The 144179-nt window shown below is 44.5% G+C and overlaps 2 protein-coding genes across 6 annotated transcripts in view; one reads left to right on the forward strand and one right to left on the reverse strand.

Annotated features, from left to right (window-relative positions):
• Window positions 1–8828: 8828 nt before the first annotated feature.
• Window positions 8829–83309, reverse strand: AIFM3 (AIF family member 3). Of its 3 annotated transcripts, XM_075568716.1 has the most exons (21): window positions 82980–83308; window positions 63499–63591; window positions 62481–62711; window positions 59785–59998; window positions 50411–50520; window positions 48623–48732; window positions 47940–47984; window positions 46120–46216; window positions 45259–45371; window positions 36066–36152; window positions 34572–34663; window positions 32639–32769; window positions 30532–30647; window positions 26671–26742; window positions 26056–26119; window positions 24648–24724; window positions 21159–21276; window positions 17394–17492; window positions 16172–16247; window positions 15661–15765; window positions 8830–10131 (listed from the first exon to the last, which is right to left on the reverse strand). In XM_075568716.1, the coding sequence occupies exons 3-21, from the start codon at window positions 62509–62511 to the stop codon at window positions 10092–10094; spliced, it is 1797 nt and encodes a 598-aa protein (XP_075424831.1). In that variant the 5' UTR covers window positions 62512–62711; window positions 63499–63591; window positions 82980–83308; the 3' UTR covers window positions 8830–10091. The 3 variants fall into 3 exon arrangements, with proteins under 3 accessions (XP_075424832.1, XP_075424831.1, XP_075424830.1); XM_075568715.1 differs by lacking the exon at window positions 63499–63591; XM_075568717.1 differs by lacking the exons at window positions 59785–59998; window positions 62481–62711; window positions 63499–63591 and having other exon boundaries at window positions 8829–10131; window positions 82980–83309.
• Window positions 83310–122575: 39266 nt separating this feature from the next.
• LZTR1 (leucine zipper like post translational regulator 1) overlaps window positions 122576–144179 on the forward strand; it is a 57970-nt gene continuing 36366 nt past the window's right edge. For 2 of the 3 annotated variants that reach the window (XM_075568718.1, XM_075568719.1), the window contains exons 1-10: window positions 122576–123039; window positions 124081–124143; window positions 130235–130291; window positions 131182–131261; window positions 132474–132582; window positions 135369–135452; window positions 136575–136632; window positions 138193–138332; window positions 138988–139189; window positions 139875–139985. In XM_075568718.1, coding sequence (XP_075424833.1) covers window positions 122891–123039; window positions 124081–124143; window positions 130235–130291; window positions 131182–131261; window positions 132474–132582; window positions 135369–135452; window positions 136575–136632; window positions 138193–138332; window positions 138988–139189; window positions 139875–139985 — 1053 coding nt within the window. In that variant the 5' untranslated portion in view covers window positions 122576–122890. The remainder of the gene's footprint in view (window positions 123040–124080; window positions 124144–130234; window positions 130292–131181; window positions 131262–132473; window positions 132583–135368; window positions 135453–136574; window positions 136633–138192; window positions 138333–138987; window positions 139190–139874; window positions 139986–144179) is intronic. The other variant, XM_075568720.1, reaches the window with a different exon arrangement.

Consider the following 144179-nt stretch of genomic DNA (forward strand, 5'->3'; position numbering starts at 1 on the left):
GTGTGTCCTTTGGCCCGTCACTCCGCCTCAGGCCAATGAGAGGTGCGGGGGCGGGCAGGCCAAGGGACCAATGAGATTGCCGCTAGGGACGCAGACATACAGTGAACTCAGAAATATATAGTAGATATATATATATATATATATATATATATATTTACCTTTTCTATATTCTGTGCAATAGATTACACTATAATGGCTAGTATTTGGATAGTATGATACTAACTTTCACAGCATGCTAGTGTAGTTCAGGGGTGCGCAAACTGGGGGTCGCAAGGTTTTTCTGGGGGGCACGGGCGGTTGCAGAGGCCCCGCGCTCTTCCCCAAGGCATTAAAATTAAAGGCCGGGGATCGCGTGAGGCCTCTGCAACATCAATTTACCGCGATTCAGACGGTGTCTGGCGCATCTCCATGGCAATGCAGCGTAAAATGATGCCGCGGGGTCATGCGGTGTGATGTCACAAGTGTTGCCACAGCAACGCGGCGTCATTTGACTCCGCACTTAGCAAAGGGGGGTCGTGAGCACTGGGCGGCAAGGCAGGGGGTCGCAGGAGCAAAGGTTTTCGCACCCCTGGTGTAGTTCCCACTCACGGGTTACATTTTCAATGCGACTTGGTAGTCACTAACTGTTGGGTACGCTAATTGGGCGTCAGTTAGGCACGTGGATCTCACCTGGGATACGTGTGAACGTACGCTGTGTATATAAGTGGTACGGCTTGTTAACATTTTTATCTTGACAAAGGTTTGAGTTGTAGATCGAAATGTCAAACAACCAACAGTAAATGTCGGCTTATTTTTTTGCAAGACCTCTGGAGTGCCGGTACTTTCTTTTTGGAAAATCCTTTATTACATACATATTTCACTTTCAAAGATGAAAGTTACCCTATGAAGAGGGATATCCACACGTGTATTCTAATTATACCAATTGCAACGGTAAAGGTGGCATTCTGTTGGGTATTATAGAAAGAAAGTTATAAGGGTATTTTTATACTCAGGCATTTTTAATTCACAAAAACTATTTTCTCTCCCCACACCTTAAAAATGTAATTAGAGATTGATGTGTGTGTTTGGTGGGGGGGGGGGGGGTGTAAATATACGCCCAGAAGATGGGCTTATTCTGTTTCAATGCAGGGGTCTATGGGATAAAAACTATGCATTTGGGATATGAATTTAGAATTCAACAGAGGGAGTGTTTTATGCAAACAAGACACGTGAATTCTCGTATTTACAGGTCAAGACCCTTTGAGAAGCCTAATATGTGGTAATGTGTTAGGAATGGAGTGAAGGAGAATCCGGCGCTACTGTGAGCGGCAAAAATCCAGGCAACTTCCGGTGTGTAAGAGAACTGGCTTTATTTCATGACACACACATAGAAAACCCAAGCTACACCTACGCCTCCCCCTTAACGCGTTTCACGCTATAGAACAGCGCTTCGACAGCCCTACAACAGCTCCCCACTCCAAGACAAAGCGCTTTTCCATAGCGTGAAACGCGTTGAGGGGGAAGCTGAGGTGTAGCTTGGGTTTTCTCTGCGTGTGTCATGAAATAAAGTCAGTTCTCTTACACACCGGAAGTTGCTTGGATTTTTGCCGCTCGCAGTAGCGCCGGATTCTCCTTCACTCCAGTCTACATTCACATCACGGACGCACGCAGGAGAAGCGGAGGACAGAAGAGAGCAGGACCCAGATCTGAAAGCACATAGAGGTAAGGGATTTCCCTCCTAAGCCCGATTCCGTTTAGTGGTCTGCATTTGCCCTTCACACTCCGCTCTCAATTGGGTCACATTTGATACATATGGGTACTTAGACTGTATACCTGAGCGCAGGACAGTTCTTCTGTTCCAATGTGTTAGGAATGTCTGGTTGTTTTATCCCATTATTTTTATGAAACTGCATATTATGTTGGATGTTTCTTGTAATATTATTTTTTTCTGTAACTAAGCACTGTTTTGTATAGTAAATCTAAAATGTATTAAGTACTGTTTTGTGCTCTAATTGAAATTTGATAAGCCGCAGCAGAAAAAACGAGGCACTAACCCTGGAACTTGAAAAAAGACAGAGTGCATATGCCTTAAAAATAAAAAATGCAATGGTCATAGAAACAAGGCGAGGTGTCGCCCCACCAACGCGTTTCGTGGAAAAAGCACTTTCTCATGGTATACATACCACTGTGTAGAGAGTGATCTGACTATGTGAAGCTGTTAGTTTTTCATTAAATAAGCCGTTTTTTCAAAGAGCCGCGTTTGGCTACTACTTTCCTGCAGTGCACCTCTTCTGTTCTTTTGGATTTCTTTCGGATTCTATTCAGCTGGCAGCACGCTTACTCAACAGGATCTGGGACATCTTGACTCGGCGGGGGATTTCACTCAGTGACATGCACGGTAGTCCCAGCGTGACAGCAGGTACTCTGTGGGGGGAGTGTGGCTGGGGGTTGTGTCAGGAGTTTGCCGGGTTGTTCTCAGGCAGGACGGTCGGCGATTCTCCTCTGCACCCAATCATCACCCCTCCCCCTAACCTGCTTAATAGTCTGCTTCTGCTTGAGGGATTAAGTCTAAGGACGTGCCCTACCTGTGTGCTTTATTGTGGTCTAAGACCTGAGTATTAAGGATTGGAATATTCTTTGCATACCAGCTCTTGAGCACTGGTTGTGTGTTTGTTATCCTACGCTCTCCTGTTATTGGTGTAAAGGAATAAAGTATGCACTGGTTGTGACGATGGAGAGGATTTGGCCCGGGATTAAAGGGGTTACACCCCAATGGGCCACCCTCTAACCTCACCAGGGAGACAAGGGGTTAACTGGGCTGAGGCCCAGATGTGTGATTTAACCCTTGGTAAATGTATTTTCCCCTGTTCCTCTGTTCCATTGTAATGTCTGGTTTAATCAGTGTCTGCATCACACACACACTAGAATCCATCCGGGAGCACAAGGGTTAATAGTCCTTTAATGATTATAGCTCTTTGTGTAATTTCACCGCCTTTTCAGGCACCATTTTGCAGGTCCCCATTGGCCGCCATTAGGGCTCAATGCATTCTAATGGAGAATCTTGTTGTTTTAGTCCTGTTTCCTGTAAAGACCAGCAGGTGGCGTCCGAGAGGGAGAGCGGCGGTTTCCCATTGAAAGTCAATGGGCCCATTGACTTCAATGGAGATTCCTCGAGGTAATTTTCGAAGAACAAGTTGGCTGCCGTCCAGACCGCAAACCGCAAAGCGGATACAATGTCCTTTAAAAGAGTTAAAAATCACTTGAGTCAAGTTCAAAGTTAATTGGCGTGGGAATAAACAGTTCTAGGGCCCCTAGGAATAAAATTCTTTCTGTCCCTAGTTCCTAGACCTCCTCCCACTCGACCACAACCGGGTCCCCGTATCCTGGACCCCCGATAAGGGTCGAACCGAGAAGAGCGGGTCGCGCCATAGGCTTCAATGGCGGCGGCTGAAACAGCTCCGAAAAATGACTAAGTGTGAAATGCTGTAATTTAGGAATCCATATCTCCGGTTCCGGAGGGACCAGAGGATCAAGGTTTGGGGTATCTGTAGTCACTGCTCCGGCATCACTGCCGAACCATCCTTGACCCTCTTGGACCAACCCGACGGAGTATGGACCCCCTTGAAAGTTCGGGACTTTTACCATTGATTCTAATGGGGGAAAAGCCGCATGGTGAAAAAATGACTGTGTAAAATGTTGAAATGTGTAAGTCCATATCTCCGGTTCTGGAATGCCCAGAGGGATGGGATTTGGGTGACATGTAGCCAAGGTTCCGGCTTTAATGCATGCCCATTTCCAGCCCCCTCAGACCAACCAGACGGAGTATGGACGAATGTAAAGATTTGTGGATTTTCTCATAGACTTCAATGGCGGCGGTTCCCCATTGAAAGTCTATGGCAGGAAACCCCATTGACTACAACGGCGGAGTTGCTCCATTGAAACCCATGGCGGCGGAGCCTGTTGTTTTCAATGGGGATTTAGTGAAAAGCTGAGATTTCTTTTTTAGCGGAGATTTTTGTATTAAAGTGAAAAATGATTTAATGTGCATTTGTGTATCTCTGGTTCCGAAGGTTGTAGCAAGTCACCTTTTGGACCATATGGTGTCCCAGTTCTGGCAATGAGAACTGGGAAGTTTGGACCTGCTAGACCCAACGGAACCGGATATTTTAATACGTTTATGTTTTATGTTTGATACTGTGTCCCATGGTAGGGACAAAGACTTAGGGGAAATTCCTTTGTCCACCAAGATAGCAGATGGCCCCAAGAGGCGCCCTAATGTCTAGAATTTGAGTGCTGTTCAAAGGGTCTTGTCACCCTCCCTGTTTACCTAAGGGCGGAGGAAGCTCAAACCAGAGCAGTCTTTAAGTGTCCCACTTCACACCTTTCAACAAAGGTTTTCCTGCCAGAACTCCAAATGGATAGACTGGCTGGCATTCCTGATGCAAATGTGGGGCGTCAGAAATGAGACCCCAGAGCTCCACTGCGCATGTCCCAACAAGCAGGGGGGCATGAATTAAAATGTGTTCCCAGGCTAGTGAGTGGCTGGAGGTAATTGAAAACCAATCACCTGTACTTAAGGTTAAGGATAGGGCCACAAAAGGTATATAATCTGTGGTCAAGCCCTTATCCATTGTTGTTCATGTTCTTCAAGTTCTTCAAGTGTTCAGTCTGTTCTATACCATCTTGATTGCTGAGAGAAACGCTATGCACTGTCTTCCTGCCAGAGGTCTTTTCATGTCTTTGGGGTCTTGATGACTATGAAGAGTGCTATATGAACTGCCAGTCCAGATGTGACTGCTTCATCATTTCCATTTTAAGTAAGTGTCTATATTTTGCCTGTTATTTGTACATTATTGTGTGTTCACCTTTATCAAGGAATAAATTATATTTTATCATATCTAAGTCTCGTCCCAGTTCAGACCCAGTGATAAATATATATCAACTGTTATATATATTTATGTGTGACTATACAGCCTGCCATAATCTCACCGTGACACTGGTGCTCTTGGAGATTCTATGTCTGTACCAGAAAGGTAATGTTTGGCTTACTTTTCAAACAAGGTAGTGTATTATTGTGTACCTTGTATTGTGTACTGTGCTTTAAAAAAAACAAGTCTCCTTTACAGAAACTTTTCCGTGTCAGACTCACGTTCGTTCCCAGGGGATGTACGGTCTTACCCCGCTGCCAGGGTTACCCTTGGGAAAAAGACAACCATTGAAGTGGGCATTCCAGGAAGGCTCCCGTATCCCATGCCAATAGGCCGAGACTCATCCCATTTTGCTGCACTCATGGAAAGGCAAAGGAGGCTTGTGACATATTTTCCTTCCCATCTCAGTTCCATCCACAACAAATTAGGCCCCAAAACAGGAAAACAAATAACTGGGCCAAGCAACTAGCCTGCTGTACAGAGAGGGCTATCAGTCCCTGGCACACTGCTCTACACCTAGGACGTAGCCACTACGACGGTGCCTATGCACTAATGTCTCCCTTTTAAAGAGGATTGTGGCTGGACTGTGTTGTAAATACCTTGATTATTATTTTCTGGAGAAAAAGAAACATTGCCTTATTATTCTGCAAGAGTTTGCATATTCCGTCTCTCCTTCACAGCTTAAGCTGCGGCCATAGTAGGGGCGACGTAGCTCGCGACGAAACCAAAAGACAAAGTCAATGTGCACGGCCATAGTGCGTGCGTGCTCGTGAGAGACGGCGCCGCAGAAGCCACGAGACAAATACATTTGTTTTTATGGTGCGACGGCCGCGTCAGTTGCGCGGTTCAGCCAATGAGGGCGAACCACTTGCGTTACGTCACGCCCTCACCACCCCCCCCCCCTTCGCGCAAACCTGCGGGACACGGATCTCAAGTACAGGCGCGTGACATTACGCGCTCGGTCGCACTTACTATGGACCTGGCCATACACCACAGACGTTTTGTATGTATAAAGCTTCACAACTGGCCCTATTGATGTTAATAGAATATCAAAACAGTTATGCAGCAATGCGTTCAGGTTTTATTTTACATTGTATACTGATATCGTGCTATTCGCCCCATGAAGAGCAATGACCAGTGATTATATGGGAGCAACATGTGTAGATGACCGTAATTTTATAACAGTTTATTTTCTCCTTTTTTTGTGTGTCAAATAACCTTAATAAATACGTTTCTTACATGTGACACAAACTGACAGAATAGTAAAATGGGCCGGATTTAATTTTTCCCACTAAATAGTAGTTTGAGGCCAAACATAACTTCAGACAATACTGAATCTGGCCCTGAGTAAACTTAAGTAACCGGACACTGATCAAAAGTGAGATTTGAAACTCATGCTACAATGTATATTGGGGTCTAAACTTCTTTGTTCCCAGTACATCCCATGGCACAGCGGGGTAATACACTGCGGATACCATAGAATTTCCTGAACACCATATTTTACTTTTTTAATCAAAAATGGCCCATTACATACAGTCTAATTGACATGATATTGAACGTTGTTGATTCTGAACTAACTATTGTAAAGAAATAATAATAACAAATATAGGCTAAAGCAGTCAAATTCCGGGCATTATTGAAATTCCTGCCCTCTGATTGGTTAAAATTCCGGGCATTATCCAATCAGTAATGGCCGGAAATTTAGCTGCTTGCAAAGTGTTGATTTCAATGTGATTATTTTCAGCCAATCAGCTTTCAGAAGAGCTGAGACAGGGCAGAGGATTGGTCTACAAGTAGGAACAGCTCTGAGACAGGGCAGGGGATTGGTTAAAAAGTATCAGCCATGGGTTGACTCCTCCCCCTTGCTCCGTGAACTGAGCAGCTTCAGTTGAAATGGTGGGGGAGAGAGAGTCTGCAAAGCGAGTGTCTGTCTGCAGTTTGTTTCTGGCTGTAGTTTATCTCTGTGTGTGTGTCAGCAGCAGCAGCAGCAGCAGCAGGTGCAGGTGTGTGTGTGTGTGTGCTGTTGTGTTGTATTTGTGTGTAGCAGCAGTTTGTGTGTAGAGGTTCTGTGTTGTGTGTAGAGGATCTGTGTTGTGTGTAGATGTGCTGTGCTGTGAGTGTAGATGTGCTGTGTTGTGTGTGCAGAGCTCCAGTGTGTGTGTGTGTGTGTGTGTGTGAGGAGGTGCTGTGTTGTGTGTGTGTGTGTAGCAGCAGTTTGTGTGTGTAGATCTGCTGTGTTGTGTGGTTGTGTGTGTGACATACTGGACACCTAACAAGCTCCTATTGAACCCCCAAAATGACCACAACATATATATAAGCATATGAGTGTCACAGAGGAGTGCTACTGAGCATGGCAATATATATTTTTAAAACCAGAGACAGAACATAAAACACAGACAAAGCTCAGTTTTTAGCACATCCAGTGAGACTCATACACGGTACAGTGCCTAAATATATATGTATAAATATCTAATAAGTAAAATGGTCTTTTAGTTTGACATTTTTGGCCAAAATATTTTGCCATGCTCAGTAGCACTCCTCTGTGACACTCATATGCTTATATATATGTTGTGGTCATTTTGGGGGTTCAATAGGAGCTTGTTAGGTGTCCAGTATGTTTTACAATTCTTGTCCAGCTAGTCATGGCTGATTGGAGGGTGGCAACCTCCTTCCTAATTTAAGCTCACCCCCTCCCACATTTAAATGGTTATGGGCTCACTCCATAGCATCTTCCACTCAGGGGAACTTGCCTGCTTGCAGTTTGGCTGTGACATCTCTAATACAGAGTGCTTTTCCTGGTAATGTACAGGTTAATAAAAGCTTCAGTCAGACTCAGAACTTTGCAACTAATATTGACAGATTTACTATAAATCATTCTTCCTGTTATTACACAGGTTATTAAGAATTTATATTAGCGTTAGGGACCCCTGATATGTGGTCTGCCTTGGCGTTGGCTCAGGGGCTTACAACAATTTTGGCCAAAAATGTCAAACTAAAAGACCATTTTACTTATTAGATATTTATACATATATATTTAGGCACTGTACCGTGTATGAGTCTCACTGGATGTGCTAAAAACTGAGCTTTGTCTGTGTTTTATGTTCTGTCTCTGGTTTTAAAAATGTGTGTGTGTGTGTACAGAGGGGGCGGAAGTGTGTGGATATAGATATCTGCAGTGTAAGGCTAAGGCCCCGGTCTCTCCGCTGTAACGCGCGCCCGTGATATTGGCGGCGCGTTCAGCCGATTCCTCGGTCTGCAGCTCACTGCAGGCAGAGAGATCCGGGGGGGGGGGGGTGTGGGGGCGTGGCGGGGGAGTGACGGCCATGACGTCACCCGGCAGGTTCGCCCTCATTGGCTGAACCGCCGGGGGCGTGCCTAATCGCTCGACACGAGTCCTGCTCTCAATTCTATTGAGAGCAGGAGCAGCTCTCGCCCGAGCGCTGCGGCCCCCCCTCGCAGCGGGCCCGGCTCCATTGAGGGGAGGGCTCTCGTCCGTGCAGCGTCTGCCACAGCGGATGCTGTAGCAGGCAGCGGGGGCAAGGCCTAAGAGTATATAGAGGTGGATTCATGTATTTACCATTTTATTTTAATAAAAAAATCTATATAACTATACAAAAGTGTCTATTCTGAAAAAAGTCTACATTTAGCCTATAACAGTAATAATCCCCTCAGAACAGGGCATTACTGGCGAATAATGCCCTGGCTGGGTTAAAGTCCCTTGGCTTCGCCTCGGGCCTTCAACGCTTCCAGCCAGGGCATTATTGGCCAGTAATGCCCTGTTCTTCGGGGATTATTACTTAAATACTAATCAGTGTTTAACATGGAAGAGGAGCTAATGAAATGAGTTTATTCCACAAATTGTGAGCTCCTTAAATACCTTTGGGGTGTGTTTTTGGGATTATCCATAGCAAACACACCTAATTCATATTATTGAAAGCAAACATTGCAGCAATACTGAAGGTTTTGGCTCAAATTATTTATTCAAGTGTGTCTCTATTTTTCAAGAGTGGATATATAATGTCTGCGACGCAATCAATTAAAATGTGATTAGGAGCAACATTATTCAGCCATGACCATTACACACTATGGTTCCTTGCCTCTTTGTTAGACTAGGACAACCTTGGGATGCAGAAATAAAGTGGTTTATCATTATTTTCACATTTATCAGTCCATTAGATGCAGAAAAAGATATAAGGAGTTAATGTAATGAAGTATAAAAAGTATTAGACTTAAAAAACCCTACAAACTTGGGACTCAAAAAGTTGCAAAAATCGGTGTGAAATTCCAACTGTCCAAGAAAATTCTTCCCGCAATTTGCTTTCATCGCTAAACAAAGTGCACCAGGAGGATATAATATTAACTTTTCAATTCTTCATAGAGCAGTGTTTTTCAGCCGGGATTCCTAGGAACCCTTGGGTTCCCCAGGCATCTCTAAAGGGTTCCCTGTAATTTTCAAATCGTACCAAATACAGAAGAATTTACAATGCATCTGATGTCAGACGCGCTGTTTGAGAGGGTTGGGGTTCCTTACAATGCATCTGATGTCAGACGCGCTGTTAGAGAGGGTTGGGGTTCCTTACAGTGCATCTGATGTCAGACGCGCTGTTAGAGAGGGTTGGGGTTCCTTACAATGCATCTGATGTCAGGCACGCTATTAGAGAGGGTTGGGGTTCCTTACAATGCATCTGATGTCAGGCACGCTATTAGAGAGGGTTAGGGTTCCTTACAATGCATCTGATCTCAGACGCGCTATTAGAGAGGGTTGGGGTTCCTTACAATGCATCTGATGTCAGACGTGCTATTAGAGAGGGTTGGGGTTCCTTACAATGCATCTGATCTCAGACACGCTGTTAGAGAGGGTTTGGGGTTCCTCAGAATTTCACACACGGTTCCTTAACCAAAAAAAGGTTGGAAACCACTGTCACAGAGTCATAGATTCTTGATGGCTTCCTCCTTTGCTTGATACCGGTTATGCAATAATTAGAATTAGAAATTGACGTTGAGTCACCATCTTTAGAGGTTTAAAAGAAGAATGTATAAGCCAGGCAGACACGAATTTCTCAGCACAAAATGCTTCAGCAGGTTTCATTTCTCTCATACGTTTTGAAAGGATGCATCGGCTATTCAGCACATGTTATATTCTTCATATAGCTTCTATTATTCCATTCTGGGGAGTTTCAGATGCTACGATCCTTTTCCAGTTAGCCAACATATGTCTCCAGTTCTAAAAGAAAGAGAAATATAAAAACACACAGAGGTTTTGCAATGAGATTAATTTCTGCAATATTTATGGTATCATTATAAGTGAAAAACATCACCCGGAACCAATAATCCCACATACCAAAAAAGTGCAAATACATTATAGTAAACAGAAAGCTACATGAACATATACTGTATGACCAGGAATGAATATGATGACAACCATGTGGGTTATATTTCCAATGTGGACATTTTGACCTTGAACGAGTCCTTGAGGTCTTTATCGATGAGTCACATTTACCTGCTTATATTAGCACAGGCTTTGGTGGTTGTTTATAGAGAGTAAACGAAGGAAACATGGCTTAATGCACATAAAGTAAAGAGATACTGTATCAATTGTATGCAACCTTTTTTGGCTCTTTTTACATAATTTTAAGTGGCAATAAAAAGTGTCAATCAAATGTATATATTGTATCATATGTATCCGACTGGAAATGTAAAAAACAACCCTAGATTTAATGCACATTTAGCGCACAGAACACAGTAAATTACATGACACAACAAGACTTTTAGAATTTTTTGGGAGGGTACGTTAAATTGTGTACAATGGTATAGGATAGGAAATACTTTAACATTCATTGGATGCCATCGCGGGCTCATTTATTTTGTATTAACTTTACCCTTGCACTTTGGTGTTATGGCGTCTTTAAAAGCCCTACACCAGGGGTGTCAAACATAAGGCCCATGGGCCGCATCCCGCCCGGCGAAAGCTGTAGTCCGGCCCGCATGGGGGGTGCATCTTCTCTGGGAAATGAGTGAGAGCCGGTGTAGGGGGGACGGGCCTCAACTGCAGCAGGAACTATCGCGAGGCTTGCCTGGCCAATAGTAGTGCCCGACTCGCCTTCACGCGGGATCCTGCTGCTGTGATCATGTCTCCTTCTCACGCGCCCTGCCTCCTCTGGATCAGTGTGATAATCTCTGGGGCACGTGGTCTGCTGGTGAGGTGAGCATGTGGGAGAGTGAGTGGTGGAAGAGTGCGAGGGGGGAGGAGTTGGTTAAAAGGGGTGTAAGAGGGGGGGGGGAAAGTGAGGTGGGGAGAGTGCGAGAGTGAAGGGGAACATGTGGGGGAGAAGCTGCAGAGGAGGGGAGCATGTGGGGGAGAAGCTGGACAGGAGGGGAGCATGTGGGGGAGAAGCTGGAGAGGAGGGGAGAAGCTGGAGAGGAGGGGAGCATGTGGGGGAGAAGCTGGAGAGGAGGGGAGCATGTGGGGGAGAAGCTGGGGAGCATGTGGAGAGGAGTGGAACATGTGGGGGAGAAGCTGGGGAGCATGTGGGAAGAAGCTGGAGAGGAGGGGAGCATGTGGGGGAGAAGCTGGAGAGGAGGGGAGCATGTGGGAAGAAGCTGGAGAGGAGGGGAGCATGTGGGGAAGGAGCTGGAGAGGAGGGGAGCATGTGGGGGAGAAGCTAGAAAGGAGGGGAGCATGTGGGGAAGAGGGGAGCATGTGGGGGAGAAGGTGGGGAAGAAGGGAGCTCGTGGGGGATAGGCTGAAGAGAAGGGGGGCTTGTGGGGGAGAAGCTGGAGAGGAGGGGAGCATGTGGGGAAGAAGCTGGAGAGGAGGGGAGCATGTGGGGGAGAAGCTGGAGAGGAGGGGAGCATGTGGGGAAGAAGCTGGAGAGGAGGGGAGCATGTGGGGGAGAAGCTGGAGAGGAGGGGAGTATGTGGGGGAGAAGCTGGAGAGGAGGAGGGCCTGAATGTACAATGATCTCTGATCAGGCCGGTCATATGAAGTGAGTTTGACACCCCCCGCCCCCTACACTGTATCTATGGAAGAAGTATGAAGACCCTTAAAAAATATACATTTTTATGCATTTAAGAAGATGGAGAAATTTTGATTTTTATGTAACAAGTAATTGCCCTCTAAATACAACACAGCACCCAATTGCATTGCTCAAGAGTGGTCATCATGTTCTAGTACGGAAGGATATCTCAGTTTACAGATCTATTATTCCAAATGGCCGATTCTTATCATCATTACAGTACAATATTCATACCGAACCAACACTAACACCACCCTAACTCCTGTTACTAGTTTTAAATACCTGGGCATATGGCTTGACTCCCACTTAACATTCGGGATGCACATTGATACCCTGACAACCAAGACCTATGCCAAACTAGGGGTACTTTACAGGAACAAATCCTCCCTAAGTCTCCTGGTCAGAAAACGTATCGCACAGCAGATGCTAATGCCAATTATTGACTATGGAGACATAGTATATGGCTCGGCAACTCAATCCCACCTTAGCAAACTTGACACCCTCTACAATTCAATTTGTCGTTTCGTTCTCCAATGCAACTATAACACACATCACTGCGAAATGCTCAAAGAACTAGATTGGTCATCACTCGAGTCTAGGCGCAAAGTTCACCTTTCCTGTCTTGCCTTCAAATACTTTCTGGGCAAGCTACCCACCTATCTGAACAAGCTCATCACCCCTACCACCTGCAGCACCTATCACCTGAGATCAGACTCCAAAAGACTGTTCATGGTCCTAAGGCTCAACAAAGTATCCGGCCGCTCCTCCTTCTCTTACCGTGCACCCCAAAACTGGAACAACCTACCGGAGACTCTAACATCCACCACCAGTTTAAGTTCTTTGAAAACTAAGGCTGTCTCACATTTTAATCTGGTCTGTAACTGTTACATAAGACTATAATATACATCTTCTCTAACTGTGCATGCAATGTATTGTATATAATGTATACCCTGTTCATTTATGTAACTGTGGGCCTCATGCAGAGAGCAGCGCAAAAAGGAATCTCGCCATTTGCCGGCGAAAATGGAGCTTTAAACCGCCGGAAAAGGCAAGTTTAAAAAAAAGCGCCATTTTTTTTTTTTTTGCTTGAAATTCGCCGCGCGGCTGGAGAGTTTCTAATCTCTCCAGTTTTTTTTCCTGCCGTATGCAGAGAGCAGCGAACGCCATCTAGTGGCTGTTCGCGCCAAAAAAATGGCGCGATTTTCAACATTTTTCCTCTCCACCAAGTAGCTGGCGCTCCGCGGCCGGTGGAGGGGAAAAAAAAAAAACGCGATTTTTTCCCCACTAGTTTCAACAGCGCTCATAGCGCTCATAGCGCTGGTTGAAACTCTCCATATGCAGAAAGGCTTGTAAATGCAGTTTTCTGCCCTTTCTGCATATGGAGAAAAAAACTCTCCAAAAAAGCTACAATTTTTCCCCCTCTCCAATTCTAAATAGCGCTGCTCTCTGCATGAGGCCCTGTATTTGTAACCATGTATTATTTGTCATATTAACTATGCCCAGGACATACTTGAAAACGAGAGGTAACTCTCAATGTATTACTTCCTGGTAAAACATTTTTATAAATAAATAATAATAAAAAATATATATATACAGGCATACCCCGGTTTAAGGACACTCACTTTAAGTACACTCGCGAGTAAGTACATATCGCTCAATAGGAAAATGGCAGCTCACGCATGCGCCTGTCATCATGTCCTGAACAGCAATACCGGCTCCCTACCTATACCGAAGCTGTGCGCAAGCGGGGAGACTATAGAGCCTGTTACACATGCGTTATTTACATCAGTTATGCACGTATATGACGATTGCCGTACAGTTCATGCATCGATAAGTAGGGAAAAGGTAGTGCTTCACTTTAAGTACATTTTCGCTTTACAAACATGCTCCGGTCCCATTGCGTACGTTAATGCGGGGTATGCCTGTATATATATGGGTGTTTTGTGCCTGCTTTACTAATACAATTCTTTTTGCTAATAAGTGTGCTGTCTCTTCCTTGCTGTGCCTACTTTGGATTCCCTGGATTCTCTGGTCTGCCTGGTAAGGAGCCTTTGATTATATATATATATATATATATATATATATATATATATATATATATATATATATATATCATTCATCCTTTCATTTATTCACTAATAGGGGCGGGTTGGAGGGCAGTAAAATTAGATCACAAGCCTGCTCTGTGATTCTGATAGGTACCTGTTAAAATACTGAAATAATTGCTCCCTGTGCAGGGGAAAGGGGTGAGATGAACCCAGTGACAGTACAGGAAAAAGAACACAGCGCACATCAAGTTACAACCACAAAGACACTAAATACAAACATACTTGCCATGACGGATAAACATCCTTTATTGGTTGGAAGCATTAAAAAAAAAAAATAAGAGTTTAGTTTATTATAATGTTTTATATTGTGCGATGCTCATGTTTTATAGATGTAGGAGGTCTCGTTTGTAGTAGTGATTCATTACTGTGTCAGGAAAGATTCCCACTTCTCAATCCTGATGCACTTATTCAGCTACTGCAGTATTATTGCTGGTATAGCAGCCTGGACACTCAAACACACACACACACACACACACACACACACACACACACACACACACACACACACACACACACACACACACACACACACACACACACACACACACACATGCACACACCTTGTATATACGCACAGTTTCCTCCCTCGATCTTATTTGTGACCTTAAATATACTTTCCATTTTTAACAGCTTGTCTTAACTAAGATGTTTTCCCTAACTGTATATTGTCACCTATGGTCAAATATGTAAGGTCACACTCAAAGATCAGTTATTTCTACATGATTACATTATTAAGTAGGAACACACACCATTCCTAGTGAGAAATACAACATATTAATATGCAGGAAATGTACTACACTTCAAATTGACCGTAACTATACCTGGGCACAAAAATACATTGGTGCCTGTTACTGTACTAAACCCTTCCACCTCTTATCCTGTCTCATTTATTTTATACTTACTCGTGTAGTTCCATTCTCTTCCATACTTTATAGGACAGAAGTTTAAAACTGTTCCCATTTAGTTGTAAGCTTTTACAGTTTAAATAAGAAATTATTATGAGGCAGATTTACTAAATGAAATCTCTCTCTCTCCTCTCTCTCTCCTCTCTCTCTCCTCTCTCATTTCTCTCTCATTTCTCGTATAATTTGCAGTCTCCGGTTATGCGATTTTTAATTCTTGAAGCAATTTCATAAACAAAACCTAATGAAGCAATGTAGCGGTGTTTTCCATTTCCCCCTGTGGCCGACTCCAGTCCTCAAGGGCCACCAACAGGTCAGGTTTCCAGGATATCCCTGCTTCAGCACAGGTGGCTCAATCAGTGACTCAGTTAGATTGACTGCACCGCCCGTGCTGATGCAGGGATATCCTGAAAACCTGACCTGTTGGTGGCCCTTGAGCACTGAAGTTGGCCACCCCTGCGTTAAGGTATCACCCAACACACATCATCGGCCCCATTAAGAATTGGAGAGACCCTTTCTGTAAAGGTGGATTATGTCGGAGCTTCATTGGCCGGCAATAACTTGGAGGCAGCGCATCAGCTTAACCTGCAAGTGACCATACTGGGCACATGGAAGATTGCTATTTTGCGCCTTGTAACATTTAGCGCACCCTACCATAATGTGTGCGCAGTCTTAGCACTGTTTAGTCAAACTGTGCCTAGCTGTCTGTTTACAAACTGCTACTTACTCAACATCCCGTTTCCGGATAGTTTTTCCCGATGACATCACTTCTGCCACTTTGGAAACGATGGGGTCATAGTTCATACTGGCCACGGCAATGACGTCATCGTGCCTAGAATACAAACGTACACGTCGGTCCCTGGTTCTTTAATACGTGTATTTTAACAGCAGGACTTAAATGAGTGAGTCAGAGAACAAGAGAAAATCAGAGTTCATTCCTTCCTGATCACTCATTTGTCACATAGAGCAGTAACCATCATTCTTTTATTAGGACTGAATATTTTAGTGGAGTGTATTTCTTGCGAAGCGTATTGAATTTATAATTTATTAATATTTTCAATGGCTCAATATCAGAATGTTATGTAATTATGGCTAATAAGATGATTTAGGAACATATTTTGAGCATTATGAGGAAATGTAGAATATTTTAATAATGATAATAAAAATAATATTTAATTTTGTATTATTTCCATCTGTTCCTCCTTGACATTGAGCTCTTTTTTTTATTGGCTGCTTACCTGGTATAAAATGCCACAAACTTTAATTCCTCAATATCACCTTGAATGACGACATCATCAAAGCCTTCGCCGTTCCCTAATATAAAGAAAAACGAATGGTAGCAGTGAAAGTGTAGCGGGCTATATAGTCACATTGCTGAAAATAGAAAATTGTTACTTTTATTTACCCTCATTTTCTTTTCCTGGAGCGTCCATCCATGGCAGTGCTCACCAACCCCCTCCCAAATGTATTATACCGAGGATTATAGTAATGTCTCCGGTTTATATATTCCAGCTTCTGTGTTGAGACTACCTGGGGGAGAAAGGACGGGCCATGCATGGTCCTCCCACAGCTAGAGATTTCTGTATGTCAGCTGGAGGGTGGCACTTAACCCATTGGTGAGCACTGCTATGGTGACAACCAGGGAAATATGGCCATTTGTGTTGTGTGTAAATGTGTCAGGATACAGTACAGTTGTACTCTGTTTGTGCTGCTTATTCTTTGTAACACTTAGGAAGCAATTACATGACACATTATAATGTGTGCATGTATGCTGTGTGTGTATGTGTGTGGCACATATATGGTAATGGTGCATGTATGGTTTGTGTGTATAGTGCATGTATGGTTTGCTTTTGTGTGTGCATGGTGCATATAATTTGTGTGTATATTGTGCATGTATGGTTTGTGTGTCTGTATAATGCATGTATATTGTGCATGTATGGTTTGTGTGTCTGTATGGTGCATGTATATTGCGCATGTATGGTTTGTATGTATACTGTACGTATACAGTATATGGTGCATACAGTACATGACTTACAGTATGTTTATGTGTGTTGTATGCATGGTTTGTGTGTGTGTAGGGTGCATGTACTGTTTGTGTGCATATGCTGTGTTGCTCTGGTGCGTATGTATGTGGTGTACATGCATGTGTGTATGGTACATTTTTCGGTGTCTGCCAGTGTGCAGAATCAACATTCCATGAGCAACACAGCGTGTAACTACCTTGCTTTTTAGTTTGACATCTTCATAAGATAAGCCAATAAAGTCACTGGGGAGATACAAATTTACTGCGGTTGCACTGAAAATAAACAATACATTTTACAGCACACGTATGGCTACTGACCAGTTGTGGCGGTGTGTATTGAATAAACAGGTCATTTGGGAAAGCAGTGAATTGTAACACCTTACAGATCCAAAGATGTTAGCAGATGTGTGCATTTCAGTTCAGTCTCATTTGGTTACCTGCATATCGTATGCTTTTTCCAAACATTGCTGTCCATAGATAGGGTACTGTATTAATTTCAGTGCCTGGTGCCAGCATGTTCAAGGCGGCTATGCGGCCTGCAGGAGAGCAAGGAAAGCGTGAGAAACAAAAATGAAATAAAGTAATGCAGTGGTCAAAATGCCTTTAATAGTGTCAAGGCTTGTGCAGTGTGTACTTATACAAAAAGGAAGGTAAGAAAGTGTTGTACTTTAGGTTTGCAAATAAAAACAGACGGTTGTTCTCTGTACACCCCAGTTTTATAATGCTTTGATTACTTAACCATATGCAACATTTTGTGTTGGAATTGAAAACTGTTAAATGATGTTACAGTTAATAGGGTCATTGGGATGGGAAAGGTACAATTATCATTTGAATGGGACCGGGGTTTTAAGGGTGCAGTCTCCCATAAAAGACCAATACAACTTATTTTTGTAAAGAATGTAACAATGTCTAAGGTCTAATTGGCTTCCATACACAAATGTAAGCGTGCTAATAGCGAAGCTTAGATTCAGCTGCTTTATTTTACTGAAAATAAAATACAAATGGAACTTTTTTTAAAGGCCCCTGAATGTGGGTGTGTTTATAAATCATGTTTACTTAACCCTTAATCCACCCTGTCCTTATCAGATAGCCAATCAAGATACGGGGAGGGGAGAGACGGGGGGGGGGGCTCTACTTGTGCAAACTCTTGTTGAACACACAAAGACATCAGAGAAAAAAACAGCCAGAGGAAACCAAACCTCTTCCAAGTCTCAGCACACAGGCTTTACGTTGGTGAAAAAGGAATTAAACACCCGGGGATTTGGGTTCACCTCGGATCGGGCGGGTCATTCAGTTCGTGGACTTCCGTGAATCAGTTTAAAAAATGGCGATTCGTCTTTCGGGTTTTTTTTAAAAAATCTTTGACAACCCAATCCGTGGATTTCCGCAATCCGGTGCAGGATTTTAAGAATCCGATCTGCGGATCCTCCGACGCATTGTGGAATCCACTGATTGGATTCTTAAAAATTTGTGCGGATTGAATCGAATGGCGGTTTTTGGATTAATCCGCATGGATTGAAACTGGAACAATCCTTCGATGGATTTTACAGAGAGGAATGGATTTTGAAATGGACAGCTCGGGAAATTCCGGGGAATGGATTTTGAAATGGAAAGCTCGGGAAATTCCGGGGAACGGATTTTGAATGGAAAGCTCGGGAAATTCCGGGGAACGGATTTTGAAATGGAAAGCTCAGGAAATTCCGGGGAACGGATTTTGAAATGGAAAGCTCGGGAAATTCCGGGGAACGGATTTTGAAATGGAAAGCTCGGGAAATTCCGGGGGAACGGATTTTGAAATGGAAAGCTCGGGAAATTCCGGGGGAACGGATTTTGAAATGGAAAGCTCGGGAAATTCCGGGGGAACGGATTTTGAAATGGAAAGCTCGGGAAATTCCGGGGGAACGGATTTTGAATGGAAAGCTCGGGAAATTCTGGGGAACGGATTTTGAATGGAAAGCTCGGGAAATTCCGGGGAACGGATTTTTGACTGTTTCGCTCATCTCTAGATATAACTTTAACATGACACTGCCACCAGTATACTTTGGTTCTAGCAGGGATTACCCTTCCATAGGCTGCATCTTCATTCTTCCCATTCCCTGTGACAAAGCACTATTGAACTTTGAAATATATTCATACGACTTGTACTTAACCTCTACGCCCTTTTCTTATCTTGATTCACATATCTGGTCTCCCCTATAAAGATAACGGCTCTATAAATGGAGTGGCATAGCAGGGCCATTCCTTCTCCTTGGACTGACAGGCCCAGAGTGACACAAGATAATTTACATTGTTACAACGGTTACAGACTTCCAGCTAAAGTAAATTAATAGCAGTGAGATGTTTAATATGTTTATATTAAAGCTGTAGTGCCTCCCCAATATCACCTATTTTGAAATATAGCTCCCTTTTAAAGATTACCAATCTTATTTAGTTTTGTTTTTCCTATCTAATGATGATTTTGTTTTATTTTAAAAAGGCCTAAAACCTACAGTAAAGTGTCAACATGGCAACTCCTGCTGTTTATTCTTACTTTCTCCACTCCACCCGGGAGAAGAGAGGTGTTTTCCCATTCAAACTACTAAGGATCTCATCAGAAACATACGTTGTATCTTAATCTTCTCAGATAAGATTCTTTAAGGCCTTCTTATATCACCAATGGACCTGCACAAGGCAGCAGCTCTGAGAGCATCCCTTGTGCACAGGACCAACAGAGTTTTCACTCCCATGCTACTTGGAGTCAGCCTTTCCAGCTAGAAATGTTCACTGTCCTGGTCAGCCAGAGTGGGACTCCAACCCCAAACCCAGCTGCACCTCACGTAACCTAAGGTACGCTTTCTTCTTACCACGCCATGGACCTGCACCAAGCAGCTGCCACAGGGTGTTTGGCTAATGTTTGCTGCAATCCACCCCGTTAGACTGTAAACTACAACCCATGCTGAGCAACCTACCCCAATATTTCTTATGTCACCTACCCCGCACCTTCTTTGTTTATTTTTTTAAATTGGAAGCTCTCTGGGCAGAGACATCTTTCTAACTGACTCGTATAGTTTCAATTTAACTTATACTGTATACCCTATCTATGTTTTGTTATCTGTCCTCCCTCCCATATTGCACTATGCAAAGAAATATGTTGACGCCTTACAAATAACAGATAATAAGAAGAAAGTCACAAGGCGAGAGAGGCTTACTGGCCATATTCACTTAGGTTTTGGGCGTTTCAGTTATTTTTAGGAATAACACAGTTAAAAATAAATCAGTGAGAAGGGAAAAAAATAGAGAGGAGAAAACAGACATCTATCCTACTGCGCAGTGTTGTGAAGACATTTAATAATCATAACAAGGACGTTTCCTCTTTAAATAGTTGCGGCCATGGGTGGATTCCCCTATCGGCGATTGGGGTTACCCGATGAGCTGGTGGGTCGATGCGGTGGCCGGTGCTGCGCCTCCCCAGTGGCAGTGGCCAGCAGCTCCCCAGCTCTCCGACCACCTGCAATACTTTCCCTCCTGTTGGCGCCGAGACCCAACGTCCGTCCGACGGGAGGAGGGAGCTGCAGTGTCCCCGGACTGGCACAGCACCGCTGCTCACCCCAAGTTTAGAGTGTGTGTGTTGGAGTGAGAGAGGGAGGCGGGGGTCTCACCCGCTCTGGAGCGGCCCTCCTCCTGCCTGCGTCACATCGTCATGGCGACCCGACGTCAAATGATGCTGCGACGCTACATGGCGACGCATTGCCATGACGATGCAACGCCCCATGAAGCCGCGACACTGCAGGAGGAGGGCTGCTCTAAAAGGTCTCGCCCGGGGGTGGCAGGTAAGTATAATCCATCTCTGGTTACTGCCTTTTAAAAAATAGTTAAACAAGGACAATTTAAATCATTTTCACCAATGTTAAAGTGTTCTTTTGTTTTCTCTTACAACCTGAACTCATTGCAATGTAGGGGTTATTATCCATCGTGTTCGCTGCACCCCAAAGATAAGATACCATATTTATACATATCCCATTGCCTGTAAAAAGACCAATTAGGGAAGGAGCCTGAACAAAGAGGAGATACGGGACGTTTTACACCCAACCCTGACCATCAGGTTAGACGTTCACAAAATAATGTCAGGATAAACGTCGGATAAAGTTTTCCAACTCAGTACAAAAAAAAAAAAGGAAGAAAACAAAATGGAGACTATCCTGATATGTATTAGTTAGCATTACCTTGCATGTGCGCCATCTGCCAGTGAGGCACGTTCACCTTCTTGTTATTCCTAAAGGTCAACGGGAACGTTACAACGTCTCCTGCAGCAAACAAGCCCGGGATATTCGTTTGCATCATCTAAATGGAAGAACGCATTGTGGTCATAGATCCCCAGTAACCAACCTGTAAGCAGCAATACAGGTTTAATTTATTGTGTTTTTTGTATTTATTTTTTTATTACAGGAGTGAAGCAGGGGGTCTTCGGAGCTGAACTGGGTTAATTTCTGCTCCGGGGACCCTCTGCTTCCAGATATACAGTACTTACTTCCGTAGCTGTGCCAGTATTTATGCAGGTAGGGAACTGTGTGCCTAACATAATGGCGGCTTTAAAATGTCCCACGTCACGCGGGCTAACAGGAAGCGATTATGCCATCCGGTGAGGCTTCCTATTGGCTCCACAGAGATACCGCCCGCACCGCTACGGGGGTAAGTATCTCTGGACACAGGGGGTCCCCGGAGCTGAAATTAACACCGTTCAGCTCCGGAGACCCCCTGCTTCAATCCTGTAGTAATAACAATGTAAATTGATCCTGTGTTGCAGCTTTAAGTGGATCAGAAACAGAGCATGTTAAATGGGCTATAAGGTGCCATTCGGCCTAGCACTAAATATTGGCATATACTGTAGGATAGAATCTTAACTGTATTAACATAAAATATACTGGCTATGAAATTGTGGAAACAAAAACAGTGAAATTCTTCATTATTACCCAATGGTTATTTTTCAGTATTATGGGCACCATTTATCAACGGCCAAGGAATAAAAGAAGGACAAACCTAATTCAATTTGCACTCTTTGGGGGTCACTCATTAAAACAGCAGTCCAAGCTGCCATTTTTATTTCCCCCCTTTTATATGTGCATCAATACAATCCACACAATGATAAGTAATTATCTAAGTTGTCGATCGATCTGTTTGATCTGTTCTCCTGTGATCGTTGGCGTAGACTCGGCTCCGGGATCACTAAATGGCTGTCAGTGCAGCAGAAGAGGACCAAAGATGCAAAGTTCTGTGGGGAAGATCATTTTTACCAGGCAGTCACTACATATAATTGGAGCACTGCTTGAGAGGGGGGTGAGGACTCAAAAATGGCTATTCCATAGCCTGTTTCAGAAGGGGATGTGACTTTGTAAAAGGTTGCTATAGAAACAAAACATGCTTGTTACATTATAGTACATTAAACGTGTAATTCAGAGATTAAGAAAAATGCTCCAAGTGTTTTCTCATAGTAGAGAACTAATTTAGTTTTAAGAAAACACATGTAGGATATTGCATGGTCTGCAGCTTTAAAGTACATCAGTGCCAATTGTCACTCTCACATTGTAATGCATAACCACCTTTGTGTGAGAATCACTTTACACGGACTGTATGTAGCTTGACTGAAGAATAAGGCTGCGGTCCCAGTCATAACTGTAACATGCGCGCCCGGCTGGGGAGGGGGGGGGGGGCGGCGCGTGCACAGCGCTAACCGCGATCTGACAGGGAGAGAGGGAGCTTGCGACGGGAGGGGGTGTGGTTGGGGATTTGCGGGGGCGTGGCCATCACGTCATGCGTCAGGTTCGCCCTCATTGGGTGAACCGCCGGTGGGGGCGTGGCCACGCCTCCGTCGCAAGGTTTAAACTCAATTTCATTGAGTTTAAAAAATCCTGCAGCACGGCGCGGCTGCACCTTCAGCGTGAAGGTGTGTACTGGGCCCTTCCCCATTGAGGGGCGGTGCTTACACGCACAGCGCACGCCGCACAGCGCGCTGTGGCAGTGACTGGGACCGCAGCCTAACGCATACATTTAACCCAGGGGTGGCAATTTCCAGTCCTCCAGTCCTCAAGAGCTACCAACAGGTCAGGTTTTCAGGATATCCCTGCTTCAGCACAGGTGGCTCAGTGAAAGACTGCACCACCTGTGCTGAAGCAGGGATATCCTGAAAACCTGACCTGTTGGTAGCTTTTGAGGACTGGAGTTGGCTACCCCTGAATGTTAAGCAAGTATCCTGATGTCATTATGTATCTCCATAGGCAATGTACGTTTATTATATCAATAATTTTCATTATAAGCTGGACTCCCCACAGCTAATGGTCAGGGGACCGTCACCTTCACTGGTGATGGAGCGTACGAAGCCGCTGCTCACTTTACCATGACCATAGATCTTGCCAAACTAACCTTATTTGTTTCTTTGAGGAGGTAAGTAGGAATTTAGACCAGGGTAATGCAGTTGATGTGGTCTACTTAGATTTTGCAAAGGCTTTTGATACGGTTTCACACAAGAGGTTGGTGTACAAAATAAAGCAAATTGGACTCAGTAATAATATATGCACCAGAATTGAAAACTGGTTAAAGGACAGACAACAGAGGGTTGTCATAAATGGAACTTTTTCAGGTTGGGCTAAAGTCGTGAGTGGAGTACCTCAGGGATCGGTACAGGGACCCCTGCTTTTTAACTTGTTTATTAATGACCTTGAGGTTGGGATCGAGAGCAAAGTCTCCATCTTTGCTGATGATACTAAATTGTGTAAGGTAATAGAATCAGAGCAGGATGTAATTTCTCTTCAGAAGGACTTGGAGAGACTGGAAACGTGGGCAGGTAAATGGCAAATGAGGTTTAATACAGATAAATGTAAGGTTATGCATTTGGGATGGAAGAATAAAAAGGCGACTTACAAATTAAATGGAGATATATTGGGGGAATCCTTTATGGAGAAGGATTTAGGAGTGCTTGTAGACAGCAGGCTTAGCAATAGTGCCCAATGTCATGCAGTAGCTGCAAAGGCAAACAAGATCTTATCTTGCATCAAACGGGCAATGGATGGAAGGGAAGTAAACATAATTATGCCCCTTTACAAAGCATTAGTAAGACCACACCTTGAATATGCAGTACAATTTTGGGCACCAATCCTAAGAAAAGACATTATGGAACTAGAGAGAGTGCAGAGAAGAGCCACCAAATTAATAAAGGGGATGGACATTCTAACTTATGAGGAGAGGATAGCTAAATTAGATTTATTTACATTAGAAAAGAGGCATCTAAGAGGGGATATGATAACTATATACAAATATATTCAGGGACAATACAAGGAGCTTTCAAAAGAACTATTCATCCCACGGGCAGTACAAAGGACTTGGGGCCATCCCTTAAGGTTGGAGGAAAGGAAATTTCACCAGCAACAAAGGAAATGGTTCTTTACAGTAAGGGCAGTTAAAATGTGGAATTCATTACCCATGGAGACTGTGATGGCAGATACAATAGATTTGTTAAAAAAAAGGTTGGACATCTTTTTAGATGGGAAAGGTATACAGGGATATACCAAATAAGTATACATGGGAAGGATGTTGATCCAGGGATTAATCCGATTGCCAATTCTTGGAGTCAGGAAGAAATTAATTTTTCCCCTATGTAACTAAGTAACTATGTAATTATGTAACTATGACAGTGCTGCAGTGTGAGAAGCCAATGTTACCTTGTTAACGGGAATGTAACCTCTGGAATCTATTGTGATGCCGCTCTGTTTTAGAAACCCAGTGGTAGGACTTGCACCTAAAAAGAAGATACATTCTTATCTCATGCTTGGGTCAGTGATTGAAAGCGGTGATTCCATGCAGTTGGCGTATTACATGCTGAGTGTACAGCCTCGCACAGGGAGTCCTGCCAGGTTCAGAAGTATGTTTGAAGCCTTAATCCTGGTTAGGATCAGAATGAACTCATTAAAACGATAAGGTAAATGTACTAAGGGCTGTACCTCCTAAGCAGTGCTACTCGCTAAAACACCTCCTCGCACATCTTTAGATAAGGCCAATTGCAGCCTATTTAAGTGAATACGCTGCACCGTGGCATGTAATCTTATTTCCGCGGCACGATAAATCATTAAAGCAAGTGAGCAGGTTTCAGGAAAAATAGAGCACTGCTTACACCGGTATTTGCCAAGGAATAAATTGCAAGAGAGTGTGTACCCATAAAAATGGAAATTACTTCTCCCCCAAACTCTTCCAACAAGTAGTCCCCCAAAAAGCTGCTGATGCACAACACGAGGAAGTCAAAACCAAAGCCGTGGGCCTTGCTGCCAGAGAAGCCAGTAACGCAATGCGGAGCGATGCTTCGCCGGCCCCTCGGGCAGTAAAGGTGATAATACGGCGCATGCTCAAGCGGCTTTCCTTAACATCAGGTTCATGGCAAACACTGATTTGCAGCCTTAGGCCTCGGCCATGTTACTTGCTTGCTGGCGGAAGCGCGCTGAGGCGCGCTCCCGCTCAGCACTGAGCCCCTACAGCCGCAATTAGAGCGGCTTTAGTAGGGGCTCACCTGCGCTTACGCGCGCTTGCGGAAGCGCAGGTCTTGGGGGAATTTAAAATTCCCCCGCTTGCCGGCGAGACAGGCCGGTCACGTGAGCGGTTCGCCCAATGAGGGCGAACCAGCTCCGTGACGTCACTGGCCCGCCCCCGGCCAGTGACGCGACCGCCCCCGGACCGCCCCCTGACGGCTGCTGAGAGCGCTTGCGGTAAGCAACCGCAAGGCCAGGGAAAGCACCCGCTTTCCCTGCGCCTCAGCGCGCCTCAGCACGCCAGCAGGGACCGTGGACTCGGCCTTACTTTGTGCAGCAGGGGGTGGCCAACGCCAATCCTCATGGCCACCAACAGGTTTTAAGGATATCCATGCTTCAGCACAGGTGGTGTAGTTGTTGATGGAGTCACCTGTGCTGAAGCAGGGATATCCTTAAAACCTCACCTGCTGGTGGCCCTTGAGGATGGGGGTTGGCCGCCCCTGCTGTACATCACCCTCATGAAACCATTTGTCTGCCAACCCTTTATACAGTAACAATTGCTGTCATATTATTTTCCATGGGGGTATCCCCCAGTGTCTCTTTGCCTTACCTATGCCAATGATACACACATCAGCCCGGAGAACCTTTCCACTTTTCAGCACCACTTCTTTGAGCTTCATAGGGATATAAAAGGGCAGACTGTGAGCAATTAAAGAACAGGGACAAAGGGGCTTCCATTGATGCACTCTCAGTAAAAATGCAAGCATATAATAAACCAGATAGCATATTGACACACACAATATTAACCATAATGGACCCTTTCCCCTGCCTTTAATTTTTGTGTGTGCATGTTTTCCAGAAGTGTGGATCACTTATAATGTGTAGGGTGAGTAAGGGGCATATGTTGCTATAAATTACCTTCCAGTGCCAGACAAGACCTTACAGCCCAATTCTCTTCAATGGCTCATAAAGTTTTACATTTACGAAGCAGTTTTCTGCCATAAAACACCTTCTGGTGCTGGAAGAGACATTAACTTGACTTCCAGCTCCTGCAGGCGTATTATACCATAAGACTCCTTCATAAACATGGCCCAAAGGTGTGTTCTGGCACTGGATAGTGTTTTATTGTTATAGCACCACTTGGCAAATATGGGCCGTAGTCTAAAGTGTTGCCAAATGCAGCCCTGTAGAATGCTGCATTATATTGCTCAGAAATGTACCATACCTTTCCTTCCTCTTCTCTGAGCTCGGAAACTTCGGTCTGCATATAGAACTTCACCTTGTTGTTTTCAAACATCTGAAAATAAAAGGAACATACAGTATACAGTACAGTACGCCATTGTTGCAGACAATGCCATTATCCCCTATTTATTCTAACAATGAACCTCCTGCAATTTTCACTTGGTAACATAGGCTGTGAAAAGACATTTCCATCGAAAAGACATGTCCGTCGAAAAGACATGTCCATGCAGTTTAATCTTTCTGCTAATATCCAACTGGGTGAGATATTGATACTATATTTATAATAGTATAGATCTGCAGGGAAGCCTATAGAAAACCCCAATGCAACATTTGTCCATAACTGATGCAGTTTCCCGAGGGTTTAAATTATTTTTTGGGGGCGGAAGACTGAAAATTTAATTCACAGATTTTCTGAATGTAAATATCCTAAAAGAATCCCGTTAAGTAGGCGATAGCGAAGGTTATTAGTAAGAATGAAATAACAAAAAAATGTTTAAACAAAAATAATCTTTTATTTCTGCTGTCGCTAAGGTGATTAATAATTGTGTTTCTTTAATAATGATATTTGATTCCAAATTGTGTAAATTTACCCCCAGACCATCTAGGTTTGGTTAACAATTGCTGTTTGGGAGATATTTTAACTTCGAGTGAACATACTATATGTAGTATCCTACAATACAACGACGTACCTTTTTCTGTATATGTTGTAACATTGAATGATGACTATGGATATATTATGTAGAATTGTAGTTATTACTGTCATTTCCAGTTAATGATGGAATTGTTCCACTAGGGGTTAATTTATGAAGTTTTGGCATTTTTCTTCCCCTGTAGTTGGCGATAGCTGCGGCAAGTGGTTTTTCTGTTAGTATCAATAATTAGTGATATTATATCATTATTAGGGACCTGGTTTAGTGAGAGAGATACAATGGGTTCACCAAAGATGAGCGTTGCTGAGGTGTTACCCTGTGCTTTAGTCAGAAAAGGCAGGTGGCCGGCAAACTTATTATACCGCGGGTCACCAGGACCAGAAGAAGCCTGGAGACTGGAGGCTTTATGTAATATTCCCTCTGTGTCTTCAGGGAATAAAACGAAGCACCTAGTCATGGGGCGGCCAACTCCAGTCCACAAGGGCCACCAACAGGCCAGCTATTAGGAATATCCCTGCTTCAGCACAGGTAGTGCAGTCATTTTGACTGAGCCAATGATTGAAACACCTGTGCTGAAGCAGGTATATCCTTAAAACCTGACCTGTTGGTGGCCCTTGACGACTCGAGTTTGCCACTCCTGACCTAGTCCAAACTCCACTGTAAACCAAAAAAAAGGTTGTAGGTCCCATAGAACAGGGCCTACTAAGACTCCAAAATGGGGCACACAGGCATGAGTACAAAAGTAAAAACTTTATTAAACAAACAGCCGAAGGAAGACAAACAGACTATAATAAAACACTAAAAACATAGTGAACCGTCTCCGAATGCTATAACGATAACAAGATGCATGGATAGCAAGTGAGTAATAGTAATAGTAGAGACTCCTATATATGATACATGTAACATGCGTCAAGAGAAAAATAACTCTATAAGGAGTCCTAATATACTTAAAACCGCCAGCAATGTAGACCAACCTCACAATACAAATAATGCGTGGAGAATGGACAATTGATAATATGTACTTAACCCGAATAGGAAAGTGTATCCATAAAGCTTGCTAGTATGGCATCATCCCTGTATAAACAAGTATATAAATATACAAAGATGCAAAAGCAATGGTGGCAGCAACAGAGAATCAAGGCTGCCCCAGTAAAGCCGAGAGGATAAGGATCACAAATCTCTCAGTGGAATAAACATGCAAGAGTGTGTGTAGTATGTATGCGGATATAGATATGCTATAGCTGGAGGTGTAGTAAAAAAAAAAAGCAGTGCAATAAAGCACTCAAAGCAGGATATATGTGACCCCTTAAGGCCACCATACACAGTGACATCCGCTGCAGCATGTCAGGGAAACAAGTGAGCAACTGTGTGGTCCCGCATGGGAGATAATACCGTGTAAACTAATATCAATATCACCCCTCTAAACCAGCAAACACAGCGGTGCAAGCCGAGCCCAGGCCGGAGAGGGGAAGTAGCAGCTGCAGTCCTGCAGAGTCCCAAAGAGTTGCCCTGAGTAGTAATAGCAGCGGTACTGACTCCAGATAGCACAACACACAGTGTCCCGTAACAAAGGCAATAATGCTGATACTTGCTGCCACACACTGCTGTCGCACTGCTACTGGTCACAATGTCGAGGTCTGGAGATGGAAGTAGCGTGGGAGACAGAGAGCGGACACCCAACGCGGCGTTTCGCCAGGAACGGCTTCGTCAGGGGCGTGTCTAATGGTCCCCAGTCAGCTGATTTAAATAGGGTGGACAGATGACATCACTAACATCAAGAGGCGTGTATCCCAGCATAGTAATAAAAGGCATAAAGGAATACAGAATGCCCAGTTGAAGAACTGAAGGAGCGGCTCAGTGAGTAAAGACACTGACTGTCAGCAATGATACTGAGTTTGAAACAGGAGAACCTGGTCCTTTGCCTTTATCTCCCTGTGCCTCAGGCAGCATAGATTGTAAGCTCATTTGGGCTGGGACTGTGCTTGTGAAAATTCTATGTACAAATTCTGCGTACTGCGCGCTACACTGGGGATAACCTTTATCAGGGGTGGAGTGAAATCCTGCCCAAACCCAAGTACATTAAATAGTCACTCTCAATAAGCGATCAACTTGACAGATGTAGCAGCCCAATAGTTAAAAAAAGAGATTTAGCTAATAAAAAATAACCAGTTACGTTCAGCATGTAACCCATCGGGACCAATAGCTTTCCAAAAAATGTTTTTAGCCGTTTTCAGCCATAAGAGATCGTTCCGGCACTGAGAGTCATTGTACAGCCCGTTCACTTGAATGGGCCATAAAATCTTCCAGCGCCAGATGGTGTTTTATGGCAGGAGATATATAGACCTACATGTACTGCTCACCTGTAACTACATGTACTGTGTATCTTACTCCATTATGCTTACATGGAGTATAATGATTGGGATTTAATACATTTTCCTGACTACAATACTGGGGCAAATAGCAGCACTAGGCGAGGGAGACCATGCTCACCATGTAGTACAAAGATGGTGCAATTTTTGATATATAGGACTCACCTTTGTGACCGGGAATTGCACCAGATTGGAACCAAATACACATTATTACATGATCCATAGACGTATGATAAAAAAAATATTCTACCTCATTCATTTATGATTTTCTATTTGATATTTTTATATCCAGATATTAAAAAAAGTTTTGCTGGATAAAAAAAAAAAGTGCAAAAACCCTCCACCGTACAGTGTAGAGCAAATAAAAATCCCACTTGTGGTGCATTTGCATAGCCCAAACAGGTCTGCAACCCTGCCCTTCCCCATTATCAAACATACAATGCTGGTATTTTTATTTGCTACATTTTATATCGAATTATTAGATGATATTAGATCATTTTAATATATAATTATTGGGTGCTATTGTTCTCACTAATTTCACCGGGATGACATTTTGATAAATAGCTTATATAACAAACTTAAAAAGTTAGGAAATATCTTACAATAATATTATTGTGTATTTAGATCAAATTTGATACATGTACCCAATGTTTACGTCTGTGTTTGTAAAACTTATTCCCATTACGCCTCCGATTATTTAGTCGTGTATCACTGCTGGGAAACGCTATGTGCGCGGGCGGTGCTATACAAATAAAGATATACATAAATACATCCATAAAATAACAAGATCTTTCCCCTCAAATAGAAACTCATCTGGTAGGTTACCTTCAATATCGCATGTCCAACCTTTTCCCCAAGGAACTTCTTAAAGGGAATATCCTCCAGTTCGACCACAGAGACAGAGTGGGCCTTTTCACAGAGGTAGGCTGCTACTTCCATACCTGATGAACGATAGGGCAACTTTTTGTAGTTGTGAAACTTGGATGGATTAACACATACTGCACTATGGACCAGATTTACACACCTGTGCGGATCCTTGGTATACCTGTGATATCTTCTAGTGAATAAGGCTTAATACCATTGAATCAATGGGCTGTAAGGGGTCTTTCAGCCCTGGAAGGGTTCTCATTGCAGAAGACTGCTTAGTAATGAAGGATGTCCCTGTAAACCCACCGACTTCACTAAGGCAGTCCCCAAATATTTACAACTTCCACACAAAGGCACATCCCTATTACCTAAGATAAACGTTATCTCTTCCACTGTGGTGGAACGGTAAAAGCCTCTTAATAAAAAAAAAACATGATGAAATAACCTTATCAAACTCATAGTGCTGGAGAGAAGGCAATATATACCCATGTTCACTAAATGGTTCTAACCCTTATTCACTGGAATATACCATAGGTCAGGGATCCCACAACTCCAGTCCTCAAGGACCCCTAACAGTGCAGGTTTTACGGATACCCCTGCTAGAGCACAGGTGGTTCAGTCTAAATGATTGGGCCATCTGTGCTCTAGCAGGGATATCCTTAAATCCTGCACTGTTAGCGGTCCCTGAGGACTGGAGTTGGGGATCCCTGCCATAGGTATACCAAGGCTAAGTACTGATATCTTCTGTCACAAGTCTGCTTAGTAAATATGGACCTTACTCTTTTAGTCAAAATATGTAACTAAAGACCCTTCTTTTCATATAAGGAACAGGGTTAACATTGTATTGCAGGGCTTTATGCAGCCTGTATAATGCAATACAGAGGTAAATAATAGTTAATTATATTTGAATTGAAAGCTTTCATGCAGCATTAAATGAAAGAAACACGAGTATCTAGAGGTACTGATATTCTTTTACTGTTGCTTCTGCGTATGGGGTAATGTGCTTCCCCGGAGCGCTGTGTACGGGTGAGTTTGCCAAACTGTGCATTCTCCAATGGGAAACTTAGCTTCCAGATGGAAGTATTATAAAGATGAAACTGCAGTGCGATTCATTGCTAATCATCTCGACATTTGCTTCATCTAGAACTAGAGATGCGCAAACCTGTTCCAGTTCACGCTGCAAAAGCTACTGAATTTAAAAAAAAATCTATATGGTACAGAAACAGAATTCCAGGGCATATAATGCCAAATCTGCCCATGTTCATATTTGCTGTAAAACCTTAGACCAGGGATGGCCAACTCCAGTCTTCAATGGCCATCCAACAGGTCAGGTTTTAAGGATATCCCTGCTTCAGCACACATGGCTCAATCAGTCGCTCAGTCGTTGACTGAGCCACCTGTGCTGAATCAGGCATATCACTTATACCTGGCCTGTTGGTGGCCCTTGAGGCCTGGAGTTGCCCCGCGCTCTTCCCCAAGGCATTTAAATTAAATGCCGGCGGAGGGTGTGGCCTCTGTAACTTCTCTTACCTGCTCTTCGGCAACGTGTTGCCATGACAACGCAGCGTCAAATGGCAACGACGTCACATGACGTTGTTATGTCATATGACGGCATCAAAGCCAGAGAGCAGATAAGGAGGGGAGGGGGGTGCGCGAGCAGGGGGGGGGGGAGCAGACACGGGCGCACCCCTGCCTTAGACAATAAACCTTGGCTACTCAATTATTTTTATGAGTACTCTATGGGCAAAACTCACAAATATTGATCAGTATTGACCAAGTTTTTTTCTACCTGAAACACGCCTTAGTGTTAATGAAGGTAACCCCCCCCCCTCTCCCCCGTGCAAAGGATAGGTGTGTGTTGTTCCAGAAGAAGCAGATGAAATCATACATTTCATTAGACATTCATTTCAGCCTACTAGTTCATACTGACCAGCAGCCTCATACTGCACCTTCAGTGTCGGCAGTAGCATTACACCGTATACTGTATTTACTGTCAGTAAAGAGATGGCAGAACTAAACGTGTACAGATGTCACAGAAGATGTTGATAGAGAAGGGACACTTTACCCAAGAAGGATGCTCCCACAATCACTGCATTCCTGCTACTTGCCAACTTCACCACCCTATTGGCATCTTCGGGTGTTCGGATGGTGAAGACATTCTCCACTTCTTTCCCCTTGCAGGTGAGGGTTTTCGGGCTGCAGAGAATAAAACGTGTTAGTGCCTTCATCACTGATATTTAATAGGGTCGGCAGAGTAGAGGATTTGAAGAGTCAGAATATCTAATAAAGACAGGAACCCCCCCCAAAAAAGTGCATCTATTGTACATGCCTCATATATGTTCCCCAAAAGTTTCTGCGCGGCCTAAATTGGTGTAAAGCTCTCTGGTTAATGATGACCTGTATTAATTGTAACGAGTGTGCTAAGCATGCAATTTACATTGAACAGGACGACACAGAATTGCTCCAGTGTTGCCCAATTTTTGCCTTGGCACATAGGCCCTTGTGTAAAACGGGTCCACTTCTAGTTTAAAAAAACGGCACCAGATTAATCACAGAAAATAACTCCCATGTAAAATAGTAGGATTTGCTTTATTGCTATAGTATATTGTGTGTTACAATGTACTGCATGCACAAGAAGAGCAGTGACACATAGGGAGAAACGCATTAAAGTGCCATAAATGAGATAGCATGTCCCATTTCTGCGTCTGCAACACAAGGGATTCACCTGTCAACGTCTTCCCACACTAAATGTGAAGCCACTAGCGACCAGATTTTAAAGGTGCTGTCTCTCCAAAACCACATATAGGGGTACAGCACCTCCAAATAATACCTTCCACAAAGGACACAGTCATAAACAGTAGCTGGGCATGGTCCGAGATGATAAATACTCTCAACGTTACTCCCTACTAGTAGCATACAAAGTACAGTCATTCAAAATGATTATTGCCAAGCACAGCGCTCACATGGTGAAGATGCAGGTTAATCCAAATCAAGGTAGAAATCCCATCATCGCAAAGACAGTCAAAATCCAATATTCAAACAGATCACTTAACACAGGGGTGGGCAAGCTGTGGGTGCTGCACCCCCTCTGCCTGCTCTCCCCCAGTGCTCGCGCCCTCCCCACTTACCTTTGTGCCAACGTCAAATGACGCCGCGGGGTCATGTCGCAGCGCCCGAAGCGTGTAAGCGAGTTACAGAGGCCTCGCGCAGTCCCCAGACATTTCATTTAAATGCCTTGGGGGAAGAGCCTCGGCCTCTGTAACCGCCGCGCCACTCGCCCCCCCCCAAAATAATCTCACGCTCCCCAGTTTGCACACCCCGGACTTAAGATCTAAGGGGCTTGATAATAATCTATTGGGAATCAACATTCTGCATCCCTCCAATATTAGTATGGAATGATGTAACTGTATAAGGGGGTGAACAAAATGATTTGTCACTTATTATTGTAGCACAAGGGCCACTTCACTAAAGTGCTTCAGCAGCTGTTTAAATCCCCCACTGACATTCTTCCAGACTAAAAAAACATCTCATGCGGGATCTGATGTACTACTTATGTAGCTATTAGCATGGTTATATTTGTGTAAGGAAACCAATAATACTGTTAAATTAATTGAAAAAATGTGGTTTTCTGGCTGGCTACGCGGGATTACAACTGTGCATACTCTTGGTTGTGTTGGTGTGCGCCCCTAGAGCTGTTGTTACAAGATACAAAATGCATCAGCCGCGGTCCAAATATACCTTGGCTCAGGGGTGGGCAACTCTAGTCCGAAAAGGGCCACCAACAGGTCAGGTTTTAGGATCTCCCCGCTCCAGCGCAGTCAAGGACTGAGCCACTGATTGGACCACCTGTGCTGAAGCAGGGATATCCTGAAAACCTGACCTGTTGGTGGCCCTTGAGGACAGGTGTTGCCCACCCCTGCCTTAGCGACACAGCCCTTCCCCTATTATGACTGAATAAACCTATCTGCCATCTCCCGTCAGTGTTTATTTTAACTCACGTGCTACCGGTGGCTATCAGCAGTTTGTTGTACTCCATTCTGAATCCGTCTTTGAAAACCACACTCTTGCTCTTCACGTCCACATTGATGACCTGAAATCATTTCTGCAGAATGTGAATTTAAAGATGCAATCACTTAAAAAAAAACAAAAAAACCCGCTTTCAGATAAACCCAGGAGATGCACCCGTAATCACTTAGAAATGGGCAAATGTGCCAAACGGGACACAAATATATTACATACTATGAGCATAAAGCAGCCACATTATAAAAAAAACCCCGACAAAATAGGATAGATTATGAATATTCTATAGGAGACCTCATGGCACATTATTCAAGTGAATGAGCTGGAAGGTGTCTTCAAACTTCAGAAGGAATATATATATATATTGTGACAGAAACCAGGGGATGGTAATAAATTTCATATATAGGGCTCCCAGGATACTGACCAGTTTCTATCCTGTTTGGCTGGGAGTACAGCCTTATAATACATGCACTCCATCCCACAGTTTGGCAAGCGCTGGAACTGAGGGATGAGAGATCCAGACCAGAGTTTGTCTGCTGCCTGATTTCTGTCACCTGTCATGCTAATTAGAAATCAGGTATGTAAGACTGATTTCCTGTTTGCTCTTCCCTCTCCCCCAAGAGCCTGGAGGCTGGAAGGCTGCTGAAGTACAGAGGGGAAGAAGCCTCTTCCCCAAACAGGTTCAATCATTCTGTTCATTTATCTAAGACTGCAAAGATACTTATTTTGTTGGTGGAAGTGGACAAGCCACTTCCAACCCTGAGTCAGGGAATATCTAAGTTTAAGTTATCGCTCAGATGAGCAGCTTTTTGTTTGGCTTTGTTTATACTGTTTGCACTGTGGCAGTCTCAGTGCCTGGGACTAAATAAACCAGGCATAGCCTGTTTAAAGGAACAGTACGTGACGTCTCATCATTTAACCTACCCTAAAAGACCGTGTTCTAACAGTCCCGGACAGACGGCGGAGCCCCGGAGTAAGCCGTTTGTCACATATATACACGCGCGCACACACACACACATTATTTGGGTTATGGTGGGTGAAAAGATGACTAAAAACCCTCCACCATATAGCATATAAAAATATTAATATCAACAGGTCAGGTTTTCAGGATATCCCTGCTTCTGCACAGATGGTGCAGTCATAATAACTGAGCCACTGATTGAGCCCCCTGTGCTGAAGCAGGGATATCCTGAAAACCTGACCTGTTTGTGGCCCTTGAGTACTGGAGTTGCCCGTCCCTGCACTAAAGCCTCATTAACACTTTAGCGGGAGCTCATAATAATAATAATAATAATTATAATAATAATTATAATAATTATTTAAAAAAAATATATATAAAAATATGAAAATTATATAAAAATAATACAATAAAAAATAAAAAAATAACTGCACCTTTAAAGTAAACCCTTCCCCGTCTTCAAGTGCCACAATGTAACACACTGATGGGTTTTAACCCATGTTGAATTCCTTACCTGTGTTTCTGTCAGTACTTCAATGTCATATGTGTGGAAGAATTCCTTGGATCGGAGGAAAATCTGTTCTGCTTGAGAATCCATTGACTGCAGCAGAATAAATTGTTTTTGCAATTATTTTAGTGTAGGAAACTTTACTATGGAAAGTAGAATATTTTTGAACTGTGTATCAATCTAATCAGCTGCAATTAAAACAGTTAAATCACCTAACAAATTCCGTTTATTTTTTGTTGCTTCCTGTGAAAAGAATAGCAGGTTTTAAGTCATACCAGATCATGTGGAACTTTAATCGTATGAGATACATAATGTGTGAGAGTCAGGCCCAACAGAATTAGTACCCAGAACCTCTGCTATTCGGGGCAGGAGCTCACTATCTCAGATGCTGGATATCGCTGATACTTAGGGCTTTACTGCTCACACCTGAAAGTACTGTATGCAGTGACAAGGGAGCTGTCCAGCACCTGAGATAGTTCAATGCTAGCAGAGGTTGCGGGTTCTGTTGGGCCTGACACTGGTACCACCTTCATCACGAGGGCCCTTAGGCTTGTCAGCACAGTAGGGCCCCACTTATATGGCGGATTAGGTTTCCGGACCCCCCGCTGAAAAGCGAAAATCGCCGAAAAGCGGAACATAGCATTTGTGCGCTGTGCACAAAAAAAAAGGCTATATTCACCTGCGACCTCCTGTCCCTCCCCCCCTCCTCCCTCCTACTCCGTCCCAGAATGCAGCATTCCGGAAGCAAACAGAGGCGAGCCGATGAGGGATTGGTTGGGAACCGAGGAGGAAAGGGGGAGGGGGTGCGAGCATGAGCGTGCACGTGTGTATAGTTTGGGCTGCATGACGCAACTCGGGGGTAACGGACGCTGGTGTGCGCGCACCAAGCACTGAGTCAGAAAACATTTATATATAAAGCCACCGTATCCACGGAACGCCGAGAAGCAGGGCCCTACTGTATAGGTCTTATGGAAATCTTTTAGGAGTTATGGGGTGTGAGGGAGGTTTGAGGGGATATATATAGTGCTTGGGACTAGAATAGGTCTCTCTCTCGGCATATTAAATCCCTGTGCTAACTTGAATGGCCTTTAGCGCATATGTGATGTTAGGGGGAACGGCCCCTCTTGTATATCGTTGGCACCAACAACCGGAAACCAAATAGCCATACGTTATTTGAGGAGTAGCACTGAGTAACGTGGGGTTATTTGAGGAGTAGCACTGGGTAACGTGGGGTTATTTGAGGAGTAGCACTGAGTAACGTGGGGTTATTTGAGGAGTAGCACTGGGTAACGTGGGTTTATTTGAGGAGTAGCACTGAGTAACGTGGGGTTATTTGAGGAGTAGCACTGAGTAACGTGGGGTTATTTGAGGAGTAGCACTGAGTAACGTGGGGTTATTTGAGGAGTAGCACTGAGTAACGTGGGGTTATTTGAGGAGTAGCACTGGGTAACGTGGGTTTATTTGAGGAGTAGCACTGAGTAACGTGGGGTTATTTGAGGAGTAGCACTGAGTAACGTGGGGTTATTTGAGGAGTAGGCGTTATAATTATTAACCTAATGTTAATTTAGGTTTAGTTTAGTGGTATGGCCCTAAGGGGGGGGGGGTAACAAAGGTTATGTATTATGCTCTTGTGAAGTATATAGGGGGAGATGTATCAACGGCAAACGGAACAAAACTTGAAGCAGATACCTTGATACATTAACGCAAAGAGACGCAAGATGAAAATGGCGCAATGTGCATCAATCTTGCTCAAAACTTACTATGATACAGCTCCCCCTTAGTATCAAGACTAGGGGTGGGTAACGCCGGTCCTCAAGGCCACCAACAGGTCAGGTTTTCCAGATATCCCTGCTTCCGAACAGGTGGCTCAGTCTTTGACTGAGTCACTGATTGAGCCACCTGTGCTGAAGCAGGGATATCCTGAAAACCTGACCTGTTGGTAGCTCTGTGTTAAATGAAAGCAACTTGTTACTGAAGTTTCTCCCGTTTGCTGTGTATCTTTATCCAGTGGAGTGTATCCCTGCTCGGACGTTGCAGCATCTTATATACAGAGAAAGGGAAACTATTACCGGCCCTGATACAGAATTTATTACATCGTATTCTAACATATGTGTGTCCGCTCACCTCTCTCCCTAATCTCAGCCATAGCTTTCCTCAGATCCCAGACTAATGCACATAGGGAGAGAGAGAAGGAGCGGCTCGGTGAGTAAAGACACTGACTGGCACTGAGTTAATTCTCTGTGCCCCAGGCACCAAAAACATAGATTGTAAGCTCTACGGGTGTAACCTGTCAGCCCTCTCCCTCGCTGTTAGTGGCAAAATCAGCTGTCTCTCTCTCTCGCCTGTATGTATTGTAATAAGCAGCTGCAAGTAGCCCCCACCTTTTTTCCTCCAGCTATTTTTACACAGGCATAGGAATGTACTAAAAATCGTGAATGCCTCTTAGGAAAAACGAACATGCAAACTCAAATTATTTGTGCAACATTAACTGAGTATGAGTATATATTAAGTTTAAATTAATAATATTTTCCTGTCTGAATTGAAAAGTGGAAAACAAGAGTATAACAGGTATAGGTTTCTTTTTCCCTCAGAATGTTTTATTTTTAAGTATGGATATGGTAAAAAAAAAAAAAAAAAGGTTGATTGATTGAGTAATCCCTGTATGTGTGCTTGTAAGAATCTGGGTGAATTCTATCTATGTGAAAGTGTTATTTGCATTGAATAATAAGAATACTGGTTTATTGTATGTATACAAAATGACTATTCAGGACTTGCAAATGATTCTAAAATAAGAATATAATTAATTGCTCATGATTGAAATTTAATTTCTAAAAGGTGTACACCACCACAATAATATAAACTAATTTACACTGGGCAGGGGAAAGTTTTGGGTATCTGGTTTTGGGTATCTGTGGAGAAAAAGAATAAAGAAAGGATGAATTATTTTTGTAAACAGTCCAGTCACTGGAATAATAAGGATGTTTATCGTACTGGCCAGGCGATTTATTTCCTTAACCAGAATTATAATTCTTTTCCTCTAAATCTCCACAGATAAAATCAGGTGAATATCTTATATAGAATAACAGGGGAAATATATTCTAGACACAAAGCTAACTAGAAGCTCAGCATTTTAAAAATTAGTTAAAAAAAAAGAAGTTAATTATGATATGAAAAAAAAAAAAAAAAAAAAAGGGATATCTTTATTAATTTATTCTGCAGGATCAAACTGTTTTGTTTTCCTATTTATTAAAATAGGTGAGAAAATATGTGTCTGTTATTTTTTGTAAAAACTGGTTGAATGTGTGAAAGAAGCGTAAAATTCTGTTTGTTTTGTATCTGCGCTCTGTGCTCTTTTTGTGTATAACCAGTAACTAAACTATCTAAAAGTATATGTTAAAGCCTACAATTTTCTGTTTAACAAAGATCCAGTTTTAAGTTTTGAATACCAGAAACATTGTCGGGCTGTGTGAAGAGCTGCATATTTCAAGCTGTCCCAAATTGTATTGCAGTAACCAGTAATTAACCATTTTTTCTGTTACAAGGTTTTGGCAGGAAGCCCAGAGAGTTATTTGAGCTTGTTATATGGCTTGAAATGGTAAAAGGTGTAAATTGATTAATATAGAGTTCAAATAAACAGAGGACAGTAACCCAAAATGAGCACTCTAAACACCTGGTGGGTGGGTAACGAAGTGGTTAAAACTTAAATCTTTAATATCCGTTTAAAATGGGGATTAAAATGGGGATTAAAACAAATATTAAACGCTCAGACCCTATAGTATGAACACAATGTAATGTTCTGGATCACTGATGAACTGCATAGAATCACTAGTGTATTGCAGTGGGAACAGGTGGATAAAGTAACCACTAGTCCAATGTAATTAGCACAGAAACTCTAGTGCTGAGCCATGTATAAGTGTGCAGACCCCGAAATAGCAGTAAAGCAACGTACAAGGAAAACGGCCCCTGACCAGGTCTGCCAGTATACTTATAATAATAATAATAGCATTTTCTTCTATAGCGCTGCTGGTTGTGCGCGGCGCTTTGCAGAGACATTTTTGCAGGCGCGGGTCCCTGCCCCGTGGAGCTTACAGTCTACGTTTTTGGTGCCTGAGGCACGGGGAGATGGAGTGACTTGCCCGGAGTCTCGGGGAGCCGACACTGGGAGTTGAGCCGGGCTCCCCTGCTTCAAGCTCTCAGTGCCGGTCGGTGTCGTTGCTCACTGAGCCGCTCCTTCTCATATACTAGAGGGTTCTCTATGGAATTATTTTTCTGCAAAGTTGATCAAATATTTAATATTTTATCATTTTTAACCATCTTTTTCTCTCAAATGTGTCCCACCTTTAAATCTGTGTCTATAAGTTTTTATGCTACAGGTTGTTCTTTCAGCAAATCAGATGCTATTTTGTGTTCTAAAAGTTTCTGTCAGAAGACTATAGCAGATTATATTTATATTCAGTAGGGTTCTTTTGAGATTTTTTTTTATGAAAATGTTATACCCAAAGGTTTTAGGTTAGTCTTGCTATACATCAAGCAATTCCATTAAGGTTATGCTTTAAATGCTGTTATCCTTTATATGATATTGTTCACATGTAATACAAGTGAACAAAAGGAGGGTGTTATTGCTGTTATTATTGCTGGCTACCCCTGAAACCATATGGCAAGGGCTGAGAGTGTCAGCTCTTGGCTCTTGGGTGTAATTGTAACGGATTTTCTGGCCTGACCCACCCAATCTCATATTGGCCCCTGTGGTCTAAGCAGTCCCCATTAGTGTAGTGTCTGGTGGTGCACCTGTTGGCAACAGGACTCCTGAGTCTCCCGCATGATGGTGTGTGGGGATTGCCAACCCAGACAGGCAGCTGAGGTACTGTACTTGAGTCGTACCTATATCCAGTGCAGCGCCTCCATCTCATCAGGATCCCAACGTCCGCTTGTGGATGGTCCTGGTGAGGTACTCCTCTGTGGTGCACCCCTCGGTGCAATCACTCCCATCCATACATAGGGCACCTCACCAGGGTGTGAGGGCAAACCTCCATAATTACTGCTGGCATGCCCATAACTTACCAGGCCTTACTGTCAGCAGGAGAGATGACTGTAGCCATTTTACAGCATGGTTACATAATATTGTACCTTACTAGGTTGCCTGTAATTTTTCCTTTTTATACCCCCACATGGGTATAAACTAGGAACTGTGTATGTAGGGTTAACTGCCAGTGGGCTAGTTAATGCATTCTCTGTGTATGCCCTTTGCCTCATGGGCCTGCAGCTGTCTGTGCAAGCTTATAAGTGGATTGCCTTGTATGGGTGGCCCCTTATGAGAAATAGCTGCACAGAATATGCTTATGAGAACAGAGTCTCCTGGCACGAGGGGAAAGGGAGGTGATATTTTTGGCCTGTCTTGTCTGCCAGCAAGGTATTCTTAGCTGGTATCTTAGAGAAGAGAAGGTTTTAGAACCCCACATGATAGGTGCAAATAGTGGAGTGCAAGCTCTTGTGTTTACATGTTTGTTTTATGTGTTCTAAAACCTGCAATGCATTGTGTTTGTCCTGTGATTTAAACCCAGGTTGGTGAATTAGCATGTGAATTGGCATGTGAATTACATGTGAATAAGCATTCCAATGCCCCAGCTCAGATATGGAGTGCCTGAAAGTGAACTGACCCTGTTATTTTCTATGTCATATTCCCTTAGCGGAACTGTGAAATTTCTTGTGTGTCAGTTTTAGGAGGATATTTGGGTGGAAATATAATTATTTTGGTTGCAGGAGTTGTGGGGCCAAAGTGCTGTTAGTCACTTAATTTCCCCCAGCAAGCAGGCATGATTTGACAGAACGCAGTGTGAATTACACCAGGGCCTCCCTGTGCCCCCCAGACTCCTGGATTTTGAGTCCAAATCTCCCCAAGTTATTTTCCTAATAAGTATAAGGTCCCCCAAAGTATATTCTCTGTTTCTTGTGTTTTCAAGGTCTTATCCGAATGAACCACCGTTTATTTTTCTGCCTGTTTAGCCTTGTGATTGATCCCTTAAATATAAAGGTGTATTTGGCCTAGCCTAATGTGAAAATCAGATATAATTTTCTCTCATGGGAAGACCAATGGTCACCCTAGGTACCTTGTAGATTTGATGTTGTATGATTATGTTCTAAAACAGACGATTTTAATCAGCATCTATTGTGTGAAACTGATGCAATTGTCTGAGTGTCTCATGTCCAGGTGCAGTCCTTCCAATTAGATGAAGATAAAGGTGACGCAAAAGCGCTTTTCATCTAAAGTGAAGAGGCCCATTCCAGATTCTACCCAGTCAGAATATTTTTCCTGGATCCATGTTACACAAGTGCACCCACAGTCGCTTCAAAATTAAACCTCAACAAAGGAGGGATGGCCTAAAGACACAGCCGTTCTCAGTTGGTGTTTTGGTTCATAAGAAAACCCGGCACTAACCAAAAAAAGGAGAAAAGTTCATAGGAAGAAAAATCGGACCTCAACATATGAACTTTGAACTTTTTAATAACCTTTCTTTTTACAGGTTTTATTATTTTAATTACAATGTTTATTCTATTAGGTTTATATACTGTAAGTGGTGTCCACATGAAGACGATAAGGTAGTAACAAGAATATTTTGTTATATAATGGAATCCTGGTAAACAAAGCCCACATCTTAGTGCAATATATCCCAATGTACTATACATACCAAATAAATTGCACCCCAGGAACACGAGAGTTATATTTAACCCCTTGGAAAAAGACAAGATGTTATAAGATATTTGTAGAACTATATATATATAAGAAATTGGTTATGAAGGGAGTAGAAATACAAGTTTACCCTAGGGAAATTATTGACTCTGTGATAGAAGGATAGATAAATTATTATCCTGCAACTAGACCAGGTTATGTTATTTGGGAAAGTGGTTCCAGTGTTTGAAGGTAGAGATGAGGGTTGGGATTTGTTGGGACTTGGTGGTTAGATTATTTCGCTGGGAGCGAAGCTAGTGGATGTTTTTGTATGTGTGTCTGTCCTACTCATTACTCTCTGTGTTATGAACAGCAAAACTTTGGTCCTGAAGTGCGTTGCAACCCCCCCACCGATGCTATGTCTCTTTTTGGTGATGAAGATGTCAGCAGTCCCCCAGAAGAAGAGACCGAAAAAAAAAGAAATCAACTGGGCCAATACAATGGCCAGAAAGGAATCAAGTTATGTACTATGGGACTATTTTTTTGGTCCGGCAGGACTATGATATGGTTAACTGTTCTTTAAAAAAGACTGTCTCTGAAGGAAGAGGGGGCTGAGAAGATTGGAAAAGAGGAAGGTGGGGAGGTCACCCAAGGGCGTGTGCCAACCACAAGGAAAGGATCACAAGTCAACCATTTTGCCTATGGCAGCCATTTTGTCTGTTCCGATATTCTGAGTAAATGTAGTATGTAAGATGTATGTGTTGGGCAGTCGCTCCTAGGAAATATTAACCCACACCAACCCCCACTTATGCTCAGAAATAGAATTTAAATAATGTTCATCATACCTAAGCAAAGAATACGAAATTGAAAGGCATTAATTATTAAAAATAGCTCAGTTAAGAGAGTAGTGGGAGGTCTAATACCCTTTTAGGAATGTATGATTTATATGCAAAAGGGGATTTTTCAGTAGTCAATATAAATGTTGTTTTTCACAATACTAAAAGACGCTATTTTTAAGGTTCAGCAATAGATAAGGACAGTAGTTTTGCAAAATTGTATGGCATTGGGTTATCTGATGGCAGCACAAGGAGGGGTTTGTAAATTAGTGGGTAAAGAATGCCGTTCTTATATTGACACACAATCAAAAAAGTATACACCATGATATGGATACTCTAGCAGAAATTTAATCTAGAATGAGAGAGGAAACAAAAGAGTTTGATTTTACATTTGGCCTTGAAAATTGGCTCGATGTATTGGGAATTAAATTCTTTTCGGAATTAGGATAATCGCAGGTTTATTACTCTGTGTGTATGAATTAATCTAGATGGGTAAAAGTGTAATCAGCTCTATTTTTTTGCCAAAGAAAGATGTTTCTGCTTCTAGCTCGACCATTATGTATATACCTCCCACAAAGAGAGCGAGAAATACCAATAGTCTTGGTACTCGTCAACCACCCATATGTTCATCTCTGACGAGATACCTAAAAGAGATAGGTTTCTGCAGGCACATGGTCTCTTGGAGGTTTCTTCCTTGGAGTTTTTCCTCTCCTGAGTGGTTTGCAGAAGAATAAATGGGATTGGTCAATTGGTTTGTTCTTTCAGAACAAAAGGAGGGTATGTAAGGTTAAAACTGTCTTCTGGAATTGATAAGGTTAAAAAGAATACGCTGGCCTTGCTATTTTCACGGGAGGCTATCGTAAATAGCTGCAGACCAACTGTTCAATGCCTGTCAAAATATTGTTAAAACAGAGGATAGGGCTGCCTTATAAGTCACCATTGTATATGTCTCTTGCTCAGCAGTTAAATGTTTAAAGCTCTACAGAAAAGGCATTATGTGAAGGATACATGTAAATTTAGATGTGTACCCATATTTGTAACAGATGACAACTGTATTTTTGTCCCTGCCTTGTGTATATAAACCTGCTTGAGAATCATTAAAATTTAGTTGTGACAATTCAACCACTAGCTTCCTTGAATTTTCACAGCTCCGAGCTCGTATATGCTACGCTAATTGAAAGCATCCCATATCTGTTGCGTTTCAGTAGCTCCCGGGAGAAAAGGTTTTGCTTGCCCTAGAAGGACCTGATCTGTAGAGATCTAACAACGGGGCAGGGACCTGTGCCTGCAAAATGTCTCTGTAAAGCGCTACGTAAAACTAGCAGCGCTATACAAGAACATGCTATTATTATTATGGAAACAACACATGAGTTTCTATGAAAAAGAGACACTTGAAGCCCAATGTTATAAAGTACAGAGTAATAAGAGACATCAGGGGCCTAAAAACACCAAATGATTGATAATGACAATAGAAGGTCCCCACCTTGCTCCTGATCGTCCCCTATATCCAAAGAGTCCAGGATTTGACATTGGGAGGGTAAATGACAGTCTAGTTTTAATAATGTCCGACGGTCCTTTTCTACCGTCAACCAAGCGTTTATTGTACATTAAGCATCCACGTTGGATGGACGTCTTGGGGGGACACAGGAGTCACAGGGTCAGGGGAACGCCCATATGTGCTATAATAGATACATACCTTGCTTAGCTTGGATCGATCGTATGGTAAGTACTTGTCTGAAGTGCACATTACAATCCTGTCCGAGAATCTCTCCTGTCTTAATGTTTCCGCACACACTAACCCAGCGGGTCCTGGAACCGGACAAAACACGAGTACAATAAGGAAACGTGAAAATGGTGCTTTTCGTTACATTTATAGTCAACTTTGTAGACACGCATAACTAGCCCGTTTTCAGTCTGCGCCCCCCTGCCTGCTTTCCCCCCCCCCCCCTGCTTGTGCTGCACCCACACCCCTTACCTGGTGTCCGGCGTCTTCTGATGTCAGGGCGTCATGTGACCCATGGCATCATTTGATGTCACGTTACCATGGCGACGCACCGCTGGAAGCCGCCGGAGACCAGGTAAGGCGAGTTACAGAGGCCTTGAATGCGCTCTCCGGCATTTAATTTAAATGCTTTGCGGAAGAGCCTCTGTAACGGCTGCGCCCGCCCCGCCGCCCCCCAGAAAATCGGATGCCCCCCAGTTTGTGCACCCCTCCCCTCCAACTCCAGTCCTCAAGAGGGCAGGTTTTCAGGATATCGCCACTGATTGAGCCACCTGTGCTGAAGCAGGGACTGATTGAGCCACCTGTGCTGAAGCAGGGATATCCTGAAAACCTGACCTGTTGGGCGGTGGGGGGGGGGGGAGGTGGCTCGAGAACTGGAGTTGAGCCCCCCTGCTCTACTGAATATAATACAGAGTTTCTCTCCCATGTGAAACTCTGACATAAAACGGTTACGCGCTCCAGTGATAAGAACATCGGTAAGCCCTGTGTGCTGCTGGGTGGAATGATGTAGCAAGCTCTCCTCCACTATACAGAACGCTTATATGGAACAGTTACCTGCACCAATTATGAGCACATTGGTAATGGCTGTGCTGTAATTGCTGAGCGCTATACATTTAGCCATCACTTTGGTCCTCCTTTGTGTCTGTAGAGCCTGAGAAAACAAAGACACTGTCATTGTTTGTGACCGACTAAGTCAGCGCTGTGCAATCTTTTCTACTCGCGCTCCCCCCTTCCTGCTTCCCTCCCTGCTCGCGCCCCCCCCCCCCCTCCTTCTCTTTGGCTCCCAGCATGAAATGACGCCGCGGGGTTACGTGACGTCATGTTGCCATGCCAACGTGACGTCACATGATGAAGCCGCGTCGCCGAAGAGAAGGTAAGTGAAGTTGCAGAGGCCTCACGCGTTCCCCCAACATTAATTTAAATGCCTTGGGGGAAGAGCACTGGGGCCTCTGCAACCGCCCCGCGGCCCCCCTGAATAATCTTGCCCCCCCCCCTGGGGGGCGCAACGCCCAGTTTGCACACCGCTGGATTAAGTCATTTCAATAATAAAGTTTTATTATTTTTGGCCAAATTGATGGCTTTTATTAGTACCTGTCCTCCTATAGTGATGGGAGCTGTTACTATGGGAGCTGTTACTATATGTAGTCTGTACCTAATTACCATTTGATATTTATATCTTGTGGACTATCTAGTCCACTTATCCTAAGAAATATTATTGAGTGCAGTAAATAGGGATCTTTGGGTGATTGTGTTATCACCCTCTCTTTGCCTTTATTCTGTTTTTATTTTGTCGCAGTTTATTTTTTATGTTGACCATGGGATTGAAGCAGGGGGGTCACTGGAACTGAATCCCATTCATTTCAGCTCCGGGGACCCCTTGCTTCCGGAGATACTCACCTCCCTAGTGGGTTGCAGTAGTCGCTCGGTAGTCAGGGTCCATGCAATGGACACTTTTCAAAGCGCCCGCGCCCTGCGGGCCAATAGGAAGCTGTGACGTCATCAGGTGCGGCTTCCTATTGCCCCGCGTGACGTGGAACCTTTAAACGTCAGAGAGATACCGCACACACTTCGGAGGTGAGTATCTCTAGAAGCCGGGGGTTCCCCAAAGTTGAAGTTTATGGGGTTCAGCACCGGAGACCCCCTGCTTCAATCCTCCAAAAATCACCGGAGTTTTAAACTTTGCTGACGTACCAGCACCCCCTATGGAGATCTGTATCTCCAGAAGCAATTCATTTAATTCAGCTCCGGAGACCCCCTGCTTCAATCCTACGTTAAACAGTAATAAAAAAAAGTGGTGTGTGCTGAGCACGAGCATTGTAAGTGAAACTTCTTTGTCTTTTGCTACAGAAATTGTATTTGCGATGGTGAAGGTTTTTAATTCAATGAAAGTGATTTGAGAATATAATTTATTTGATTTATTTTTGTGTTGAAATGTCCATACTATCATTTGGAATGCACAATATAATTGACTTATGATAACGAAAGTCAGATAGATATGTTTTGGATTGTAAAGTATCTAAATGCCGTTACTCCAAGTCTTTCATTCAATGTACATCATAAAAATCAAAACACAATTTCAGTGACAAAACCCACAGAAGTGTGAGTAAGAACGTGCGTGCTCAGCACACACACCCTGTTTTTTTATAATCATTACAGTTACTATATCATATTAATCTATATACAATTCATGTGTTATATGTTTACACACCTTGCATGTTTTCCACCTCTGCCTTTTTTTATTATAGATGGTTCATTTCTAAAATGGTATCTATTTGCACTTCTATATTTATATTCACTGGTGTGTGTGTGTGTGTGCGCGTGTGTGCGCGTGTGCGTGTGCGTGTGTGCGCGCGCGCGCGCTAGGTCATTCTTACCTGTTTGCTCGCCCGGATATATACTCTGTCCTTCTCAATTTTGACCTGCAGTAAATGCAAAATGTATATGAGCATAATGGGAGAGTTAAAGAGCCCTTTATTATTAGAGCTAAGAACCCTTGTTCTTTGGTGGGGCCAGTGACATTGCTTTCATCACAGATATGATTGATTTTAAGGAAGGTCACGGTTTCTATTTAACTAAAGTACGGGCGGCCAACTCCAGTCCTCAAGGACCAGCAACAGGTCAGGTTTTCTGGATATCCCCGCTTCAGCACTGATTGAGACACCTGTGCTGATGCAGGCATATCCTGAAAACCTGACCTGTTGATGGCCTTGAGGACTGGAGTTGGCCGCCCCATGACTAATTATATATATTTTTTCACTCTTTTACTTATAACACTTAAATGAAGTATATTCACTATTTTCACGATCAGGGTTTATATTCATGTTAAGACAATTGCAGGCGTATCGTGTATTATTCGCAAGAGTGGGATTTTAACGTGAAGTTTGGATTTAATTTTATCCTATTATAACATTAATAATATAATCACTTGTATTATAATCACTTGTTCATACATTTGCCACTGAATTGTTTTACCACCATGTTAGAATGAATATAGATTGCTCTCTCATTCAAGTTTACTGCACAGAAAATAATATATATATCTCTCTACAGAATGTACCTGGAATTTTGGCAGCCCATCTAAGCCTGGGAAATCCTCTAAGTCACCAGTGCCTATATTGAAGCAGGCACCATGCCACGGGCAACGCACTCGGCCTCTGGAGAGCACACCTGGGGATTGAAAAATCATACCCAAAAAAGTCAGCGGGTGCAGTCTCAGTGAGAGAAGAAGGACGTGGAGAGGAAGGGAACACTCCAGGGGAGGGAGATATGTTTGGAGAGGAAGCATCAATTGTATATCAATGACTTTGACTTGAGTTAACCATCTATCGCTTGCATCCATGAAACATTACAGGATACCAATGGCATGTTTAAGGGGTTACATAGGATACCCATGTCATGTTTAAGGGATTACATAGGATAGCCATGTCATGTTTAAGGGGTTACATAGGATACCCATGGCATGTTTAAGGAGTTACATAGGATACCCATGGCATGTATAAGGGGTTACATATGATACCAATGGCATGTTTAAGGGGTTACATAGGATACCCATGTCATGTTTAAGGGGTTACATAGGATACCCATGTCATGTTTAAGGGGTTACATAGGATACCCATGTCATGTTTAAGGGGTTACATAGGATACTAATGGCATGCTTAAGGGGTTACATAGGATACCAATGGCATGTTTAAGGGGTTACATAGGATACTAATGGCATGTTTAAGGGGTTACATAGGATACCCATGGCATGTTTAAGGGGTTACATAGGATACCCATGGCATGTTTAAGGGGTTACATAGGATACCCATGTCATGTATAAGGGGTTACATAGGATACCCATGTCATGTATAAGGGGTTACATAGGATACCCATGTCATGTATAAGGGGTTGCATCTGGGTGATTGGTGCCTTTATGTGACACATACATATTTAAAATAATTGTTTAAAGTTAGTTTGTGAACATGAAGGTCCCTGAGAAGTTGGAAAGTTTGTAACATCTCAACTACTTGTTGGTGCAATAAAAGGTATCATACCCCCTCGTCCCTCTCCCTCCTGTGTTACTGCATGGAAGGAAGGAGCAGCCCGGCCCCCCACCCTTCTTTGCCTGCATGGTTATATGCTCTGTTTTAAGTAACAAAAGAGAAAACTTTATCACAGGAAATGTGCAAGAGGCCGCCGGAGCAGCTAGAACTGTACAGGAGGCCGCCGGAGCAGCTAGAACTGTACAGGAGGCCGCCGGAGCAGCTAGAACTGTACAGGAGGCCGCCGGAGTAGCTAGAAATGTACAGGAGGCCGCCGGAGCAGCTAGAAATGTACAGGAGGCCGCCGGAGCAGTTAGAAATGTACAGGAGGCCGCCGGAGCAGCTAGAACTGTACAGGAGGCCGCCGGAGTAGCTAGAAATGTACAGGAGGCCGCCGGAGCAGCTAGAAATGTACAGGAGGCCGCCGGAGCAGCTAGAACTGTACAGGAGGCCGCCGGAGCAGCTAGAAATGTACAGGAGGCCGCCGGAGCAGCTAGAACTGTACAGGAGGCCGCCGGAGTAGCTAGAAATGTACAGGAGGCCACCGGAGCAGCTAGAAATGTACAGGAGGCCGCCGGAGCAGCTAGAAATGTACAGGAGGCCGCCGGAGCAGCTAGAAATGTACAGGAGGCCGCCGGAGTAGCTAGAAATGTACAGGAGGCCGCCGGAGCAGCTAGAAATGTACAGGAGGCCACCGGAGCAGCTAGAAATGTACAGGAGGCCGCCGGAGCAGTTAGAACTGTGCCAATGTTCTGTAAATGCGTTTCCACGCAGCGGCTCGCTCGTTTGAACAATGATAAAGGATAAAAGATAAAGGTCCAAACCTTTTACCAGCGGGGCCCCATAGTGGGGGCACTTGTGTCCCATTGCATAGTATTCTCCATTCTGCTTTATTAGCAGCGCTTTCCCGCACCCCAGGTCCACCTCTCGCATCCTAGGAGTAAAGAGAAGGGAAGTTACTGGCATAGCCACGCTGTGCCATCTCACACGCTGTAATATTCAGTTAGAACGCGCGTCTTATCCATGGGACCCGGGGAGTGCCGGCCTCACTGATGTATGGGGGCTTCTAATGTATTGCTAAGCCTTGAGTGTAACATTATGGGTCGTATTTAGTACGCAGTGCCAAGTCATAAGGCACTTTATGACAGGGGGGCTCAACTCCAATCCTCATGCCCCCCCCCTCCCACCCCCCTCAACGGGTCAGGTTTTCAGGATATCCCAGTTTCAGCACAGGTGGCTCAATCGGAGGCTCAGTCAAAGACTGAGCCTCCGATTGAGCCACCTGTGCTGAAGCAGGGACTGATTGAGCCACCTGTGCTGAAGCAGGGACTGATTGAGCCACCTGTGCTGAAGCAGGATACAAATACAAAATAAGTGTCCCCGGCGCTATTAATGTCCAAGATACCGTAGTCCAAATTGATAGTCTTAAATTGGAAACTTCTCTGGATGGCAGATGGAATGTTGAGAGAAAGTTCCAGATCGATGGGGGTGTCCTGAGGAAGTGACGTTGAGTCACGAAACGCGTAGGGAGGAGGAGCTTAGTATTTTGATCCGGTCCGACCACCATAGCCACCTGACGCCGTGAGTGCGCCCTGCATTACTGACGTCATTGGTTCGCCGGTTGCGGGTGCTGCAATCGGTCAGCCTGTCCGTCGGCTGTTCAGGCTGGTAACAGGTTGCGGACGGCATTCGTGTGTCACATCACTATCCCTCATACAATGTAAGTGTGGGTAGTTTGTGTTTTAAGTATTTTATTAAAGTGTATTACGTACTACACTATCCGTGTCCTATTTCCCTTCACGCATGGGTGTGCTGTATCGGGTCCATCTGCGAGTGCAATTGCCGTCCTAAGGGAAGAAAAATCGCGTCAGACCACGTGGGGTCCGTGGAAAAACGTGTTGAAGATAGGACAAGTACAGATTCTCTCCCCTGTACCAACAAGAGATTATCTTGTGAGTAGGGCTTCTTTCAGTTCTAGATAGGGACCTGTGCTGTCACCTACTGTGCAATTGGTGTGTCCCTTTCTTTCTATCATTCCAGAACCATCGTGGAGATTCCCCTCAGGACACCCCATCGATCTGGAACTTTCTCTCAACATTCCATCTACCATCCAGAGAAGTCTCCAATGAGACTATCAATTTGGACTACGGTATCTTGGACATTAATAGCGCGGGGGGCACTTATTTTGTATTTGTATTTTGTCTACAGGTTGGAACCATCTGTTTATGTAGTTCCCCTTGGCAGCTTACATTAATCACTTATGGATTGTATACACATAATCACTTTTGTTTAGATCACCAATTTGTATGTAGATTAGCCCTTGTAGTGGGTTAAATTGTTTGTTGTTTTGTGCTGAAGCAGGGACTGATTGAGCCACCTGTGCTGAAGCAGGGACCGATTGAGCCACCTGTGCTGAAGCAGGGACTGATTGAGCAGCCTGTGCTGAAGAAGCAGGGATATCCTGAAAATTTGGCCTGTTGGAGCCTAAGGACAGGAGGCGAGCACCCCTACCTTAACGGCACCATTATACACCTACACCTTCAAATGGGTTGCAAGGAAATATGGCCCCGTATGCTGGTCTAAGTAGATCTATAACAATGCATTTCCTAATTTGTACCATGCAGAATGGACCCTCAAAGTTACATTGACGTTTGTTGTAATATATTTCCATATCATTTTATGGGTTTTTTTTTTTTTTAAATCAGGGTTGAAGCAAAAAAATATAGTGGTATAAATATTTACTTGGAAAGTACAAATAATTTAAAGGGAGCATACACACTTTTTACAACTTAGTTTAAAATGTATAAATGTGTCTGGATATTCTGTAGGCACTGTACACAATAATATTTACGGAGCTATCTAGTAAAGTGTCCCGTCTGCAAAATGCTCAGGGATCTAATAACAAAAGTCTCTCGGCTAAAAAAAAAAACTGAAGCAGGGCAAAAAAAGCAATACATTTATCAAAACAAAATTAATCACGTTGAGAACAACGTGAGTGTTCCCTTTAATTAATCTGGTGCAATTCTTTTGCATTGGTTTTGCACTAGTTAGGAGACTTTAGGTAGTGATGGGTCAATGTAAAGAAAGTGTGAAAATAAGTTTATTTTTTGACACATTGCTGTTTCCTGCACGAGTTTGCCTTAAAGCTGCAGTCCAAGCTGCTGTTAAAAAAAAAAAAATGTTCCCTTTAATATGTGCATCAATACAATCCACATACAATCCACACAATGATAAATAAGTAGTTAAGTTGGCGATCGATCGGCGAAGATTTGGCTTTGGGGTTCACTAAATGGCTGTCAGTGCAGGAGAAGAGGACCAAAGATGCAAAGTTCTGTGGGGAAGATCATGTGACCAGGCAATCACTAGATAAAATTGGGGCACTGCTAGAGAGAGGGCAGGGCACAAAAAGGGGTGTGCCAGAGCCTGTTTCAGACGAGGAAGGGGATGTGACTTTGTAAATAGTTGCCATAGAAACAAAAAATGCTTGTTACATTATAGTACATTAAACATGTAATTTAGACATGTTTAAAAAAAAAAATGCTAAATGTATTTTTTCATAGTAGAGAACTGATTTATTTAAAAAAAAAACCACACACGTTTGTTTGTTTGTTTGTTCTTGTATAACGCTGCTAGTTTTACATGGCGCTTTACAGGGACGTTTTGCAGACACAGTGGTTGGTGTGCGTATCCCTCATTAAAACAGAGGCTTGTAACGAATCCTGACCTTGCGTGTCCTGATCTGTGTGACTTGAGTGCTGTTTGATTTCAAGTGTTGTTTGTATTCAGTGTGGACAGGGCAGCCGACAGTGGGGGAGACAGTGTCCCGGGCCCGGTGGCTGTGGCGGCCGTTAGCCGGACAAAGCAGTTGGGCCTGACCTCTGGCCGGGCACAACTTGTTTGCTCGGCTGCCGGTCTTCTCGTTGCCGCAGGGCATGGCTCTCCCCAGCGGTGGGTCTCCCTCACTGACCCTAAGGCTGCGGTCCCAGTAACTGCCTGTGCGCACGGCGCGGCGTGCGCTGTGCGTGTAAGCACCGCCCCTCAATGGGGCTGCGCCCAGTAGACACCGTCACGCTGAAGGTGCAGTCGCGCCGTGCTGCAAGGTTTTTTACAACTCAATCAAATTGAGTTCAAACCTTGCGACGGAGGCGTGGCCACGCCCCCACCGGCGGTTCACCCAATGAGGGCGAACCAGCCGCCTGATGTAATGGCCACGCCCCCGCAAATCCCCGACCACGCCCCCTCTTGTCGCAAGCTTCCCTCTCTCCTGGAGACCGCAGATCGCGGTTAGCGCTGTGCAAGCGCCGCCCCCCCCCCCCCCCACCGCCGAGCGCGCGCGTCACAGAACGCACTGGGGACTCAGCCTAACACTGTCCCATGCCGAGCCTCTGACGTTGGCGGGTGCCGGGCCCAGCTTCTGGCGTGCAACGGCATGAGAGAGAGGCTCATCGGACACCAGCGTCTCGGAGGCATCTTATCAGAATTATAAAGAATGTCACAAATGTTGTAAAAGGGCAATCAAATTAGCAAAAATGTATAATGCAGAAAGGACTGCAATAGAAAGTAAGATCAACCCTAAAAAAGGTCTGTAAGTACCTTAATAACAAAACAATGAGAAAAGAAAACATAGGACCCTTTCAGTGTGACCGCTGCGCCCCCCCAGAAAATCTCACTCCCCAGTTTGCGTACCCTTGGGATAAAGTATCTGTTGTTTAAATTTAGCATAGGTTGAACTTCACGCACGTATGTCTTTTTTTTCAACCTCATCTACTACGTAACTATGTTTGAAGAAGCCAAAGATTATTATTATATGTTTCAAACACCCAAACGAATGACGTGCGACTATGGAAATCTCCACCATCTTTGGAGAAAGCAAGTTGTATAATTTCTTTATCTGCTTGCAGACTAGAGATCAAGGCAACCCAAGTGATAACTAAATAACTTGGATTTCATCCGAGTGCAGAGGAGACCAAAGTTTGTCTGTTTGTTTCTGTCCCTTCAATAAAAAAAAGGTTAGTTATCTCTTTGCTTGTGGTCTGAGCAAGTTGGAGATATCGGTGACATTTTCAGTTGATTTATTTAAAGCAGCAAATACTGCATTCTCCCCCCTTTTTTTTCTTTTCTTATTTGTATATGCAAAACGTGTGACAATGTATAATTCTACATTGTTACCTCAGCTGGCAATTGTTTGGTGCGCCTGTTATAAATCTGTCAAAATCCGGATTGAGCCTACCGAAATGGCCGCCTTCTGACTCTGTGCGGCAGTCTGTGAAATGCTGCAGCTGATATTACAAAGTGTAACACATTGTTACAGCTTCCAGAGGAATATACAGTTTGCTGTTTGGAACACCTCAACAGATCTGTTTGTGATACTTTGTTGGCAAAGGGCAGAGCTAAAAAAAGGTGTGTATCAAAGCCTGTTTCAAAAGAGGAAGTGGATATGACTTTTTAAATGGTTGTTGTAGCAACCAAAGGATTTTAAAAAATGGCATTAGGAGTTAAAAAAAAAAGCTGTGTGTGCGGTGCACGCGCATAGTAAGTGAAACTTCTTTGACTTTTATCACAGAAATTGTATTTGTGTTGGTGATGTTTTAATTAAAAATCAAAATACAATTTCAGTTACAAAACGCAAATAAATTTGACTTAGAATGCGCGTGCTCGGCACACATCCCATGTATTAGCTATTTGCACTAAGTGTGAATTCCTTGTGTGTATGTGTGTCAGTGTGTGTGTATGTCAGTCAGTCAGTCAGTCAGTCAGTGTGTGTGTGTACGTCAGTCAGTCAGTCAGTGTGTGTGTGTGTGTGTGTGTATGTCAGTCAGTCAGTCAGTCAGTGTGTGTGTGTGTGTGTGTGTGTGTGTCAGTCAGTGTGTATGTGTATTTGTGTCAGTGTGTATGTGTAAGTCAGTGTGTGTGTAAGTCAGTGTGTGTGTCAGTCAGTGTGGTGGGTCAGAGTGTGCGGGGGTGGGTCAGAGTGTGTGGGGGTGTGTGGGTAAGTCAGTCAGTGTGCGGGGAGGGGTGGGTGAGTCAGTCAGTGTGCGGGGAGGGGTGGGTCAGTCAGTCAGTGTGCGGGGAGGTGTGGGTGAGTCAGTCAGTGTGCGGGGAGGTGTGGGTGGGTCAGTCAGTGTGCGGGGAGGTGTGGGTGAGTCAGTCAGTGTGCGGGGAGGTGTGGGTGGGTCAGTCAGTCAGTGTGCGGGGAGGTGTGGGTGGGTCAGTCAGTCAGTGTGCGGGGAGGTGTGGGTGGGTCAGTCAGTCAGTGTGCGGGGAGGTGTGGGTGGGTCAGTCAGTCAGTGTGCGGGGAGGTGTGGGTGGGTCAGTCAGTCAGTGTGCGGGGAGGTGTGGGTGGGTCAGTCAGTCAGTGTGCGGGGAGGTGTGGGTGGGTGGGTCAGTCAGTCAGTGTGCGGGGGTCAGTCAGACAGTGTGCGGGGAGGTCAGTCAGTCAGTGGGGGGTGTGGGTCAGTCAGTGTGGGGGGGGGTGTGGGTGGGTCAGTCAGTGTGTGGGGGGGGTGTGTGGGTGGGTCAGTCAGTGTGTGGGGGTGGGTGGGTCAGTCAGTGTGTGGGGGTGGGTGGGTCAGTCAGTGTGTGGGGGGAGTTGTGGGGGGGTCAGTCAGTGTGTGGGGGGGTGTGGGTCAGTCAGTGTGTGTGGGGGGGTGGGTCAGTCAGTGTGTGTGGGGGGGGTCAGTCAGTGTGTGGGGGGGGTGGGTGGTTTCAGTCAGTGTGTGGGGGGGGGGTGGGTGGGTCAGTCAGTGTGTGGGAGGGTGTGGGTGGGTCAGTCAGTGTGTGGGGGGGGGTCAGTCAGTGTGTGGGGGGGTCAGTCAGTGTGTGTGGGGGGGTCAGTCAGTGTGTGGGGGGGGGTGGGTGGGTCAGTCAGTGTGTGTGTGTGGGGGGGTGGGTGGGCCAGTCAGTGTGTGTGGGGGGGGGGGGTGGGTCAGTCAGTGTGTGTGTGGGGGGTGGGTGGGTCAGTCAGTGTGTGGGGGGGGTGGGTGGGGTCAGTCAGTGTGTGTGGGGGGGGTCAGTCAGTGTGTGGGGGTGTGTGTCAGTGTGTGTGTGTGTGTGTCAGTCAGTGTGTATGTGTGTGTGTGTGTGTGTATGTGAGTCAGTGTGTGTATGTGAGTCAGTATGTGTGTATGTGTCAGTGTGTATGTATGTGTGTGTGTGTGTCCTGCCCCCCTCTCTCCTGACTCTCCCCAGCACACTTATCCTTTCCCTGCACCCAGACCCTTTCAGCAGTCCGCCCCCCACCCCCCCCATTCCTACCAGATCGCGGCACAGAGGAGATGGAGGCAGTGTCGGCGGGGGGAGAGGAAGAAGCGCGTCATCGTCAGCTGGAGCCGACTCGGAGGCTTCTGATGGTGCTGTGGGGGACGTGGGGGACGCAGCGCACTCATCACCCCCCTCCCCCCCCCCCTTTACCGGACCAGGAGCAGTTCTATGCCTCGGCCGGGGCATGCACCGGGAGGAGAGGCCGCAGGAGATCGGTGCCTGCATAGAGCCCCGGGGAGCAGTGTGGGCTTCAGTGTCCCTGTGAGGAGAGTCATGGCGTCTCGAGCATCGCCATGACTACCGGGCATGCGCAGCATATCAATGGGCGGGGAACGGGCGGGGAATCAGCGGCGCCGTCACAACTGCGCATGCGCGGCATGGCAGCGGCCGTTAGGAGCGGCGGCTATCGCCGCCGCATATGTCACAATGTGTGGAGGGGGGTGGGACTCAGGGGGGCGGGGGGGGCGATTAGGAGCAGCGCCGGCGGCTATCGCCGCCGCCGCCGCATCTGATTTGTGGAGCGGGTGTGATGTCAGTGTTGGGGTCGGGCTGAGCCAGAACACAGCCCAGCCTCAACTGCCAGCACTGACGTCACATCCGTTTCATTTCTGTCTCCACAATTCTTTTTTGCCCCATCACGAATGAGGCGCCACTAAGGAAGTTTCACTTCAAAAAAATATGCAGACATTATTATCTAATACTACAGAGCAGATTTATTTAATAAAAAAAACATAGGATTTTTCACGTGTTGCTGCTTTAAAGGGGACAATTCCACAGAACACAGAAGAAAAAAAAATTTATAAGCACAGATTTCCCTTCCAGCCAACTCTATCTTCACACATTTCAAATGGACCTCAAAACTAGAGAGATTTTGTTCTTCAAATTTGAATCCGCCACAGATTGGCCGGTTACTTTCAGCCACGAATTTCCGTGGACAGTCTCAGAAAAGACAAATCCGCCATTTTTCTTCTATTACTGAACGTCCGCGTCTGACCAACGGAATCCATTTAATATGTTAAATCCAACGTCGGATTTCATATAATCGTGTTCCGTGGGCCTGATTTCCATCAAATCCGATTTTTACATTTTTTACAAATCGGAAAATCAGAGCGCCATGTTGGATTTTAAAGAATCAACGCTGGCTAAAGTGGCCGAAATCCGAATTCGGATATCAACGGGCGGGTCAAAATTTGTGTGAAAAGCCAGAGGAAATCCGGGAAGGGGATTTGGAACCTTTGTACATTTCTACTCAAAACTCACTACTTCTAGGCAGCGTATTCAGCTTCCTCCCAATATCCACAATCCTCTTCCTCCTGCCTTTGCCTACAGCCTGTTTCAAAGAAAAGAACGTCCCATCTGAAAGCTTCACGGCAAGTCGTTTTTGGAAGCACAGTGACCTCATTCTCCTACTTTTAGCTTATTTTTCAATGGCCCCTATCTCTGAGACTGTAAGCTATGTAGAGCAAGGGACATCCTTATTGACTGAGCAAATGTAAATTACTGGGGATTTGGCCAGCAGAACCCACTCATAGGCCAAGATGTCGCTCCCGCCGACTGAATGTCATTCATACCTGACAACATAGCTGACAAAGTTGGAAGGTGTTGATATTGAATCTCACCTTCACAAACCACTGTTGAATATGAATGCTTGTTGAATGAAACTGCCCAGTGCACCTGGTAACGTATCCTCCTGGATGTACCAAGGATTTTAACAATCTACATGTCCTCTGTGTGGTTTGGATGTACATGTATAATGTAAATGTGCTTTCAACATCATTCATTGTAGTGTCTTTTTCAATAGAAGGGCCATTTTTTTGCAAAGTATCCAATAAACACTAAGCCATGGCACAAGACACTTTCCAGCCAAATCACTTGAATGGACTGTAAGGGACCATATTTACTAAGCAGCGCCAGAGTGAGACTTATATGAAATAACGCAGCTAAGTTAATATGGTCCGTAATGCAATGGGAGACAAGTCGTCCTGTCAATTCTCATTGAGAAGGAGTGGCTCAGTGAGTAAAGACACTGACTGGTGCTGAGTGTGAAGCAGGGGAACCTGGTTCAATTCCAAGTGTCAGCTCCTTGTGACCTTGGGCAAGTCACCTTATCTCCCTGTCCCTCAGGCACCAAATACATAAATTGTAAGCTCCACGGGGCAGGGACCTGTCTCTGTAAAGCACTACGTAAAACTAGCAGCGCTATACAAGAACATGCTATTATTATTTATTGAGGTTCACTAATTTGGGGTCAGTCTCACTGCATCAGTGGTCTCATAGACTTCAAGCTGTCGCACTGATAAAAAGCAAGGTTTTTTGTTTTTACAAATACAATTTTTTTGGTTCACGATCCTCATATCTCACTGATTCCGTTCCTTGGTGGTTTAAATCTCAGAGTAAGGGCAAGGTCACCCTTACTGATATAGCACTCTAAATAAATATTTTAATTAGCTGATAAATAGTTTATAATAGTATAATTACAATTAATGTAATATTGATATTAGGTTCTCTATAAAAAAAATAGAAAACAATAGTCATCTGGGGGCACTCAATATCTTATGTGGTGAGTACAGCCTTAAAAAACCACGTACAAACAAAATCAATTCCACATTAAATACACATATAAATATGAATGAATAAAAACCAGAGTGATTTAAAAGTCCAATCTTGAGGGAGCTGCTATCTCCAACTGGAAGATACTGCGCTATGAGGTGTGCGCTTTTCTGCTTTTCTCTCTCTCTGATATAGCACTCTGGCAGCATTCTGTCGGGGCTATATACCCCCAGCCTTGGATGGCCAAATGGGGTGGGGCAAGGGGGACAGCAATGGCAACCGAAGAAAGAATTGTCAGAGGGAAAAAATAAATAAAACGCAGTCGAACGAAGAAGGCAAACAATATCCCCACCAATATGTTAGTGATTGCGAGTATATGAGCACATACTGTCCATTCTCCAGATCCTTCACGTGGCAAACTGAGGCTTCCACCACATCCTTGAAGTTTGTGTAGGGGTTGAGAGTGATGGGTCGGTCCTCGTGGTGATAGTGTCGAGACGTCCCATTGGCTTTGTACGCGAGAGGACTGGCGGTGCCATTAGGGGACATCTCTTCTTTGTCCCTTTCTTTCTCGGGCAGAGCCACTTCAACTTTCACATCAACTGTAACAACAATCAGAATCTATATTGCTATTTACAGTAGTTTTACAACATTATATTCTGTGGGTCATATGACTCCTAAATGGGTCAAGGGAAGATAACCTTGCTTCGAACTCCCAAAGTTGGTTGGGTCGATTAGGGGGTGCTACCTGGGAAATATCCAAGGGTATGTAGAGTTGTACAAGAGAGCACTGAGGGCACACAGATCCCGATATGTGCAATACCACCATATTGGGATCTATGTACCTTCTGTACTCTACTGTACAACTCTACATATCATGTAACCCCCCTTTACTTTACCTCAGACTATAGAACCTGTCACTGAGGTGGGGGCCTGAGACCTGTAACTTGGGGTGTAACTCGTCTAGTGGGTGGTACACAGAGTGGGAATCAGGGAGCAATTAGACACAACAAAACTGTAAGGAATTATAACAAACTTTATCTATCATGTTGAACAGGGAGACATACACAGGGCCACCACATAACCGCACAGTATTTCTGCAATCCTACTAAAATAAATCACTAATGCTGCGCCTCTGTCTTTATATACAGTATTTTACAGTCACTGCATATTAGTTCACATGCCCTGTTGATCAGACAGGGGATTTGTACAATAACCTTTAGTTGGAGCTCTGGGTTTAACCAGATGCAGCTGCTGCTTCTTACAGTTCTTTTCTGGTTCATTTTTCCATGACTGACACCATTTTTATAATTAAATAAAGAAGGGTCTGAAATATGAAGGGAACATCCCTCCTAAAGTCAAAGTGTATTGATGGCAGTGGCATGACTATGGGGGTTACAGCTGGGTAATTAACAGTTTGGTGAGCTGAGACTTGGGACGGGTTTGGTTTCCACTTTTGTCTGATGTCACTGTGTGTTTAACAAGAGTTTGCACAGGCAGAGCCACTCTCCCCCATCCCTTTAAGTTTATTGGCTCTATAACATGGTGAGCTAATGGTAAAAAAAAAAGCACTTGACTGACACACACCACCCCATTCTGTGGCCCCTATGAAATACAATTGGGAGTTAATTATCAATTTTAAAAAAAGCAGTTAAAATCTTTGCATTTTGCATGGTTAGATTTTTTTGAGGAAGCCAGTTCAATTGTTAGACAAGCAATCCCAAGTGCTCATTCTGTTTTTTTTCTAAAGCTAAATTGCTTTATTTTAAGCTCTGAGGACACCCCAGATACTTCTAGGTGTATCTATATTGCTGTGTGTACCACGGACCAAAGGAAGACCACTTAAATCCCCAAAATATTGCCACTCTAGACTACAGCCTACACAGCCTAATGGGAAATCCGCCACTGATTAGGAGAAGGGATGAGTGACTCAGTGAGTAAAGACACTGACTGTACACAATGACACTGAGAGTGATTTATACCCGGAAGCCCTCCGTCAGAGACGGATCTCTATCCACCGACTCCAGTGCAATATTTATTTGTCTCTACCAATTGATGTCTGACGGAGTCTGACTTGGCTATCTTGGAAGCCCAGGACATCATTTTTTTTCTTCTGAACCTGGTTCAATTTTCGCTGTCGGCTCCTTGTGACCTTGGTAAGTCACTTTATCTCCTTGTGCCTCAGGCAGCAAAAACATAGATTGTAAGCTCCTCTGGGCAGGGACTGTCTGTAACATTCCTATGTGCTGCGTACCGCGCACTATACTGGCGTTGTGATGTGCTTTGCGTCCCATTGGGAGAAAAGTGCTACAGGTGCACCGACGAGTATTCTTAAACTTGCCTTAAACTTGCCTTGGAAAATCTGGGGCAATCACCAACAAGACCCAGGTACATGCTGGGTACATGCTACAAACATTTCAGTGACATTTCTGCAGAGACTAATGGCCCAACGGATTAACACAGCAGGGGTCCCTGGCAGTCCCATTCAGTTTGAATGGGACTGCCAGGGACCCCCGTGGTTAATCCGACGGGCCATTAGTCTGTCTGCAGAAATGTCACTGAAATGACCCAAATGAAATGACCTAGCATGTCCCCAGCATGTACCTGGGTCTTGTTGGTGATTGCCCCAGATTTGTTTTGGAATACTCGTCGGCACTACAGTATGTGAAATAAAGTTATTATTATTAATTATATCCTCTGCTAGTACATTATTTTACCTTCAACTGCCAAAACTTTGCACGCATCAAACTACCCCCTGCTGCTAATAGTACTTGAGAGTGAAAGGATGTGAAATTCTGTTTTGGACTTACTCTTGCATAGTACAGGCAGCATTAGTCCAAGTTCATTATAGCAAAGATTTCACTGTGTGTATTCCAACTGAATGTACTGTATGTGAAAGAAAGGGAAGTGTCATTTTCCTAGGATTAATTGTATCCTGGAGCGCTCTTTAATCCTCCCTGCAAGAGTGGAGAATTAACATTCTTTCCAGCAGTTGCCCCATTGAGTTTGTAAGGTCGCCTGACCTAGCTCATTCTGCAAGGCAGTGTGATGTGGAACTTGGTGTAGCATGTTAAAGGAAGTCACCTGGCTTAGGTTTGGAGAAGCATCCTCCCATGGTGAGCTACGTGCAAGAAGTTAAGCAATCCAGAATGTCTAATGTTCTCGCACACACAGATTTCCAGATGGGATGCTAAGCCATTCTGTGACCGATCAGATGCTACCCCAAAAAATTCCTAATGGATGCAGGAAACTGGGACATCCATAACAGCATGTGGTCCACTGTGGCAATCATAGGTGCAATGTTCTCTTCATAATCTGTAAGAAACGAAAAGTTCAATTAAAAGTAGTTAGCAAAAATATAAAAAGAATAAATGATTGTGGAATTCCTGAAGAAGTAATATACAATAGCGGCTTGCAGGTAGACAATTACCAGTGGTCCACGTACCATGCTCCCTAATTGACTGTATAACACCGCCCCTAAAGGGCTACTTGTATGATTAGTGTGTAACAGGCATCACCCTGTGTTGCCATTTGATCATGCAACAAAAGACAGGGGAGCCCAATGCTACATCCAATTGACAAAACATTTATGGTAATGTTAATCTCTCATCGGGCATATCCCAGCTCACCCCTATTTTTGATAACCCAGATTTCCCACCAAGATGCGACACAAACAGTTTAAATACATTTAAAAACAATAACCTAACGAAGATAGGAGACTTCTTCCACAAGGGCAAACTACGCGCTACCAGGAACTCACTACTAAACATAACTCGTCAGCTATGTCTCCATTCAAATACCTTCAAATTAGACCGTTTCTGCACGAACTCTCAAGAAAACTCGACTCCTCCAAATTGTCCAATTTTGAGTCCCTATTCAAAAAAGGCACCTATCAGAAGGGTCTAATAATAAAAATATATGCAGGGATTGAAGAAGCAGAAAACACTCCAGATCATGGGTACATGAACAAATGGGACAACGACCTGGGTTTGGAAATTGATAGGGAGGATTGGAGCGATATCTGGGAGAACGCGTCTAGAACATCCATATGTACTGTAACTAAAGAGAACATTTACAAAATTATTTAACAGTGGTACCTTACCCCAAAGAGGCTCAGCCAGATGTACCCTGCGTCCTCTGATCTGTGCTGGAGGGGGGGTGGACTTGTTGGAGATATGGTCCACATTTGGTGGAACTGCCCAATCAGACAAAAATGTAAGATTTATAACCAAGAAATGATTGACTCCACAACTGGTCTCGAAATTCCTCTAGACCCAATGACCTACTTACTAGCGAAACCAATAGAGGAGGTTAATCACACAATGAGACACCTAATCTATCATATTTTGACAGCTGCCAGACTAGCGGTCAAAGTGATTAGCCATGGCATTTAAAGTTACTGGAAAGAAGGATTGGCGATATAATGTTGATGGAGAGGTTGTCGGCATTTCTCAAACATTCCACTGACAGATTTGATAAAACATGGGAACCCTGGATTAACGATGAACGATGAATGATGAATGATAAATGATTAATGATTGAGGATAAACGAGTAATGATTGTTGTTTAACGAGGGATGAGTAATGACGAAAAAAGTCTGAGCTAAAATATCTCACTAACGGTACCTCCCCCATCACACTATATTATATTATCAATATTATCTATGCATCATAAGGTAGAAATCTAAATTTGGTACAGAATAAGTATATGCCTCGGAGCTCGGTTGGTCCCTCCTCTCTTTATTTTTTCTTGTCTACTTATGGGAAGTGCAGCGTATGATATTGTTGCATTGCATTGTAGTATATTGTCTCGAACTATATCAACCCGCACTATTCTCTGTTACCGTCTGATAGGAATGTTTAATGTTTTTATGTTATTATTGTTTCACGAAATGAAAATCAGGAATGATATGCGTCCCTCCTTTTAAGATGACGTCACCAAAAAAAATGGCTGCCATCACATTGTACTCCAACCAATCGTATTGGGAGATAGATCATGTGAGGCACTGGTACATGGTATTGCCTCAGAGGCGATCTGTGGCCTATGGGATGGGGAGGGGGAGACGCGACTGGGATGCCTGTCGGAGGCATGCCTGTGACGTCACATGAACGGTTCGCCCTCATTGGCTGAACCGCTCACGTGATCCGCCCGTCGTGCAACAAAATCAAATAATTTTGTCTGTCCGGGAATTGTGCGGGCAGTCGCGCAGTCGCAGGCTCTATGGCCTTCATCATTGAGGTACGGCCTTTTGTTTGCGCCGCACGCAACGTCACGCGGACTCTGGACGCGGTCTAAGGATGGGGAAAGACACACATTACCTGCCCCCAGTAATACAATTGCAAGAATCTTGTAAGTCAACAAGCATTGTTAAAGTACGTTAAACATGTCCCCTCCCTAAAGCTTATTTACTGTATAAGCTAGTGGCGCTTGGTATTAAAATATTTGGCTATTAGCCTGCCAAGTATGAACAGTGCCAACATAAGCCCTGCTTTATTTCTTCAGTTATCGGGCAGTGTTTTTAATAACGGGGCCTGTCTGGCAACGCCAATATTTCTAAGTATACTGTTTTCTAATGCTAATCCTCTTGGATTTTCACAAAAACACGTGCGCTTTATAAAGAGGGCTTTAGTCGCACTTGTACATTCTTAAGTGTCTGGGCTGCAGATTTCCGTGGCTTGTTGTGACTACACAACCTGCAACATTCACTTAAAGTTTCACGTCCAATAACCGGAGCTGGAATCCTCGTGGCGAAGGGATAGTCGGCATCACTATATATTTAATAGGGGCCTAAGCTACACGTTTTTGCTACCTCGCACCATTTACTGAGTCAGAGAAGTAGTGGTTAGTGAAGTTTCTATCATGGGATGCATGTAGCTAGCGCAGCTTACACAGCTCCCGATCTAATGGAGTTTGTGATGCCAAGGTAAGGAAAATAGTCCAACATAAGATGCAGAACTTAACACATCAATTTGTTATGTGTCCTGTGTAACTGCTGCTATTGACACTCCCCAAATGGCAAATTTGTGCACACTTGGAGGTAAGGTACCTTGATAATTTCGACAAAAAAAGGTACAAGTTGAAAATACCTTTATTTTCTTGAGTTTTGTTTCAAAATTGCCTTGATACAACACCCCCTTGTGTTTTAAATGGCCTGTATGCTTCTACTGTTCACCTGTTATATATTAGTATATATTATTATCTGTAATATAATTCTATACCAAAAGATTTATTTCTGATTAAAACAGCCATTCCCCCTCTGCTTCACCGTGTTAATTTCAGCTCCAATTACCCTCTGGTGCGGGTCACAGCTTTCCATTGGCCCCGATCACGTGGGATATTTAACATTTAAACATCCATTCTGTTTCCCCAGGAGGGAAGGATACCCGCACCTCCACCCGCAGTAAGCATCTTGGGTGCCACTTTTCTACTCATTTAAGGAAGAAATCACCCCAAATCAAGTATTTGTTTCCTTCGTATGAAACCTCCGGTGACCTCCTGGTCGCCAATATATTTTCATTTTTTCTTTTCTTTTGACAGTCATTACATGGAAAAACAAAGATGGCTGCGGGGTCACCCAGTTAGAAGCTGCAATGCTATCTCATGATGAGAGTTTTCTATTGGTCGCCACAGTGAGGCTGACCCCAGCGGCCATGTTGTTTCTCCTGGATAAGATCTCCTGCAAGGGAATTTCAAAATGAAATATCTCCCCACAGGTTGGAATTCTGCGGTTTAGCTCTGGGGACACCTTTTTTCAAATAAGGTTAAAAAAAAATTAATAGATTGTTTATGAAGGAGTAGCACAGATTGCTGTTTTAAAGTGGCAATCTAAGACCTTTTTATTTATTTTTTTTACATTGGATTGAAGCAGTGAGCTGAACCCCAATAATTTAATCTCCGGGGACCCTGTACTACCGGAGATAATTTGCTCCATTGGGGGTGCCGTTAACCTCTCCAGCTCGCATCCAGGGTTCACATTATGGATTGCGGGCCAATAGGAAGCTGTAATGTCATCAGGTACAGCTTGACGTGTGACGCGGGAGTCTTAAACTGCATAAAACTGCAGAGATACCGGCACCCCTTACGGAGGTAAGTATCTCTGGAAGAAGCCGGTCCCCAGAGCTGAAATTAACGGGGTTCCGCTGCAGAGATCCACTGCTTCAATCCTGTATATATAAAAAAAAAAAATCTAAAATATATATTTTTTAAAAGCAGGAATGACCCCTTTAGTAATGTTTTTAGTAAATTCAAGTAAAATTCAATGCTGTTAGTTCATGGGTAAATTGTGTCAGGGAATGTGATAATTATAGTATATTAATAAAGAATTTGATTTGTGGGGACCAAGGTATCCTCTATGGCCAACCAAACAACAGTATGTCAACACGTTTTATGGAAAATGGAACCTTGGATCCAAGATTGGACTTTGATCTCATGGTGACTTGATGAAGTGCTGCTGTTTTGCCCGAAACGTCGTGTCTTTTTGCCTAGGCGTCAGCCTGCTATATCTTTTTATATTGTAGAGATCTACTTTTTCGTATATATCTGTTTATTCTATGCGCTGTTTGTGGACTTTTCTATGTATTGGAGCACGTTTTGTGATTATTTCGATTGTAAGGTTGTTGGCTTTTTTTTTTGTCCAATTTAAATATATGTAGATACAATAACTTGTTGATTTGTTTATTTCTCTTCAAATTTGTTCTTCAAACAATAACGTGATATTAAACTTACAGATGTAGCCAGGCTGATTGCTCCGGCTGGTGCATCATGGTGGGATATTCTGTAACCTTCCGCATTATCACAGCCATGGAAGCCTATGAAAACTCTGTTATATTCTGCGTTATCAGAAAACATACTTATTTATGCGAATGAGATGCGAATGAGATGCTAATGAGATGCTAATGAGATGTAGAACGGATGCCGATTTTGCATATAATTAGCTTTAACCTCAGGAAACATAATATCTGTGCCGGTTTTAGGTAGCGTCATGTGATGAGCCCAGATTTACCGGATCTGTGACTAGCCCCAAGTGAGATTTGTACAGGGAAGATAAGCCGCAGGCAATACCAGGCGTGCCATTGATTTGATACATTACGCCAAGAATTCCCATTCCCCTTCAATGTTATTGGATTTGGATGCCGAAAAGACGTTTGATCAGCTGCACTGGACTGACTGCGGGCTTCAGTCATTTGTCCAAAATGCAATTATCCACCCCATATTTAAGGCCATCGGCAAAGTTGTTTTGCTTGGGTTCCCTGTCAAATCCAATATTACATTAAAAATGGTGCCCACCGGGCTGCCTTCTTTCCCCTCTCCTTTTTGGCACCTCTGTGTTCTGTTAGAACCCGCGTGTTAATTTAGGACTAACTCTAATATAAAGGGAGACAAGGTGGGCCGTTATGTGTATAAATGATCCCGTTTGGCAGATTACATCTTGCTCTCTCTGTCAAGTCCACGGAGATCTCTTCCCAGCCTCTTCAGTAAATTGGATTTATTTAACAAATTTGTCAGGTTATAAGATCAACAATAACAAATTTGAAGCATTAATTATTAATCTCCCCCAACTAAATGACAAAGCTAATCTCATTAAACTTTGATTTCAAATGGAAAAAAAGAGGCAATTAAATATTTAGGTATCTTTCTCACAAACTCCTATCACTCCCTCTATCCAGCTAATTATTCGCTGTTATTAAGGGCTCTCAAAAATAAGATCTCCAGATGTGGTTGAAATGTTGTATCTGATGGACAGGTGGAATATAGACAGTAAAGATGATACTCTTCCATACTTGTTGTAAGTACCTTTTCCAAACATCATTCTAATCTCTAACAGGGATGTGATGGTCCTCCAGCCACAAATCTAAACATGTATTTGGAAGAGGAAAAAGCCCAAAGAAGCTAGAACCCGGGGTGGACACAAATATATAAAACTTAGGAGCCAGACAGAATTTTTAGGAGCTTGTTTGTTGAGCGGAGGGGGAGGAACATTTGGGGGTGGGGGGTGTTGAGGGGGGCATTGGAGTGGTGGTGGTTTGTTGAGTGGTGGGGAAGGCATTTGAGGGGTTTGTTGCTCAATGGGGGGGTGGGGGGGAGAAGCACTTGGTGGGGGGTGGCTTGAGCTGGGGGGCATTTGTTGAGCAGGGGGAGGGAGTTTCACATGGGCGAGACCGTGTGTATCTCTGACACATACTAAAACATAAACACAGACAGATAGACACACCCTGAAACACATATACTGTTACAGACACAGTGACAAACACACACACACAGTGTGACACACATACACTCCGCCATCCCCCCCTACTACAGTGCAGCTCCATTGATCAGCATTTATTTATTTATAAAATATTTTACCAGGAAGTAATACATTGAGAGTTACCTCTCGTTTTCAAGTATGTCCTGGGCACAGAGTTATGACAAATAATACATGGTTACAAATACAGTTACATAAATGAACATGGTATACATTATATACAAGACATTGCATGCACAGTTAGAGAGAATATATATTATGAGCGTATGTAACAGTTACAGACCAGATTAAAATGTGAGACAGCCTTAGATTTGAAAGAACTTAAACTGGTGGTGGCTGTGAGAGTCTCCGGTAGGTTGTTCCAGTTTTGGAGTGCACGGTAAGAGAAGGAGGAACGGCCGGATACTTTGTTGAGCCATGGGACCATGAACAGTCTTCTGGAGTCAGACCTCAGGTGATAAGTGCTGCATGTGGTAGGGGTGAGGAGCTTGTTCAGATAGCTGGGTAGCTTGCCCATGTATGTATTGCCCCCTTATCCCTTACGCCCAGCTTCTTGAGTGAGTGGCGCAATGCTGACTAGACTTTCAGCCACCACCAAGACCAACGCTCTCGCAAAGCATGATGGGTCACGATCTTGCAGTCAGCACTGTGCCGGCGTATACAGCAGAGCTGCAAAACCTTAGTCACCAGAGGTAACATTTCACCTACATTTTTTCTGCTGGTAGATATGCCACCTGGATTAACCGGCCTTTACCGGATGTGAAACAGATTGATTTGCGTCTCGGGCACATTCTCCAAATCACTCGTTTCTTAAATGACACCCGTTCTACTGTAACTTCCAAAGGATTCCTGGCTAGAGTAATATCAATCAACTTAGGATAAATGGGGATAGCATACTACTCGCTAATGCTACCATACCATAGTACTACAGTATCATAGATTGTAAGCTCTATGGGGTAGGGACTGTGTCCGTACCTTTCTTACGTGCTACACTTTCCTACAGTACGTACCGTGCGCTATACTGTAATTGTGACGCGCTTTGTGTCCTATTGGGAGAAAAACGCTATGTGAAATAAAGTTATTAATACTATTATTTTTATTTTTATTATTTTAATTATTATTCTAAGGCTTAAGAAATGTCGGTGTCTCTTTTGCTCCCTCCACTTCCTATTGTGCACAGATTTCCAATCAAATGTAATTACTACAAAAAGGAAATCTTCCGTGAACCTCCAATGTTTGCATTCAAACCACTGGCAAACCTTGAAATTAGTTAACAGAAATTGTCCCGATGAGTTCAAGGACGCGGAGAATGGTACAAGACCATCTCGTGCTGGAAACATTGCAAACATATATGCAAATAACTCACAGTCAGTCACATACAGTAAATAGAACATTAAATATAATAGGATCGGGCTTCTGCACAACTGGGAATGTTGTATGAAAAATTAAATGCAGCAAATGTGACCTGGGATGTTACATCGGTGAAACCAGATAATACTGCACTGACACACAATAACAATCCGTGAGGAAGGAAGATACTGCACTGACACACAATAACACACCGTGAGGAAGGAAGATACTGCACTGACACACAATAACACACCGTGAGGAAGGAAGATACTGCACTGACACACAATAACACACCGTGAGGAAGGAAGATACTGCACTGACACACAATAACACACCGTGAAGAAGGAAGATACTACACTGACACACAATAACACAGCGTGAAGAAGGAAGATACTGCACTGACACACAATAACACACCGTGAAGAAGGAAGATACTGCACAGACACACAATAACACTCCGTGAGGAAGGAAGATACTGCACTGACACACAATAACACACCGTGAAGAAGGAAGATACTGCACTGACACACAATAACACAGCGTGAAGAAGGAAGATACTGCACTGACACACAATAACACACCGTGAAGAAGGAAGATACTGCACTGACACACAATAACACACCGTGAAGAAGGAAGATACTGCACTGACACACAATAACACAGCGTGAAGAAGGAAGATACTACACTGACACACAATAACACACCGTGAGGAAGGAAGATACTGCACTGACACACAATAACACACTGTGAAGAAGGAAGATACTACACTGACACACAATAACACACCGTGAAGAAGGAAGACACTGCACTGACACACAATAACACAGCGTGAAGAAGGAAGATACTGCACTGACACACAATAACACACCGTGAAGAAGGAAGATACTACACTGACACACAATAACACAGCGTGAAGAAGGAAGATACTCCACTGACACAAAATATCACAACGTGAAGAAGGAAGATACTACACTGACACAAAATAACACAACGTGAAGAAGGAAGATACTGCACTGACACACAATAACACAGCGTGAAGAAGGAAGATACTGCACTGACACACAATAACACACCGTGAAGAAGGAATATACTGCACTGACACAATAACACACCGTGAAGTAGGAAGATACTACACTGACACACAATAACACACCGTGAAAAGGAAGATACTACACTGACACACAATAACACAGCGTGAAGAAGGAAGATACTACACTGACACACAATAACACAGCGTGAAGAAGGAAGATACTGCACTGACACACAATAACACACCGTGAAGAAGGAAGATACTGCACTGACACACAATAACACACCGTGAAGAAGGAAGATACTATATTGACACACAATAACACACCGTGAAGAAGGAATATACTGCACTGACACACAATAACACACCGTGAAGAAGGAAGATACTACACTGACACACAATAACACACCGTGAAGGAAGATACTGCACTGATACACAATAACACAGCGTGAAGAAGGAATTTACTGCACTGACACACAATAACACAGGAAGATACTGCACTGACACACAATAACACAGGAAGATACTGCACTGACACACAATAACACAGGAAGATACTGCACTGACACACAATAACACAGGAACATACTGCACTGACACAAAATAACACAGGAAGATACTGCACTGACACACAATAACACTGGAAGATACTGCACTGACACACAATAACACAGGAAGATACTGCACTGACACACAATAACACAGGAAGATACTGCACTGACACACAATAACACAGGAAGATACTGCACTGACACACAATAACACAGGAAGATACTGCACTGACACACAATAACACAGGAAGATACTGCACTGACACACAATAACACAGGAAGATACTGCACAGACACACAATAACACAGGAAGATACTGCACTGACACACAATAACACAGGAAGATACTGCACTGACACACAATAACACAGGAAGATACTGCACAGACACACAATAACACAGGAAGATACTGCACTGACACACAATAACACAGGAAGATACTGCACTGACACACAATAACACAGGAAGATACTGCACTGACACACAATAACACAGGAAGATACTGCACTGACACACAATAACACAGGAAGATACTGCACAGACACACAATAACACAGGAAGATACTGCACTGACACACAATAACACAGGAAGATACTGCACTGACACACAATAACACAGGAAGATACTGCACAGACACACAATAACACAGGAAGATACTGCACTGACACACAATAACACAGGAAGATACTGCACTGACACACAATAACACAGGAACATACTGCACTGACACACAATAACACAGGAAGATACTGCACAGACACACAATAACACAGGAAGATACTGCACTGACACACAATAACACAGGAACATACTGCACTGACACACAATAACACAGGAAGATACTGCACTGACACACAATAACACAGGAAGATACTGCACTGACACACAATAACACAGGAAGATACTGCTCTCTAGTGGGACACCACTTCTCACAGCCAGATCATCCCATACTGTACATTATTTTTAAATCCAAATCCTCTAAGGCAGGGCTGGCCAACTCCAGTCCTCAATGGACACCAACAGGTCAGGTTTTAAGGATATCCCTGCTTCAGCAAAGGTGATTCAGTGATAGAGCCACCTGAGCTGAAGCAAGGATATCCTTAAAACCTGACCTGTTGGTGGCCGTTGTGGACTGGAGTTGGCCAGCCCTGCTCTAAGGGATGTATGTATAATCTTTATTTAGTGTGTATTCAGCGCTTTACAAAAGAGACAATTCAGGGAATTATAATATGTCTCCTCTCTACTTGTATGCCCCCGGCTTATACCTGATGCTGAGGTGGGGGGCCTGAGTCCCTTATGGATGCTTAATGTTTCACACGTGGTGTGAAACTGCTTTTATGTACTCACTGTCCACTCCACCCTGTGAACATCAGCAAAAAATCACTACATTCAGCATACTCAGCATCACTCAGCATACTCAGCATCACTCAGCATACTCAGCATCACTCAGCATGCTCAGCATCACTCAGCATACTCAGCATCACTCAGCATGCTCAGCATCACTCAGCATACTCAGCATCACTCAGCATACTCAGCATACTCAGCATCACTCAGCATACTCAGCATCACTCAGCATACTCAGCATACTCAGCATCACTCAGCATACTCAGCATCACTCAGCATACTCAGCATCACTCAGCATACTCAGCATCACTCAGCATACTCAGCATCACTCAGCATGCTCAGCATCACTCAGCATACTCAGCATCACTCAGCATGCTCAGCATCACTCAGCATACTCAGCATCACTCAGCATACTCAGCATACTCAGCATCACTCAGCATACTCAGCATCACTCAGCATACTCAGCATACTCAGCATACTCAGCATCACTCAGCATACTCAGCATCACTCAGCATACTCAGCATCACTCAGCATACTCAGCATCACTCAGCATACTCAGCATCACTCAGCATACTCAGCATCACTCAGCATACTCAGCATCACTCAGCATACTCAGCATCACTCAGCATACTCAGCATCACTCAGCATACTCAGCATCACTCAGCATACTCAGCATACTCAGCATACTCAGCATCACTCAGCATACTCAGCATCACTCAGCATACTCAGCATCACTCAGCATACTCAGCATTACTCAGCATACTCAGCATCACTCAGCATACTCAGCATACTCAGCATCACTCAGCATACTCAGCATACTCAGCATCACTCAGCATACTCAGCATACTCAGCATACTCAGCATCACTCAGCATACTCAGCATACTCAGCATCACTCAGCATCACTCAGCATACTCAGCATACTCAGCATACTCAGCATCACTCAGCATACTCAGCATCACTCAGCATACTCAGCATTACTCAGCATACTCAGCATACTCAGCATACTCAGCATACTCAGCATAGTCAGCATACTCAGCATCACTCAGCATACTCAGCATCACTCAGCATACTCAGCATCACTCAGCATACTCAGCATTACTCAGCATACTCAGCATCACTCAGCATACTCAGCATCACTCAGCATCACTCAGCATACTCAGCATTACTCAGCATACTCAGCATCACTCAGCATACTCAGCATCACTCAGCATCACTCAGCATACTCAGCATCACTCAGCATACTCAGCATCACTCAGCATCACTCAGCATACTCAGCATACTCAGCATCACTCAGCATACTCAGCATACTCAGCATACTCAGCATCACTCAGCATCACTCAGCATACTCAGCATACTCAGCATACTCAGCATCACTCAGCATACTCAGCATCACTCAGCATACTCAGCATTACTCAGCATACTCAGCATACTCAGCATACTCAGCATAGTCAGCATACTCAGCATCACTCAGCATACTCAGCATCACTCAGCATACTCAGCATCACTCAGCATACTCAGCATTACTCAGCATTACTCAGCATACTCAGCATACTCAGCATCACTCAGCATACTCAGCATCACTCAGCATACTCAGCATACTCAGCATCACTCAGCATTACTCAGCATACTCAGCATCACTCAGCATACTCAGCATTACTCAGCATACTCAGCATCACTCAGCATCACTCAGCATCACTCAGCATACTCAGCATCACTCAGCATACTCAGCATCACTCAGCATCACTCAGCATACTCAGCATACTCAGCATCACTCAGCATACTCAGCATCACTCAGCATACATATATTATCCCAATTAACAGTATCGCTGCTCAGGTGTGTATCAGATCAGCTGAGCGTGAGCCACCCAATCCTGGGAATATTGGCGTTGTGATGGTGCCCACACACAGTGGGAGCTCGTAGTGCACTAACGTGTTGCAGGCTAGTACTTTACAAAAGATGCCCCGGTACCACCGTAATTGTAGCCCTTGAGGGTCTCCTTCAATGGCGCTCGATGCTCTCTGCAACTTCCCGACTTGGATCCGCTGGCCCTCTCGCCACGTGTACTGCGCGCGGATGGCGCGCGCACACAAGTAAACAGAGCCTGGCTTCTCTGTATCACACCATGGCCGCTGCGGACTCCTCCCCCACCTATCACAGTACTATCTACTGCTGAGCCCTCCTCCCTGCAGGCTTCCTATTGGTCCCTGGATATATATATGTTCAGCCAGCCCCTTGGCCAGATGGCTGACCATAAGACTTCATTCAAGTGAAGTGCCTACTCAGCATCACTCAGCATACTCAGCATACTCAGCATCACTCAGCATGCTCAGCATCACTCAGCATACTCAGCATCACTCAGCATGCTCAGCATCACTCAGCATACTCAGCATCACTCAGCATACTCAGCATACTCAGCATCACTCAGCATACTCAGCATCACTCAGCATACTCAGCATACTCAGCATCACTCAGCATACTCAGCATCACTCAGCATACTCAGCATCACTCAGCATACTCAGCATCACTCAGCATACTCAGCATCACTCAGCATACTCAGCATCACTCAGCATACTCAGCATACTCAGCATCACTCAGCATACTCAGCATCACTCAGCATACTCAGCATCACTCAGCATACTCAGCATACTCAGCATACTCAGCATCACTCAGCATACTCAGCATCACTCAGCATACTCAGCATCACTCAGCATACTCAGCATTACTCAGCATACTCAGCATCACTCAGCATACTCAGCATACTCAGCATCACTCAGCATACTCAGCATACTCAGCATACTCAGCATCACTCAGCATACTCAGCATACTCAGCATCACTCAGCATCACTCAGCATACTCAGCATACTCAGCATACTCAGCATCACTCAGCATACTCAGCATCACTCAGCATACTCAGCATTACTCAGCATACTCAGCATACTCAGCATACTCAGCATAGTCAGCATACTCAGCATCACTCAGCATACTCAGCATCACTCAGCATACTCAGCATCACTCAGCATACTCAGCATTACTCAGCATACTCAGCATCACTCAGCATACTCAGCATCACTCAGCATCACTCAGCATACTCAGCATTACTCAGCATACTCAGCATCACTCAGCATACTCAGCATCACTCAGCATCACTCAGCATACTCAGCATCACTCAGCATACTCAGCATCACTCAGCATCACTCAGCATACTCAGCATACTCAGCATCACTCAGCATACTCAGCATACTCAGCATACTCAGCATCACTCAGCATCACTCAGCATACTCAGCATACTCAGCATACTCAGCATCACTCAGCATACTCAGCATCACTCAGCATACTCAGCATTACTCAGCATACTCAGCATACTCAGCATACTCAGCATAGTCAGCATACTCAGCATCACTCAGCATACTCAGCATCACTCAGCATACTCAGCATCACTCAGCATACTCAGCATTACTCAGCATTACTCAGCATACTCAGCATACTCAGCATCACTCAGCATACTCAGCATCACTCAGCATACTCAGCATACTCAGCATCACTCAGCATTACTCAGCATACTCAGCATCACTCAGCATACTCAGCATTACTCAGCATACTCAGCATCACTCAGCATCACTCAGCATCACTCAGCATACTCAGCATCACTCAGCATACTCAGCATCACTCAGCATCACTCAGCATACTCAGCATACTCAGCATCACTCAGCATACTCAGCATCACTCAGCATACATATATTATCCCAATTAACAGTATCGCTGCTCAGGTGTGTATCAGATCAGCTGAGCGTGAGCCACCCAATCCTGGGAATATTGGCGTTGTGATGGTGCCCACACACAGTGGGGGCTCGTAGTGCACTAACGTGTTGCAGGCTAGTACTTTACAAAAGATGCCCCGGTACCACCGTAATTGTAGCCCTTGAGGGTCTCCTTCAATGGCGCTCGATGCTCTCTGCAACTTCCCGACTTGGATCCGCTGGCCCTCTCGCCACGTGTACTGCGCGCGGATGGCGCGCGCACACAAGTAAACAGAGCCTGGCTTCTCTGTATCACACCATGGCCGCTGCGGACTCCTCCCCCACCTATCACAGTACTATCTACTGCTGAGCCCTCCTCCCTGCAGGCTTCCTATTGGTCCCTGGATATATATATGTTCAGCCAGCCCCTTGGCCAGATGGCTGACCATAAGACTTCATTCAAGTGAAGTGCCTACTGCAATCCCTGCCTCCTTGTCTTGTACCTTGTTTCCTAGTACCTGTCTCTCTCCGTGTCTGACCTTGGCTAGCATCTGGACTCCTTACTTCTCTACTCCTGACCCCGGCATTACCTATGACGATCCACACCTCTCCAATCTCAACCACGGCAAGTACCTACGACGATTCCGACTTCTCCAACCCCGACCCGGCTACCCACTACCAATCTAAACTCTGGAAGCGCTCTCGCGGCTGGAGGTCAGTCTATTCAATCCCCACCTCGGCCCCCGTGGTCGCGCCCTGTTTGTGGTGAGCACACCGTTACACCCTAATGTAATGAGGTCAATCTGGTTCTCAGTCTTAAACATATATCTCTTCTTCCATAAATCTGCTTGTGTACAGTATGTAAACCAACAATGTTATACGTTATTTAGTAGACCATCAAAAACGAATGTATCTGGTCAACGATCCTTTATTCCATTAATGTTGCAACTCTGCAAATTGGAATAAAGCCATCACACTGAAGCTACGTAACCTCGTCATAATACAATTGTGATTTATTCAGTACACACAAGGTCATTGTGAGGAATGATGCAGATGCTGTGACCCATCTACTTGGATCATTTGCATATGATAATAAATGAATACCAAGGAAATGTGATGTATTGCAGTAAGGTAAAGCTGCAGACCAGGCATTATCCTACATGTGTGTGTTTTGTTTTTGTTTTTTCAAATAAATCAGTTCCGTACTATGAGAAAATACTTGTAGCATTTTTTTTATAACTACTCTGAAAGATATTTTTTCTTTGAATATAATGTAACAAGCATTTTTTGTTTCTATAGCAAACATTTACAAAGTCACATCCCCTTCCTCTTCTAAAACAGGCACTGGCCCACCCCTTTTTTGAGCCCCGCCCTCTCTCTAGCAGTGCACCAATTGTATCTAGTCTAGTGTTCCCCAAAGAACTTTGCATCTTTGGTCCACTTCTGCTGCACTGACGGTCATTTAGTGAACCCCTGAGCCGAATCTTTGCCGATTGATCACGGGAGAACAGATTGATCTGCAATTTTGCTAATTAGCTAATTACTTATCATTGTGTGGATTGTATTGATCCAAGGGGGAAAAACAAAACTTTAAAAAAATGGCAGCTTGGACTGCTGCTTTAACATAAAATAAATGGATTAAAGATCCAACATTGTACATGCAATGTATGTATCCCATATATATATATATATTTAAAAGACACAATTAAAATTCTGTATTTAGAAGTGTAAATAGTTTTTCTTTATACCCCCTTTTTTTTATCATTAGAGTTTTTGAGGGTTATGCATCAAAGTCAAAGTTAAAAATTGCAAAAAAAAACATTTAGGGCTCTATAGAGATCTGTTTACAAAAGTCTCCCAGATGCAAAAGTCAGGAAAAACCAATGCAAAAACAGAGCCATATTCATCAAAGAACAAAAATCCCATTGAAAGCACTGGGTGTTTTTCCTTTGATAAATATGGTGCAATTCTTCTGCACGGACCTTGCCCCAGTTCTGCAGCTGTGAGAATTTAGGATATAACCTCATATGTATCAAAGGTAGAATGTAGATGCAAAGTTGTCATTGTGCTGCTCCTTTTAATCGCTGAAATATACCTGCAGGTCTATGTATTAAAAAATGTGCGGAATACGTTACTTTTATTGACGGTTTTCAGTGTCACCTTAAAGGGGCGCGCGCCAAACTGCACAAACACACTTCAAAAATATTTCTCGTTCCAGGCAGAAATAAAATGCTATTTTTTTTTTAACGTAATTGTGTCAGAACAGACCCGTGTCTTGATACATATACCTACATACTGTAGGGCAGTGGTGCGCAAACTGGGGGGCGCTACCCACAGGGGGGGCACAAGATTTTTCAAGGGGGGGGCACGGCGGTTGCAGAGGCCCCGCACTCTTCCCCATGGCATTTCAATTAAATGCCGAGGGATCGCGTGAGACCTCTGCAACTTCCCTTACCATGTCTTCAGGGGTTTTTTTTTTTTTTTAATGATGTGACGTCATCTTCAAGGGAGGTACTACAACCAATCGGATAGTGAGATATACCATGTGAGGCGTCACATGGTACGCCCCCAATCCGATTGGTTGAAGTTCCATGTGACAGCTTCCATTTTTTTTAAAGGATGTGAAATCTTAAAGGGTTGATGTCACATCCTTTTAAAAAGATTGGCTGCCATCACATGGTACTTCAACCAATCGGATTGGGGGTGTACCATGTGATGCCTCAGATGGTATATCTCACAATCCGGTTGGTTGTAGTACCATGTGGTGGTATCCATTTTTTTAAGGATATGAAGTACCTCCCTTTAACATGACTTCACATCCTTTAAAAAAAAAAAGAGACCTGTCACATGGTTCACCAGCTAATCGGATTGGGGGTGTACCATTTGACACTCAAATGTGACATCACATGCCTTATATAAGGCCTGTCCGGTCTCATTTGATTTTAAGAAGCCGACGGGAGATCATCCGCCCAATTGGATTGGATTACACAGAAAGAAGAAAAGAAGGAAGGAAGAAGAAGAAGAACTTACCGGCTGTTGAGGAGCATTGCATCAAGTGTCAAGAGGTTCCTGCTGGACTCAGAATCGGAGGGTGAAGACATCAAAAGTAAGAAAAACATCGATTGTATTTTTTTTAATTGCGTTTTACATAGGTTGCCCATTGACAACCAATGTGTTTGCCTATGCCCCTTTAGGGCTATAGATAAATACAGTGACAAGCAATGCATGTTTTGGCAAATGCCTGTTTTTATTTAATTGTTATGTATTTTTGGTGCTTGTTTTATTTAATTGTTATGTATTCTTGGTGCTTATTTTTTTAATTGTTTATTTTTGGGTCTTTGTTTTTTGTTTTGCGTATTTTGGGCGTTTTTTTTTTAGTTGCCCATTGACTGCCATAGTGGCGAATCATGCCCATATTATATGGGCATGGTGTACCACTGTCCCAATCAATGGGTAGAGGGTGTGGGTAGTTGCCCCAGGGAGGGTGGTTAGGCATCCCGGGTGGGTAGCGGGGGAGGGGGGTTGGCCCCTTAATTACTATAGCGGTTACTAACCGCTAAGGTGATTAAGTGGTTAGTGGCCATTAGTTAGTTTTTTTATTGTTATGTTGTTGCCATGGAGGATGGTGAGGAAGCCAAGGAGGAAGACGAGGTTGGCCTTCATCCTTGCAGGGGTAAATTCAACTTTAATTTACTTTATGCTGGCTGAATAATGTTTTATTTTTAATGGGCAAAAGAGCTATTATCCAGATCTGGATAATAGTAATTTTGCCCATTACTGTACTGTATGTGTTGAGGGGATTTTTGGGGTAGAGGGGGTGCCCATTCATTGCCATTGGGGTTATATTTTCTCCCATTGAGGGCATGGGTAACCACACTGGCAATCAATGGGTGTATTAGCTAGTATTGGCATTTAATGTTTATTGTGAGTAGTGGGGCTGGATGAAGGTGGTATTTGGCCCGTGGTGGGTGTTTATGCCTACCGGGTGGGTAGAAGGAGGGGTTAACCCCTTCATTACTATTATCATGAGATGTATCACATTCTGCATCTCTGCTCAAGTTTGCACCTTGGGGAGAATCAGTAGGAAGAGTTGGGGGAGAATTACATGGTGCACAGATTATAATGAGATGTATCATATTCTGCGTTTCTGCCCCAGCTTGCTCCTTGGGGAGAGTTAGTAGGAGAAGTTGGGGAGGAGTTACATGGGGCACAGATTATAATGCAATGTATCACATTCTGCATCTCTGCTCCAGCTTGCACCTTGGGGAGAGTCAGTAGGAGGAGTTGGGGAGGAGTTACATGGTGCACAGATTATAATGAGATGTATCACATTCTGCGTCTCTGCCCCAGCTTGCACCTTGGGGAGAGTCAGTAGGAGGAGTTGGGGGGAGTTACATGGTGCACAGATTATAATGAGATGTATCCCATTCTGTATCTCTCTGCCTCAGCTTGAACCTTGGGGAGAGTCAGTAGGAGGAGTTGGGGGGGAGTTACATGGTGCACAGATTATAATGAGATGTATCACAGTCTGTGTCTCTGCCCCATCTTGCACCTTGGGGAGAGTCAGTAGGAGGAGTTGGGGAGGAATTACATGGTGCACAGATTATAATGCTCATTACTGTATTGTGTGTGATGGGGGAGTTGTTGGGGTAGAGGGGGTGCCTATTCATTGCCATTGGGGTTATATTTTCTCCCATTGAGGGCATGGGTAACCACACTGGCAATCAATGGGTTTATTAGCTAGTATTGGCTTTTAATGTTTATTGTGGGTAGTGGGGGTGGTATTTGTACTGTGGTGGGTGTTGATGCCTACCGGGTGGATAGCGGGAGGAGTTAACCCCTTAATTACCATTATAATGAGATCTATCACATTCTGCATCTCTGCTCCAGTTTGCACCTCAGGGAGAGTTAGTAGGAGGAGTTGGGAATGAGTTACATGGTGCGCAGATTATAATGAGATCTATCACAGTCTGCATCTCTGCCCCTGCTTGCACTTTGGGGAGAGTCAGTAGGAGGAGTTGGGGGGGAGTTACATGGGGCCCAGATTATAATGAGATGTATCACATTCTGCGTCTCTGCCCCAGTTTGCACCTTGGGGAGAGTCAGAAGGAGGAGTTGGGGGGAGTTATATGGTGCACAGATTATAATGAGATGTATCACATTCTGCATCTCTCTGCACCATTCTTTTTGACCATTTATTTGCCCCCCAAAATCCTCCACATCTGAAGTGTGGTGAGTCCAAAATAGTGCAGCAGATGTAAAAAAAAAACTGTTCCAAAAAACTATGCTGTGTGTCAATTTAATAAGATACTTGACTGTTTATGTATCAGTCTCCCGACTCCAAAACTGGGTCAAAACTGGTGCAACAACACTGCACTAGGTGTATCAAGGAGGGAACATTCCGTGAGTTTCAATGTGAGATTCCTTGATAAATCATGTGCAGTTTTTTAGTATAGTGTAATTAGGATAAACTAAGGACCAATTGACATAATGCACATTATTATAATGAGATTGATCAAATAACACCACTTCCATCTTAATGTCAAATACTCTGCTACATCTCTGCATAAACCATTTACGTGAAAACACTAGCATTTTTTTCCATCTGAAACGTGACGCATTTATTAAGTGTATTTCTACTGTTGTAGGATTTGGCGCGAGCGGCGCTAATATTCTGCGCTAAAAAAAAAAAGGCGGCGAAAACCTGCGCAGAAAACAGTCAATAATAGCCGCACATTTCTTAATACATAGACCTGCGCCAATATGCAAATGTATCATAGAACCCCGTGAATGTAAGAAAATTGATTAACAAGCTTCTTGTTGCGGGAATTTTAAACAAATCTTCAGCGCGATAACCCGCTTTTCTTTAGACCAATACAGCACATTGGAGTTATTTATCACAGGCTGCTGGCTTTGCACTAGCAGAAGAAAACTGCCCCGGATTTGTCAAACGCAAAAATATAACTGCTTTAAATTGGATTTTTCTTTTCTATTAGAATTGCTGCTGTTTTTCACAACACTTTTGCAACTGGGAGACTTGGAGAAACAGTGCCCATACAGTAGATATCTATGCGTACTGTATATCATCTGGTACAGTATAACATAGGCACCATGGTATAGGCACCTGCATTCTGTCAAACCCCCTAAATTCTGCATTGGAATTGCAGCTATGCAGCTCAATAAATGTACTCCCTTAACTGAGAGCTTCAAATGTGTTCCTCTCTCTCGCCGCCAAATAAGAAACTGTTCACTTGGCAAGTTATAAGAGCAGCAATGATGAAATGCTGCTGGAGATAATAAAATAAAAAACACGAAGCCGCTTACCTGAGTAAATAGGATGATGTGACAGAGTTACCCCAGAGCTGTGCCTGCCTCTTTTAGACAGCTGGCATTGAAAGAACTGTCAATTATTTGCATTGTATTCCACTTGGAGTATTCGAATCCGCGAGAGGGAGGGGTTCTGAGTATTTAGAGGGGCTGGTATGAGAAACGCTGCTTGCCCTGGGTTTGCAGCAGAGAACACAGCCAGCTCCCTCCAGCTGCATGCAGTATTGATGAAGAAAGTCAGGATGCAAGCACAGCAAGAATTGTCAAACACCCCCTCCCGCCCCCTTAGCCTTTTATCCCAGAGCTTCTGCCAGTGCTACCTCCAACCAACACGATCCCATGGGTAATAAACCTTCAGGTCACTATCAGGTGGGATGGAACCTCACTGACACTGATGCAAATTCTTTTTTTTCTTTTTTTTTTTGCTGTACGCCTAAAGAAAAGACGAACTATCACCTTGTCAGTTAGGGCTCTATCGTGTTAAATCAGGGTCAGTGGGAAGTGGAGAGAGCTGACCAGTCGCAGCAGAATGCAATGCTGCGTCCTTCTGATTTCATAAACGATCCATTTGCACTTAGGGGGCTATTTTATTATTTTCCCCGCTGCTTAACCGGGGGGGGGGGGGGGAGGGGAGGAGGGGGAATGTGCAGCAGATTCATGGAGGAAAAACATTCCCAATTGGAAACCAATGGGATTTTCTCATTGATAAATCTGGTTCGTCGGTTTTGCAGCCGGGGCAGTGTGATACGTTACTCACTTAGGAGCTCACTTATCGAGGCTGAAGAACTGGAGCAGAGTTGATGCAGCAGTACTGCGCTGCATTTATTCACTGAAAGGGGCCGTTTCTCCATCTCTGTTTTTATTTCACAGGGGTAGGAAGGTGCTATTGTCAGCTGCAGAACCCCCCCTCCCCCCCCCGGCTCCCGAGATACTTAAACCGCCGGTATGTCCCCACCTTATCGGAAACAAAAACAGAGGGATAAATCACCCGCGTCACACGGACCAATGGGAAGCCGTGACCAATGACATCACAGCTTCCTATTGGCTCGCATGATGAGGGGGATTTAAACAACCAGGAAGTAGTAGCAGCACATCTCCCAGCATGTATCTCGGGAATCAGGTGGTATACGGGGTGGACATTAATGCGGCTCAGGCTCAGGGACCCCTTGTATCCCATTCATTAATTAAAAAACAAAAAAGGCTGCCCTATTGGTTTCAATGTGAAAGATTTCCTGCAGGTTTTATTGAGGCTATTCATCAAAATCTTCTGACTTCGTGGAGTGAAGCCTATCCATATAGGAGGGATGATTTTGAAAATTGGATGGACACTGCTACACAGATTGTCGGTGAGAAGCGGTAGAGGCTTACTGAGAGCCTGGGAAGCCCAGCGTTAGACGCCATTAGAGTGTTCCGCTTGCCATCGCCAGGTGCAACCATAACTAATTACCTACCCGTGCTGGACAGTGCTTATGAGGCCATGTAGAGTGGTGACGATCTGTACTATAAATGTAGGAATTCACTGCAAAGGGATGGGGAGAAGTTTTCAGAGTATCTACATAGAATAGAGCAACCTGATCATTATACGATTGCAGATTAGAGAGAGGAAAGAGGATCCCCGTACGTTTGGGCAGCTTATCCGGGAAGTGCGTGCAGAAGAGAACAAGAAAGAAGCCCGAAAAGCGCTTGGGATTGCGGTCACGGGAGACCATGTTATTTACACCTTTTTACCAGGATCATTCATTGAGCAAAACAAGGCAATACATTGTAGTTTATTTGGCTTAAATCCGCATACACACGGTGGAACACAAAATAGACAAAAAGACACACTTACTGGGGTCGAAAACTAGACTTTCCTAGGTGCAGGGCAATCTATTGGGAGAGTTTTACCCTGACCGGGATTTAACCCGGGATCTCATGGAACTCAAATTGACATGAAATTCCAGACTCCACTGTCACAGGAGACCAGGACTAATACCAGGGATCAATATCGCCAGACAGAACATGAGAGTTTCTCAAATGTATTTATTGGAAAAGTATATCCACAATTATACAAAACACACAAACATCACACATACCCAACTGGGGAAACTGGGGGATACCCTGCAAACCTAGTTGCAGGGACCCCCTTGTAGAGATTTCCCCTGTTCTCTCTTCTTGCCCAGTGCCTACAGTACTGTTTTTCAGGCCTGAGACCAGCACTGGAGTGGACACTGCAGTTCCTCCCTATCACAGCAACACCTCTATAACTCTCAGCAGGCTCTGTCTGCTAGGGGTCTCCCTCCCCACCTTTTTATACACTTAAAACATAATATTGCAACACTCGGGGCCAGGTGCTGCCTACATGCCAGGCCCTGATTGGTGTGTAGGAAGGTGCTGCCTACATGCCCAGGCCCTGATTGGTGGGTAGAACTACAACATAACATTTGCAACATAAAAAGGATACAGGGAAAGGACACAGAGCAAGTTGCAACAATTCTCCTGAAAAGATATTAACCCCTGATTCCTGAGGTGCTGGAACCAAGCAAAGACATACATATATACATAACATGTAATACAATACCAATGTATTACTGACAGGTAGTGGTAATGGCAGACTTAACCTTTATTTACAGCAGCCATATTTACCCCTACCGTCACAGCCAACGCTACTACAGACAGTCAATAGAAATATATAATACTGACGCAAGGAGCCCCATTCCTGCCCAGTCACTAATGCGCCACTTTTGGTACAGTAGTCCCACTTGCTCAATATGTTTGGCTAAAAGCTGGTGTCTTTATGAAAATATATTTGCCACAGTTGGCATAAGAGATAATACGAGAGCACATGTAAAGATGTAAAGTAAACTTTGGTCTTGCAGGTATCTTGATGGAAGCAGGGGGACGTCATATTGTACATTTGAAGAAGAATGTTGAAAAACAGGATAACAGGGACAAAGGTATAAAGTAACGGGCAAATACAGGTATGCAACACTTCGGGATCTGGGGGGGAGTTTTTCTTGCCTGGAATACTGCAGTCAACAGCATAACACATTGAAAAATGCAACTGCAATACAGGCATACCCCGCATTAACGTACGCAATGGGACCGGAGCATGTATGTAAAGCGAAAATGTACTTAAAGTGAAGCACTACCTTTTCCCACTTATCGATGCGTGTACTGTACTGCAATCGTTATATACGTGCATAACTGATGTAAATAACGCATTTGTAACAGGCTCTATAGTCTCCCCGCTTGCGCACAGCTTTGGTACAGGTAGGGAGCCGGTATTGCTGTTCAGGATGTGATGACAGGCGCATGCGTGAGCTGCCGTTTGCCTATTGGGTGATATGTACTTACTCGCGAGTGTACTTAAAGTGAGTGTACTTAAAGCGGGGTATACCTGTATACCATTCCTAATACATTTTATTTTATTGACACTTGGGCACTGTAATTGTTAAATGTAGCTCATTATTAACTTGAACTTTTACCAACATTTACATGGTAAAGTACGAAAAATTTAAATGTTATAACAATTACGTTGGCCAATCGGGAACAATTGTTTCATGTATACAGTGCGCCTGTCCTGTAGCTCACAAGTTCTGGAGTAAAGAAAGTATTGATTTTTTTTTCTCTGCGGTTCTAGAACCAGATATTCCATTAGATCCATGTTTGATACTGTTGGGAAGTGTCAATAATAATAACGTGGGTCCCCGTAAAATGTTCAAGCTACTTTCACAGGTTTTGACTGCTGCGGCCCACTGGGAAAAAAACGAATGCCCCCTGCAGATCTCTTGACCAAACTAATTTGAGAGATGATGCTAATTGAGAAACTTACGTGCACAATAAATGATTCCATGTAGTTTCATTGAATGCTGGAGTTGCTGCCCTGAATAGTTGTGGGTTCTAATCCTGTTGGGTCTGACACTGGTACCCACTTCATCACAAGGGTATTTAAACTGATTGGTATTAAGGATATATTTGAAGATGTGCGACTCATTTAAATATACTTTGTATAGATATTAGCATATCTCCCATGGTACCTCAGCTATGTTCATTTTTCAGCACACGCGTCTCGCCCTAATTTATTTGGAGGGAGGTTAAGAAGTCCTCCTCCTCACGTGATCTGGAACACAGGGGGACTCCTCTTCTGTTCCCAGATTAAGAGATGCCGCGGAGCGCTGAGGAGCGGTCACGTGATTTACGATTTGCTGGAGGGGCCGTGGTACTCTGGGTCTGTGGCCTCTTTAACAACCAAAGGCTGAATGAATAGGCCACAATGTATCATTAGACCCCCTAACACAAAAACGATTCAAATGCTGATGTAAAAATAGCACAAGGTTTTAATAAATATATGTTTTTTATATACTGCAGTGTCTAATCTAAGCACACAAAGTGATGTCCAAGGGGCTCAAACTGGACCCACCCACTCAATGGGCTGTTACAGTGGCATTACATTATTAATAGGGGTGATTGTACAAGGGCAAAAGTGGATAAAAAAAACCACCCAAGATGTATTAAAGAGAAAAATCCTATTGATTTCAATATGGCTTTTTTCTTTTCTAGATACTGAACATTTATTTTGACCCAGAATTGTTCCAATTTTGCCTTGATACATGTGCCCCACAGTATCAACTCATCACTGGCAAATAGTATTTTTTATCAGTGAGACTCCACTGAAATCAGTGAGTCTGGCTCCAAATCAGTGAGGCTGACTCCAAATCAGTGAGGCTGACTCCAAATCGATGAGACTGACTCCAAATCGGTGAGACTGACTCCAAATCGGTGAGACTGACTCCAAATCGGTGAGACTGACTCCAAATCAATGAGACTGACTCCAAATCAGTGAGAGCTCAGAAGTCTGCTATCACTCTGGCCACATGTTGTTCAGTATCTGCATATACAATATGGGAATCCTTTCAAAAGGTCAAATCCCTAATGGGTGTGGGATAAATATGGATTATTAAGAGCCCAAAAGCTAATCATTTATACGGGGGAATGAAGAAGCGGGCTTCATACAGACATACTGTGCAGCAGGGCCGGCCAACCCCTGTCCTCAAGGGCCACCAACAGCTCAGGTGTCAAGGATATCCCTGCTTCAGCACAGGTGGCTCAGTCAACATGACTCAGTAATACCTGACCTGTTGGTGGCCCTCGAGGACTGACTGGATTTGGCCACCCCGGCTGCAGAGCACTCCACAACTCGAGAGACGCACCAGCCACACGTGGTATTTTTATTTAGTGTACGGTGGGAGGGTTTTGTCACTTTTTTTAATGTCTGATTTTTCTTGCACACGCGTGTGTATGTGTTTTTTTTTTTTATTTCAAACATTTTTATTGTTTTCTGACAGGGGTACATTCACATCACATGGTTGTTTATAGACACTAAACTTAATTAACATATACATTTAAAAGTGAACAACCCGAAGCATCTCAAGGTTGATTGATCGAGAAGAGGCGATCTGCCCCTAGTATTTTGTAACCTCCTATGCATTTAGATTCTACTATGTAGATCCCGTCCGGGAGAATTAACAGTTTTAGGAGGATCTTAGATCAAACCCCTTATATTAGTACTGTAAAGGATAGGCAGAGAGAGAGAGGGGGAGAAGAGAGAAGAACAGAAGAAGGGGGGAGAGAGGGGATAGGAACGGGGAGAGCTAAGGGAAGGGGTGTAGTTGTCCTCCCCTCCCACTTTATGGTTATCTTCAGATCAGACACTTTCTCCTAACAATTTCCCAAACATCCAAATTTGAAGGTCCAACGTCTTTTGAAAAGATGTGTATGGTGGGCACATACCGGAAGGGTCTGATCTCAGAGATTTACGCGGGGCTAGCACGGTCCAGGAGTCCCGTCAACCACAATTATATGTTGAAATGGGCTGAAGACCTCAATCTTGATATAGACAGAGATGAATGGGAGGATATTTGGGAAGCAGCAGCCAAAACTTCTATTTGCACTACTACTAAGGAAAATATATATAAGATTCTATTTCAATGGTACTTAATCCCGAGTAGGCTGAGCCGGATCTTCCCTGGCCTGTCTGACCTCTGTTGGAGGGGGTGCGGCCAGAGAGGAGATCTGGTGCATATATGGTGTATGTGTTTTTAATGTAAAATCCAACCCCCTAGTTCTCCCCCCTCCCTCACCCTCCTCCGAAATCTAGACAAACCATTTTGAAACGTCTACATTTAGTGCATTTGTTGGCAAGTTTTTAAATTGCCACCCCAATTGTTTACTTAGTTTATTGAATACAAAAACAACAGCAAATAACAAAGAACAAGAATAGGAATCAGAGGGTGAGCCTTTCTGAGGTTTTAGCTCATTTCAAAAACGTGTTCCAAAGTTGGACTAAGAGGAACAGACTTCGGAGTTCACACGGTTTGTATTCAGAACCTGAGAATCTGCCTTATGTGCAGTGGTAGCGATTGCCTCCTAGTAACCTGTACTGGGTAGTAGAATTGAGGCAGTTTGTGTATCTGTTAATGACACTGATTTCCACTGCTTCTTACAATATCAATGTGGTAAATGTACAGTCCTGACCATTTCAAGAATGTAATAATCTTTGTTACTACCTAAAATAATCCAAAACTTAATTTGTTTTTTGTTTTTTAAATCACCTGTTCCCCAGTATTAAAAGGTCATCAATGATAGTATGGTACAGTACTTGCCCATAACACAACTGCTGCTCAGAGTTACATACTGTACATCATACCATTACTCTTTGACAAATCTCCAATGCAGGTGCGAAACGCGTTAGGGATCTACCTGCCTTTGTATGTCCATTTTTCTATATGTGAGGAATAAATGAACTTTTAACTTTATTTTTGCACTACAGGCAGTCCTCGGTTATCCAACGGAATCCGTTCTGGAAGTAGCGTTGGATAGTGAAACCGTTGCAAAGCGAGTCCCATGTTAATGAGTGGCGGTGAGCGTTGGATAACACATTCCGGCGTGTCAAAACGGCCCTTAGGGTTGCATTGTAAAGCGTTGGATATGCCATTCGTTGTAAAGTGAAACGTTGGATAACGAGGACTAACTGTATAACCCTTTAATTTTTGTATTCTTGCTGTACACAACCTTTTTTTTCACCATTACTATTACTGCTAATCTAATTTCGTGTCTGCAGCAAATCCTAACGCAGTATTTATTTTTACACATTCTGGATTAGCTTTAGGAATGTACTATTGTTTCAGTTCTCCCAGCTCCCTAGTGCACGAATAACTGTAATACTGTCGGTTTAGCGTTTAACATCTCGATATCTCCTTCTCTTTTCAGGGCTCAAGTCAGACCAGGTTTTTGGGGTAATTGCCTATTTACAAGAAAAGTAGGTATACTGTATTCACCTAATACAAATATATTTCATACCATTTTTGAAAGCTTGTTACCGTTTTTGGATCTACTCCAATAATAAGGAAATCAGATTTGGGTAAGAAATTATAGGTCTGTAGAATTTAGTAAAGTAAGCATTTCTTAATTTCCACTGACCTAATGGGATGTGACAGGCAAACGCTAGTTACAGGATGCTGACATAGGTATTTTGATATAGCAAGTTAAAAGAAGGAAGAAAACTTTGTATGATGTCATGATGGGAACGGATCTTGCTAAACTAACATTCAAACAATCATAGCTGTAAAAAGCCATTTCAAGAGGTAGAAAGTAGTGTTGGACCGGGTCCTACTTTAAAAAAAAAAAACGGGTAACGGGTACCCGGCCAAAATTACATGTTCTACTCGGCCGGGTACCTGGTTACCCGGTTGCCACTTACCTGGGGGGTGGAGGAAGACAGCGGCGACATCTAGGCAGGTCAGCAGAGGTCCTGTGGCGGTGGCAGCATCAGCAGTGTGTGTTCAGCCGGCTGTCCAATAGGAACACTTCTGCTCCTGCTCCGGTCACAGGGTTCCCCAGCTCACACTGCTATGGAGTCCCGCAGCTCCCGCACCGGCTGAACACAGACTGTTGATGCTGCCACCGCCACAGGTCCTCTGCTGACCTGCCTGGTTGTCGCCGCCGTTTTCCTCATGGGTCTTCCTCGCCTTCCGTCACTGTCAGCAGGTATGATGATGTATTTTTCAGATACCCTGACATTACCCGATGCCGGGTATTACCGGTATTTCTCAGGGTCCGGGTAATGTCCGGGTAGCTGAAAACCTGCCGGGTAACGCCAGGTACCGGGTAATTCCGGGTACTGGGTACATCACTAGTAGAAAGTAGAACCATCTTTGGACGAATAAGGCATACAGTAGGTGGGCTGGGCTTTTTGCCAGGATAGGGTTTAAATTAAATATCCTAGTCAAACACTATTCTAGGGTACTTTAGATGCTGAGGTGAGGAACGTAGGAGAGGACTGACACCCAAGGCTGCTAGGGTTACCCAGGAAGAGTATTATGGGGAAATCTCTGTATTTCTGTAAGGCTGTTGCTATAGTAGCGCTGTTATTACCATTCAGTGTTTTTATCAATAAATGGCTGTTTGATTGTGTTTAGAGGAGGTACAGTATGTGTGTTTTCATTTCAATTGTATTTGCTTGACTCTATTTGGGAACCGAAAACACACTTTTATTTTGGTCTTGAGGCGTATTTCTTACGTTTGTACACTCTTCTTCCTTTAAAGAGGACCAACCAGAAAAGAAAACATGCTAATGTAAGGGCACTGAAATACACCCTAAAATTCGTTTTGGGGAGTGGTTATAGGAAGAGTATTACTTCCTGGTAAAACATTTTATAAATAATAGTGTTGGCTATAATGTCGAGCCTGATCTGAGTACTGATGCATAGATATGTTCTTCGATACAGTACATACCAATTTTTTTTACAATGTCAGGTCAGCTTGCAGATGTATGTATGTATGTATACATGTATCTGTCTTTATTTATATATCACCATTAATGTACATAGCGCATCACAGAAGTATTACACGTGACAATCATATAAATAACAAATATAAATAACACAAAGGGAAGAAGTGCTTCAGACATAAAAGTAACATTTAGGAAAAGGAGTCCCTGCCCCGAAGAGCTCACAATCTAATTGGCAGTTTGGACGAACGTACAGAGACAGCAGGAGGGTGTTCTGGTAAGTGCGTCTGCAAGGGGCCAAGGTTTATGTATGAGCTGTATAGTATCAGCCACGGAGCTACAGATGCAGGTAGGAGGTGCGCTAATCACATCTGTAACATTTTTTATCAGTTGTTTATCAGTTGTTTATCTGTTGTTTATCAGTTGTTAATCTGTTGCTTGAAGGGTTACATAACATATCACAAAGTCGCAGGGTTTACACGGCATGATATATTTGTCACTGATATCTATTTATTTTATATCCCTGTGTATTAGATAGAGCTTCAGTATTTGATCGGCAGTGATTCGTAAGTGATAAGTCATCTGCACTTTACACTTTCTAATAATCTGTAATAAAACTAAACAGAGTTCCCAGAATCCCAGCACTCCAATAATAAAAAAATTTAAAAAAAATATGAGACATGTGTAACCCCCCTTCTGGGAGTTATTATATTCAACTAAGGGGTTAAAGAGGATTTAAAGGGTTAACTCTGAGTCATGCCCCATTTTGACAGTATCTTTACTCTCTGTTTCTAACACATGCAGGGTTTGTCACATGGCTCAGGGTGACTCAGCAGAGGCTAAGCTCCACCCCTTTTCTGCCCAGAGACAGGGAGGTAGAAGGGAAGGGAGATGAACTTCACCCTCAGACCCCTAGAGGCGAGACAGTGGTGGGGTCTCACCTGTATATAGCAATGTAAATACATAGCATGGTGTAGGCAGCCATTTTCTTTGTTTTATAGATAGGGAAATGACCTTTGAAGTTAGGCTGCCTAGAGCAGGGGTGCGCAAAGACAATATCTGGTTTGCCGGTTCTCATCGCCAGATGATGAATTTGATTCGTTCTCAGAAAAAGAGACATTATGAGTTGAGAATTCATGATCAGACACGTCATGGTCAAATGTATCCTTATGTTGAGGTGTTTTCAAGATAGATTTAGCTGTTAACTGTGTATTTTGTTTTTTAGAACGATTTGAAATTTTTTTGTTATATGTTGGTTTGTGACACAAATAAAATTTGTTTACGTTCATAATCAGTCTTGTCTCTCTTGGACTTATTTTGCTTTGTGATCATGATATATTTCTCTAGGTTGTTAATCCTTGTAGCTAATTTAGAATCAAATTCCTTGAAACTGTCAAAACGTGTCATGTTTGTAGTTTGTCCTGTAAGTCCTTTACTTGTTTTTCAATATTAACTTTTTCTTTTTTGTTTAAATTGAATCATCAAATTCATTAATTTGAAAGAGCAGTCATCAAGGATCTTGCACCAATCTTTTTCAAACTCCCCATTCTCAAAACCAAATGAGGGTGCTTTGGTCAGGCGGAGTTCCCTGGGTATACGGTTATTCTTAATATAGTTTTCAAGTGTAACTACAGCTCAACCCCGTTATAGCGCGATCCTCTACAAAGCAGATCCACTTATAACGCGGTCTCAGCGTGGCTCCCGTTTTTTTTTTTAAAACAAAATGGCGGTCACGATCAGGGGTTCCATGAGGACTTACCCGCATCTGCAGCTCTCTCCATGCTCCAGCAGCTTTGGGCGAGGGAGGTGTGTGTGTTTTGTTTAAATAGGGCTCTTGTTGCCTGTCCTTTTCCCTATGACTTTTTTTTATTTTTTTTCAACTTCAAATTTTTCTTTATTGGGTTCACAGATTCTTACATTGTATCACAGCCCATTGTATTAAAGCATCCCAATAAAGTTTTTCTATCATACATTAGACTATTTGAACTGCCTCAATATGGAACAAGAAGCAAACATATAGGACAAACAAGACAAACTAGACGATGGACAAGGGAGGGGGGGAGAAGGGGGGAGGGGTTTTCTCCAGGTATGCCTACCGACGTATAGTCTCTTATGAGCTTCTTATCTTTGTAGATATCCCTCATTGTCTCCATCTCGAGTATGCCGAGTTATCCCTATAGACTAGGTGTGTTGGATTGCTACCCTGGGGGCTGTCACCTACCTGTTCGTCGCTATTCGTCGTCTGGGCTCTGACCCCCAGAGGAGAACGCGCCTGTACCTATTATAGCAGGATTGCGGTGGCATCCACCCCGGGGATGTCTGTCTGTGTCAGCCAAGGCGACCAGACTTTTAGGAAGTTTGTGCCGGTGTCATTAACCAAACTCGTTAATTGTTCCATCCGGCAAACGTGCCAAATCCGATTTCGAATCTTGGGGATAACTGGAATTACTGGTTGCTTCCATAATGCTGCGATCTCGCATCTAGTGGCTATTGCAAAATGCGCGATTAATTTGTGCGTCGCATTTGGCATACCCTGGACCCGCCTGCCCAGTAGGAACAACCACGGGTCCAGGGGGATCTCCCAACCGAGAATCCGCTGTAACCAATCTCTAATCTGTTCCCAAATCGGGGCCACTTTTGTGCAGGACCACAGCATGTGTCGCAGGTCTGCCACCTCCCCGCACTGTTTTGGGCAGAGCGGGGAGTAGCCCCCAACAAATTTAGCTAATCTAGATGGGGTGTAGTACCACCGCATCAGGACCTTATACGCGTTCTCCTTTAGTGTGGTACAGATGGAGCTTTTAGCTGCTGCTTGTGTGATCTGCTCCCATTCCTCGTCCTCTAGCGTCTCCCCTAAGTCAGTCTCCCACTGTCGAATGTAGTGTAACCGGGTCTCGCTTGTCATCTTCGGACAGACCACCTCCCTGTACATTCTAGATGTGAGTCCCCTTGTGTCCGTATCTCTGGAACACAGCTGCTCGAAATTAGTACGTGCTGGTCTAATTGGAGTTTTGTTGTAAAAATCTCTGATCTGGAGGTACCTAAAAAATTCTGTATTTGGGATATTTTTTGCGGATTTGATTTGTTCAAATGATTGTATATGTATCCTGTCCCTCAGATCATTAAGTCGGGTAATGCCCGCTTGTGTCCAGTACTTCATGTTTTTACTGTTCAGGCCCGGAGCGAAATCAGGGTTGCCAATGATTGGCGTCATGAGTGATGCCCTTGTGGTTAATTTACAACTAAATTTGGTGGCCTCCCACACCCGAATAGAATTGGCAATGGTCTGTAGCGGCGTGCCGATCTGACGTGCCCTTCCCTTGGGCAACCAGATCAGCGTTTGGATGTCAATTGGTGCACAACACTTTTTCTCCAACTCAACCCATCTCCTAAGGCTTGGGTCTGTGTGCCATTGAAGAATTTGGGCCAATTGAGCCGCTTTGTAGTAAGCGAACAAACAAGGTACCGCTAGCCCTCCTCTGGTTGTGGGTCTCGTCAAAATACCCTTAGCAATTCTTGGGTTTTTCTTATTCCAAATGAATTTCATTATTGCTGACTGAAGAGAGAGGATGTCAGAGCGGACCAATGGTATAGGTAGGCTCTGGAAAAGATATAACATCCTTGGGAGGAGATCCATCTTCACGCAGTGTATCCTTCCAATGCATGAGATGCCCCCTTTTGCCCATACTCTGAGATCCTCCCCCAGCGCCTTTATTAACCTGGGAAAGTTTGCCTTATATAAAGTTTTGTAGTCCCGTGTAAGATATACCCCTAAATATTTGATAGCGGAGGGTTGCCATTTAAAATTAAAGTTGAGATCAATCAGTTTTTCAACTTCTTTGGGAAGATTTATATTGAGGGCTTCTGATTTAGACTGATTAATCTTAAAGCCAGAAATATGGTTAAATTTGCCCAGAATTTCAAATACATTAGGAAGGGACGTGAGCGGTTTAGATAGTGTTAGGATAACATCATCCGCATATAGAGCGGCCTTATACTCTTGCTCTCCATCTGAAATGCCTGTTATATCTGGGCTATTACGAATGTGCGCCGCCAAGGGCTCTATACAAAGGGCAAACAGCAACGGCGACAGCGGGCATCCCTGTCTCGTTCCACTTTTTATATGGAATTGCTCAGAAGGAAAGCCCTGGTGCCTCACTCTCGCCGCTGGGCCCTCATACAGTGCCATGATGGCCCGCATTAGGCGTCCTCCAAAGCCAAATGCCTTCAGAGTCTCCGTTAGGTAGGGCCAGTCTATTCTGTCAAAGGCTTTCTCCGCGTCCAGACTTAGCACCATAGAATGTGTATTTTTCTTTTGGGCCAGATCAATCAAGTCAATGATTCTTCTGGTGTTGTCTGCCGCTTGCCTTCCTCCGATAAACCCCACCTGATCTGCATGGATTAACCCGGGAAGGACACTACCCACCCTGTTCGCTATAAGTTTGGAGTAGATTTTGATATCAGAATTAATCAGTGAAATGGGCCGGTAGCTCTTACAGTCTGCCGGGTCCTTTCCGGGTTTGTGGATCACCGAGATGGACGCCTGAAGCATTTGTGCTGGGAAGGAGGCCCCCTCTAGTACGCCGTTAAATAATTTTAGCATATGTGGGGCTAGAATTTTGGCGTACTTCTTATAATACAAATTAGAGAAGCCATCTGGTCCCGGCGCCTTAGCCGGTTTTAATGCTTTGATGACTTCCAAAATTTCCTCCAAGGTAAAGTCCGCCTGTAGCGCTTCTCTCTCAGCCCTTCCTAAGGTTGGTAATTTTGCCTCTTTCAGGAAGGTGTTTAATAACTCACCCGTCTTAGTGTTGTGGGTGACCTTGTCTCCATTATATAGTTTTTCATAATAAATTTTGAATTCCTCTACAATTTTCCCAGGTATGGAGGTAAGGTCTCCCCTTTGGTTCCGAATTGCGTGAATCGAGTAATTTTGAAGCTTCTTTTTTAGCTTATTGGCAAGGAGTGTATCAGGTTTGTTCGCTTTTTCATAAAATTTATGCTTCGACCACGCCATTTCCCTCTCAGCCTGGGAGGTGAGGAGAAGATTAAGTTTAATTTTGGCATCTAAAAGTTGTTTAAGCGTGTGATCCCGCTTATTAAGTTTGTGCAGGGCAGAGAGCTCAGCTATTTGTGTTTCTAACTCTTTAGTTTTCTTCTCTCTTTCCCGTTTCCGTTTGGCGGCCAGATTCATCAATATTCCCCTGAGGGTTGCCTTATGAGCTTCCCACAATGTGGCTTGTGACGCCACGCTTCCCTCATTCTCCTCAAAATATTCTGTAATTTTTCCCCCCACCTCCCGCCCAAGGTCTGGGATCTTTAAGAGGATCTCGTTTAGTTTCCAATTCGCTCTAGGTCTGTCCAGCGGAACTAATGTGCACCGCAGCTCTACAGGTGCGTGGTCAGACCATGAAATATCATGGATCTCTGAGCGAGAGACCCCAGGGACCAATCTATTGGATACTAGGAAGTAGTCTATCCGGCTGTATGTGTTATGGGGGTGGGAGTAGAACGTGTACTCGCGTACTCCTTGATGTTGCTCTCTCCATATGTCTATAAGCTGACAACTTGTGAGGCCTTTTGTCAAAGTTAATACGTCCTGTCTGAGTGATTTGTTAGTGGTTGTGCAACGGTCAAGGTTTGGATTGAGAACTCTGTTCAGGTCACCTGCCACTACGATGTTCCCCTTTGCGACTTTACTTAGCTTATTGAAGAAACTACTAAAAAAAGATGTCGCGTTGTCGTTTGGGGCATAAATTGTAGCCAATGTTATTGGATACTCCCTAATGGTGCCTGTGATTATCAGATATCTCCCCTCTCTGTCGCTATATGATCTGTCATGTCTGAATGGTATATGATTGTGAATTAGGATGGCGACCCCTCTCTTTTTTACTCGTGCTGAGGCCAGGAAGTGAGTCCTAAAGTCTTTATTGAGGTATTTGGGGAAGTTGGTTTGGGAAAAGTGGGTCTCCTGTAAGAAGAGCACTTCTGCACCTTTGCGTCTGTAGTCTCTAAATGCGACTCTCCTTTTAGCAGGACTATTAAGGCCTTTAACATTATGTGATACTAACACTATGTCCTTACTCATTTGTAGAACTGTGCCGGGCCCTCTGACGTAGCTTCGTCCTGTTTTTCTGATATTGTCGTTTCGTGGGTCTCCTGCTTTTTCCGCCCGCTCGACTCTCTCCGGGCCCCTCTGAAAGGATAGGGGGAAGGGAACAAACACCAAGGGACGGGGGGGTAGACGTATACACAACACAACAGACAATAACAATTAGCATTTGTCGGCGTTCTCTTGCATCCCTCCTTTCGCCGACCTGTCCGCCTCTGGGTTTATGGCTCTTGCGCCGGATGTCCAGACTTGAGGCGTGATGTTGAACACCCCTCCCTGAGCATCTAACCCAAAAGGTCGCGCCAGTGCGCCTCGGGGTTCTGCTCCCCCACTTCAGCGCCAGGCCCATGCAGACTTCGGAGCAGGCTTCCCCAGCTGCTCCCTCCTCGCCTCCCTTTAACAACTAAATCATGCTATCTACCTAATTTTGGCTAAACTACCAGGTCTCAATCGTCCCCTTGCCCCTTTCCTAGGGGTTTCATTGTTGCTCTTGTGTAGCGATCCCCTTAATTGTCCCTAGCTTGCCTCTTTCCTTAATATCCCCTTTTGATACTCCTCTGTGTGTTTACACCTCCCAGCTTCATGCCCTACCTCTGTCTCTCTCTATCTCCTTCTCATCTCTCTCTCCTTGTCATATCTTCTTCTTTAGCTTACGTTCTCGTTGCCACCCAGTCACTTACTGTGTTCTCCCCACTCCTGGTTCCATCCTCTCTTCCTTTCCTAGTATGTCCTGCTTGTACCTTCTGCTTCCCTCGTTCCCTCTACCTCTCTCTTATCTACCTCCCCCTTCCTATTCTATCACCTTCGTCTCCCCTTCCTCTAACGGTGCCCCCCTCAGATTTCTCCCCCCTCTATCTACATACTTGAACCCTCTACTTTCTTTGTTAACCTAATCTTCCCCCTGCGTTCTATCTATTCTTTATCCTGCCTACCTGCTCCTTCTCTCTATCTTCTGCCTTATCCTACCTTAATCCTACTTTCCTCTTTCCCTCAATTATCCAATAACCTCCTATCATCTCTTTCTGATCTTACCTGCATCTTCCTTCGTCTCTGTCGCTTCAGTGCTGTCTTCCTCTTTTCCCTCATTCCCTTTAAACTATCTGGGACCCCCCTTTTCCCCACCTCTCAATTCCTCCTATGCCCTTGTACCTCTCTCCATCTTCCTCCTCTATCCCGCTACCTCCCAAACCTTCTCCTCTTATCCGTTGCCGTCTTTTGCTGTCCTCCGCAGCTTTGATCTGTTTAAATTTGCCCGCCGAGAGCTGGGACTGTCTAAATCATGCCGGTGTGGGCCTTTTCGATTTCCCCGTTCCGGCGCGTCTTGGCCACCTCTCGGGTCCTTCTGTTTCTCCTTGCCTCCTCCAAGATGGCGTCTGTTTTGCCGGTTCCACCTCCTTCCTGCTGACGTCTTTCCGGGCCGCCGCCATTTTGGATCCGGCCTTCTCCTGATGCAGAGGTGCTCGCGCGCTCTCCCGGCTCCCGCCCAGACCTGCCATCCGGCTCCTGCGTGTCACCGTGGACTCCATCTGCCTCGTGTTTCACCGCCATCTTCTGCGACGAGCTCCATCTTGGACGACATGGGGAAATCAGTTTTTTCTTCATACCCACGATCCGGACTCTTAGGAGGTAAGTGAGTTTGTAGCTTAATAGCTAGCCATTTTCAGCAGTCTATTAGGGCGTACAGCAACAGTGTCTCTTTCAACTGTGAACGATGGGACCTTTTGTACTGTAGTTAACTTCGCAGCACAACCAAACAGCTGCATAACTCTGAACTTTAGTTTTGATTCATAGCTTTAGGTTTTATCTTTCTGCGCTCGGGGGGACTTTGGGGTCTGTGACCAGATGGGGTCCGGGGTTGGACTCGCCGGGTCAGCAGCTACGGGGCCGTCTGCTAGTCCCAGTTTGCCCAAGAAAGAGGGTCCATCTTCCGGGACCTTGATGGTGAAGGATCTGCCTCCCCGAGCTACTAGTAAACCGAAGGGGAAGGTCCACCGGTATCTGACTCCTTTCTCCCTCAGGGCTCTGGTGATGGGCAGTAGGTTTCTCCGGCGGGCCAGTGTTATTGGGGACAGGTCCTGGATCACCGAGAGCCGCACTCCTTCATGTTCCACAACAGGTAGGGGCCTGGTTTTATTAAGTATGGTTTCTTTTGTTTTGTAATAGTGTAAGCGTATTACTATGTCCCTCGGTTGCTCGTTTTGTAAAGGTTTAGCCCTCAGTGCCCTGTGGCATCTGTCCATTGCCAGGGTGTCTTTCGGGTTTTCAGGGAGCAGTGTCTCCATCCAGTGTATAATATATTCCTCACAGTCCAAGACACTCTCCGGGACCCCTCTTATCCTGAGGTTATTTCGCCTGTCGCGATTTTCAGCATCTTCTTGACGCTCCTTTAATTCATTAATTTGTTCTTGTAAATCAATAGTTTTTTTTTCCTGTCTCCGGATGGCTCTTATAGATTGGTCCACCTTTGTTTCCAGAACTCCTGTCCTTTCCCCCAGTCCGGACACTTCCCTTTTCAGCTCTTTTATTTCAGCTTGAAAGAAAGCTTTAAGATCAGTGCAAAGTCTAGTTATGTCGCATTGTCTTGCCGGCAGTTGTTCCTGCAGGGTTAATTCCTCCTCCTCCCTGTCGGGTTCAGTTTCTGAGCCGGCGTTTGAAACCGGCGCCATTTCTGAGCCTGCACCGCGCGGCCCCTGTCTGCCAAAATATTCTGGTAGCCCTCGTTTTTTCGTCGTTTTCGGGGTCTTCCGCGACATCCTGGTTAATTGTTTAATCTTTATATGGGTTTGTGTGCTGTTTGGTGTGGGTTTTGGTAGATTTTGCTCTATATTTCGGGAAGCGAGGCAGGGAGCTCTCAGACTAGGCTGCCATACTCCTTGCCGTCGCCTTCCCTATGACTTTTGACACCCAAAGACTACATCTCCCAGCATGCCCGCTGCCTGACAGAGCCTCGTGATTTGTTATTTTTTTTTTCATGCGATCCCGGTTATAACGCGGTCTCATTATGTGGACCCCGAGTACCATGTTATAACTGGGTTCAGCTGTATATCCCACCAGGAGCGCAAGTCCTGAGTCAAATACTTTTCCAATCGTGTAAAATGCATCTTGAGATCAATCTTCACAGTAAAGTTCTTTAGTGTTATCAAAAACTGATTCAGCTCTAAGGTTTCTAGTAGATGTGTTAAAACAATTGAATGTAAAGTGTGATGAAGTCTCAGCCTGTGAATCCATCGTGAAAAAACACTATCAAAATGTTGCTAGATTGAATTCCAATATGCTGTACCATATCATGCAAAATATATAGCGTATGTAAATGAGATCATTAATAAATATATCTATTCAAAGGAGCCTAACAGGGAAAAAGCCCTAATACTGGGACCCAAAATAGTGAAAATAGTAATAACAAAAACGCCCAATGTCTGAGCTGCTGGCAGACAAAATATACAAATGAAGAGTAACGCTGTCGTGCGCTCCGGAAAAAGCTCCGTCCAATGAAGGATAAATATACTAGGATCGGGGTGAGGTTAAACAGGAGGTCCGTCGGGAAGTGTAAAATATCCTGGAGATATCAGTGGTACTGCAACCGTTCTCCTAATTGGACAATAACAGTTCCCAAGGGGCTTGAATATTGTCGGGGGACCGGGTACGCGATAGTGGGGGTAAGGAAAGGCCACCTTACCTCCTACTATAAATCCCTCTTGTCCCGCTGTCTATGGAAATTGAAGACCGGACGTCCGAGGTAGAAGACGCCTCCTCCTAGATAAAGATAACAATAGATAAACACATCGGTGGTCAATGGGCAACCTAAAATACACAATTAAATAACATACAACCAATGCATTTCTCACCTTTTGATGTCTTCACCCCCGTCCTACGCGAGCACCGACTTTTGACCTTCGACGCAATGCTCCTCAATAGCCGATGCGCAGGAGTCCATGATCACATCTTGATTGAAGAGACATCTCCCTGGTGAGTTCTTCTTTCTTTTCTTCATTTTTTTTCTACTACTGATCGAAGTACAGTACATAGAATAGGCCCCTATGTCTCTTATCAATCCAACAATCTAAAATAACAAATCTTCCCTTCAGATCAATAACTTTCTTGATAATCTTATATGGTAAATTCTTGTGAAAGAGAATCGCTACGTCCCTAATTTTAGTGGCAAAGGGAGCGGCGGTATAACAACTCAGTCTTGACACAACTTTGTTGTTTTGAATCTGTAAGATGAGTTTCCTGTAGGAAGCCAACCTGTACTCCCAGTCTCTTTAAATATTTTCCTTGTAATTGGTGTGTTAATTCCCTCTTCGTTCCTTGAAAACTATTTTATATTACGATTTACAGGAATCAGAGATTTGGGATGTGGATCATTGTGAGACATAAGTAAACACAAATTGCTGATAAAACAAAAAAAAAAAATTAAATTCCAGAATATGGGGTTAGGAACCCCTATAGTATGGTAATGATTAAATTAATCAATCAGCTAGATATATAACTATATATTTGTATGGCCAACAGGACCCACAATTGAATTATGTATGATGCTATTGCATGCATTATTACTTTTTATACAACAATAACTATGATTGGTTGATTATTCAATGGTCACCATTGGTGCACAGGGGTTTGTTATCCCCTTATATAGCCTATTCAGTACCCATAGAGACACAGTGCCCCTGACGAAGAGGAACTCATCCTTGAAACGCGTAGGGCTGTGTCTTCTATGGTCTAGAAGTTGTGAATCTGGTTGGCGTTCTCGTGGCTTTCATGTGTTATCTTATGTGGGGGTAAGCACCAGCCTAAGTCCAACCCCCGTGTGACGGTGTGAGTACGCAGCGCGCTGACGTCACCAGCCACGTGACGCGGAAGTAGGACTGCTCCAGCACAGAGGGAAGGTAACAGTGACTGGAGACGATTACCCAGCAGGAGATCTTGGACGTTGCGGGAGTTCCAGCGGGGATTACACAGCTCATCGTTTCACACGAATGCGTGCCTTTTAACAACATTGTAAACCAGGAACCCTCCCAGCCTTGAGCCTCCAGTTAGATTGTGACTTGTTACTGAGGTTTGGTCCCAAAACTGATCCTCCAGTGGAAGTTGGGGAACTACTAGGGCAGTGGTTTGCAATCTTTTATAACCCTATAATTATATTGTGAAATTCTGCAGAACCCCAACCCTCGCTAATTGTATCTGATCTCAGACGCGCTTTGTAAAGAACTCCAACCCTCTCTAATAGCGCGTCAGAGATCAGATGCATTGTAAGAAACCCCAACCCTCTCTAATGGCGCGTCTGAGATCAGATGCAGTGTAAGGAACCCCAACCCTCTCTAATATAATAGCGCGTCTTAGATCAGATGCATTGTAAGAAACCCCAACCCTCTCTAATAGCGCGTCTGAGATCAGATGCAGTGTAAGGAACCCCCCAACCCTCTCTAATAGCGCGTCTGAGATCAGATGCAGTGTAAGGAACACCAAACCCTCTCTAATAGCGCGTCTGAGATCAGATGCATTGTAAGAAACCCCAACCCTCTCTAATAGCGCGTCTGAGATTAGATGCATTGTAAATTCTTCTGTATTTGGTACAATTTTCAAATGACCTGAAGATTGCAGGGAACACTTTTGGGATGCCCGGGGACCCAAGGGCTCCTAAGAACTCCTGTTGAAAACCACTGTACTAGGGCCATTAGGGGTAAGCGTGACTTGGTGCAATTATATAAGCAACCGATTTTAAATTCAGTATTTTTTCCACCATTTTACATGTATAAACTCTCAACTTTTTAAAACATTTGGATAACGATTCTGATTGTGTGCCTAACATAATGACTGCCTTTCAATTTCAATCAATCCTTCAGTCAGTGTAACTCTTATCATCGATTGTTACAGTTTACAGCTCAAACTGCTGGGCACATTACTATTATCCCAAACAGGAAAGTGTTGCAAAGATCTTGCACTGCTTGGGAGGTGGGCTAAAATCTGCTTTAGAAATCAAAGGATGCTTTCAAACTCATTAACAGGATATTAAGACTTGAACCTAAAAATTATAATAATAAAAAAAACTAGTCTCTATTATTTAATACTACAGAACTGATTTATTTAAAAAAATAATTTAAAAAAAGCATATATACGATTTCACATGTTTTGCAGCTTTTAATCCGTTAGCAGAATCACTGAGCTGGGAGCATTGTCCTTTTATTGCTGGCTAATAGAGGAATACTCCTCTCCCCTCCTCTTACTTAGGTGTTATACTGTAATGCTGGAGTAATGCTGAGATTCTTGTTTGACTAGCAATGCAAGGAAAGAAGGTGGAATACATCTTCAGAGCCTCTTGAGTTACAACAAAAAGATTGTAACAGGTTCACTTTGTCTTTCTCATGAAGGTTTTAGTTGCATGAGAAGTGTGGGGTCAGTGGGGTTGCACGGCTCCAATTTATTTTGACTCTGCAGGATTGCGGTATATAAGTGTAGCACCCTTGGGGTATACTAGACCGGGGGTGCACAACATTTTTCAAGGGGGGCACGACGGTTGCAGAGGCCCCACGCTCTTCCCCAAGCCATTTAAAAGAAATGCCTGGGGATCGCATGAGGCCTCTGCAATGTCTCCTACCTTGTCTTCGGCGACGCGTCGCCATGACAACGCAGTGTTAACTGACGCCACGGGGTCACGTGACAACGTCAACGTGATGTCAAATGACCCCGCAGCGTCATTTGCCGCCGAAGACAAGGAAGGAGGGGGGGGGTGCGAGCTTGTAAGGAGAGCAGGCAGGGGTGCGCAGGGAGAAAAGTTTGTACACCCCTGTGCTAGACTTTTCTTAGTAAATCCTTGTCCCTACAGGGAGGTAAGGAGTTACGTTCTCTTACAGGCCCTAGGTAAGTAACCAATTCCAAGTAGCTTATTCCATGTCACTTCTTTTATGTTGCAAATCATCTACCTGTAGATAGTGATTGTATACTTCATGCTTCCAGAAGGTTCTGGGAAGGTCAACCCTTTAGGGGATGACTCAGTTGCTAAGGCCTTCTCTTTTCCTGCCAGGAACAGGGGTACGGGAAAGGTTATAAATATTTGGGACCTGGATTTTTTCCTCAGATCTTAAGTGGACCGCGTTGAGGGGATCTCCATGGATCCCAGCGAAAACCTGGCTGCACCTTGTTCTGTACAGTATTGGCCCTATCAGTTTCACTGAGGGGAGTAGCTGAGAAAGTTTTAGTCAACGGTCATATGTGGGCAACGGAAGCTACCACCGCACCCAAAACTGATGTGACCCCAGGAGGAACGATATGAGACAGGGACCAGTCTCAAATCTACCGTGACTGCCGTCTGGGAGCGTCACAGCAGGATCCAGGTATACAGCGCTGCAGTGCCATTTGTGAGGAGTAAGGGGATTGTTGTTCGGACCCTACTGCGGGGGACAATTAGCCTGTCTCTGCAGGGAGTCAGGTCACTGCTCACAAGCTTTAGGCTACGGCCCCAGCCTTACCTGCAGCATGCGCTCCCGGCGCGTGCACAGTTGAAAGCCAGGTCGTGCGGTCTGTAGGGGAGCGATGGGATGCGCTGGGGCGGGGCCAAGATGGGGGGACGTGGCCATGACGGGGCATATCTGTCCTTCCATTGGCTGCTCGCTGACACGTAATCGCATCGCGGCACTGGAACACTAGATTCTTGTCTTCCCGGCCAGTGTACGCGTCATCGCGCTTTGCGTGCCCACACACACATGGCCACTGAGGCCTGCCCCGTATAGGACTGTGCTGTGGTGTGTGGCATGCACGCTGTAGCGCACGCCACAGCCTACACTGGGGATTCAGCCTTAAAAGGTATAAGCAGAGTCTTCTGGTTCCTGAGCCATGGGACCAAAAAAGGGACTTACTTGATGTCCATTATTATGTCTATATTAAAGTTTGTTGTTGCATATCATTCTGTGTAATTACATACAGATACATATCCTATTGTATGTGTTAATTTTCTGTGTTACTACACACAGGAAATAACCATCCTAATTATCCACATGAATGTGTATACTGTTAGTATAGTTCCATAATGTATGTAGTGGGTATGCGTTTTGCAAATGTTTTACAATTTTATTATGTGTTTTAAAATTGTCCCATGTCAACCTTGTACGGGGGTGGAAGGGGGACACACAAGGATTTCCACTGAGGGGAGAATGTAGCACCATTGGGGTGTGCTAGAATGTATCCTTGTGAGTCCTGGTCTCTACAGAGAGTTAAGGGTTAGATCTTTTGCAGGCCCTAGTTCATGTAGCTAATATTAAGTAACTAATGTGAAGTAACTTATTTCATGTTGCGAGGCACCTAGACCGGTGATTGGCCAGTTCCTGTTCTTCCAGAATGTGCTGGAAAGGTCAACTCTTTAGGGGATGACTCAGTAGTTAAGTCCTTCTCTTTTCCTGCCCAGTAACAGGGGTAGGAGGAAGCTTATACATATAAGGAACCAGGATCTTTTTCCTCAGATCCATGGAGGACCCGTGTGGATGGGATCCCCTGGGCTTATAGTCCTGTACTTAAGGGTAAGCACCTCTATTTTCCTTGTTTTCCAGTTAGAGAAAGTATCCCAGTGTAAGGGCCCGATAGCCACCATCAGGAACCGGTCGCCTGCCACAGTAGAAAGTGGGTTCTTCATTACAGGGGCTCATTAAGGAAACCTGGAGGGAGTTGCTGGGGAATTACTGGTGAAGTCTCTGGTTCTGTTTCCAGCAACAAGGGGAAGACTTGAGAAAGAGTTACCCTGCCTACAAGTCTCATGGTGGAGGAAACCTAAAAGACTGGTTGCCTGTACAATACAGTTAGAGAAAAGTTCCTGGCGCCCGCTATCTGTTTTTCTCACCATTCCAGCCCAGCTATCTCAGTAGGTAGAGCATGAGATATAAGGTAGCGTCACCTAAACCAGGGGTGCGCAAACTGGGGGCGCGAGATTTTTTTAGGGGGGGGGGGGAGGGACCGCGGCAGTTACAGAGACCTTGCGCTCTTCCCCATGGCATTCAAATTAAATGCAGGGGGACCGTGCAAGGCCTCTGTAACTCACTTACCGGGATTCAGCCGGCTTTGGGCGATGCGTCGTCAAATGACGCCAGCACAAATGTAAGGGGGGCGCGAGCACTGGGGGAGAGCAGGCAGGGGGTCCGCAGCACCAAACATTTGCGCACCCCTGACCTACACACATCTGAGTTAGAGACTAGAAGATAGGGCACGGACTTTAATGTCTTTAATCGCTGAAGCGCTTGAGGTTAGAAAAATAAAAGGTATTGCTGACCCAAGGAAGAGAGAACTCTTCAAAGCTTGTCTTATAATATCAATTTAGTCCAAATAAAAAAATGTATCACCTAATACGCATTTACTCGGCACTATTGCAACAGGACTAGCACAGCTATTCCTACTTGATTCAAAAATAAAAGGTAAAACTTGGTGCATATGTCCATTCTCTTTTCGCCCTGTAACCAACCTCCCCCCAGTTGGCAAAATCCTTGTGATCAGAAATGGAGGGAAGCACACATGCTATGCAACCAACCAATGTGGTTGGTGGCTGTACCATAAGTTTGGATAATTTAGTTCAATCCTTTGGCCAAAACATTTCAAGCCTGCGACCAGCGTCAAGGTTAGACCCTATCGGCAGGTCCTACACTACCAATGTTATACTGTCTCTTTTGTATTTCTTCCACTGCATAGAGAAAAGAGGAAACAAAGCAATAATATAGCTCAGCAGTGTGCAAACTGGGGGGCGCGAGATTAACTGCGGGGGGCACGGGGTTTACAGAAGCCCCGCGCTTCCTGAAGGCACTTAAATGAAGTGCCGGGGTAGCGGCGAAGGCCGCTGTAAACCTTACTTACCGTGGTTCAGCCGGCCCCTGGGTCGTCAGGTTGCAGGTTGCTGACGTCTTGACGCCCAGACGCCGGGAACCACGTTAAGGAGGAGGGAGGGGGGCACGCGGAGGGCGGGACAGCCGGCAGGGGGGGCGCAGGGGAAAAAGATTGCGCTCCCCTGATATAGCTAATAGCAAGGAATGCGTGACATGCAGAGATCGGGCCCAACTTCTGCATCCAGCCGCCGGGCCCCTGGTGGCCTCACTCTGCCGCCGGTGCGCGCCTGAAGCTGGGTCTGACTTCCGGACGGTCTGAGATTCCGGCGCTCACCGGCAGGAGATAGGCCTGATGTGGGAGAGACAGGCCCGGCAGGAGGCCCGCAGCAACTGGGGAGAGGCTGGGCACCGGAGGCCTGAGCCCATCCCCCAAGGTAAGTGTGTGTGTTGTATGTATTTGGGGGCTGGGGGGTAGTGTTTATGTATTTGGGGGGTACTGTTGTTGTATTTGGGGGGGGGTAGTGTTTATGTATTTGGGGGGTATTGTGGGGGTGTAATTATTATGTGGGGGCAATTGTAATGGGTATTGGGGAGGATTGTGTGTGGGGGAGGGAATGAGTGTGAGGACAGGGGGGATTGAGTGAGAGGGGAGTAATTGAGTGATAGCAGAGGGGGGAGTGAGAGAGAGTGTAAGAGAGGGAGTGAGTGGGGGAGAGTAATTGAGTGATAGTGGAGGGGGGGAGTGAGAGTGTAAGAGAGGGAGTGAGGGGGGGAGAGTGAGGAAGAGAGGAGGGGAAGAGTGAGAGACAGGGGAGGAAGAGAAATACATGGAGAGAAGGGGGGGGGGGAGAATAGAGGAGGGGGCTCAAGGGGAGGTGTGAGGAGGGGGGGCTCACAAGGCCGCCGACACAGGGCCCCGGGAAATCTGTCAGCGACCCTGGTGACATGTATGGGATGCGTGACATGTATGCCGTACCTAAGGGGTTAAGATTTAGGAGCACTGTATGTGCTATGTGTGAGTTACAGTGCAGTTAAAACTGGTTAAAAAACAGAAGTGCCCTAAGAAATGTGAAAAAAAAATCTAAAAAAATAAAGTGCAAGGAAAAAATATATACTTCTCACGCTTATTGCTGTAGCAAAGGTCATCACCACCTCTCTCCTGGGGGAAGAAATCTCTCAATAGACTTCGACATGAACACGTGTGTACGGGAACCTGTTGATTAAATAGAAGTGGGATGAGTGAGTTTAAACTGAGGAGGGGGGACCACAGACCTGCCAGATAATTTAGAATTAGACATACACAATCTTAGCAAGCTCAAACCCCAATATTATAAACCTTACCCCCCCAAATACATACAACACTACCCCCCAAATACATACAATAGTAATCCACCCCCAAAAAATAAATAAACACCACCACCCTCCCCCCCCCCCTAATACATACAATACACACACTTATATATACTGTATAAGCATTAACATACAACAAAATATGAGGGGGAATAAAATGCATCTCACAATAATAAGTCCCTTTATTTAGTTTTTTTCATTGTTTTTCTGTGCAAAATAGTGTCATTTACAAATACACAATACATACTGCTACATAGGATACTACCCTCCTCAAAAAACACCTTCACTACCCCCCCCCCCAATACACACACACTACCCCCCCACCCCCCCAAATACACATACATACATACGCACACCGACATGAGAGCCCAGCGTAGGACAGTACAGGAGAGAGGCTGGGGAGACGCCGGGTTCGGCGGCAACAAGTGACTCGACCAGCGCCGGCTGCCCCCCCCCCCCCCCCGCAGCGACCACCAGGATAGTGAGGGAGAGCGGCAGCAGCTGGGGGTCGGCAACCTGCAGAGAGCCGCAGTAGGAGCGGAAAGAGCCGCATGCAGCTCGGGAGCCGCAGGTTGCCGACCCCAGGGCTAGGGAGACCGAGGTGAGAGGATGCGACCGGGAGAGACCACACTCCCTCCCCAGAACGAGGCAATAACTGATCCTAACCACAGCGCGGGGATTCCTACATGGACTGCAACACAGACAGCCTTCCTTGTCACCCCTGCGGGGAGTGACCGACTCACCGGCGGTACGGAACCGCTTCTTGGCCGCTCCCCACGGATCCGGATTGCCCGAGCCCCTAAAGGAAAGGTGTGACTAACCTGAGGCAAGGGAGCGACTTCCACCAGTATAACCCCCCCACGGCGGGGAGTCCTTAATACAAACAGCTGCCCCCTTAGCCACAACACAGGCCTGCGATGTTGCTCATCATGAATTGGTGTTACCCAGTAACTGGGGCCCCAGGGAGCTCATGGGGACACTACCTGGACAATCGAGCAAGCACCGGGAAGAGGGAAGTGATTGTTGTACCTATGGTTTTTTTTTTTGTTTCAATTTTTTTTTATTGTTTTAGAGAGACATAACAAATATATAGTCTTGGAATACATGTGATGTTTTAACAGTGTCACTTGTCCATACAACAAAGGGCATTAACAGTTCGTCATCATTACTGAAATAAAATAGTTGCTATAACACTGTTTTTGAATAAGTGTGGTCTGTCTTCCTATTTCCGGTTGTGTTAGGGAAGCAGCCGCTTCCGTAAGCGTCTCTCATGGGCTTAACAAAGGAAAGAGAAGAACGTAGAAAAGAAGAAAAAGAAGGGTGGGAGGGGTGGAAGTACCTATGTTTTTTATTGATTAACTGTGTTATGGTGGAGGGCCACTGTGTTATGGTGGAGGGCCGGTGACCTTTAACCCCGTTAGACCAGGGAGATAGCCGGGTCCTCCATTATTAAAGAAAGGTTAATCCCAATGCATGTGTCTGGCGAGTTGTTTGGTTTATACTGCACTGTTACAATCCGGGAATCTTGAGGAGGTGGACTCAGGCCCTCGTTCTCGATATATATATATATATATGTATATATACCACATAGAGGGAATAAACAAGGGGTTACATGTATAAGGTCTATTTGATTGCCCAGATTTTCTCTCTTCATATTCTCTGCCATCTGGGTACCTAGTTCCACTATGGTTAGTATGGTTGCTGTCATTTAGTTTATCATAGTACCCATCACATCAACCATATCGATCTCTCATTGTAATGTAACACTACATACATTTCCCCTTTTTTATGGGGAGCCATATACCCCAACACTGGGAGCGAGGCAGCTAAAGCCCCTGAGAGTGGACCCTTTTTCTGTCGGCTAAAGATCTTCCAACTTCTACGGTGCACAAGTGTACGTAGGCATCTGTGATCTTATAGTCATTCTGTGGGCAACATATTGTGCGATGGTTTTCTCTTCTGTTCACTCTGCAGAACCACAATACTTCTAAAGAGATCTTCTGAGCCAAATACACACCATTTAACTACATTTGGGACTGTTTTTAATATATATATTTATCCACAACTTCATTCCCTGAACTTTGGGCAGAGGAGAACTATTTTATCTGTTTATTACATGACTTTCATGTTTTGAGAAGAACTTGCAAAGTTCTCTTGGCTACTGTACCATTTAGAGACACTCCTCTCTGGGTTATCACTGTTATCACTTAATCCTTTTTTTTGTTGCAGCATTGTGGTTTCACAATATTATCACTTTTTCTCGGTTAACTAACCACGTTTGTAGGTATAGCGCTGTAAGAGGCAGGTGCAGACGTACACACAAGGAGACAGTTTTGGGGACATTAAAACATGGCGTTATTTAGCCAGTCCCTTTAAACACTGTACAGCATTAAAAAATAATAATAATAAACAAACCAACAAACACCTATCCCTGTGTACGGGCTAACCCACTCCCCCAGTCCCTATCTGCAAGGCTGTGAGGAAAAGCCCCATACCAGCCTACCACCCCATTTCAAGCAGTACCATAAAGCAGGTGGCCCCTCAGGTCAGTGGTGTATGGGTGTCTTGATCACAGCACAGCCTTTGTGCTCCAGACTCTCCCATGTCAGCACAGTTGTGTGCTAAGAGTCTTTTCCAACAGTTTCCCACTGGAGGCTTTTCTACCGCTCTGATTAGCCAGGGGAGCTGGTTAATTGACTGGCTGCAATAAACCAGCTCCCAGCTGGATTCCTCAGAGCTTTTAGAGGCAGCTTTATTTAAACAGGGTTATGTCCCTGTTACAAACGCCAAATGTATGTTTCATTTTTTTAATTGTTTATAGAATGCATGGTTACAAAAAAACACATGCACCTATGTATTCTATAGTACAATGATGCACCCGGCGAAGGAGACACCCAGAAACGTTGTGCTGTTCGTTGTCTTGTCTGATTTTGGCCAATAAATGGTGTATTGAATGAATATCGGAGGCTTCTGATCCACTGGTTTGGACGAGGGCGGAGGAGAATTCTCTTTCTATTCTGCACAGTATAAGATGGCACGTTTGTAAAATGTTGGTATATTTATTTCGTATGTTCAGTGTAAACTTATTGTTTACTGTCATTTCAAACTTACGTCATTTTTATTGTTTGTTCTGTTTGCCAAAAATAAAATATGGATTCTCCAAAAAATAAACTTGCGGGTGGAAGTGCCTGTTTCACCCTTTGGGTGCCCCATATATAGTCATAGACATAGTCACTACGTCATGGGATCTGGCACTCCGGGGGTGGGTTCCGTCAGGCTTTTTTTTCCAGCTGTGATTATGTCCGGCGTTCCCATGGATCTGAAGTTTAGGGAAATGGAGGAGAAGGATTCCTCCTCTTCTGTTTCTGTTGAGGGCCACCGCGATCACATGACCGCGCAGTGCTGGGGGAGGGCCGTGGCACTCTGGGGGCCGCTACGCCACTCCGGCACTCAAAGGGTTAAGGTATCTGAAAACATGAACAGGTCTTTCTGCTGGACAAGGGTAATTATCAGAAAAAATGTACTTGGAACGTTTAATTTGAGAGGTGCTGAGAACCCTTACCGGAATGTAGCTTTTCCTGTTGACTGCCCCTATGCAGTTTTGAACCAAGCAAGGAAACGCAAAACCTGGGGAGTTGCTTATAAAAGTTTTCTGGAACAATTCTCCTGTGTTGGAGAACAGAGGCTGCAACCACAGTACCTGGAAGATCATTGGGGAGGCCTTCATCCAGCATTGGATGGACAAGTGCTGAAAATGATGTGTGTGTATATATGTATAGGTGTGTGTGTACGTATGGGTGTGTGTATATCTATATAAATATATATACAGTGGTCGACAAATCACCAAAAAATCTACTCGTCACCTAGTACCACACGTGTGCTGCTTGGGCCAATAAGAGCTCGCCACGATGTTAAATCCACTCGCCCGGGGCGTGCAAATGTATAGGTTTGTCGAACACTGTATATATATATATATACACAGTACTCACCTTTACACAATTTTTTGTTTGTGCCCCATTTTTTGTATTTTTCCAAATGGTTTGAGCCTACTAGGTGCTACCACACTCTTGATATTGCTAGCCTCCTTATAAACAACCGGCGCTCTCTTGGGCAAATTTGAGCCCAATAGGGGGTCACACAGAAGGATACCACAATGTTTATTCACAATATTATGAATCTGATTAGCAGAATAATAAAGTTGTGTAGGAAATTTGGGGATAACATTTCGTTATCCCTCCTTCCCAGAAGCCATGAGATCATGTGGTGGATAGGTGTTCAATAAACCCTTTCTTCTGGACTCACTCCTCACTTTAGACTGAGATACTGTAACAGGGCCTCTCCGTTCATGGTCTTAACCTTATTGGATGCATCCATGACAACAACTCTATCATACCCCTTGGCCTCAAACATGTCTACCAAGACCATAGATGGATCGATTTTAAAAATCCCTCAGTCAAACATTCTTTTAATTCTTTTAATAATTGTCCCAATAGAACATTATTTAACCACCTCTGATTGTGATTGCTTCGAGCATGAATGTAGTTGTTTGCGGCCACTGGCTTGAAATGACTGCTGGTCTCAATAAGACCATTAAAGCAGAGAGGCCTGGATACTGGTCATTATATTCAGTTTATCTATATACATGTGAGTAAAAAGCCTTGTTATCCAAAGCACTTCTCTGTAATTGTCTGACCTGAGCCAGGCTTAGCGCTGACGGCTCATCTGACACACCCAAGGGGAGGTGAACTCAGGCCCCTATATAACACTAACAACACTAAGATATCCAGGATAATAAGGAGGGGTTACATATATACATACCTTATTTGAAACATGCGGTGCCCCAGAGCTGAACTCTATGTAAAATATCATGAATTGTTGTTTCACCGCTCTGCTGTCCCCCCCCCCTCTCTACCTTTTATGTATCTATCAACACCCCCCCCAACACCCATTCTCTAATGTTTTGCTTCCGTATATCTCTGTTTGATAAAACAATAAAAAAAATAATTTGGAAAAAATAAATTTGGTTATTTTTTATTTTTTTTAAATGCTACAAGTATTTTCTCATAGTACAGAACTGATTATTGAAAAACACACATGTAGGATATTGCTTGGACTACAGCAAGAGGTTCAGTGCTGAATACTGTATTCTGTTTGTGTTCTTCATTTTTGCCATGTTTTGAGTTTCGAGCGTCCTTGAGTACGTGAGATGTAATTTAATGTAAACATGTACTGTCTAGTCTAGATAACGACCTATGTTTTGCGAACGACCAGTGACCTTCAATTGCAGTCACTTCCGGCATCAAGAAGCGCTTTAAAATAACTAATTTTAAATGTTTTGCCTTATGAGAGACAACAGAGAAGATATTGAAGCTGTCTAATCATTGTTTCCCATAATCACACATGAAAGGGTATTAAATATTCTACTTTATGTTCCTTGCGCTCACTTGCACAGTGAATGTCCAGTGAAGAATAAGGCCCATATTTACTAAGCGATGCTATTCCATAAGACGCCTTCCAGAGCTAGAAGACACCATACAGCTAGGGTTGCCAGGTGTCCAGTATTGAACCGGACTGCCCTGTATTTGGACAACCTGTCTAGTAAAAAAAATTGAGTTAATACTGGACATGTATGTGTTATGTTTCTAGACATAGTGACCTTACCGGCTCAATGGGGGTGTGTGCGGGATTTCCCCCGAGCAGGGATGTTGCTATGGGGTTGGGCAGCTTCTTCCATCTTGATTGGCTGATGCTGGGTAATGCAGCCAATCAGGAGGAGGTATCAGGGGCCTGGGGGTGGGGCCAAGGAGTGGAGGAAACAGCATGGAGCAGAGAGATGAGAGGGGTGTGTGTGTGTGTCTTAAGCGCGTCGCACAGTTCACCATTGTGACCAGTATTTTTTGGAGAAGCCACCTGGCAACCTTACGTACAGCCCATTCAAGTGAATAAGCATTAAGGTGACTTCCGGTGCTGGAGGGTGTGTTATGGTATAGCACAGCTTAGCCAATATGGCCCGTGGCCCTTTAGTCAACACACCCCGTGAAGCTGCTTCTCCAAGTCAGGGAGACTCTGACTTGGATATCAAAAAAGTGTATTGTACAAAAAAACGTTTCGGACGTATAGCAGGACCTTCATCAGTGCAGTTTACAATGAGATGATAAGCTGTGATACGATGATTAGCTGCTGCTAACTACGCGACATCAGTGCTCTTTTCTTGGTGAAATTGCTTCAAATGTTCAAAGTGCATGTATCTGCTCGCGGCTCTTATAGTTGAACATTAATCCAGGCACGTATAAAGTCTATAAGTGCCCTGCAGCAGTGTGTCAAATGTATGATGATTACTACATATTGCATAATGGATACTGGTGAATTTCCTCCTTCTAAGTGCTGGCTTCTTCTCTGATAATAAAAAGAACAGGGGGAGAAAAATAAACTCGTTGGTCAGGTTTTGTGGCTGCAATTCACTGACCTCAGGGCAGGTTTAAGACCGAGTGTCATATTTTATGGTTACACGTCAAAAGAGCCAGCTCTGCAAAATTGCCACTGCGTGGTAATAGTAATGTAAAACCCAACAGATGAGGACAACCCTATTGTAGCTGTTCACCTGTTGGTAGAGGGTTCAGAAGGAATTAAGATGGTGTACAGTAGGAAAGCAGCTAGGGTTGCCAGGTGTGCAGTATTGAACCGGACTGTCCTGTATTTGGACACTGTCCAGTAAAAAACTAGAGGTAATACTAGACATGCGGGATTTCCCCTGAGCAGGGTAGAAGCAGGGTTACTGCTAGAGGGATAGGCAGCTTCCTCCATCCTGCAGGTGCCAGGGGCCCTGGGGGTTGGGGACAAGAAGAGGAGGAAACAGCATGGAACGGTGAGAGGTGTGTGTGTGTGTGTCTCGAGCGTGTCGCACCTTTCACCATTGTGTCCAGTATTTTTGGAGAAGCCACCTGGTAACCCTAAAAGCAGCTCTTGTTGACTTCATTGATATCAGGGGCAGAAAACAGAAGCCTTCTCATTCTTGATGTTAGGCTAAGGCCCCGCTCCCTCAGTCAGCGCGCCCGCACTGCAGACAGGCGGGGCGCTGACAGACACAGACCGCGATATGCGGTCTGTAGGGAGCGGGAGCCGGAGAGGGAGGTGGGCGGGAGTGGGAGGCTTGAGCGGGAGGGGGGGCATGGCTTGAGCGGAGGGACCCACTACTCTCCCCACCCCCCCCCCCCTCCACAGCTCGGGCTGGAGCTGCTGATTGAAGGTACAGTAAATAAAGCAACACACACACACACAGGCACTCATACACACACACACACACGCAGGCACACACACACACACACACACACACACACACACACACACACACACACACACACACACACACACACACACACACACACACACACACACACACACACACACACACACACACACACACACACACACACACACACACACACACACACACACACACACGCACACACATACACAAACACAGACAGGCACACACATACACAAACACAGATAGGCACTCAGACACACATACACACAGACAGGCACTCACACTGCTTTCACTCCACACTCCTCCCCGCTCCCCGAAGCCTCTCCTCCTCCCGAAGCCTCCCCTCCCCATTGGCTCACAGCCACACCACGTGACGCGTCGAAGCTAGGGATCACAATTCTCTTGTATCCCCTAGCGGCTGACGCGTCACAGCGTGTAGTGAGCTGTGCAGCCAGGGGGGACCGGGACCGGCTCGGGAGGATTGCCCTGCTGGTGGGGAACTCCCGTGCAGCCGCCCGCGCCGCCGGGCGCAGCGGGTCCCAGCCCTTATCCTGCATCTTTCAATCACTCAGACTATCCCGGCTCATCCTTTTATCACCTTGTAAGCCCTAAACCAAACTTGCCCTCACAATTCCACGTCACCCTGCTTGTTCCACTCATCTGCACATCACCTGGCCTGTCCCCAAACATCCATACAGTGCATCCTCCTGTCTGTCCCAAAGTCTTTCTATTCTGTCCCAAGCACACTGTGGCAAGTGAGTAGGATCAGGTAGCTAAACTCATCTCCTTTAAATGCACACGGAGTCCTGCTATTTGCTGTCACTTTTATTGGAGGGAGTATGCAGAGGGTATAAAATAACAGGCAGGTAATATTTATGGGGAGACGGTGAAAAGGAATACAGCGCATCCCCCTTATAACGCTGTGCTTGGGGTCCAAAGAATCGCATCGCGTTATAAGCGGATCGCGTTAGAAATAATGTACCATTGTATGCATTGTACTATAAAGTATTTAAGATACCAATAATCGTGCTGCAAGGTATTCATAAATACGAAAATTGAGAGCCACGCCTGCATCGCGTTATAAGCGGATTCGCGTTAGAAATAATGTACAATTATATGCATTGTACAATAAAGTATTTAAGATACAAATAATCGTGTTGTAAAGTATTCATAAATACGAAAATTGGGAGCCGCGCTGTAACGGATCGCGTTATAACGGGGTTGAGCTGTACTTTTCTGGGGGAACAGTGAAAAGTGCATCTACTCATTGTGTCTGCTGATGGTAAAACAAAGCACACTTTCCTGTCCAGGCAGGAACAAGCAAATGGGGCATACTAATAACAGAGGTAGGCAAGGGGAGAAGGCTAAACCAACTCAGGTTTGAGCAAAGGGCGGTTGCCAAGGCAACTGGCTGGGAAGCCACAAAGGGAAGCAACATTGTTGCAATGACACTGAGGAGCAATGACTGTCTCAGAACAGAGGCACCAAACATGTAGAGAGGTTCCAGGACACCTTCTAGCTCGGAACGATTTGAACTTCATTCAAATTAAGAGGTAAAAAAGATTTGAACAAAAATGAAAAGTTAGAAATAGATCAGCTTGGTGTCCCTGAAAATATTAAGAGCAAAGATGGGAAAGAGCCCATAAGATAAGACCAGAAAGGACAAATAAGGATACACGCCCGAGACCAGTAATAATGCGTATTACACAGACAAAGCCAAGCTGATTGACACTGAACAGGGAGGGGGAGAACAGACCTAAAATAGAAAGGGTTCCTATGTCAGGCCCCCCGGGCAAATAACTATTAACAGAACTATTAACATATTAACTATGTCCAGGACATACTTGAAAACGAGAGGTAACTCTCAATGTATCACTTCCTGGTAACACATTTTTATAAATAAATAAATAACAGCGAAAAGGAGAGAATTTTCCCCAAGTTGCTCCAATCTATTCGAACAGTGATTTAAATTTGCTTTATTATACTGTACCCAGCTATGTTTTGAGTGGCAGAGGGGACATTGTGGCATCCCATGGTATTATCTATATTATTGTCTTGTTTCATCTTTTCTCTTTGCAGTGCAAGAAATACAAGAGAGACAGTATTATGGGTAGTGTAGGACCTGCTGATAGGGTCTAACCTTGACGTAGTTGCAGGTTTGAAATGTTTTGGCCAAAGGATTGAATTAAATGACCCATACTTCCGCAAAGAAAAAACTTATAGTAACGAACAAAATAAATTTGTCATATGTGATGTGCATTGGGACGTCTTTGTTTCTTGTAGTCTTCGTGGAGTCAGTCTTTTGGACACAGACCGGGTCAGATCAGAGCTCCCCTGGTGACACAGATGTAGCCAGACTTGGGGGGCTGATTCTATATGTGCCGAAGCGGACGTTTTCAGATAAAATTCGTGCTCCGGCACATTCAGTATATAATAAACCTACCTGTGCCTGGAGCCTCAGGAAGAAAAAGCGAAATGCGGCGGCTCTCCCAAATGGAACCCCCCCCCCCACAGAGAAGATCTTGTTACTGGAGGAAGCCGCGGGATCTGGACCTGGATCTGTATGATACAGAGGAACAGACGAAGGGTCCAAATCCAAGTTAAAAATGAGGGTTTGGACAAGAGCCACCTGACCAGGCTGTAAGCGGGAGTGGCGTCCATTTTTACAGCAAATATCATGAACAATTGGTATCATACAGTGACAACGGTGCATTATACAATATAGTACGTTCAGAATCAAATAAACCCAGTACAGTGTAATAAGAGGGATGGTGGAAATCAGTGAGAAAAGGAGCTGTGCACTGATACTGTACACCAGGGGGGCGCAAACTTTTTTCCCTGCGCCCCCCTGACGGCTGTCCCCTCACTCCCGCGCCCCCCCCAACCCCAACTTACCCGCGCTCCGGCGTAATGACGTCACGTTGCCATAGCAACGTGACGTCACATGACCTCGCAGCATCATTTTGACGCCGCGTTGCCATGGCGCCGCAGGGAGGAAGCCCCCGGAGCCACGGTAAGTTAGGTTTACAGAGGCCCTGCAGCTCCCCCGGCACTTAATTTAAGTGCCTTCGGTAAGCGCGCGGGGCCTCTGTAAACCCCGCGCCCCCCGTCGGCAGTGTCGCGCCCCCCCTGGGGGTCGCGCCCCACAGTTTGCGCACCTCTGCTGTACACAGTGAGGGGAAAGGGGGAGCGGTGGGGGTTGCTGCAGGCTGTACTGAGACTTTTATTGGGAAACTGGCTCCCACCTTGTCATAGGCAGCCAACACCAGTCCTGAAGAGCTACCAACAGGTCAGATTTTTAGGATATCCCTGCTTCAGCACAGGTGGCTCAATCAGTGGCTCAGTGAGCCACTGATTGAGCCACCTGTGCTGAAGCAGGGACTGATTGAGCCACAGGTGCTGAAGCAGGGATATCTTTGAGCATGAGAATAACCCCCACCCCCCAAAAAAAAATAATTTCAACTCCAGTCTTCAAGACCCCCCCCAACAGGTCAGGTTTTAAGGATATCTCAGCTTCAGCACAGGTGGCTCAGTCTTTGACTGAAGCAGGGATATCCTGAGAAACCTGACCTGTTGGTAGCTCTTGAGGACTGGAGTTGGCCACCCCTGGCTTAAATGCTTTTAATTATAAGTATGCCAAGTGTAAGCGCAGAATTGGATGCATCAAATGTTGTGCAACTATGTCCTATTGCTCACGCATGTTGAAATTGTACCTTAAAATGGGAGAATAATATGCTGTTTTTATGCTAACCATGCAGTACAATTTTATATCTCAGTCAAAGTTATAGCATTTAAAAAAGCAGGGAACTTTTTATAATGTGTGCAATAAACAAATAAAGAAAAATTGTATGTACTGTAGTCGACATGTTTATTGGTGTTTTGCTGCTGTTTATTGGTGTTTTAAGGCAAATGTGAATGCTGATAAGAGATCTACACCCCACAATTGTATGAGGTAAGGTCAAGCAATAGTTAAGTTGAGAACAAACAGGAGCGCAGCTCTCGAGAAATATGTGGAGTAAAAATAACACTAACACCTCTGTTCTCAATAGTAATGTTGAGTTGGTAATACCAGTGTTTGAAATACAATACTTGTGTAACCACCCTCCTAAAGGGTTACTAACATGGCTGTTGTATGCTGGGCCCCACCTTGGGTTGCTATGGGGATCCAGGTGTCACGCAGGGGTATTTAAGGAGGAAGAATTATTCTTGAAGGCGAGGTTCCAGGAGGACAAGAGGAGAGGAGCCTCGTGGAGAGTAGACCAGTAATGTTTCTAAAGGATTAGTATAGACCAGGCCCCCCCTGTTTATTATGTTGTAGATAGGGACAGTACCTGTCAAGTTAGGATCCCGGAAAGAAGGAATGGAATCCTGAATAAGTAATGAGAAGGAATACGGCGCGCCATAGAGGGCCTCAGCAAGGAGGGCTCCCAGGTGCCGGCGGTTCAGCTCTAATCGCGAATCGGTGATAATATTCCTCATCAGTCTGTATGGAAGTGGCAGTTCCAAACACACAACAGGTATTAGGTCAAGTAAGAAAGATCCACCAGGATTCCCGTAGGGGCCCAGAGTAATCGGATTAATACTGAGGATGGTTCCAAAGCAACAAGGGGGACCGGCTCCCACACTTACTCAGAGCAACTAAGTCAAAGTACCTTCATGTGAGTGTTAAGAGTGTCACTGATAGAAGAGCTGTATTCATGTCTCCATTATAAAGTACAGTACATCGTTAATGTGTATGAGCGGTCCCTGTCCGTGGGGACACGAATAAATGACGGTTGTACTGCAAAAGTTCCTGGCGCCCATTATTCTACAACCTTGTAACCTCATCACCCAGCCGCCCGAATCCAGCCCCCTGAGTCACGGTAACCCATGCGGAGTAACCAGATATAGCACCCCAATGTAATCTCCCTGGAAGCCGGGCAGGGAGGGTTACACACTTACAGAGTATGTTTTCTCAAAGTAACAATATGCCTAAGGCTGCGCTTATACTTAAGGCGATGGCGCGCAGCGCCGTCACAAGTACTTGAAGTCCGTCACAGGTGCCCATAGTGGGCGCGACCGCGACAACGCTACGTAGCGACCTTAAGCTCAGAAGACAAGTGATTTTGTCTTGGAGAGCGACGGCAGCGTGACGTCAGCGCCACGTGGACGGTTCAGCCAATGAGGGCGAACCGTTCACGGCCACGCCTCCGCACGCCCCCTGTCACCTCCCGAGGTCTCCTGAACCAAAGTGCAACTATCGCTATAGCGACGGCGACGTGTGATGTCACGAGGTCGCGAACACGTCGCCGTCGCCGCTACTACAAGCATGGCCTAAGAAGCCTATATGAGTTGAACTCGTATATTATTAGTATCTCGCTCCCCGAGCATGTCCTGATCTTTAAAAAAAATAAATGCTTTTCTAGTGTTAAAAAACATGATTTTCTTCATCTTTAGTTTCTGAGGTTAAATGGTAACCAACTGCAATGAGCTCTGGAGAGAACATCATTTTAACCTCCCGGAGACTTGATATTTAAAACGCTTATATGCCCTAAGCATCTCAAAGCATCAGATTAAAAAATTGATTTGGAAAGGGCAAGAAGAGATCTTTTAAAGTAAAATTTTTTTTAAAAATGCCGCGGGCATCGTGACGTCACGTAGCGTCTTGTTGTCGTGGCATCGCCATTTGACACCGCGCAGTCATATTGCAGGGACTTGCAGGGGGAGATGCCGGGAGGACGCCGCTGAAGGTACGTGCTATATTTAAAAAATATATTTAAAAGGGTTGGCCTTCAGTAGAAGGTGGTAACCCTGAGTGCAGCAGAAGAGGACCAAAGATGCAAAGTTTTGTGGGGAAGATCATGTGACCAGGCAGTCACTAGATACAATTGGTTCACTGCTAGAGAGAAGGCCGGGCTTAAAAAGGGGTGGGCCAGAGCCTGTTTCAGAAGAGGAAGGGGATGTGACTTTGTAAATAGTTGCTATAGAAACAAAAGCATGCTTTTTATATTATAGTACATTAAACATGTCATTAAGAGTTGTTGTTTTTTTTTTTTCTAAATCCTCCAAGTATTTTCCCATAGTACAGAACTGATTTATGAAGAAGAAAAACACATATGTAGGATATTGCTTGGTCTGCAGCTTAAACCTATGAAACATGCACTGTTCAATTTAGTCCTAGGCCGGACTACCCCTTCAAGGCCACTAGATGTCACTATAGTTACACCCTGCTGGATTATTGTCTAGCAACAGCGATCATAGAGCTGGGCGGCTTGTGCCAGAGAGTCTCAGACAGAAACCCCCTTCTTTCACCCTGTCTATGGTTTTACCCTCTTCCTCCTCCCAGCTCCCTTGCAGGCTGGTTGCTGATCTCTATGATTTTTCTCCCCCCTCGTCCTGTGTTAAAATCCCAAATGAAGCCCCATCCTATAACTGTGCCCAGTGCTAGGCAAAGAACCCAGACCGTACAGGTCTGAGTGTCCCTACCCCAGTCTTTTATTATGGGTGGCACATTATAAATACTCTCACAAGCCAGGGGTGGATAAGAGGGCAGAGCAGCTCCCTATATACTGTGTATATTAAGTCCTAGATCACTAGGATTGAACCCTCAAGCTGCTCCCCAGAGCTGCCATGGCCTGCAAATCCAAGGTGGCCCCCAGTGTGGATTTTGACCACAGCTGCTCCGACAGCGTGGAGTACCTGACCCTGAATTTTGAGCCCTTTGAGAGCGTGCACCGCTGGAGGAGGCTGCTTCCCTGCGATGAGTTTGTGGGCGCCAGGTGAGTGCGGGAACGCCTGTATTCATCCCGAACAAATCAGGACCGCCTTTACAATCTGCCATTTATATCGGCGGCCGATCCAGCCTCAAGTAGTTCGGCCTGCAAATGTCACAGCACGCAGCTAAAACGCCATGTTAAAGATGGATGTGTATATCTTTATATAGCACCATCTGTGTACATGGCGCTTTACAGCCGTTGTACACGTGATATAATATTACAACTCGTTATGGGAATAAGCGCTTCAGACATAAAGCAATAGGGAAATTAGTCTCTGCCCCGAAGAGCTTACAATCTAAGTGGGGAGAACTTGGGAGACAGTAGGAGGGAGGAATCCTCACCGCGACGCACCCGGTTTGCTGGAAATCTCTCCGGAGGGCCACATTCAGAAGAACGGACCCCACCCCACCCCCATGTAGCCGCAGCTTTTACCGTTCCCAGCTATGCCCCAGCGTTTTGCTTTTCATCCCACGGTTCCGGGGACCGTAAATCCGGCTACATCTGTATCTCAACAAATCCCTGGCTGTTTAGGGAAAGACGTTCAAGACGGAACTGAATCAACCTGTTCACTTATATGGGAGCAGTTGGCAAACCTAAGGATACGTGCAATGTACAGCAGCATTGCTGCCCTCCTGTAATGCACGCTATATGGGACTGCACATTTGAGAAGATCGTGGTTTACTAATGGCAAACTAGGGAGGCGTGAGATTTCTCAGGGAGTGCGCAGTGGTTGGCAGAGGCCCGCGCTCTTCCCCCAAGGCATTTAAATAAAATGGCGGGGGGAATCGCGTGAAGCCTCTATAACACCACTTTCCTTGTCTCCAGCAACGCTTTGCCATGACAACGCGGTGTCCAATGACGGCCGCTGGGTGACGCCATGGTGATGTCACGTGACCCCCACGGTGTCATTTGACGCTGGAGACATGTAAGCAGGGAGGCAGTGCAGACGGGGGCGCAGGGTGGAAAGTTTTCGCACCCCTGGTTTACTATGTTAGTCAAACTAAATTGGATACTAAAACACGTTTTTTTCCCCCTGCATTACAGGCGTAGCAAACACACGGTCGTAGCTTACAAAGATGCTATCTACGTCTTCGGAGGAGATAACGGGTATGTGTAATTTTATATGGCGGTCGTACACCAATGGTTAAACAAATCCTGCACCACAGAGACTAAGTGCTCTTCTTGTGTGTGTGTGTGTGTGTGTGTGTGTGTATGTGTATATATATATATATATATATATATATATATATATATATATATATATATATATATATATATATATATATATAAAACCTTCTTTCGGTACTGGAAAGGCCAGGGTACTGATCACGTGGTTGTGACCAGTCCCCGGTGACAGGAACGGAAATGGATGGGGCTCCAATGGAGCAGTCAACGTGATCTCCCCCTAGGAAACTAGACATTATCACTAGCCGTTCTTTGAATGTCATAACCCTAGAGCAGGAGTGCTCAACTCCAGCCCCCCCCCCCCCAACAGGTCAGGTTTTCAAGATATCCCTGCTTCAGCACAGTTGGGTCAGTCAACGACTGAGCCACCTGTGCTGAAGCTGGGGCCGATTGAGCCACCTGTGCTGAAGTTGGGGCTGATTGAGCCGCCTGTGCTGAAGCTGGGATATCCTGAAAACCTGACTTGAGTTGAGCACCCCTGCCGCAGAGTACCGGCCCTTAAGATGTTCAGAGAATTTTGGTTACATACACTTTATCTTTTCTCATCGCACTTACATAGAAATCATAGTTAAATGTGTTTCTGTTTTGGGGGAATCCGTAATGCTGGACCCTTATAAAGGAGGCCCTTGAAGACGCCAGCGGATTACCCCCTGCTTTATTGGCTTTCCTTCCCAAATTAGGTTAACAAGCTCATCAGACAGGGATTGAAACTTTGGGCCTCATGCAGAGAGCAGCGCTATTTAAAATTGGAGAGGGGAATAAAAAGTAGCTTTAATGGAGAGTTTTTTTCTCCAGATGCAGAAAGGTCCGAAAACTGCATTTAGAATCCTGTCTGCATATGGAGAGTTTCAACCGGCGATATGAGCGCTGTTGAAACTTGTGGAAAAAAAATCACGTTTTTTTTTTTCTCCCCCACCGGCCGCCGAGCTCCAGCTTCTTGCCAAATTTTTTTGGAGAAGCAAAATGTTGAAAATCGCGCCATTTTTTTGGCGCGAACAGCCGCTAGATGGCGATCGCGCCTCTCTGAATACGGCAGTTTTCAACACTGGAGAGATTTGGGTTCTCTCCAGCCGCGCGGCGAAATTTGCAAAAAAAAAAAAAAATGGCGCTTTTTTTAAAACTCGCCAGTACCTGCCTTTCTACAGGCATTTTTCTCCAAAAAATGCCGCTATTCACCTTACCGCTGCTCTCTGCATAGGCCCCTTTGTCTTTTTCTATTCTGCCACGGTGTTCTATCCCGGGCAGTAGGGATTTCCAAGGGAACTTACATAGGTACCAGGACATTTAGAAGAAGATATAGAGGTATAGGCTTTTTAAATAGGACGGGGTTATACTTATTTTTGTGCATAGTAGATGTAAGAACTTCAAATAGAATTCAAAGTGTTGATTCCATAGTATATTTACTATTTATACCATTTTTGAGGGGGGGGGGGAGATGGGTCAGAAAAACAAAACAGGTGGTGCACAGAGAGGGGCATGATGCATATCAACACAAATACAATTGCAAAATGCACAATACCGGTAACAGCACATTTTGTTGTACACATCTTCTATTATTTACAAGCCACTTTATTGAATAAACCGCATTGTGTTTGTGATACTGTTACTTTTAAGTACAGCTCAACCCCCTTATAACGCTGTGCTCGGGGTCCAAAGAATCACATCGCGCTACAAGCGGATCGCGTTAGAAATAATGTACAATTGTATGCATTGTACAATAAAGTATTTAAGATGCCAATAATCGTTCTGTAAAGTATTCATAAATACGAAAAATGGGAGCCAGGCGTGCATCGCGTTATAAGCGGATTCCCGTTGTAACGGGTTTGAGCTGTAGTTACAAAAACAAAACTGGAACTGTAATTTACATATAAAAAAACAAGGCAAAGAGATAAACAATGGGGACTAGGAAGGGAATAATGATATTGTTAATAGTAGACATAAGAACGTGCATGTTGAAAGTAATATTGAGCCTATAAATCCATTCATGTTCAAACCCGGTTAAGAGCCACTGTTCATTGGAGATATTGTACAGAACCTGATCTTATCTGCTGCCTCTTCAGCCGAGTGCAGGTGAACCATGAAGCCAATACAAGTATCCGAATCTGCCGTCAACACTGGTCACCCTCTTCATACATGAATATGCCACATTTTGTTGAGCCATTTGCGTCGTCTAAGCTAAGGGTATCCGATACTTTCCACCGTGATACCAGGGTGCATCTGGCAGTGAGTATGATTTGCATTAGGAGGGGGTACATGATTTTGCTGAGGCCTTCTGTTGGAGGGGAATAGCCATGCTATGTTTGAATCGGGCGGTATGTTTGTCGTAAGGAGAGTGTCTGCGCTGACTGGGCGATGCCCATTGCATAACCTGTAACCAAAGGATATAACGTATAGAACACAAGGTCCCTTCCCAATTGGAAGCAAAGAAACCTGAGAATACAAGTCCTCCGGAGGTGGGGGTGCAGAGCCTGTCAGTCTAGAAGAAGGTGATATGCATCTGATGTGGCTCCCAACGTTGGTCTCTCCTAATGGTTCTCTGTGGTTATGAAGCCGTTACTTTGGAGGGCCTGAAATAAAAATGAAAATAAACTGTGATTTTGGATGGTAGCAACATTGGGCAATAAGTCCATTTTAAAGAGTCAATCCTCACGTCTCTTTTGTTTGTTTTTCACCTGGAGTCTGCGTTAAGTGTGTAACCCAGAGGTTCTCAACTCCAGTCCTCAAGACCCCCAAACAGGTTAGGTTTTCAGGCTATCCCTGCTTCCTCACAGGCAGCTCAATCGAGGACTGAGCCACTGATTGAGCCACCTGTGCTATGCAGGGATATCCTTTACACCTCACCTGTTTGGGGGTCTTGAGGACCGTAGTTGAGCACCCCATGTATAACATATCTGGCAAGAAGAAGAGAATCCCGGTTGATTACAAGCAGCTTTGATGGAATTAAATATTTCTTTCTTTCCACATGGTTTGGTAGAGTAAGGTGCTCAAAGTGTACTATATATAGGAAGGAGGGGGGCACACTCTGGATATCAATGCATTAATTAGTGTATATACTGGGCATAAAGCAATGGGGCACTAGATACCCTGAAGGCTGGGGTAGGTTGTCCAGAGACAGCCTCCCCTACCTCATTGGGTTGGCCCTGAGTACTCACAGTATTCACTCAGCAACCAGAGTCTCCCCTCCACCGCGTGCTGCTGAAGAGAGATGAAGTCCAGCAAATAGAAGAGAATGCAGCGCACCACGATCCAAAGAGAAGAACAGGTCTGGCCAAAAAACAATCTTTATTGAAGAGTCATAAAACCAAGGGATGCAGCCCTTCTACGCGTTTCGTGTCTAGCACTTTATCAAGAAGTTCTTGATAAAGTGCTAGACACGAAACGCGTAGAAGGGCTGCATCCCTTGGTTTTATGACTCTTCAATAAAGATTGTTTATTGGCCAGACCTGTTCTTCTCTTTGGATCGTGGTGCGCTGCATTCTCTTCTATTTTCTTTCCACATGACCTGCAGTGGGATATCCTTTCTCATTCGCTCTAGAGTCCCCCATTCTTGTTTTAATATTTCTCCAGAAAAGTAGTGTCAAGGCCAATGTAAGGCTGCAATGTCATTAGGTGACCACGGCAGCCTTTCTGGATTATCTTTTTAACTCTTTCTGGATAGCAACAATGTATATATCTCTGAAACCGAGGGAAGCCTTTGGATTAAATATTGGTCTCCAAACTTTCAGTACGAGGGACACAAAGTATATTCTGCACATTTTGGCGGGCCAAAGAATACAGTGTGTGTGTGTGTGTGTGTGTGTGTGTGTGTGTGTGTGTGTGTGTGTGTGTGTGTTTTGTTTGGATCTGTTTGGGGTAATCAGCATGATATGATTCAGAACAAAAGAGAAATGGGACAATTACAAAGATAGGAGTCGTGCTTAAACTAGGAAATAATATATAATAAGCAAAAATATATATATTTGAAGTTGCTGTGGGCCGGATAACATCTTGTGGTGGGCCGGGTAACATCTTGTGGTGGGCCGGATAACATCTTGTGGTGGGCCGGATAACATCTTGTGGTGGGCCGGATAACATCTTGTGGTGGGCCGGATAACATCTTGTGGTGGGCCGGATAACATCTTGTGGTGGGCCGGGTAACATCTTGTGGTGGGCCGGATAACATCTTGTGGTGGGCCGGATGACATCTTGTGGTGGGCCGGATAACATCTTGTGGTGGGCCGGATAACATCTTGTGGTGGGCCGGGTAACATCTTGTGGTGGGCCGGATAACATCTTGTGGTGGGCCGGATAACATCTTGTGGTGGGCCGGATAACATCTTGTGGTGGGCCGGATAACATCTTGTGGTGGGCCGGGTAACATCTTGTGGTGGGCCGGATAACATCTTGTGGTGGGCCGGATAACATCTTGTGGTGGGCCGGATAACATCTTGTGGTGGGCCGGATAACATCTTGTGGTGGGCCGGGTAACATCTTGTGGTGGGCCGGATAACATCTTGTGGTGGGCCGGATAACATCTTGTGGTGGGCCGGATGACATCTTGTGGTGGGCCGGATAACATCTTGTGGTGGGCCGGATAACATCTTGTGGTGGGCCGGGTAACATCTTGTGGTGGGCCGGATAACATCTTGTGGTGGGCCGGATAACATCTTGTGGTGGGCCGGATAACATCTTGTGGTGGGCCGGATAACATCTTGTGGTGGGCCGGATAACATCTTGTGGTGGGCCGGATAACATCTTGTGGTGGGCCGGGTAACATCTTGTGGTGGGCCGGATAACATCTTGTGGTGGGCCGGATAACATCTTGTGGTGGGCCGGATAACATCTTGTGGTGGGCCGGATAACATCTTGTGGTGGGCCGGATAACATCTTGTGGTGGGCCGGATAACATCTTGTGGTGGGCCGGATAACATCTTGTGGTGGGCCGGATAACATCTTGTGGTGGGCCGGATAACATCTTGTGGTGGGCCGGATAACATCTTGTGGTGGGCCGGGTAACATCTTGTGGTGGGCCGGATAACATCTTGTGGTGGGCCGGATAACATCTTGTGGTGGGCCGGATAACATCTTGTGGTGGGCCGGATAACATCTTGTGGTGGGCCGGATAACATCTTGTGGTGGGCCGGATAACATCTTGTGGTGGGCCGGGTAACATCTTGTGGTGGGCCGGATAACATCTTGTGGTGGGCCGGATAACATCTTGTGGTGGGCCGGATAACATCTTGTGGTGGGCCGGATAACATCTTGTGGTGGGCCGGATAACATCTTGTGGTGGGCCGGGTAACATCTTGTGGTGGGCCGGATAACATCTTGTGGTGGGCCGGATAACATCTTGTGGTGGGCCGGATAACATCTTGTGGTGGGCCGGGTAACATCTTGTGGTGGGCCGGATAACATCTTGTGGTGGGCCGGGTAACATCTTGTGGTGGGCCGGATAACATCTTGTGGTGGGCCGGATAACATCTTGTGGTGGGCCGGATAACATCTTGTGGTGGGCCGGATAACATCTTGTGGTGGGCCGGATAACATCTTGTGGTGGGCCGGGTAACATCTTGTGGTGGGCCGGATAACATCTTGTGGTGGGCCGGGTAACATCTTGTGGTGGGCCGGATAACATCTTGTGGTGGGCCGGATAACATCTTGTGGTGGGCCGGATAACATCTTGTGGTGGGCCGGATAACATCTTGTGGTGGGCCGGATAACATCTTGTGGTGGGCCGGGTAACATCTTGTGGTGGGCCGGATAACATCTTGTGGTGGGCCGGGTGGCCCGTGGGCCGTAGTTTGGAGAGCCCTGGATTAAAACAACGGGCTCTATGTATACAAGGGCAAATTCTGCCGCAGAGTCGTTATTTTGTCACAACTCGCGCTGATACATTCCTGCGCCGGGCAGAGACTATGTATTACTCTTACTCTGGCCCTTTAAGGGTGCGTCTGCCTGCGACGAGATGAGGGCTTGATGGAGCGAGCAGAAATGGTTAAGGCGGATTCCTTTACCCGGCCTCCTGTCTCCGCAGGAAGAACATGTTAAACGATCTGCTGAGGTTCGATGTGAAAGACTGTTCCTGGTGCAGGTACAGTATCTATTGCTACATTGTTTCAAGTTTTAGGTTTGCTGTGTGCGTTGTCATTAATGATGCTGAAAATATCAGAGACGCTTAATCCTGTAGAAATGTGCTACTGGTCTATCTGGCTTCTGCTTCTTCTGGAACAGCGCAGACCTATCCTGACCTCAGTGGAAATTTCGGCACATTTTAAACGGTTTGGGAGGCTGATTATTTTTCTGAGAATCAGAAAATGTGTGTGTGTGTGTACACTACACAGGCACACACGTGTTTGTGTGTATATATAGAGATGGATGGATCCTGGATGGATGGATGGATCCTGGATGGATGGATGGATGGATCCTGGATGGATGGATCCTGGATAGATGGATGGATCCTGGATGGATGGATCCTGGATGGATCCTAGATGGATGGATGGATCCTAGATGGATGGATCCTGGATGGATGGATGGATGGATCCTGGATGGATGGATGGATCCTGGATGGATGGATGGATCCTGGATGGATGGATCCTGGATAGTTGGATGGATCCTAGATGGATGGATGGATCCTAGATGGATGGATGGATCCTAGATGGATGGATGGATCCTAGATGGATGGATGGATGGATGGATAGATCCTAGATGGATGGATGGATAGATCCTAGATGGATGGATGGATCCTAGATGGATGGATGGATAGATCCTAGATGGATGGATAGATGATGGATGGATGGATAGATCCTAGATGGGTGGATAGAGAGATATAGATCTAAATGGATGGATAGATATAGATAGATATAGAGTTTTTTGGCCAGCTGCTTGGCATTGCTGGTTTAAGCCATTTGTAATGGCCGTTACCTTTGCATGCAATACAATACGGTTTAGACATAATGATGCTGAACATATCTTTCTTAACAGGGCTTTTACTACAGGGAGTCCCCCGGCACCAAGGTATCACCATTCTGCAGTGGTCTATGGGAGCAGTATGTTTGTGTTTGGTGAGTAAAGCTGGTTCAATCGTATCGTCCTTGGTCTCCGACGCATATGATGAAATCTTGCCAGTCTGTAGGTACTAAAGACTGGGGAATTTAAATACTAAGGTGGGAAAAAAAAAATATATATATATATATATATACACACACTGATATCCAAATTGTCACATGCCTACGATATGCACACCCGGGGTTTCCTCTCCCAACTCTGCGCACAGTGTTTCTCTTGCTCTGCTTGGATCTCCTGTGGCTTTGCAGTGGTGAGGACACAATAAGCACGATGAGAATCTGTCACCTAACAAGAGATCTGAAATCTGAGCAGACTCGTGTAGGAAATGTGACTTGCCAGGGGGAGGAGAGAGCGAGAAGCACCAAGGATGTCAGGAGGTAGCTCCGCTTCACATGTGCTCACCATCATCATCATCAAAATCATGGCGGACCCCAATTTTAGGACCTTACCATTCCAAGTACATTCTTGTATGGTTAAAACACGTACACTGTATAATAGAAGGGTTCAAGGTCGGTGGATTACGTACCATTGATGAAAGTGATGATCAGACCATAAAAGTTACATTGTATTTTCAGTCTCTAAAATAGCATGGTGGCAATATAGTCCCTGATGGTATATTAGTGGGATTTCCCATTGTTATACACGACCTAATCATTACAAAATGTAATTTACTTTCTGCTAGGTGAACAGGAGGGGAAATATAGTGGTGGCTTTTTATGTATCCTACTAGAATGGATTTAGGGTTTTTTTTTTTTGTTTTTTTTTAGACTCGATCAACCTATAATTTGGACTGAAAAAGATAAGTGACCATTTCCTGCTTCTGTATGCTGCGATTATGCCTAAATATAATCTATTTTCAACCCGCTCTTATGAAGGGGGGAAAAAGGAGTTTGCGGTAGTCAAAAATAATGACCCTGGCCATTCTGCATACAGAATAAAATATTACAAGCGACCAGTTTAACAAAGGGAATCCTTGTCCTGTAGAGTTTCCATTCTACATAATAGCTTTTTTTTATTCTGGCAAATATTTACTAAGCGATGCTACTCCGCTAGACCCCTTCCAGCAGCAAAGGACTTCATTGCATACAGCCCATTGACCTGAAATGGGCTATAAAGTGTATTCCAGCGCTGGAAGGAGCCTTATGTCAGAAGGCGGTGCAGTAAATATGGTCCAATCGTGATGTGTGATCTTTTTATCTCCTCTCAAGGCGGTTATACGGGGGACATCTATTCCAACTCCAATCTGAAGAATAAGAACGATCTGTTTGAGTACAAGTTTGCCACCGGCCAGTGGACGGAGTGGAAAGTTGAAGGAAGGTTAGTCCAGCCACGTACAGAACTAGCAAGAATTATAGCAGGGGTGGTCAACTCCAGTCCTCAATGGCCGCCAACAGGTCAGGTTTTCAGGATGTCCCTGCTTCAGCGCAGGTGGCTCAGTTTTTTTGGCTGAGCCACTGATTGAGCCACCTGTGCTGAAAACCTGACCTGTTGTCGGCCATTGAGGACTAGAGTTGGCCACTCCTGATCTATAGGTTACAGTTTGAAATGTTTCATACGTAAGACATTTCAGTTAATGATTGCTTGTTTGTAAAAGGCTCCTGCAGACCTTCTATTTGCACCATTTACATCTCCCCACCTCTTCCTAGGTGAGATCATATATATATATATACACACAGACACACACACACACACACACACACACATACACACACACACACACACACACACACAGACAAATCACCCAAAAATCTACTCGCCGAACCAAAAAAATCTACTCGCTACCTAGTCCCAGCCCCAGTCCCGCCATGCTTGGGCGGCCATGAAGCGGTCGCCACGGGGTCAAATACAGTCGCCACGGGCCTGTAGTTGAATGGATTTGTCGAACACTGTATGTGTGTGTGTATATTTAGTTCGGCGAGTAGATTTTTTTGGTGATTTGTCGACCACTGTATATGTGTGTGTGTGTGTGTATATATATATATATATATATATATATATATATATATATATATATATATATATATATATATATATATATATATATATATATATGTGACAATTAGAGGAAGACCTGCAAAAAGCCATGTGCAACGTGCCAATTCTGTTTTAAAACTGCGTCCCTTCCAAGTCCTGGTGAGAGACCTTATTACCCGTCCTAGTGAGAGACCTTATTACCCGTCCTAGTGAGAGACCTTATTACCCGTCCTAGTGAGAGACCTTATTACCCGTCCTAGTGAGAGACCTTATTACCCGTCCTAGTGAGAGACCTTATTACCAGCCCCTGACAAAGAACATATTTTTAATGTGCTATATTTTCCTTGTTCTACATTCTCGCCTCGCCTGCCATCGCTGGGCGTAAATGTTTATTGCCCTTGCTTAAAATTGCCCATTTTCTTCAGGTTTTTTCCTCTACTTTAAAGGTCTGGTCCCTGTTCATTTTACTGCAGGGACGTCCCCCAAATTGCTACCGATGACTCCAATTGGCATAATGTTGGCATTGGTGCCGACTCCATCATTGGGGCATCACCACCGTGCACTGTACTGTATTCCAATAGCATTTTACTGTGTTACGGTGATACTGAGCTAATTATTTCTTCTCCCGACTCAACTTGCTGCTTCCGATGAATTGTTTTGTATTCCACATATTTCACTTTTATCAAGTATGTCTACAAAAATGAAACCCCCTTCTCCCCCGAAAACCCCCACTATAGTCACCACATTTTTGCATAAGCTATTGGCGTCTGCACCCACAGAACCTTTTGCTTCCAAGGAACTATCCCTCCTATTATCAGTGTGTGTGTACTATTGGTGGTGACTTTATTTATTAGCAGGCTTTGTAACAATACAGTGAGATGCATTTTCACATACAGACAGTCCTCGTTTTACAACGCTTCGCTTTACAAAGAATGGCTTATCCAACGCTATGCAATGCATATCTGTATTCAATTTTACAACGCCAAAATGGCTTATCCAACGCTCTTACGACGCTTTGCAACGTTGTGTATGTGTGTATATATATACACATTCACATAAACAACGTTGCAAAACGTCGTAAGAGCGTATATATATAATATTATACTATATAATATTATATTATACTTTATAATATATTATTTATTATGTTATATTATATATATAATACAGTATATACACTATATAATTTATGTGTGTGCTGCATATCTTATTGCCTCCATAAAATATTTGGTGTATTTTAGTGTTAAAAATGCCTTCAAGAACGGAACCTTTCATTTAAACAGTGTTCCTATGGGAAAACGTGTTTCGCTTTACAACGTTTCGCTTTACAACGCCATTTTGAGTAACGCATTGTGTCGGATAACCGAGGACTGCCTGTATACACAATTAGCAGAGCAGTGCATAATAGAGACACACAAACACAACATGCATATCAGGTGTATATATTATCGTTTGCATACATCAGATAAACTATAAAGCCCCCCCCTTTTTTTTCTCTCTCTCTCTCTCTCGTTATTTCAAAGTAATATTAATGATCTCTACAAGTGGTCTCCAAACTTTTCAGTACGAGGGACACATCGTATATTGTACACATTTTCGCGGGCCAAAGAAATAAAATCTTTTTATAATTTTTTCTATATTTTATAAATGAATAAGTTTTATTTGGATCTTTTGGGGGTAATCAGCAGGATACTCTATGATTCAGAACAAAATATATATATATATTTCAAGTTGCTGCGGGCCGGATAAAATCTTGTGGGGGGCCTGATGGTTCCCCGGGCTGTAGTTTGAGACCCCTGATCTAAATGAACCAGAGCAGAGAAAAACTTAAACTTTAGCAACTGGGATGAGAATATAGTGTGAAAAAAGCGGACAAATCTTTGTTTATAGGATGGTTAGAAGGATACCAATGTGATTGGACGGTTGTTGGAAGTTGTTGTTTTTTTGCCAGCTATTTGGGATTGTACCTTTTTTTATATATATATATATATATATATATATATATATATATATATATATATATATATATATATATATATATATAAAGGTAAGGCCCCTTTCACAAAGAGAACTGATACTTGGCCACACTATATAATTTAACGGTAATAATTCTTGATCTCCCTTCACAGGTTGCCAGTGGCCAGATCGGCTCACGGTGCTACTGTATACAGTGATAAACTATGGATCTTTGCTGGGTATGATGGGAATGCCAGGTATGTTAAATAATGAATGTGAAAGCGCTTTAGTGCGGTTTCATATCAGTCATTTTTGTATTCCTGCTCCACCACTAAATAGATACAAATTTAATTAACGGCATTAAAGGGGCCATTACTTTTTGGGGAGGGGTGTCTGAGTAACTGAAATGCATTCATATCTGCTTCCTGGGAGCGTTAGGAATGTTTCAGCTGTGCGGGGAAACAAAATGGAGGTTTTAATTCTCCACCGTCAGGCCAGCCAATAAGAAGCCGCAACGTCATTCGGTATTTATTCTTCCATGAAGCACCGGCAGCGCCTTCTCCAGTAAGTGTCTCAGGAACCATGGGCTGAAATGACCATGGTACAGGTCGGGAGACCCCCCCCCCCGGGGGGTAGGTGAGAAGCATAGGGGGATGACTCCCATATGGCATTATAAGTTTTAAACACAGAAGCAAAATCCCCCAAGTAGGCGCAGCTCCTGCGGCGGGTTAAAGCTGTAGTGTCCGGTAATTGCATTGATTAAAGCAATTTCTCAATTGCGCGAAGATGAAGGTGATCTCAAAAGGCTTAAGTGCTTAATGTGGGTTGCAGACAACAGCCGTGGTAATGTTTTGTGTCACTGTCGGAGTTTAAAAGCAGCAAAAATCCCAAATGGCGACATTGGGGTCCATCACTCCCCAGCGATATGTTACTGTGATGGGCCCTGACGTTCTTCTCAAGCAGCAATCCGCTCTACTCAACATTACAACAACAAAAATAGAAGTGCCCTTTCTTTTTCCCGTCACCGAGTCTCTTTGTGGCGGTGTTAAATTCTCTGACCGGTGTCACATTCTGTAGTTGAATTCTAGAAACCTCTGTGTTATAAATGTGACTCCCCGGGGGTCACAGAGTAACCATGCTGCAGAGACATAACTAGCATGGAAGAACTCTGCAGCAGATCAGCACGACATGAACTAGCCGGTTCTGTCGGGACTACTTTTGTCTTGTTTTTTGGGGGGGCGGTTGTTGATATTTTAAAGGCCAACCCAATTCCCTTCCATTTCCTTTTTGCACTTAGACCTTTATAACATCCTGCTCTGAATTGGTTATCACTCCTAGTTTGTGGCTATATTTAAGTGCGTTGACCTCCTTGTCTTTAGGTTAAATGATATGTGGACCATAGGATTGCAGGACCGGGATCTGACCTGCTGGGAAGAGGTATGTTGGTTATTGAGCATAGCAATGTAGTGGGTTCGGCGATGAGCTCTGTCTCTTACGGTTTCTGTGTTATCCAACAGAGGCTTGTTCTAGAATTCAGATACTGCTGTAGTTCGATCGGATACTCCTGCGGTAGTTCGATCAGATACTCCTGCTGTAGTTCGATCAGATACTCCTGCTCGATCAGATACTCCTGCTGTAGTTCGATCAGATACTCCTGCTCGATCAGATACTCCTGCTGTAGTTCGATCAGATACTCCTGCGGTAGTTCGATCGGATATTCCTGCTGTAGTTTGATGAGATACTCCTGCTGATGCTCGATCAGATACTCCTGCTGTAGTTCGATCAGATACTCCTGCTCGATCAGATACTCCTGCTGAAGTTCGATCCGATACTCCTGCTGAAGTTCGATCCGATACTCCTGCTGAAGTTCGATCCGATACTCCTGCTCAAGTTCGATCCGTTACTCCTGCTCAAGTTCGATCCAATACTCCTGCTGAAGTTCGATCCGATACTCCTGCTGAAGTTCGATCCGTTACTCCTGCTGAAGTTCGATCCGTTACTCCTGCTCAAGTTCGATCCGTTACTCCTGCTCAAGTTCGATCCAATACTCCTGCTGAAGTTTGATCCGTTACTCCTGCTGAAGTTCGATCCGTTACTCCTGCTGAAGTTCGATCGGATACTCCTGCTGAAGCTCGATCAGATACTCCTGCTCGATCCGATACTCCTGCTGAAGTTCGATCCGATACTCCTGCTCGATCCGATACTCCTGCTGTAGTTCGATCAGATACTCCTGCTGTAGTTCGATCAGATACTCGTGCTGAAGTTCGATCGGATATTCCTGCTGAAGTTCGATCGGATATTCCTGCTGAAGTTCGATCGGATATTCCTGCTGAAGTTCGATCGGATATTCCTGCTGAAGTTCGATCGGATATTCCTGCTGAAGTTCGATCGGATACTCCTGCTGAAGTTCGATCGGATACTCCTGCTGTAGCTCGATCAGTGGCGATAATAACATAAATGACAGGATTTACCAAATATACTCCGTATAACTTCCAGGTCTCATAGCTGCATATAATTTGTATTCTAGTGAACAAAAAAGGAAAGTTTTTTACAGTATATATGGTGTAATTAGAAATCCGAAAAGGGGCAAATCTCCCTTCATGTTTATTTATTAACAGTAGGATGTTGGTTTCCACCCCTAGTCTTTTTCTGCCCATTGATTTATAAAAAAAAAACTGGGTATTTTAGTCCCCAAAACATCAATTAATACGACAGCTAAGCCCCTTTTGCTAAGTGGGTTTAGTAGATCTCCAAGAACCTTATATGAGATGATTTAAGATGAGACTTTATTTTTTTTCAATAAGACACTTGGATGTCTGCATGGAGAACAGCTCTGTGCTGCCTGGTAGAGTAGCGATAATGAGAACAAACAGCCGGGGTTTAAATAAACAATAAGGTTGGTAACCTGATGGATGTCACGTGGAGCTCATTTTTTTTTAAATCGGTCATATTGGGGGGGACTGCACCGTTAAGGGTCTCTTGATGTATTCACTGCAGATCGAGCAGAGCGGAGAGATCCCCCCGTCCTGCTGTAACTTTCCTGTGGCCGTCTGCAGAGACAGCATGTTCGTCTTCTCCGGTCAGAGCGGAGCGAAGATCACAAATAATCTCTTCCAGTTCGAGTTCACGGAGAAAGTGTGAGGACGCGGGGGGGGGGCGATGGGGGGTGGGTGTTGGTAGCTTCCATTTGTATGGCTGCATCACAACTGCCTATCTGGTGTGCTTAATGGGACCGTCCCTCCTAGAACTATGGCTGCGATTACAGAGCAGGCGCAACGCGCCGCGAACACGTGTGTTCCTCAATGCGGCCGCCCATAGTGCGCGAGTGTGCAGAGCGGCCGCGAATTTTGAAAATACAATTCATTTTTATTTTATTTTTTTTGTCGCGTTGTGTGAGCGGTTCAGCCAATGAGGGCGAACCGCTCACGTGACGTCACAGCCACGTTTCCGCCACGCCTCCCGATGCCTGCAGCGCATGTTTCGCGCGCGCCGCATGACGCCACGCGGTCGCACACGCCAGCACTATAATCACGGCCTTAAGAGAAATGATGACAGTGACCTGTTTAAGGGGTTAGCGAGCGAGACTTGGAATGGGCTTTGGTTTCCTCTGGCTTTCATCTGATGCCACAAGAGTTTGCACAGGCAAAGCCCCCTCTCCCCCGTCCCCTTATCTTCATTTGCTCTCTGATTGGTTTGTGGCCAAACGTAGAATGATCTGGTTTGGTCCCCCAGAAATGCTGATGAACCTCTGAGATAATACTTCTCCTGCTGACCTCTGATTCTGTCACACAGCTGGATGCGCATACCCACCGAGCACTTGCTGCGCGGGTCACCCCCGCCTCCCCAGCGCCGGTACGGCCACACCATGGTGGCTTTTGACCGGCACCTTTATGTGTTTGGTGGGGCCGCGGACAACACCCTTCCCAATGAGCTGCACTGCTACGATGTGGACTGCCAGTCCTGGGAGGTCATCCAGCCCAGCCCAGACAGCGAGGTGAGATGTCCCAGGGTAATAAAATGTACTGTCCAGGGCAAGTCTGCCAACCAAAGTTATTTTAATCTTGCTGCGCCCATTCATCTTGAGAGCCGCAAAGATCCAACCTACGACTAGAGGTGGGCGCACTTTTGGGGCGGGTTGGCCAGTGTCTTTGGTCTGCGGCTTTCCGCGGAGCAGTCTCAAACATGGCGATTTTTATTATTGTTATTATTTTGTTTATTTATTTTTAACACTGACAATCTATCCGCGGATTCCGCAATCTGCTGATGGATTTTAACAATCTTTTTAAAAAATCCGTCCGCAGATTGCGGAATCCGCGGAGGAATTGTTCAAATCCACCAGCGGCTTGTATCCAATGGCGGGTTGGGATTTGCTTGTCTTGGCCATGTCCCCTGAGTGACGTCCAGCTCCGATGGCCCAATGCACTATGCCCCCAGGAACGCACAGGACACTGCGTAGACCGTGTATTTTCCAACTTCTCACTTCTGTTGTATAGGGTCTGCTGAACCCTGCCATTAGGATGAACCAAGCGATATAGATCTCGTTTATAAAAAAAACATTACGTAATGGTCATTTTTGCACCTATAAAGTTAGCAGGCATTGTATGTGTGACGTGTGTACATATACAGCCAGGGTTGCCTTTAAGAAGATTCTCACGCATGGACAAATATATTTATTGCAGTTGCCCAGTGGCCGACTATTTCATGCTGCAGCGGTCATCTGTGACGCCATGTACATCTTTGGTGGGACTGTGGACAATAATGTGAGGAGTGGAGAGATGTATCGGTTCCAGGTAAATGAATGCATACCTCGCCATTGTTTTATAGAGCATTGGGTACAAGCCTTCGCTTGTAGTCTATGGCATCTAAATTCATATACTCCGCTTATGACTGACCTTATTACCAGGCACGTCAGCTCACTGATTTTCTGTGAGTCTCACTGATTTGGAATCAGTCTCACTAATTTTTAGCGATGGTGGTCCCGTAGAGTTCAACAACCTCACTGATAAAGGTCCTTTCTAGGACCAAAGGGACATAAGGGGTGGGCAACTCCAGTCCTGCCTGACAGGTGAGGTTTTCAGGGTATCACTGCTGGAGCACAGCTGGCTCTGTTAGAATGATTGAGCCACCTGTGCTGAAGCAGGGATATCCCTAATGCCTGACCTGTTGGTGGCCTTTGAGGACTGGAGTTGGTCACCCCTGCTCTACAGGTTTTCTATAAAACGATTGACTCCATTTTTATACACATCCACCCTACAGCCAATAAGTACACCCCGTAGTAACTGAACGCTCTGCAGCGTTCATGCAATACTCACATCCTCTCTCTTGTTACTCTCTTGTTAGTTTGTAAACTCTGCTACATATGGGGAGATTGATCATCCAGAGTTTTTGAGGGTAATCCATGACCCGGCAATAGGATAGGAGTTAGGAGTGCTTGTAGACAGCAGGCTTGGCAATAGTGCCCAATGTCATGCAGTAGCTGCAAAGGCAAACAAGATCTTATCTTGCATCAAACAGGCAATGGATGGAAGGGAAGTAAACATAATTATGCCCCTTTACAAAGCATTAGTAAGACCACACCTTGAATATGGAGTACAATTTTGGGCACCAATCCTAAGAAAAGACATTATGGAACTAGAGAGAGTGCAGAGAAGAGCCACTAAATTAATAAAGGGGATGGACAATCTAACTTATGAGGAGAGGCTAGCTAAATTAGATTTATTTACATTAGAAAAGAGGCGTCTAAGAGGGGATATGATAACTATATACAAATATATTCGGGGTCAGTACAAGGAGCTTTCAAAAGAACTATTCATCCCACGGGCAGTACAAAGGACTCGGGGCCATCCCTTAAGGTTGGAGGAAAGGAAATTTCACCAGCAACAAAGGACAGTTAAGGGCAGTTAAAATGTGGAATTCATTACCCATGGAGACTGTGATGGCAGATACAATAGATTTGTTCAAAAAAAGGTTGGATATCTTTTTAGATGGGAAAGGTATACAGGGATATACCAAATAAGTATAAATGGGAAGGATGTTGATCCAGGGATTAATCCGATTGCCAATTCTTGGAGTCAGGAAGGAATTAATTTTTCCCCTTAATGGGGTTTTTTGTTTGCCTTCCTCTGGATCAATAAGGAAGTATAGATATAGAATAAAGTATCTGTTGTCTAAATTTAGCATAGGTTGAACTTGATGGACCTATGTCTTTTTTCAACCTCATCTACTATGTAACTATATGTAGTAGCGCCCCGCTCTGCACTATCGCAGTTTCATAAATAACCCCTTTGTTTTCGAAGCAGTGTTTGAATAAAGATGGCAGCATAAGTTGTCTGAGAATAAGAAAAATAACAATGCTACGCCGATACCTTTCCAACGAAGAGCACACGCAGAACATTGAACCCCACTTTATTTTCCTATGAAAAGGCCAATAAGGAACTTGAGCAGTTTAATATTTCCAAGGAAGCAAAGGGCATTAATTAGTTGTTTATAAAAACCTTTTTGCCCATTATGTGGAATTACCTTCTTTTTTTTTAAATGTCATTATTTTTATTTATTTTTGTTCAGAACCCCCAAATCTTAAGGAGTTTACATCCTGTAGGTTGACATTTCTGTACCTTGTGTATACTTTGATAGAATGGAAAGATCTGGAATTTAAAGCGACAATCCAAGCGGGCGTTTTTTTGGTATTGCTAATTGTTTTTGTTTTTTTAACAGGATTGAAGCAGGGGGTCCCTGGCGTGAGCCCCATTAGAGTTCCGGGGACCCGCCGCTTCCAGAGATACTTGCCACCGTAGGAGGTTCTGGTCACCGCTGCTCTTGGCTAGCAAGGGTCATGTAATGGCGGAGTTTCAAACCCCTCGCGCCCTGCGGGCCAATAGGAAGCCGTGACGTCATCAGGTTCTGCTTCTTATTGGCCGGCGTGATGCGGGAGCTTTAAACTTTGCAGAGATACCAGCACCCCCTTGGGATATCTATCTCTGGAAGCAGGGGGTCCTCGGAGCTGAAATTAATGGGGTTCTGCTTCAAACCTATGCTAACCAAAAAAAAAGCCCGAATTGCTCCTTTTAACCTTTAACCTTTTTAGGGCCTCCAGGCCGCTGGCATTTGCAGTCGTGATCGCTTCAGCAGCGATCTCCCGATCGCTGCTGCCATCTGGCGGCCGGAAATATAAGTGGAGGGTACCCCGCTTCTGTTTCGATTTGCCAGGCGGTGTGTGCCAGATCAGAGCATGGGGAAAACAAGTGTTTCCCCGTACATCAGTAGTCGTGCCGGCGCCCATAATGTACCAGGCGCGTTCACCGCTGAGCAGTGAGCGGGGTCACAACGGAGTCCGCTCCACCCGGTGCAATCCTGGGTGACGACTTTTTGGCAGTGAGAGGGTTAAGTGCAGTAGCACATTTTATACATCTGTCACATTGTAGTCATCTCGGTATTAAGGAGACAATCCACGGGGCCCCCCGAGAAGAAAATAATACAAACTACCTAAGCTGCTGATTGGGATCGATCAGCAAAGATCCTGCTTTTTTCTCTGGGTTCACTAAAGGGCAGCCTTTCAGTTTCGATCAATCCGTCAGTCAGTGTAACTCAGCAGCCACAATGTATCCTTATATTACTAGGGTAACATTATCTATTGTTACAGTTTGCAGTGCAAACTGCTGGGAATATTGGCAAAAAAATGATCACAAGCAGGAAAGTGTTACAAAGATCTAGCACTGCTGGGGAGGTGGGCTAACACCTGATGTAGAAATCAAGGGATGCTTAGTATATTAAACTCATTAAAAATATTCTTCAGAGTTGAATTTTAAAAAAAAATGTAGTAAGTAGTATCTAATTGATTTATTTAATAAGCCACACGTAGGATATTGCATAGATTGCTCCGGAATGAAAATGACACAGATGATTGCGCCTTACAATATACACAGTGTGGGACTGGTCCATTCCATCACACTCACTGCCATTGCAATCCCTCCTGTTTTGCTCTTACCATTGTTCCACTGTGGCTTTTTTAAGAAGATTTTATCACCCTCAAAGGGATTTTTTTTTTTTTTTTACTTATTTGCGACCTATGGAATTAATGTTTTTTTTTTGTGCGCTGTGGATTCAGCGAAATTAATGTCCATCACACATAATTACCTTTTATGTTAATCTGTTTAGCTAATGATGGATACACACATTGGAGTTATTTTTTATTTATTTATTTTTAACGTCCCGTAATTTCCTGTAGATAATTTAATCTTCTGATCAACTTCTATAATCTAAAGATTCTCAAAATAAATGACAATTTTTATTTTTTTAGTTTTTAAGTGGCAAATCTTTGTTTCTTGTATAGAGCTCTCACCGGGATACCAACTGGGTTTATCCGCTTCGAAGGCAGTGACATTACTATTTAGCTATCCCTACAGCCAATAGCTACTATTTAGCTATCCCTACAGCCAATAGCTACTATTTAGCTATCCCTACAGCCAATAGCTACTATTAAGCTACCCCTACAGCCAATAGCTACTATTTAGCTATCCCTACAGCCAATAGCTACTATTAAGCTACCCCTACAGCCAATAGCTACTATTTAGCTATCCCTACAGCCAATAGCTACTATTTAGCTATCCCTACAGCCAATAGCTACTATTAAGCTACCCCTACAGCCAATAACTACTATTTAGCAACCCCTACAGCCAATAGCTACTATTTAGCTATCCCTACAGCCAATAGCTACTATTAAGCTACCCCTACAGCCAATAGCTACTATTTAGCAACCCCTACAGCCAATAGCTACTATTTAGCTATCCCTACAGCCAATAGCTACTATTTAGCTATCCCTACAGCCAATAGCTACTATTTAGCTATCCCTACAGCCAATAGCTACTATTTAGCTATCCCTACAGCCAATAGCTACTATTTAGCTATCCCTACAGCCAATAGCTACTATTGAGTTATCCCTACAGCCAATAGCTACTATTTAGCTATCCCTACAGCCAATAGCTACT

This window comes from Ascaphus truei, chromosome 13 (assembly GCF_040206685.1).
Source record: "Ascaphus truei isolate aAscTru1 chromosome 13, aAscTru1.hap1, whole genome shotgun sequence".
NCBI lineage: Eukaryota > Metazoa > Chordata > Amphibia > Anura > Ascaphidae > Ascaphus > Ascaphus truei.

Bases quoted from the DNA above. Each gene is read 5' to 3' on its own strand.
- AIFM3 (XM_075568715.1), bottom strand. From the start codon at position 62,511: ATGGGAGGATGCTTCTCCAAACCTAAGCCAG. The intron at 45,372-46,119 runs GTAACTGTTCCA...GTCCGGTTCCAG, and splicing joins TGTGCTCATAATTGGTGCAG to GACCCGCTGGGTTAGTGTGT. The intron at 10,132-15,660 runs GTAAGTAGCAGT...TCTTTCTTTTAG, and splicing joins ATCCGGAAACGGGATGTTGA to AACTGGAGACATATGTTGGC.